Source organism: Chaetodon trifascialis, chromosome 23, assembly GCF_039877785.1.
Source record: "Chaetodon trifascialis isolate fChaTrf1 chromosome 23, fChaTrf1.hap1, whole genome shotgun sequence".
In the NCBI taxonomy this organism is placed as follows: Eukaryota; Metazoa; Chordata; class Actinopteri; order Chaetodontiformes; family Chaetodontidae; genus Chaetodon; species Chaetodon trifascialis.
The window spans coordinates 4,012,499-4,155,984 of NC_092078.1; the positions used below are offsets into that span (position 1 = coordinate 4,012,499).

Below are 143,486 nucleotides of genomic sequence, written 5' to 3' on the forward strand. Positions count from 1 at the left end.
AAAAGAGCAATAATTCATGAGATACAGACAGAAACCAGATGATCATAACGCCTTGTTAGTGCCGTTCAGAACCTTCACTGAGCTAAAAGTACTAATACCACACTGTGAAGGTACTCCACTACAAGTCAAAGTCCTGCATTCAAAACTGTACTGCGTCACCAAAATGTCCTTTAATTATGAAAGTCAAAGTTGTGGTTTTCACTGGACAGGAAGATGAAATTATGATCTGAAAGGTGACCAGTAACCAAAGCTGTCAGACACATGCAATGGAGTAAAAAGTACAATAACTACCTCTGGGATGTACTGGAGTAGAGGTGTAAAGTTGTATGAAATGTAAACAGTCAAGAAAAGTACTTCATGTACCCTGTTTCATTTCTTACAGATGACCACAAGGTGTCGCCCTTTAACTCTTTTTAATCCCACTGAACTGGTTCATTCTGCATAAACTAACATGAGACAGCACAGCCAAGAAGAAACATCGACCTCAGGTCATCAGTGAACCTCACATCGGCCTCACATCTCCTCTCCCACTAACATCTGGGAGCTCCATTTACTGCTTAACCTCACATATCCTTTACGTAAACACTCTGAAATGAACTACAAACAACATGCAAACTAAAGTCCTGCATCTCTTTTGGAGACTTTAAAGCTTTGTTGGCTGATTTAACTGTTTTAATTAATTCCTTGTCCCTCTTGGAAAAGAGATCTAAATGAGACTGTCTGATTAAATAAAGATAAAATAAGTGGTCTAAATAAAAGCAAGTAATTAGTGCACAACACATACAGAAAAAACAACTGAAGAACAAAATATTATTTGTTTATTTTTCTCACACCTAGCCCTCTGAAATCAAAAATATAGAAGAAACGTTAATATATCTTGCACATCTAAATTTTACTTTTGCGCTTCCTGGTACTACCGAGGAGTTACTGAATACTGCTGGCCGATTAATCGAACTGCTCCACTGACCCAGTTGGAGAAGCGCCGATAGCTCTTAACTCGATTGGATTTCCTGGCGTTCATATGATCATGTCGAGGTAGATGTGATAAGCAGTCAAACCGGAAATTTGGTGAGTTACCCTTCAAATTAAAACGGCACACTTCAATGATTTGCAAAAGGAGCAACATTTAATATCATATTCAGAATACAGATACACATGCTGTATAATATAGAACGAAGATGTGATTAAGTTCTGACAGTAAAATCGTAACGTGCCTTGTTATAAGATCGGCAATGATTTTTTTTAACGCTGGCTTTGCTAACTGTTAAAACGGAAGTTGTAGCTAATTAAACTAACTTGGCGCTAGCTTGGCGCTTTTTGGATTTAAGTGGCAAAAACAACACGCACTGCGGACAATTTGTCACTCTATTGCATTAGTTTATGGTATCTCGTTAGAATAACGGTCCACTGTGGCCTCCCTTAGTGCACCTCCCTCGTTCTATAGCAGCCGTTGGTGGGACGGAGAATGACGCAGGATTTTCACGGAGCAGCCGCTGCGGAGCTTTAAGTTTACATTGGCCGCTGTTGACATAAGCAGCCTACAGTGGAGGACTGCGGCGGGGCAAATCCGAGTCACAAGACTTCTCCGCTGAGCTGCACGGCTGCTTTCTCTTTCCACAGGTAAAGTCGGGCCTTAAGTTAGCCTCTTTCATCTTTTTTTATTCAGAAAACTACGCGCGGATAGAAGTGGGCTTCGCGCGGTGATGTGTAACTAAGTTAGCCCAACGGTTAAGTTGACGTATATTTCACGGCTAGTCGGTCGTCAGAGAGTAACGGCTAAACGCTTAAGCTAGGCTAATAATCTGCTTTTGCTCGGCCGCGGCATGTTTTAGCACCGTGACTCGTTTGTTTTGCCGGTTACAGTTGTAACCGCAGAGCCACAGGAGGAAAAGAAGCGCAAAAAAAGGAGCGGAAACGGTTGCGAAAACTTCCCTGTAAGTGGAGACGCGCTGTCATTGCTGTATGCTGCGGGTGTCCCAGCCGGCGGTTTCTCAAGCCCTCACCGGCTCTTCCGAGAATTAGTTTTGTGAAACTGCTGGAGGGGCAATAAGGACTTGTTGGATATTTTAACTGTTGTGGAAGAAGCCACTTTGGCTTCGCTGTGGTTCGGTGATAATGTCTCAGTTTTGGGCGAACTTGTATCGGAAATACGCCGCCGGCAGCCGCGGAGGTAAAGCCGATGTTTCGCCCGCAGCAGCTGTTAGACGCTAAAATCCCTCAGGCTGACGCTGTTTGTTGTGTCCGTAACAGGATTTGAGAGCATGGAAAACCCCGGCTACTGCTCAGGGAGCTTCGACGGCCTGCATCACCCAAGTGACGACGATGATGACGATATGGTGGACATCGCAGGAGCCACGCTTGACTTCTCCTCCACGGACGACGTGCCGCCTCTGAGCTCAGGTACCTGCGGTGCAGCTGCGGCTGGATGAGGGGCTCGGCCTCATCCAAGTGTTGGAGGGATAAAACTGTCATTTTCAGCCAGTTCAGGATAGTATGCAGACACAGAAGTGGGAGTTTTTCTGTGACTTTTTTTTTATAATGTTGCATAAAAGTATGGAGGGTGCCATGAAACACATCCTGAAATTCGCTTTAAGGCCTTTCAGAAATCTTAATATAAGTTCATTCAGATGTTTAAAATCATGTGAGGACATTAGGAGTGTCTGCAAGCCCCAGAAGTAAAGAAAAATCATGAATTAAGATCTCTGAAAGTCAGATCAGGGACAACAGGTTTAAGGCTCTGATTGTGTTTTTATATCCCCTCATTCCCTGTCTGCTCTCTGCTATCCACCACCTATAAAAGACAGTAAATGCTCCCCTAAAAGAGTCAAATCTAACATGCAGGCCCTGTATCGTCTTCTAAATGAGGGCATCACAGGGTTAATTTTGCTGTACATGCTGTTTTGGCTTTGCAAAACAGTTGCGTGAACAATAACTTGAGCTTTTTAGATTAGCTTTTTATAGAGGACAGTGCAGGAGAGGAAGCAGGTCAAAGGGCTTTTTTAAACAAGACGAAGCAGTTCAGTTAGGTATTAACATAAACATCAGATGTGTATCTTCTCTCTCATAGTACTAATCATCCACCTCTCCCCCACTAAAGGCCCTCTTGGTTGAATAGGTCTTGAATTCAGTTCCAGGCAGAAATAATAAGCCTTTGCTTCCTTTGAACCTCCATGTTTTGTTTGAGCTGAAAGATTTGAGAGCGGCAGCCCCGTTTCCTTCCTCTGTGGAGCTTTGCGACCTCCTGCAGTCGACCGTGGAGCTGCAGTTGACCTCAGGTTGTTGTTTTCTGACACAGAGAAAGCCGTTTCACACATGCTAGCGTGGCTACGTCGCTAACCTCAGGCTTATGCCCGTAATGGCTGGGTACAGTGAGTGTGTGTCACATGATTTTAAGTGAGTTGCAGTCATGCAGCTGAATAATCAGTTACCACCCGCTCACTCTGTCTCTTTCTCACACACACACACACACACACACACACACACACACACACACACACACACACACACACACACACACACACACACACTGACCATCTTGATTTGCTGTATTTTGGTATGACTTCTCCAGCAGAACATAAAACAACCATTAAAGTGAGTTATGGTGCTGGCAGTGTTTGTGGGAGTAGCTGTGACATCTGCACGAAGGCTGCCCGGTTACTGATGATGTCACTGTGACGTCAGCGGCTCTCCTTTCATACAACGAACGAGAGGAGATTAATTTCACATGGACACCTGATGACTGCTCTGCTTATGTCATCATGATGTCATCGGAAGAGCTCCGCCGTTCGCCGTGGCGATGCCTCAAGTTGGCCAATCAGAGCAGAGATCCAACAGCAATGTTGAGTGAAGACTGAAAATGTTAGCATGTAAGCTAGGGAGGCTGTTAGCATGTTTTGGGTTAGGAAAGGGATTTTTAGTCTTTGTTTTTTGAACTTCAAAGTGTTTCTAATTCCTTAAAAACACAGCAGGGCGTTTTGTTTTCCAGAAAAACATGTTCCTCCAGAAGTTAAGTAAAGAATAACGCGTGATCACATGTTTTATGTTGGAGATGCACACCGGCTGCTAACTGCTGTTCTGGTCTTATCAGATTATTGTTACGGGTCTTCCTTCCCTCGTCTAAACAAACAAATACTGAGAACAAGGCCGACTGCTGGTGCGTTCTGTTCTTCTGGTTGTTATCATGCAAACATCCCGAAGGTCTAAACCGTTTCCCAAATTGCGTCAACCCTATCTGCAGAGCTGTAAACATTGTTGTGCCTCCTCTTCAATGCAGCCTCAAGGGCGTTTATCATTTTGTCTTCTAACTTGTACAACAAATCAACATGTTAAAAACCACAGATTATCTTGATATCCAGGGGAAAAAAAAACACCATCATACTGTGATATGGGCTGCCTGGTTACTGCTGATGTCACTGTGATGTCGCCTCCACACCCGTTGAAGCTGAGAGCCCATGCCAGCAGGAAGGAAGCCTGGAGACGAGATTTTCTCTCAATGGATGTAGCTGCTGTCAGGTTTCCACCGTGTCAGCTTTTTGTGGGGAGTGAAGAAACAGCAGCCTCGTTTTCAAACTGACAACCATGTATTTTTTAAAATTGCCCTGTGGTTTGAAGAAAATCATAACCCAGAATCGCTTCAAGCACAAACACGAGAATCAGCAGAACTGGAGTTGCGAGGTTTATGCCTGACAGAAGTGCTTCGCTGCTCGGCCTCAGACTGATTATATCATGGCGTGTCAGGCTCGGGGGCAATCAGGAAGCGAGGCATCGTTAAGGTTTGGGATGACAGCCAAAAAAAAAACGGCGGTTGTGTCTGTGCCGGTTGCTCAGATTCAGGTGAACTCCAAGTGAAGCCACCTTTTCTGACCTTTTAGATTAACATCATCTCATCTCGCATCCCGTTTCCTTTTTAGCATTTCAGCTCACACTTCCTGCTTTCCCTCTCGGGTCAAGTGCGTCTGGGCTCCCTCGCTGCTCGTTAGCCTGCACTTGAACTTGTCGGCAGGCCAGTTTGCTCAAAAGCCGTTCCCAGCGCAGCCTTTAGCGGTTAGCTCTGTGGAAGCTGTTGGTCAGGGGCTCATTAGCCTTAGAGAGGAGAGTTTGGCCTTTGGGCTTTGACTCTGGATTAATATGAAGGAACGAGGAAGGTGTTCTCCAGCAGTGTGCAGTGCGTTTGCTGTCTGAAGCAAGACCTTGTTTGCGTCCGTCGGGTGAATAAAGGTTGAAACCTGCGTCGAGGTTCAGGGATCAGACGAGCCGAGCGTTTTGTGTTTTATCAAAAGAAAGACCACCTATTCCGTGAAGCTCTTCGTGGATGCGAGCATGTCTCTGCTTGTCACTGCTGTCTGGCTTTTGCCGCCCGTGTAATTTTTATTTATTTTTTTTTTCTTTTTCCAGAGAACAAAAAGACGGAAAGGAGGTGATAACAGCTCAACAAAAATGCATTCAGGCTAAAACTGTGCAGGCGCCGTTCACAGCGTCTGACTGATGTGCTCGTTTATTGACGCAGCTGAGCCTGAACCTGCTGGTTTTATGCACCGTTTTCTGCAAGTGTTTGAACTGATCAGCGTTTACAGCCGTTGGCTCTTAACACCACTCGACCCTCGACATTGTACAGATGTTTTATTGACAAGAGGAGGCAGAGATGAAGGAGCCTCTTGAAAGCCATAAAGCAGCTCTTGTCAGGTCCTGATTGCAGTTTGATTGAAGCTGAATGGCCTGTAACACAGAACGGTTTGAGGATTCGGTTGGAGCTCAAACAGCTTTGAAAAGAAAAGGAAAAAGTCCCACAGAAGAGGGAGTTCCCCACCGAGATGATACAGCAAAAAGAGGTTTGAACAGTCAGACCAAGCATGAACTCCAGCAGATGATGTTTTATGGGTCGGAGAATATTGAGTGAGTTGGGAAATACAGTAAATTAGCACTTTGTGCTTTGTTTCTTGGTTTTTATGAGGTGTCTTTATGTGTCGTAACTCTTTTTAATGCTGGGCATTTTATTTGTTTAAATCTGTTCCTGTTGCTTTATCGCCCGTGTTGTACAGATGAGGACGGCAATCATGTTTTTATTGCGGGTGATATTGACATCCATCAACTCGGCGCTGCTGCTGCAGGCCGTGGACTGACAGGATGTAATGATTGACAGGGGACGAGCCACAGCTTTTCTCTTTGAATACCACAGCGTTTACTTTGCTGGGTCGCATGTGGCAACGTAAACAGGAAATGGGGAGAAAATAGAAAAGAGATGAGTGACGGTGCATTGAATAGAGGGAAGGGCAGCTGTTTTCCGTTCCAAGAATGGCGAGGGCAGATTTGTGGAGTGTGGGAGGAGACCAACAGGCTGTAAAATCAAATATTTACCTGCGATTATCACAAACGCTTCCTTATACTGACTCAGGGGTCGGGGGAAGGTCGTCCAGGGGCCGTTTGAAAGCCGCGAACTTCACAACAGCTGTGGATCTGTCACGGCTCTGCCCAAAAATTCCTCCTTCATCCATGCGAGGAAGAGGGGATTTGCCGATTTGCTCCCTTTTCACAGCAGTGACCTTCGTCAGGAGCTACCAGTGCAACCACAGACGTGCTGGTAAACCCCGACATGATCCACTGGTTCAGCTGGAGGTTTAAAGTGTATTAATGCACTGTGTCAGCGTTATTCATTAGCTCTCCCAAACTAAAACAGGGAAGTGTGGTCAGACTCACGCTCGCCTCATCTTTCAAAGGTGTGACTGAGTGAGTCACCGCCGTCACCGCCAAAGAGACCTTTGAGCTTTTAATCTTTGTGCTTATGAGGTTTAATGCGAGATAAAACTTCAGGCATAAGCCTTTTAGGAGTGAGGTCACTCCTGAAGCCACGAGCAGGCAAAGCTTCAGTGTGCTGGATCTAATCTGCAGTTTCCTGTTTGTTATTATCATTTTTTTGGTTTAGACACCTTACTTTAGGGCATTTTGGCATGTTTAAAGGGTTTTTGCATCAGTATGTAATAAAAACCTTTTCCAAATGCTAAAAGTTTTCTGCTTTAGATCTGGAAGCATCTGATCAAAGAGTCCGTAAACAGGCCTCAGAATGTGATCGAATGCTCGATGCCAAATTTCAGGACTTGATGTACTCACACACGCGTTCCACTCAGATCTGTTTAGGTTCAGTGCCCGGCTTAGTGTCGCGGTGAAGGCGTACTGCCAGCGCTGTTCGGTCGAGATAAAAAGACATTTGGCTCCTGGCTGTGCGAAACTGTGACAAATGACTATAAATATAAGTTTTTTTATTAGTTTGGGCTGTGTGTCGTTTGAGTCCAACTAAACATCGATGAAACAAAACCCCGACTTAATAAAAATTCTTCAGAAGTCGTTGCCTTCCTGTAGCATCCGAGCCAGGTTTCCGTGAAGCCGTCTCTGCAGTTTTCCAGCTGCCGTCACATCCTCATATTTAAGGTTTCTTTCCAGCACGTGGAAAACTTCATCTCGCATGAAAATTAATCAAATCAGTTGCATTCCTTCTTTATTCAGTGACCTCTGACCCACTGAATGTCATCTAAAATCAAAGTAATGACAGCCCACGACAGTCGTCACAAGGAGGTCACATGAGACGCCAATTCACATGGCAACCAGACCTCAAGAGTCCAAGGTTCAAGCCCTAACTGGAGCCTGTGTGTGTGTGTCAGCCTTTTTCTTACGTGTGTGTGCAAGTCGTTCTGCAGTAGATAACACACCGTGGAGGTTTTGGCCCGCAGCGCTGCCGTCACATGACAAAGCAAGCGTGTCGGATTTTCCAGTTTTCTGTGCAGACTTAAGGGTGGAGGTGGGTTGATATACTGTGGAAATGTGAGATTATAGTCTGCGCCGTCCCCTCAGGACGCACACGCACACACACAGTGCTGAGCTCAGCATGACTTCCCCTGCTGGAGAACTCTGCTGCTGACCCATTTTCTGATTCTGGATCAGTCTGCACTGCGCACATGAAAGCGTAGACGGGACTGTTTTGCTTCAGGCTCTTGAGCTTGTAGTTCTTGTGTGTTCGGCTGCGCTCTTGTCTTTGGCACGGCCGTAACCCTGCCGTAGACCGGCAAGCAGCTTTTACTTCCTCTGAATCTGATGTTTCTGTTAACTCGTAGGACTTAAGTGTGAGGAATGTTGGCTTGTGGCCTTCACCAGGACTGGAGGTTTGACTGTGTAAAGCAGGGGTGGGCAACCTGTTCCACAAAGGGCCGGTGTGACTGCAGGTTTTTTTTCCAACCAAGCAAGAGCTCACAGTTTGACCAATCAGCTGTCTGAAGAGTGAGATCAGTTGATTGAATGAGTCAAGTCTGGTGTGCTGCTGCTTGGTTGGAAAGAAGACCTGCAGCCACAGCCGCCTCTGTGCACCTTGCCAGCAGGTGAAGTGGTGCCAGGGACGTTCTCCTACTTTCTGCAGTCGACTGAGAGAACCTGTTGCATTCATTCATTTTCCTGCAGGCCGCAGCAGACCAGCTTTTTTACTTCTGTTTTCACATACAAGCAAGTAAATGAAGCCATCAGACAGAAAGAAAAGGGTGGAATCGTCCAGTCCCGACCGTTCACTGTGAGCTCTCGCTACCACCACAAGAATTTGACTGAGGTTTAGCTCTATCTGCTTCAAATACACAGCACTGTGTGTCTCATGGAGGCCTAATTCAGCCCTTTTGTCTGAGAGGACAACACTCACTTCTCCTGAGGTCGTAGCAGGGTTTCATTTTAGCCCAGTGACACACTGGTAGCTTCATCATTCAGTGCCAGACTGGTAACAGTTTCATAAACCGAGTGCATTTTTGTTTGTTTAAGTTCTGTTCAGTCACTTTTTTCCCAAAAGCCCGCCCAGAGCTTTTCAATTCTCGATATTGAATAGGATTGTATTCCCAGAAAGGACTGAATTCAAAGTAAACATGGCCACAGCCTGACCCTGGCGCACAGGACTGTATATCACGCAGCCTTTCCTCCTGAAAACTATCAGGGTCCCGCAGGACTCAAAGGTCGAGACCTCATAAACACAAACACAATCATTTTTACGCCAGCAGCCTCCTCAGCCAATCAGAGAGAGCCCACGAACACTCAGGACCAATAAAAGGCAGTTCCCGCCAGCTCGACTTCCCAGTCAGATTAGCCAATGGTTGCTCACTTCCAGAGCTTCCCGGCCAATGAGCGAGTGCTCTGCAGGAGTCACGCTGACTGTGGGCTCTCAGTCTGGGGGCCCGGGATGAGAGATGAACTGGGAGTTCTGGACCCAGCAGCTGGACAAGGAGGTTCTGGTTGAAAACGGTGAGTGTGGGACTCTGCTCTGCCGTGGTCCGGATCCAAGAGAGGCTCCCATGTCAGACAGCTGACTAACACGTTATGCAGTGTGTACGTGTCACACGCCTTCGCTGCACCTGCCTCCACCTGCCGCTGCCTCTCCACGTGTTTAGACCGTGTTGTGGTGGAGGTGGTCGACCACGGTGGAGGTTAAAGCCCACTCCTGGCCCGCCAGCCGCTGAGTCATGTGGTCAGTGTTTCTGTCGTAGCCTGCATGTGAGGAGTCGTCTGTTTTGGCGCTCGGTGTGTGTGTACAGCTGTGTTTGACGCAGAGGTCTTCAGCAACAGGTTCACGCTGGATTCCAAACACTGTTATCTGGCGCGCATGTGTGTGTGTGTCGGTGCGTGTTGGTGCATGTCCTACTTCATGCGTTTGTCCGAGGGTGAACTCTGACCCCCGCCGCTTGTTTCTGCTGCTTTCATTCTGCTTTATCTTATCTCATGACGTCTTCAGCCGGCTGCAGTACTTCAGGCTCTGTGTTTGGGCTGTGTGATTGTACTTTGACAAGCCTCTGCTCAGTCTCTTTCAGCCGTAACGAATCACAGGGAACATTATTTATTATTTTTCCGTGTAAATAATCATCACATGTGCTGCTATTGTTCAAAACAGCTGGAAAACAGAGACTTCTAATCGGACAAAGGCTGGTAAGTTTTAGCCAGGGTGGATGATTTTCTTATCTTTTGGCCAATAGCAGCTGAACCAGCCGGACATTTTTGCTTTCCTGTACGGGGTCACACAAGGCAAGGCTGGCTGATGATTTGAAGTAAAAGGAAGTGAAACAAAGTGACTGTGGTTGTAGTTACATGACAAATATCATTACCGTCAGCTGACTCCCGTCTGCAGATAGGCTGATTGATCTGCAGAAGTACCAAACTTTGTCACCTCAAGTCACACTAGATGCTGCCAGTGTGCCTGTGAGCAAGGCACCTCCACCCCCAGCCGCCCCGGGACTCGTATGTCATAGTCCTGGATTCTTGTGCATGTTTGGTCAGTTAATGAGCAGGAAGTAGAGGCAGATTTTCCTGTTTGTCGGCGTCTCAGTGACAGTCACCAAAGACATTCCTGCCACTTGAAACCAGTTGAACTTGTCAGCTCGGGTGTATAAATGTTCCCTGTGTTTGAATGGATACCAGTGTCATGGTGGATGTGTGGCTGGTGTTTGTGAAGCAAACGTAACTCATCAAACCTCAGTTCTGCAGACAGGAAGCGCCACACTTGTCTCGTGTTTTCCATTAACAGTCGGCTCAGATGGTCGTTTTGGTCCCGCGGCGACTCGTCTCAAATCTGTTGTCAGGTGCTGACAGGCAGCAGGAATCAGAAGAGGCTTGATTTCCTGCGCTTTTTCCTTTTTCCGCCAGGAGCTGTTTTTGATTGGCTGTCTGGTAATCAATGCAGACCGACGCTCGGGCGCTGCCACGTACTCAAACTCGTTTATTGACAGTCGATCTCACAGCTTTGTGCGTTTGCCTTTGAGAAACGCTCATTAATACAGCAACATGCAACATGTTCTGCTGCTCTCTGAGCACACTTCTCCTCATTCAGCCAGTAACAACAGTCAGCAGTAATGCTGGCTCTGCTTCTGCTGGCACTTTCTCAAGGCCTGTGTGCTTTCTCATGTGTTTATATGTTCACAGTCCCAAGACAGTTCATGTTTTTGGTGAGCAAGACACGAGAAATATCCCAGTTTTCTTTGCACCACTTAACGTCCCGCTGCTGAGGCTCGAGGTGAAGCGTAATCTGCACCGCGCTGCTCGTTACATCCGGCACTTTCTTCAGCATTAGGTGGAAAGAACACTGCGGGGCTCTTCTTCTCGTTATGGTTGTGCAGATCGTAGATTAGATGTTGTTTAACGGATGTGATGAAACATGCTGAATCAGTTGACACTTGGCCTGGTAGATACACGTGACAACACTGAACCTGTCCAAGACACAAACAGGAGATCTGAATAATGGAATAACGCAGAATGAAGCAGGAGGCAGGTGATGTGTGTGTGAGGATGTTCATAAGCATCTCAAATCCCTCTCTCACTCCCTTTCCCTCCCTCCCTGCAGGAGGCTATGAGGAGTACAGCAGCAGCAGCAGCAGCAGCAGAGCAGCCGGTATGAATGGTAACGGCCCCAGTACACTCGTGGACCCGCTGGAGGACCAGCTGCCCGGACTGGGCACCTATGAAGACTTCAACACCATCGACTGGGTCAGAGAGAAGAGCAAGGACCGCGACAGACACAGAGAGGTACAAAGCTTTTAATGAAGGGAAGGCCGTGAAAACCTTATCTAGATCAGAGCTGTTTACTTCACCTGCGATAACAATCAGATATATGACAGGTGAAAATCGACCAGATTTGTCCTCTTCGCGCCCTGCTTAGAGTATGTATTTAAAGCTCCCACAGATTCACACATTGAAGCTGGAGAGTTGACATTGTGCACTTTGCTCTCGACCGCTGTTTTTCCTGCATAGGTCAGTGTTTTCAACAGTTTTTACAGCCACTATAAAATAAGTCATGATCACCAGGTGGAAGTTCAAAGGTGAAAGTTACAGGAGCTACAAAGTAAAAGTGCATCACTGGACTCATGGTCAAAGCAACACTGGAGCTTCTGTTTGAGGACCAAAGCAGCAACATAAATGTAAAGTGTCAGTGGTGCCATGGAAAGTCAGATAAGATGTGACATCAGCACTGTGTGATCTGTGTCCGTCCAGATCACCAAGAAGAGCAGGCAGTCGACGGTGGCTCTGCTGCACAGCGTCAGTGATGCCTTCTCTGGATGGCTGCTCATGCTGCTCGTGGGGCTCATGTCAGGTAGCGCACACATTCATCCTCACACACGTGGAAGAACCGCGCCGCTTCTCGACAGGATCTGGGTGGATGTTCGTTTCGAGCTGACGTAGCAGACGCGCGTTTAGTTTGAGTTTAATCAGCTCCACAGTAAATCCTGACGTTTAATCACAGAAGTGATCTGATGAAATTTATAGCACACTGAGTTGATCTGATGTCAGCGGTGCACCTTTCAGTCACGATCGTAATCTTTACACTGTCGATGGCAGCACCCACACCTCTTCATACCTCTCTGCACCTGCATCAGCTGCAACTTAATTCCCATGTGGTGACAGACAGCAGGTGTAGAGCAGCAAAATAGCTCTGACACTGCACTGAAAGTCGGCGGGTGACATGCATCTAAGCCAAAAAGTTACGTTTCCAGACAGAGCTGAGCCGTAAAGTCCTGCTCGTCGTCTGTCCCTGAACGCCTCCCTCTCTCGTCCAGGCGCTCTAGCCGGCGGCATCGACATCGCAGCCCACTGGCTGACGGACATGAAGGACGGGCTCTGCCTCATCGGCTTCTGGTTCAACCACGAGCACTGCTGCTGGAAGTCAAACGAGACGACGTTTCAGGAGAGGGACCGCTGTCCGCAGTGGCAGAGCTGGGGCGAGCTCATCACGGGGACATCAGAGGTAGGAGGACACTCCAAAACTGTCCTGCAGTGCTTAAAAACCATCAATCCAGACACTTAGACTCATGAAATTTACATCTAGCAGGCATGCTTTGCTTGTGAGGGCAAAGTCTGGCTGATAAATGCTAATAAATGATAACTTGCTGCCTCCAAATGTGTGAATTAAGCATGAAAACTAAACAAATTCCACTGAAGCTGATTTATTGTCTAAAAACAACCTCATTGTCGGTGCTTGAGACTTTCTGCTCACACGATGGCCATTTTCCCTCTTCTTCAGCTGGCAAGATGTCATATTCACACAATGATCGACTGTCATGCACGCTCTGATGTGCTCCACGCCACGAGCAGTCAGTGTCACAGGGCTGTGGCTCCATCTACTGGTTATAGGCTGCCATGACACGACAGCACGGCTGAGCCCAAGATGCTGAATTAATGAAACAGCTGTTCAAATCTAGTTTTTATCAAGTCTCATCTTATTTTCTGTGTGTCTGCAGGGCGCATTCGCCTACATAGTGAACTACCTGATGTACATCCTGTGGGCTCTGCTCTTCTCTTTCCTGGCCGTGGCGCTGGTCCGGGCCTTCGCTCCGTATGCCTGCGGCTCGGGAATACCGGAGGTAGATCTGCACTCACGATCACGACATCATCGTTTGGCGCATTTATCCGCCTGCGGATCATTTCCTCTCTTAATCTTTCCTTCATGTTATATTTCATTCATTATTGCTCGCTTTAGGAACGCTTGTGTTCACGGACAGGATTTACAGCTGCACGTAATTGTATGTAATCGCTCGTGTGGTTTTTATTTGTTTCTATTTTTTATGTCTCTGACTAAAAGCCATAAGAAAAGCTTAATTTATAGATCAGTCCTGCTGTTTGTCTGTTCCTCCCTTCCCTGCCCTGACAGCGCTCATTTGCATTGATTTACTTCATCCCCAAACTTAATTTTATCAATATGAATTCATTTTAACTGAACCGAACTAAACCTGAAAGCCCGCCCGGACCCCCTCCGTCCTCTCTGCTTCCCTGCCGTCGCTGTTTACTTTCTCCCCGTCTCTGTTTTTTCACTCTTTATTTCTGAGGAAGTGAAAAGCCGAAGATCCTCTTACGCTCTGGAAATACCGAACGTAGCACAAACACATGCGTCCTGGCTGCACATACACAGAGCAGAAGACACACAAACAGCAGGCTTCCCGGCACACAGACGCTCCCTCTCTTCGCTCCTGAAGGCCCCTGCTCGGGGGCCCGCGCACACCAGATTAACTGCTTATTTGAAAGACGAAGATCCACAACACAAACTTCTCTCCTTCCCTCTCCTCAGTGTTTACGCTCTCACTTTCCTTTTTCTGACACGCACATCCAAACTGATCCCCGCTGAACACAAACAGATGCGTAATCACAAACACGTCCTCCTCGTCTCCACGCACGCAGGCTAACCCGCACACACGCCGACTCTCCCCTGTTTCAGATCAAAACCATCCTCAGCGGCTTCATCATCCGCGGCTACCTGGGGAAGTGGACCCTGATCATCAAGACCATCACCCTGGTTCTGGCCGTCTCCTCCGGCCTCAGCTTGGGGAAGGAGGGCCCTCTGGTGCACGTGGCCTGCTGCTGCGCTAACATACTGTGTCATCTGTTCACCAAATACCGCAAGAACGAGGCCAAGCGGCGAGAGGTAGGCCCCTGAGGCAGATGGTGGGAAGTGATAAATAATGAGGCTTTATGACCAGTAATGCTTTCATTGTTTAGTTTTGGAGTTGAGCAGCAGAGATGAGATAGATGTCCTATTTTGCGAAGCTCCCTTAAAGCAGCATGTTGAGAAAAGATGTGTGTGTTACAGATTCTGCGTTTGTTCACACGTAGTTTTGTACAACAGTGTTAACTAAATGATGTGCAGCTACACTTATAGTCTCGTGACTTCTGTGATGCAGAAAACACTCTGAATCTCAGAGTTTGATGATAAAATCAGTCGTGCAGTTTCGTGGAATTCACCAAATGTGGATGCAATTTAGAAAAATCAGTTTTTCTTACAATTAGAAGCCTTTTTTCACTGACGTGAAAAAGCTCCGTCTGCTTCTGCTCAAGCTTCGTAAACAAGGGCGAGAGAGAAACGTGAGAGCGGCCTCCATCGGGCCGGCTCGTCGCTGTGATGAAGAGCGGCGCTGCGTTGCTTCACATTCATTGATATTTGTTACGTTTTCAGTATTTTCCTCCAGAACTGACATTTTATACACATAATTACGATCTCTCGCTGATTACAAAATCGCTGAAATCGTAAAACACGTGATTCAAAACAATTGAAATCGAAAACAGAGAATTTGGGATAGAGTAAAAGCGAATCTGGAAAAGATTAAAACAGATTTCACAGGGCTTTGGCTGTTGGTTCTGAAAGTCGGGTGGAAAACACTTGGGACGTCTGTCTCATAGTCTTTGAACGCACCATCTGAAATCCCAGAAAAACAGCAGCTAATCTTCAAATAAATGACTGAACTGCAAGAAAGGGAGTAACAGCTCCTGTCATGAATTGCTATCAGCTTGATTCAGACGTTTTCCTCCTGTGAAGGTGTTATCGGCGGCGGCGGCAGTGGGCGTGTCCGTGGCCTTCGGCGCTCCAATCGGAGGAGTCCTCTTCAGCCTGGAGGAGGTGAGTGCCGCTTATTAACGAACGTTTCCTCTTGATTAGCTGATTCGAGTCATTTCTCTGGTAATCGTCCGCCTGCATCTATTTGACAACATCAGGGGATATCGAATGCAACACATGACCTGAAACACACCACAATTACGCAGCACGTCCTTTGATTCTCTTTGCGAAACGTATTTAATAAGAGCGAATCACGCGAAGCAGGATGAGGGAGGATGGGACCGTCTCGTGCCAGCTGATTTATCAGTACCAGATAAGAACAGTGGTCTGGACTGGCTGTAATGGCTCTCCGCTGCTTGTTTAGTCTCTCTTCAACATGTGGCTGGGCGCTGGCACCTTGGCGGGAAAAACCAGCAGAAGCTCTGCACGCTGATACTTTGGGAAATAAACGAGTCCTGGCAGCTTCAAGCTGCGCTGAAGGGATAATCCAGAGATTTGTGTTCATCGCACGAGAATGCAGTGATGATTTCTTTGTTTTTGTTCAACGCTTTTTGAAGACATTTTAACCAGAAGCACAGTTTTATGAAGCGTTCCTGAGCTCATGCAGTAATTGCCTTCATCCAATCATGTGCTCACAAAGGGGTGAGCCTCCAGGATGCCCCTTTCACACCCAATCGCTCACCTGTTACCAATGAGCCTGGTCACCTGTGGAATGATCCAAACAGGTGTTTCTGGAGCGTCCCACCTCTTTCCCGGTCTGTTTTTGCCCCTGCTGCAAAACGTGTCGCTGCACCAGATTCACAGTGAGCATAAATGAGCAAAAATCGATGAAGCTGATGAGTTGAGACCTTCAATACGTCGCCGCCGTGCTGTTTTTAATCGAGCACGTGTCAAAAGGGATTAACAAATTATCACGTTGTGCTGTGTTTACTGAGGTCTTAGTTGTGGTTGTGCAGACGCAGCTAGTCTGAGCATCTGGAGTCCAGATCATTCCAAAACAATTAAACAGAAGAGAGACCCCGGCGTATCTCTTCATCTATGGAAACCATGGGTGGTGAGCTGTGTCTTAATAATGATGTAAATGGCACCACCAGTGCTTCCTCTCTGCAGCTGCTTCCCACTAAAAACAGGCTTTTCACAAACTTCTGGAGACACTTTTGAAAGAGAGAGTTTGAAACTTCCCTGACGGAGCTTCTCTCTCAGCTCGTGTGTCATACGCTGTCCTCTGTCCTCCAGGTGAGTTATTACTTCCCTCTGAAGACGCTGTGGCGCTCCTTCTTCGCCGCCCTGGTCGCAGCCTTCACCCTGCGCTCCATCAACCCGTTCGGAAACAGCCGCCTGGTGCTGTTCTACGTGGAGTTTCATGCCCCGTGGCACCTGGTGGAGCTGGCCCCCTTCATCCTGCTGGGGATATTCGGCGGCCTCTGGGGGGCGCTGTTCATCAAGGCCAACATCGCCTGGTGCAGGAGGCGTGAGTAGTCGTGGAGAGTGTGTGTGTGCGTGTGCGTGTGCGTGTTTCCTTTCCTTTCCGCCCTCAGTGTGCCTCTAAGCAGCGTTCATCTTCTCTCGCAGGTAAATCTACTCGTCTGGGTCATTACCCCGTCATCGAGGTGCTGGTGGTGGCGGCTCTGACCGCCGTGCTCGCCTACCCCAACAGCTACACCCGGATGAGCGGAGCCGAGCTCATCTCCGAGCTGTTCAACGACTGCTCCCTGCTCGACTCCTCCCAGCTCTGCGGCTACAAACAGGTCCGCCACCACCGCCGCCGCTTTGCGTGCACAGCTGTTAAAGGCAGAGTGAGCGGGATTCGCCATTGAAACGACATACAGGCTCATCGCTTATGACCCGCGTTCTGTGGTGCTGTATTAATCTGCAGGGACACCGCTCTCTGCTTGTAGTTTGAGACGTTGCTGGGCGTTAACCTTCGGGCAGTGGGTGTGAACCCCGCAGCCAATAACCACGCACAGCGTGTGAGGACGGGCCAATAGAAACGTAGCGACCAGGTGGTGGATTGTGGAGTCGCTGAGGCGGGAGGAGGGACCAGCTTTGGATGCTGGCAACCCGCAAGGGACCAATCCGGCTCATTCTGCCTTTAAGTGATTTCATGTGTACTTTCTGCCATTTTCTCTGCCTAACTTTAACTTCTAACCCTCTTTTTGTTCCTCTCTGTCTCTTCCAGCCAGCCAACACATCAGAAACAGGTGTAGGTAACAGCCTGGCCGACCGGCCTGCAGGAGAGGGCCTGTACACCGCTCTGTGGCAGCTCGCCCTGGCTTTAGTCTTCAAGATGATGATCACTGTGATCACCTTTGGCATGAAGGTTGGCCCTGACGCACGTTAACACAATGTCGATGTGCTGCTTCCTGATTAACCGCCGTCCCATGGCAGATCTGCACAGCCACAGCTGTCTCTGATATGTCTGGAGGCGGATTTTGAAGCGGCGTCATAGTTTCACTCACGGCTCATCTGGCCCACTTTGCAGCTCTGATGACGTGGAGTTGAACCTCTGGAGGCTTTTTGGGTGATTTACGTGCTGAGTCACAGCAGCATGACTCACTGTCCTGTGGCTCCTCAGAGGGTCAAGCTGGTGACTGCGGGGTTTGGATGTTTATGAAGAAAGATTGTTCTCTGAACTGAAGTGAGGGGCGATGCCCTTCATCTGGCTGAAATGGGAAAAATGCTTTTAGCGTTTCTGTTCAGTCAGTGTCTCTTAAAGTTATCTTTCCTGCTGGCAGCTCTTTATCTCCTCAGCATTGATCAGCAGCATACAAGCACTGAATATGTGGTTTATAACACAGACATGACATGGAGCTGCCCAGAATGCATCAAACTATAGCTGGGGAGTAAACATATTCCAAGATCCAACATTATTATGTTGTTATTATGTCCAAAAGACATATTCTGTGTCATCCAGACCACGTTCGATGTCCAACACAGCAAAACAACTTTGCAGTGAATTTAGAAAATTGCTCAAGGCTGGATGGCTGAAAACGTTTTGTGCTGTGCCAGACAGCTGACTGAGACTCCCAGAGACCCCGTCCCAAAAGGCAGTCATCCAAAGCATAAATGTGGCACCTCAATGCGTCAGTCAGCCTCACAAATACGCTTCGTCTTGACAATAAAACTTAAAAAGTGGAGTCTTTTACTGCTCGATGAATCGAGCTGCTGATGCTTCATCTCCGTCTGTCCCTACAGGTTCCCTCTGGCCTCTTCATCCCCAGCATGGCGGTTGGAGCCATAGCTGGCAGGCTGCTGGGTGTCGGCATGGAGCAGCTGGCCTACTACAACCACGACTGGTTCATCTTCAAAGGGTGGTGCTCGCCGGGCGCCGACTGCATCACCCCGGGGCTCTATGCCATGGTCGGAGCCGCCGCCTGTTTAGGTGAGACATGAGATTGGGCGGCCAGAATGAGGCGTCGTGGTGAGCAGCTCAGATATCCAGAAGCAGCCTGGAATCGATCAAACGCTGCTGGATCGGGATGTTTTCTGCAAGCCTTCCCGAGGGAGAGACTGGTTTCCAGTCCCTTAAATCAAATTTTCTTTAAAAAATCTTTCATTTTGGACCCAAAGCAAATCAGCAGATCGAAGCATTTTAATAAAAATAAGGTTACAAAATAAGGATTTTTGGGCTGAAATGTAGACAAGCGCTTTAAAAGGGTGGTAATTTGTAGTGTGTCACCAATTTCTGATTTATTTGTTATTGAATAATTTTCATTCTTGTTGGATCAGTTGAGTTTTTGCGAAAAGAAATCAGCAGATGTTTGGTTTCTGTGAGGATTCGTCCCATCACTCCTTCAAATGACACACTGGGAACAAATATAAAAAAGGCCCCAACTGAATTACGTCCTTCAGCACGCCGTCCAAAATGGCATTTTTCCCGCGTTCGCTGTTTTGTGAGTGATGAAGGATGGCGAGAACGGAGCGTTTGCTCGACGGCCGAGTGAAACAGATGGCCGCTGAATCCGCAGAGCGTCAGTGACCGGCCGCAAAATTTAAAGTCATTGTTTCTGAGATATGTTACTGATGCGTTGACGTTGGTCTGAACCAGTTCAGTGCACGCTGTGTTTTATGATCGCTCTCATTATGCAAATGGCCGAGAATCACTTCCAGCACCGAGGAGATATCAAAGCCAGTGGTCGTATTCTTTTAATGGCTCCACTGTTTGTCTCTCTGTTTGTCATATCCTCGCTTGGCTTTCAGAAAGGCTGTCAGCAGCAGTTACCCAGAGGCTGTTCGCATCCTTAAGCTCCTAAATTACAAACGTTTTCTCATTACTTTTGCCTTTAAGCAAATGTAGATGATGGTACACGTCGCAGCTCCCCGTGGGAGCGTTTGTTTATCTGTTTATTGTTGTTATTCTATTCTTTATTATCGACTGTGATGTGTCTGTGTTACTGTGCGTTTTTTGTTTTATGTGAGCTCACAAAACCAAATTTCTATCACTCATCTCTAATGTGAGCATGTGAACGTTGTCCGGACCCTCCTCAGGCTGACAAAAAGCCACCAGTCACCAGCCGGAAACTGGCGAGCCTCTCGAGCAGGTCGGGCTGGCCGAGGCGAGTTTTGAGAGCATGTAATCATCTCCATTTTTCCTCTTTTGAAGCTCTGGGCTGCTAACAAAAGAGCGCCTGTTGTTTTTTTATCCTCCTAAATATGGATGTGTAGCACTCTTTGATGTCTGCTCGCCTTCAGCTAGTTGTTTAGAAGAAGGAAGCCACAGAAGGTGAAGCAGACAGTTAACAGTGCACCTCCCAGCGAGATGATTATAATTTGACTCAGGGTGGAACCGCTGACCTAAACTGCGTTTCTCTGTCACCATGTGGGACAATGAAGAGCTCAAACCTCCAGCGTCCAATCATAAGTGATGATATAACTCCAGGAAAATGAATCAGACAGTGACTCAGCAGAAAGGACCTTGAGTCACCTGCTTTACTTCACCCCCTCCAGGTGGAGTGACTCGCATGACGGTGTCGCTGGTAGTCATCATGTTCGAGCTGACCGGCGGTCTGGAGTACATCGTCCCCCTCATGGCCGCCACCATGACCAGCAAATGGGTTGCAGATGCCTTCGGAAGAGAGGGAATCTATGAGGTGAGGCGTTTACAAGAGCGATGTGGTTCTCCTAAGTGTGAGATGTCGCAGCACGCGCCCGCCTGAAGGCCGTAGGTTTGAGCTTTTCGATGCTTGTGCAGGCTCACATCCGGCTGAACGGGTACCCGTTCCTGGAGCCCAAAGAGGAGTTCGAGCACAGCAGCCTGGCGGTGGACGTGATGAGGCCCAGGAGGTCGGACCCGGCGCTGGCTGTGCTCACGCAGGAGGGCATGACTGTGGGGGAGGTGGAGGTGTGGTCGCACGCACGCACGCACACACAACAGCATGCAGATCATAACACACACTTATGTCAAAGCAAACGTGTGCAGGTACGATCGATCGTTTGTGGCTGTGCCATCTTTCACGCATTGGTCGTCTTCGTCCCCAGGCCTTGGTGGAGTGCACTCACTACAGTGGCTTCCCTGTGGTCGTCTCTCAGGAGTCCCAGAGGCTTGTGGGATTTGTGCTCAGAAGAGACCTGCTCATATCAATTGGTGAGAGCTCTGTGTGTGTGTGTACATGGAAATATACCTGCTGTCCATCACAATAAGAAAGAACTTCCTCTGACGGCTTTGAACGCACAGTGAAGCTTCAGTTGTACAATATAATTTTATTTGATTCTTATTTGCTAATTCATTTCAGACAACGCCCGAAAGCGTCAGGAGGGCGTCGTCAGCGCCTCCAAAGTCGTCTTCACCGAGCACGCTCCAGCCCAGGCCTCCGATGCGCCGCCGCCCCTCCGCCTCAGAGGCATCATGGACCTGAGCCCCTTCACGGTCACCGACCACACACCCATGGACATCACCGTGGATATATTCAGGAAGCTGGGGCTGCGCCAGTGTCTGGTCACACACAACGGGTGAGGGCACACCTGATACTGTTCACTATTGTCACTATGCACGAAGCGGCCACGCTCCCACGCTCGTAAGTCTGAAAGTGCGATACGCTCAGGAAGCTGAGCTTAAGGAGGGACGGAGGTCATGACGGATGGATGTGTGGGAGAGCCGCGGGTCATTCTGCTGTCAGTTAGGGAGGAGGACACCGGCGGCTAATGGACGGAGGAGAGAGCATGGATAAATCTTCAGGTGTATTTTCCCAAAGCTCTTCACCGCCGCTGACCTCGTTAGCGTGAACTTTATGCTGTTAGAGCCCCTCTGTCCGTTGATGTAGTGCCTTTGGGGCATTTGGATGTTTTTTAATGGGAAACATCCGTCTACACAATCGGCAGCGAAGCTCGCTCAGTTGCGAGTCCACGCCGCAGAGGAAGAAGAACAGCATTCTCTCATTTGGTGTCAGACCAGTTTCACGCTGCTCTTTTATTTCATGTAGCCTCTAAAATCCAATCTGCCACTTCAAAGCGATCAAGACACGATTTCTGGAAACAGAAGAAGAGTGCGTTCCCTCTTTTTCTGCGACGCCCTCTGAGCATCTGTTAAAGGAAACACTGAAGCTTTGAGGAGAGGTGTGTTTGTTAGGATGTCCTGCAGCACTGATGTGGATTGGACGGCCATCTGAACGCAGAGTATTTCAGGGCTGCGATTGGTGTGTTGTAGTTCACAGGATCATAGCAGTTTGCACACATGTAACAGTATAGCTCGTGGTTTCGCTTTGCTTCTCGTTCCTGACTCACAGGGAAATCGTTTTCCGGCCAGAAAGCGTCGACTATGCCGGTTTTTGTTGAGCTTTCAGTCTGAGGCTGATAAACTGAGACTGATCAGCCACTGAGAAGTGGGCCGACATGGACAGATACGTAGAAAAGAGATAAGAGAGGGCGCGAGTGCTGAGGCAGAGAAGCTGAAAAACAAAAGAAATGCTACAGGAAGAAAGAGAGAAGAGGCAATTCTTCTCGTTTCCACTAATTCTCTCATCGTAGACTCGCATTATTTAGTGGGATTATGGGGGTGGTCACTAGATCAAGAGCCAAGTACACACAGCTGCCATCTTAACTGCTTCATGTGAGGGTTAGATTCAAGGAGTCCAGGCCAAAATACTCAACTTTTAGTCTGTAGAACAGCTCAAGTGTCCCTCCACTCCACTGGAGCCCACACTTTCCATAATGCAACGCGACAGCATCTTGGATTCCACCCTCCCGGCCTGCTAAATCTACACTATCGCAGCCCAGTGCTCGTGTTTGTCGTTTTACCAGCACAGCTGTAGCCCAGAGGTGAAGTAAGCTCACTGAATCGACCGTAATTCAAACCAAATCTGAGAGGAGGAGAAGAAGCGAACGTCAGCCACCATGACGGGCGTGTAGCCGCCTAGCTCGCACGGCAGCCGGATTCAAGAGATAACGCGAGACCGCCAGGTCCAGGTGGTGCGTTTGTGGCCCAAACACAGTTGTTTTGGACCAGTTAGCATCTTAGGAGGAAGCTGTGGCAGCTGCAGGTGTGACAGCAGAGGGAGAAGCGAGTGCTCAGCTAAAGATGTTAGCGCAGATGCTGCTGCCAGTTTCCCAGGACGTTTCCGTGTGACAAACCATCTGCGTTGTTAGGGCCACTCGCTGCCTTGCCCATGGGCACGTTTGACCTCACACACGGCCATTGACAGGCTGCTGACAGGTCTTGCTCAGATTTGCCTCAGATGGGCTGCTTGTTGGCCTGTAACAGAGCAACGGGGCTTTTTTGTGGATTCGTGAAAAACATCTTCTGAGAAATCGCACGTTGTTTGTGGGACAGATGGTGAAAGGGAACAAGAGGCGCCGAGAAGGGGCTGGGTGAGGGGAAGGTTCGGCTTCGGGCGAGGAGGGAGATTTAATTGAATATGACTGAAAGCTGCTGTTTGCTGCGCTGGATGGGCAGGATTTGTGCTTTCACGTGTGGTTTCGAGCCAGTGAATCAGTCATTGTCGGGCTGAAGCGAGTTTACACACTCAGAAGAAAAGCCCCTCAGGCTGAAGATCTCTGCGGTCGTCCTCTGAGATGAATACTGTTAATTTCACCACGCTGACTGGCAACAATGGTATTTTCCCAGACTATCTTTAGTTTGTGTATCTTTATTATATTTAGCTCAAGGTCGCCTGGTCGGCAGCAATCATACCCCGTCGAACTCAAAAACACCCCTCGCTGGGTTTGTTTCTTTTCTTTTGTCAGTTTCACTTTATCTTGCAAAACAGGAGCTTTACTCAGAAATCGAATACATAATTATGCCAGAGCCCACAAAAACATCCCCTCAACCTTGAAATTTCAGGAGTTTGGGGTTATTTTTTCTGGTGCCCTGTTTTTTTTCTCTGTTAGTGATCCCCTCCACGCCGGCCGGCCGATCAGTTCCATCAGGTCGCTTTTTGTGTGGATGATTCAAAGCAGTTTATTCTCATTGGGTGTCTTCTGAGGACACTGTGCATTTTCTAACAATACTCAGAAGCTGCTTGTTATTATTTTGTTCTCTGTTGAAGTGGAAGTCTGGTGATACTCTATATTTTTGTTATTGCCAACATCTTCTATGAAAAAGACCAACATCAGCCGTGTGTTCGTGCGATTACGTGCTCTGTGGCTCTCAGCCTCATCGGTTCCTGTTGAAGATGTGCTCTTTAAAAAATGTTAAATATTCTCCTGTGGCAGGTTTAAGCTGCCGATAGTCAGTAAATACAGTATTTACAGCAGCTGGACGCGTTTGTCGGATTACAGCGACGTCTCAGCCTTTAAATTCTTTGAAATTCTTTGGCGTCGACCACATAACTTCTGCTAAATGACCCTCCATAATCACAAGTGACAATAATGGGATAGTGGTAAATGGTAAACTGGCTTTTGTTACTTTATTTACACAACAAAAGCAAAATCTAATCTAAGGTTTGCTAACGATACCTAGCATTGGCCACAGACCCAGTGACTGAGATTCAGCATTTGACTTGTACCTCGCTCTGAGGCGAAGCTGTTCCTCAGCCCACGTCTTTTTATTGTAGCGTACAGGCTCATTTCCCTCTGCCGGCCCCATTGTTGTCTCGCAGCGGAGTGAAATGTTCTGGGAGTATTGCGCAATTAATGGCTGCACATCAAGGGACGTGGCGACGCGCAGAAGTCTCAGTTTGTTCGTAGCTCGGCTCAGCAGCAGCCACAGTTCGGGACAGCCCGCATGTGTGAGGATACGTGTTTACTCGGGTGATGGCGAATGCGTGTGAGCATCTTCAGCGCGTTTCCATTTACATAACCTGTAAGAGTGAAGCACCGCCCCCGTCTTACCCACAGCTCTCTCTCTGCTGCGGGTCTGGCTGCCTGAGAATTATTCCCAAACAACTGATTTGCGCAATCAGCTTGTTGTGCTAACCTCAGCACATGTTGCTAATTGCGTGCGACTAAAATGTGTAGTCCGTGTGCGGTGGATCGTGACGCTTCGGCAGATGAAACACCAGCTGTCACCTCCCTCGATAGAAAGGACACGAACGCTGGAGGAGCTAGATTTGACTTGATGTTGCTCAGTTCGTGCTCTTGTTCCAAGCTGTCCCGATTGCGGCGTGAAGGTATTTAGAGCTGATGTGTCGGCTCTGGTTGGCTTTATCGTCATCAGGCCTCCTTCACTCTGTTTACTCTGTTTCCATGGTCTCCTGCTGCTTCCCTCTGGGACTGTCATAAAACCTCAATGTCAAGACAGGAGGCCTCCACTCAGTGTATGTGTCTCTGCTTCCTGTCCCTCCTTTGATTTCCAAGACGAAGCAAACAAGTATGAAATGAAGTAATGTGCTTTTCCTTGACTCGTCCTCTCTCTGTCATTAGGAGGCTACTGGGAATCATCACCAAAAAGGATATACTGAAACACATGGCGCAGATGGCCAACAGAGACCCTGACTCCATCCTCTTCAACTGAAGCCCCCCGTCCTTCCTCTTCGCCATCCTTCCGCCTGTCCTCTGTGGACCGGGGGACGAGGAGACACCAGCTCGTACACCCGAACCAACAAATCGCACCTTTACCTCCTCAACTTTTAAAAGGCTGTTCAGAGAGAGCCAAGTAAGTCGAGTTTGCACAAGAAGAGAGAACAGTGGAATTTTTTTTTCTTTTGTGTGTGTGTGTGTGTGTGTGTGTGTGTGTGTGAGAGAGAGAGAGAGAGCGAGATGGAGGCGTTTGGCTGTCCGTTAGAGTGTGCACCACTGAAGACAAAAAACAGAAAAGCTCTCAGAAACAATGACTCATCTGACACTGCACATTCGTGTTCGAGAGGACGGACCCAGAAGGACGTAGGACAAATACACGTGAGACATAAGTCAACGGAATATTTCACATCTGCTCCTTTTCCGTCCTCCTTTCTTTAATAAAGTCCACAGATGAAGAAAAAAAAACGTCATCCTCCACAGGCCGCCTGGCTTCTCTGCTACACCTTAAGAGAAAAACATTTTGAAAGGAGGTGGAGGTGGGAACAGATACTGACAAGAGGAGGAGGGGGGAGAAATAATGACATGGGGAGATAAAGGGAGGTCTGGGGAGCTCCGTGCCTGCCCTCCGGCCCCTCACGGCGAGCCCAGGCAGAGTACTCTGAGCTGGGCTGATGGATGTGCAGCCACCTCCCCCCCTCCACCTCCGCTGTCCTCCCTCCCTCTGTGAGGTTTCCTGCAGCCTGAGGCGAAGCATACAGGAGTGTGAGAAGAGGATCTAATACACACACTTACACTCCATTAAGACTCCATGACAGCCTGGGAACTGTCCACAAATGTCTTTTTGTCATAAAGACTCTTGAGATTCGTAACACGGCGCGAGACTCCGTCCTGGGAACTATGCAGTGCTGTCTCTCCATGTGTTCTCCGACAGAAATCATGCACACGCAGCGACGACGCTGCGAAAACCATGCCATGCCTTACGGGAAGGGGCTTCAGGGGCTTCTCGGGCCGTTGTGGAAGGGCTTAAAAATGCAAAGAGAGAATCATGACAGATTAATTTATGTAAATGTAAAATTGTTCGTCCCACTAAATTATTTCACTGACTTAAACGAGTGTTTCCTGTCTGTTATTTCTTTGTTTTGTGTCCTCGTCCGGTGTGGTTCCACGCCAGTAAGCGGATTTGTTGTTTGTTTCTTTCTCTTGTCCCTGTTCACAGATTATTTACTCCGACAGTATGAGATGAAGGATGCAAAGGGAGACAAAGACAAATCTGAATCAGCTTCAGCTGTAGATCCCTGGTGTTGGTAGGAATTCATCGTCTCGCTCGTGGACACAGCTCAGACGTTTTATCACCGTGCAGCTCCCTGTTGATCGTCTCTCATGAGCAGAATAATATTATTCCTGACTATTTTTAACTCTTTAAAGTCTGGGCCTCATGCTCTTTTCACCCCAGGACTCATAAAGTTCAGCCCTTGGTTTCTCGTCTCTGAACGCTTGACTTATCCACAGAATTGATTTTCTCCTCTCGCTCCATCACACCTGGGAGCTGCTCTGGGCCGCCAGTAAAAACACTCCACGGACGCTGAAATTTGAGGACCTAATGAGACACTTTGCAGACCGTTTTAGGAGACTCGCGCTCAGTTTGAGCATATAAAGGTCGTGTCCCGGCAGCAAACACTTGGCAAAGATACTGTATGTTAATTTGGGTTGTTTTGGTTTTACAGATCACAACTGTACAGTTTTGATTGACTCTCACGGCTCTCATTAACGTGTTCAGGCTAGTACAAGCCTGAAGAAAGCTAAATAAAATCAGCAATCATTTTCAAACTAATTCTGTTATTTTTTTGGAAGCGGGGTTGCAAAAATTCTCTCAAACCTCCGCTCTGTGCCACCCGCCCAGCTCCGACAAAGTTAAATGCTAGCTGGTGAACAGTGTGGAGCGTTTAGAGGCTAAAGATATTTATCTCAGGAGTCGCTGGAGACCAAAAATGAGTGAAAAGGAAAGTGCCTGTTGGACTTAAATTCATCATGTCCACACAAACATGATCACACACACGAATGCTAAAGTTGCTGGATGCGTAAATAGTGTTTGTTTGCTTCATCAGCTGTTTCAGGTGATGTTTTGTCGCTGTTGTCCTTCTTGCTCACATATGGCGACATGCTACCTGTCTTTCTTCCATCACTCTAAATGTCTCTTAATGTTAAACAAAAGAGGTAACGGCGTCATGCTTTGACGTCTCAAACCAGGAACTCAGTTTTTCCTGTCCACACATCAGCACTGGGGTTTCTGAACATGTGGACTAGGCATCGGTTTGTCTGCATGGAGTCAAATGGAACATCATTCTTTCTCAGTTGTGTCCTGTGTGCTGTACAGAGTGTGCCAGCATTTTGTCACGTCTTTATTAATACATCTGCTTTCAGTTGACATGTGTTGCAAGGCAGACTCACTGTGTGAAGCAGTCTTGGCTTTCACTGTGATTTACCACTGCCAGTGTGACTGCCAGAGAAATGGTCCTGACTTGTTTTGATCGTTTGAGGTAACTGGCTCAATAATCGCTGATCATATGCGTCGCTTTGCTCGCAGTAAATAACGGACGCATACAGGTCAGCTGAAACGCTCCAGCCATTTCTAATCAAGTTATTTGTGAACACGATTTGATTTAATAATGCGAAACCCTAATGCTCGGGAATTATTTCATGGCTTTGATGCAAAACACTTTTTATCTATTACATTCCTGAAGGATTTTGTCCCAATAGAGGCTGACGTGTCAGCCGGGTCAGGCTGTAACCCAGCGTGAACCTGCAGAGGGTAAGCAGGTACAAACAGTGGGTGGATGTATGATTGCATTGCTTCAACCGGCAATGGAAAAGGTTGTTGGAAAAGGTTAAACTTGTCTTTACAGTTTATTCTCCTGCATCGTCAGATCTGTTTGAAATCTGAAGGATCGGGGGAAGAATGTCTTTAAACTTGACCTTTTCATGCCTCTAAAAGCAACTCAAACAGCTTCTGGGGAGCTAAAATCACTCTTAATGCTGCCGGGGTCACCAGTAAACATCATGTTTTTAGGGGGTCACATGGGCCCATCGTCCCCAAAAGGTCAGGGGCCCCTAAACCAGAGCTTCAGATTGAAGTAAATAAGACTTTTCAGACCCTGCAGCCCAATCATGGCCCCTCAGAAGATGGTTTGCTTTTGCTCTTGCTCTAGCACCACCACAAGGTGGACATTCTGTGGTTTTCATTTTGGGGATCCCTCTTTTCTCTAGCGCCATCATCAGGTCAGAATTTTAACTTGTCCAATACATCAGCGGTACCTACAAATTTAGTGACATTTCCCATCAGCCTCAGCTGTTCTTTATGTTAGGGCTAGCAAATGTTAGCATGCTAGCACACTAAACTATACAATGATGGTGAACATGGTAAAGGCTACACCTGCTAAATTTCATCGTTAGCATAATCATTATGAGCATGTTAGCATTTAGTGCAGGTTTAGGGTTAACCTAAAGCTGCTAGCTAGTCATGTTGAAAATAACATTTTCCTGGGGTCAGACCTTTGAACCCGCCCACTCCACCGAGGAGACTGATTGGTCTGGCACCATGATGTGATATGTGCCACTGCGGACCAATGATTAACCAATCAGTGCCACGGGCGGGACTGATGCTGCAATCGAGGACTATCATTCAGGCTGTTCTTCACCTACATCATATTTTGCTTTCACTCGTCTCTGCTCAGATTCAGGTGGATGTTTTGGTCTGCGGTGGCTGGTTAGGGAAAACCCCCTCCCCCACAGACCTCGGTCAGAGTGGATGCAGAAACAGACCGAAGATGGAAACAATGCGATGACTCGACTGCTCTGTCCGACATGAGACAAAACTTATGTTTGGCAGCAGAACACAGGAGCTGCTTTTCTGAGGTTTCATGGCTTCCTATAATAGATATATGTTGATCAGAGCGTCAGGAGAGCAGGAGGAGCTGATCTGGTGCCTCACTGTGCACCTTTTACATGTCTGCGCCCGGGGGCCCATCGTCCTATAATGTGCACATTCAGGGGGGGCACTGCTCTGTGTGTGTGTGTGTGTGTGTGTGTGTGTGTGTGTGTGTGTGTGTGTGTGTGTGTGTGTGTGTGTGTGTGTGTGTGTGTGTGTGTGTGTGTGTGTGTGTGTGTGTGTGTGTGTGTGTGTGTGTGTGTGTGTGTGTGTGTGTTTACATTGCAGACCCCCGGGGTTAGAGGTGTCAGTCTTGACTCACCGTCTCCAACAGCGAGTCACAACTCGTTTCTGGCCACATAACCTCGATGGATGAAGATGGAGAGGAAGTGTGTGTGAACGTGTATGCGGACGTTTTCCGTGCGTGTGTGGCCGCGCTCGTGTGGGAACCTGTGAAGTGTGTGTACGAGGGAATGTGTATGAGGGAATGTGAGCGCATTGTGGCCGGTTAGTGTTGACTCGCGCTCAGTTCCTGTTGCACAGACTTCACATGGGGCTCGAGTTACCGAGCTGCTCGAGGTTTCTGCATTCTCACACCTCAGAAACACACTCTCTCTCTCACACACAAACACACACACACTCACACAGGTTGCACTTCCACATACTGTGCTTATCTTTATTTCCTCCTTTTGCGACTTGTCTGATTTTCTGGTTCTTTCTGGCGTTTCTTACTCGGTGCTGTGGTTCATTACTCTCTCGCCTTACCTCACTCGCGTCTCTCTCAGAACAATCGCCGCTTTCCCAGGCCTGCCATTGTCTCGTTGCACATTACAAAGCAGCCAAAGCATTTCAGTGTGGTAACAGGCCAATTCAAGGTGTCATCCTACACCCTGAAGCATCAGCTCTCTTGGCTTACCTTTCCCCCTGTGTTTGTGTGCGTGTGTTTGCATCTTAAGCATGCAGAGAGATGACGTCTTGCATCCTCCTGAGGGCTGGAGACAGCCAGTAAATGCTGAGGAGCGAGCGCTGCCTGTGCAGTTGTTCATCTGTGTGTTTGTGTTTCAAGGAATGCAATCCAATCCACCTCACAGTGTTGCGCCTCTGCCCTCTTGGCCTCACCTGAGGTTATAAGGTGGCGGTTCCCACAGCTTCAGTCGCAGCTCGCCGCTCGTGTAACACACAGTGATCACACTGACCTCACAACCGAACATGTGAACCAACCTGAAGCCAATGAGAAATGCCAAAAACATAATGATGTAAAGGCAGACATCGTGAACTCACATGAAAACTGATTTCCTTCTACTCCCAAACACTATTTATGTTCAAAGCTCAGTCTAAGAGAACAAGCAGCCTGCGGTTGAAGGTTTGATTTGTGTGGGAAAGCACCACTTTTAATCCCTATATAAGCATCATATGAATTTAATTACCAAGAGTTATAGATGAGACGATGTTACAGAGGAATAAAACAAATTTTATGTTTATTTCAAAGATTTTTATTACTGCCTAAATGCAAAAACATACATGTAATGAACAAGACCACAAACGACATCCACAAAATACGGATGTAATAATTAAGTTGTTGTCCTGTGTTTCAGTTTCTCCAGCAAGAGATTCCAAGTGAGTGGTCTAAAAATGGCTGCCAGAGCCTATAAAATCTTTGGGATGCTGTGGTTGAGTGCTTCAGCTTCTTAAACTCTAATGCACCATCACGTTACCAACCCAACGATTTTCCAATTAAATGAAATAAGAAAACACATATCGCCTTATAAAGTTCATATGCTGAACCTGTCCGCAAACCTATTTGCACACCCAGCCGATGTGGAGCAACATTAGCATCTGAAGCCGTGTTTCTGGCCACATCATGAATGACAAACCATTTTGATCTCATCTGTTCACCAACTAGTTGCTCACTTTGGATCCAGAGTTAGCGGGTAATCAGAGCTTTTGTGCTGATGACACCACTGACGTAACCCCTTTCGCAGAGACGAGACCTTCTGCATTTAAAACATGGACTTTCAGAGAGTTGATCCCTCCCAGTCGGCCCACACCTACATGGTAATCAAATAGTTTGAACCCTTCCTGAACTCAGAGTGTCTGGGGAAGGTCGAGAGAGGCCGACAAACTATGCTCCTCTTTATATGAAACTTATTTGGAAAAAAGAGTGAATCTGATAATATATAACTTTAACCCTCTCTGGAGTTTTTGGTGCTAAATTAGTTTCCTCTAGTGATGTACTGCAGGTCAGCCCTGATTCCAGAAACACTGGGACATAAAAAAACAATGTGACAACTTGCTAATCCTTTTTGACAAACAGTACAAAGATAATAAAATTAATGTTTCAGCTCATCAGCTTCATTGGTTTTGTCATTATCTGCTTGTGAATTTGATGCAGCAACATGTTTCAAACCAGGAGCAATCAAGGTTGAAGCTGATCAGATGAAACAACCTGAGAAAGGTCACTGAGTCTTTGGTTGAACTGCAGCCTCTGGTGGGTCACACTGCACAATGGGCACTGCTTCTTATTAAGTGCTGACCGTTGATCAAACCCCAAGTATAAAGAGGTGATAAGAGCGTGATTGAATCCAGAGAAAGTGGGAAATGGAAAGAAAACTTCTATAGGGCCAACGCATGCGCTGGAAAGCAATGATCAAATGCACCGGTGCCACATAAATTTATATTGTTTCTCGTGGTTTTGGTTTAATCTCACACACATCTCGTATTGGGCCCTTGGGGGCTTGGATCAGCCCATCCTATGGTGTGACGACTATCACTGAGCTCCACAACGTACCCCCCCAGAAAAGCTCTGTGGTTGAAATGAGATTGGTTTCCATCCAACATGTTGTTCCACTGCTGAACAGCATGTTGTAATTGTCCTCCATGGACACTGGAAACTATTTTGAGGTCATGGAGTAGGACGGGGCCAATTTATGTCCCCGAGCTGCAATATAATCCCATTTCTACACTTTTTGTAACTTCATGGAACGCATGCCAGACATTTAACACACTCAACCAGGGCCATTATTTCAGCTTTCATCTAACCCCCACGTGGATTTATATTATTTGTGTTTCTCTCACATTGGCCCTCTTAAAGCGTCTTTAAATTAGTGGCTTGTCATGTTGTCCAACACCAGTGATTGACGGTTGTTTGTACATTTGGTTTAGTCTTGCTAGTATTGTTTACTACATGTTTTCTGTAAAGTAGAGTCCTATCACAGTTTTCTTCCATCACTGAATGGCCAAACGGGGTAACCCATAGACTTTTTCATGGTATGTGCAACTCACGCATATGTCTCCCATTTGTTGCATATGTCTGTGGGTTAAAACAAGGTCAACCAAAGAGGGATTGATGTTGGACTATAAAGCTTCATGATTAATTTGAAACACATTTATTTTTTTCTTGTTTTAATGAGTTTATCTCAGACTGAAAACATATAAATCCAGAGGTTGAAAAACATTCAGTGTGAGATATAATGTAAGTAAATTCCTAAGTTAATGTATAACAACTCAGTACTCTAGTCCTCAAAGGCATGGCCAGGAAGGATTTATATATATTTATATATTATAACTACACTTAACATTAATGTGGACACTAATTAATCAGTCTTGCCGCTGCTAAAGGTAGAAGAAATGATAATAGCTCTATGTGCTGATGGGTAAAGTGTACAATATACTCAAGTACAAGTAGGCCTACTTTAAAACTATACTCAAGTACTGCACTTCTGTAAATGTACTAACTATGCATTTGCTCCACCAAGTAGCTCGAACTGACATTAATAGCCACTTGACTGCCTGTAAACAAAGCTGATTTTGATTTTGAAAGTGCTATCATTTACTATCTTAGAAAACTCTTCTGTTACACAAAAAAGAAATTTACTTGGAATATAGTATAGATGGTGTCAGACTACAGTCAAAATACAGACTTATTGCTCAAGATAAGCTAACGTTAGCTTAAAAACGTTAGCTTACCAAGTTAGCGCTACTGCAGCTCAAAAAGGCAGGTAGCAACTAGCTAACTCTCACAGATAGTTATGATAACAAGTCTGGTAAGCAATTAATTCTAATTTAAAGGAGTATGCAGTTGTACCATCAGGCACACCTTGGTAAGCAAATTTTAATGGTCACTATAAAAACATTTACTCTCTTAAAAACTCAATTTATTCAGAACATAACAGCATCAAACTTTATGACTCCAGCCAAATTACATAGTTGTAAACCAAGCTTAGCTAGCGTTAGCTTAAAAAACGTTAGCTTGACAGGCTAATGCTATGGCAGCTCACAACTGTCAGTGCAGCTAACGGTAGCCGTTAGCTAGCTGCTAGCTAAAAGACAACTAAGCTATCTGTCAGATATTTGTAGTGACCATAATGTAATCAGTTATCAAAGACAGTATTTCCCAGCTACATTTTAAAGCATTTTAAATACTGAATTGGCATTATTTTAGGGTGATAGCATGTGCAGTATTTGCTCCTTTCCCACTTCAAGGATCGGTGAGAAATGTCTGGTGATTGCAGCTGAACACATGGACCAAGAGAGGTTTGAGCCAACCTGCAAAGTGCTAATGCAGCGACCTGCCCTGCCAGCAAGGTGGAGGCTTCAGGTATGTATATTACATGTGTTTTACCCCTTTATTTTGTTATTGCAGAACAGAAGAGTCAAATATACACACTAGAAAAATTAAAGAACTGCAGTACTTATGTGGAAAACAGGTACAATAATTTCTACCTTAGTTAAATTGACTATAAAATTTGTGCTCAGACTATTAGAGAGGTGTTGAGTAAATTAAGTTCACGTTATTTTGCTTATTAAAACAAATTTCTCATTTACTCTTTCTCCAAGCCCAACAGTTGCATGTTGGTTAATATTTTTATGGTTTAATGCGTACTCAACTATACAATCCTGTAAGAACATTACAGTTCATAAATCAGATTTCCAGTTAAAGACTCTGCACACCCTGTGAGGTGTTTCCACTTATTCTGGCTAATTAGATCTTTACTGGGGCAGAAGTTGGCCAGAGCTCTACTGGGAATTATGCGAGGACCACCAGACTCCTTGTACCAGCAAGAACAATTAGATCCTCCTGTTAAAGAGGCCTGCACAGAGGTCTAATCAGCCTCCGTAATTAAACTCACCTGTGAGGGTTTACTATAGCTGTGCAGGGAATTTTGAAGTTTTAGGTTTGTTTCATATTTTTCCAATTCAACCTGGACAGCTGTGCATGTAGCAGTAGTTATTTTACACATAGTACAATATGGTAGAAGATAGTCCTTATTCTTTATTTGCTCATCCGACAGTGAAAACATGCACCTGCGCCGCTGATCCACTCTACTGTGCAGCGCTGCGCTGCTCCCAGCACATTTCCAACATCCATTAAGTTTTTTAAACACGTCCCACATAAAATAACTCTCCATCAAAGCACTGACAAGAATTTTAATTGGACTTGCTTTGTTCCAGTGGAGCTAAAAGGCTGCACTGAGCGTTAGATATTTTTCATATTTTTTTTACTTAATTTCAGTCACGTGTCTCGGAGCGCTGTCGCCGTAACTTCCAGTCAAGTTTATTTTCATATCTAACACCACGCTGCACAGATTTTACATGCCCCCCACATATTGATCCCGCTCCAAGCCTGGATGTTATTTAGCCTTTCAAAACACCCTGCAGATGTGGGTTTTAGTAACCTCTTTAGTGAAGTCCAGTTGATGCATGTGCAGAAGATTGTTGGGGCCCCGGCACCGAGTGGTGCGCAGGCCTTATTTTAATGCAAGGAAGTATTCTTCTACACTGAAGTGGTTGGTTTCACCTAGATGTTGTACAACAGTTGGTCAGCACAGGTAACATCCCCAGACTTAGTCAGCCATTTTGCATTTAGTTTCCATTCCATTCAAATTCCAAGTGGCCCCTGAATGCAACACACACATCTCGGTCAGGCTATTGCATCATGAATACATTAGAAAAACATTTTTGTTGAAGGTCCGGTTTGTGTTTTGAAGAGTTTGACCTTGATGTGTTCAGAGGGGACGTTGGAAAAATAAACTTGGACAAATGGTCTGTCTCTGTGTGTCAGCCGGGTGATGGACAGGCGACCAGGATGTACTCCACCTCTCACGCACCGTCAGCTGGGATTGGCTCCGGCCTCCGCCTCCTTGGAAAGAATAAAAGGTTAGAAATAATGGATGGATGGAAAATGATCTTGCCAGTTCTCTCTGGTGGATAAACTATGTAATGGTAGGTCAAAACATCGTTTGCCATGAACAGCTTCCATAGGAACGCTCACCCAACGCTTGGCACATTTCACTGTGTGTTAAAAACTGGCAACACTGTTTTCTGAATTGCCTCAAACAATTTTTTTGGCATATCCCTGTTACTTATCGGCCAACATATACACAAACACAGATATGCCAGCAATAAGATAGCACAGTTTGTTTGTTAGTGCAGCTCTTCTCATACTTCATACATCTGCCTCCTCTTAAAATCCAGTCACCCTGATCATATCATCAGCTCCTCTTTAGTCGTTTTATAGGGTTTTCCTTCAACTAGGACACATTCTGATAACCTGAAAAGACATTTTCTAAGGGAATACTTTGTTTCTGTTCGTTTTCTCCTTCCCCGCGGGCTGTTTCCTCCGGCTTCCTGCCACAAACCCTTTGTGTGCCAAGGGGACCTGCTTTAAAGACCTTATCAAAGGCTTAATAATGTTTGTTGCTTCGCCGCAGGAATAACGGCATTGTTTAGGTGCCCTGCAAGGTATTCTGATAGCACCGCTCCCACTGATTCTGAAATTCCCATTTCCAATGGCCGGTAGTTGGGGCAGCAGGGTTGAAAGTAGTATTGTTCTCCTGAAAATGTGTGTGTGTGTGTCAGGTCGAGCGCTTGTCTGGCCCCACTTAGTCTCTTCAGGATGTTTTGGGTTTTCTGTGTGTGTCTGCGTGCATGCATGTGTGTGTGCTCGCTGCTCTATAAAGCTAATTTCCTGGCTGGCCCTTAGGAAAACAGAGCATGCTGGGTAATAATACAGGAGACGCGGGGAGAACGGCAGCCCTGTTGATATGAAGGGCGTGTGGCAGCTCCGTGATGGATGTGTTGTGCTGTTGTGTGTGTGAGAAAGAGGAGGACGGAGGGAAAGCGGGTGCAGTATGAGGAGAATGCTGATGTGGAGATAACTGCTGCGTGGAGGTGATTGGGTGGTGTGCGCATGTGTGGGTCAGGAAGGGTGGCGCTGCGTCCAGGGGGCAGGTTAAAAAAACCAATAGGTCTTTTGTTAACACTCCTATGAAAACACAGAGAAAGTACATTAAGTCTTAATATGACCAACGGCCTCCATTAATCACGGTGCTGCCCGCTCGACAGCGTTCTGTCTTCATCTGAATGCACTGATGTTAAAATGCTTCATGTAGCACAGCTCAAGCCACAGCTGCAGGACACCTCCTCCGGAGTTCTGGCTCGGTCCAGCAGTGTTTTTCATCAGTGAAGACAGCACAGAGCAGGTTAAATAAAGGCTACTTTCAGGGCTCGGTCACACCTGCGTCCAACGGCGAAACTTGGCCCGAGATCGTTTCTTTACAGTATTTACTCACGAGGGTTCAGTCACTTTGCACAGAGTTTGCTGAGCAGTGCTGACCTTTGAGACGAAGGTTTGCTTTGGTTTTTGTTACTTCTCAGATTCAGATTTTAGCACACAGAACATTGAAGTACCCAAAAGTATGTACAAGTTAGTTTGATAATCACATAAATGAATTTAAATACAAAAACATTTCATTGTTGCAGCTTCTCTCATGTGAAGATTTGCTGCTTTACTTTTATTTCAGATGTTTTTGAGGTTCGTTGTTTGGTCAAAACAAACAGATTGACAGCAGATGAATCCATAATGAAGATCATCATTCGCTGCAGTCCTTCACAGAATACTTCAAACTGAGCTCCACCTCGACAAACAGTAAAATCCTCCTTTATATTAACACATCAGTAATAATAATCTAATGATATACTAACGAATAGTTAAATATTCACAGAGGACATTCTTCCGCATTGAATTCTTTAATACTTTAAGTACATTTTCCTGAGTGTACTTCCTTGAAATGCAGTACTTCTCCGGCGTGGTATCAGCACGTTGTTCCCCTCATGCCACACACATGTTTTCCATGTTCCAGATAATCTCTGATGAGAGTCTGATGTTATCGTGGATCCGCATGCCGCCCGGGCAGCCGAGAGGACACACACACACACACACACGCACGCACAGTATGCCTAAATTACACACTTAATGAGAGAACGTTCCTTTCACACAGGACACACACACTTTCATGCACCGTCCACCGAATCGTGAGTGGATTTGAACCATTTATGCAACACATTTATTTTTCACTTCATCCTGATATGGCTTTGCATTACGGCCCCCGCCACCTCAGCTTTATTCATACTGTCTAGAAAACAAGAGTCTGTTGGTGGTTTTGTGGTGCAGTTCACTGCTTTGTTCAGTCCTTTTCATGTGGTTTTTGCTCCGGTCTTCCTGTCTGCGAGTGGTCTCAGAGCTACTTGAAGTGGATGGTTCTGGTTATCGCTATTATCCCAACGTCAGCAAGACCGTAAGTTAAGCCAGAGCTAATTCATCTGAATGCGAATCTCAGATGTTTGTGCCTCGATGCACTGCGTCAACATCCCTGTCCTTCCCTAACCCTGGCGGTCTACACGGATCCACGCTGGATTCTTTATTCGTGGAGCGGGGATGCAGAGAGGCGTGAGACGTACAGGAGGGACGTAATTTCATCATCAGCGAGCCACTGGTCTTTGTACTGGTTTCACTCGACTTGTCTTAAACCCGTGAAATGTCTGAATTCCAGCTCCTGGATGGCTCATGTGTCTGATATATTGGCCACAGGTGGAACTGAGACCAAGGGCCTTATATCTTTAACCGTGACCTTAATGTACAGTGTGTGGATCCAATGAAAGCCAGGCTTCACCGAGGAGCCCCAGCCCCCCCCGCCCCCTCCCATTTTTACTGCAAAAGCCTTCAGTGAACTCTGATTTATTTAGTCTTAACTAGTGCTGTCAATCGATTAAAATATTTAGGTGTTATGTGGCACAGTGGCTTGGCGGTAACACTGTCGCCTCACACGCCACACACACGCCTCAGCTAGAAGGTCCTGGTTCGAATCCAGCTGTGGGCGCTGGGGGCGTACCCTCCACCATGCCTTGGTGCCTGCTGCTCGAGGAAAAATAAGGGCCTTTCTGTGTGGAGTTTGCATGTTCTCCCCGTGTTCACCTGGGGTATCCTCCATAAAAATACCCCCACTAAACCACCTGACCAATGGTGACAAACGAGAACTGGGTCCCCGGGCGCCGGTCGACTGGCAGCCCACCGCTCCTGGTCTGCCGTGGAGGAAGGACTGACCATGGATGGGTCAAAAAGCGGGAAAGAATTTCACAAATGCATGGCGTGTGCAGTTTCCCCCTCAACTCTGCATGTTGTGTGTAAAAAAAATTGTGACGAGAAAGGAATTCTTAATCTTAATCGCGATTAATCTCATGAGTGTCATGGTTAACTTGCGATTAATCGCAAATTAATCACACATTTTTACCTTTTCTAAATGTCCCTTGAATTATCATTTTAATACTGTTATCAACATGGAAAAGTGGATCGGCTCGCTTTGTGCAAATGTTTTTTTATTGAAAACAACAACGTGTAGTGTTATATTTCGCACTAACGTTCTCACTTTGAGCAGTCATTCACATTTGAAAATCTCACACAATTTAACTGTCAATAAACAGACAAAAAAATAAATACTTGGTTACACAAAAGCCTCTTCAACAGCCCTTTCTAAGGGATCAAAACAGGGTGATGCAAGATAAAGTTACAAAGTGCACATCATTGTAAACTAGGACTCAGGCTATAGTGCAGTTGAATCATGGCTTAAACTTTCCTCTCTTAAGTTTCCTTTGAACATAACAGCATCCATATGCCTCTGTGGAAAGCCATCCATTGTCGCCTGGTTTTGACAAGGAGGCGGCGGAGAATTCGCAGTCGCCGTGTGTTTGGCCATCAAGTGGCGTTTCAGACTGGATGTGCTGCAGTGAAAATTCAGCTCACACCGACAATACACACAGGTAACTTTGGTCTTGTCAGTTGACCCATCTGACAACTTTTTGAAACTAAACTTGTTCGCATCCATTCCGGCGTTTTGCACTTGACATCCATACAAATGGGTAGCCTACTCTTTCACAGCTAGCGAGCAGGTGAGACCAAACACATGCGTGGGGCGTGTCTATTGTTTTGTTTCCGGTTTACGATCGCATCCTGTAGTTTTTCTTGCGTTACTAGCAGTGGCCACAGCATATAAAAAACTACAAGTTCACTAGGTCACAATGACGCTGTTAAAATTGATTTGCGTTAACGTGTTAATGACACAATATTTTTGACAGCACTAGTCTTAACCTCACAGATCGTACGTTTTTTTTCTAGATTCGTTTGTGTTTTAGTGTTTTTATCAAATCCAAATTGATTCATCAACCTAATTGAATTAATCTGAAGTCTCTCACACACATTATAGACTGAAATACTGTAGTTAACAATGGCTAAGTGTTCAAACAACTCCGCGTTTAAAACAAAACTCTTCAACAATATAAGGCCGTGACCACAGCCCCACTATCGATTGAATTTTTAGCCATAGCTCTGTATTTTTGTATTCATAAATCCCTGCAAAAACTTCCAGAAACAAGAAAGCATGATCATTTTCCGACAGACCAGGGCAATCTCACTTAGCAAGATGTTTAAAAGAACTTAAAATATCTGTTCTCAAGGAGCCCACAGTTATCTTTGAGCAGCAGACTGAAAACAAGTACATTTGTCTGGACACAAAGAAATTCTGACTTCCACGAAGCAGTTTTGTACTCGTCAGCGTTGATCAAACAGCTTTACAACTGAGGAAATCCCCATTTGAAGTGTTAAATCTCAGTACGAAGCTTTAATATCTTGTTAAGGTTATTCAGGCCGACACAGGTAAGTGCAAGTCAAACGCTCCAACATGAACACAAGGACATACTGACTTGGTTTAAGATATTTCATCTTAGATTTCACTTTCTGCAGCGTAGATTAAGCTGTCAGCAGCTGAAAATGGAGGATGAACACTGTAATCTGGTTAGCCTGATTAGGCCGCTGTAAATAAAACTCCATGAGTAATATTTCTGTATGAAATGCGTCTTTGTAGTCCTGCTGATCCCACTGATAATCAGCAGGATCCCGTGCAGCTCTGTGCAGCTTTGACCCAGCTTCAGGTCACTGTTTTGGTTTTGTGGGCCGTCTTGTTCCTCCTGATCTCACAGATCCATTTTCAAAACTGTGAATTATTGGCTCACAAGTCTCAACCTGCCCGGCGCGACTGACGGCAAGACGGCGTAAACAAGGAGTCGGAGAACAGAGTCAAAGCTCAAGGCCTTTTCTCAGCATTTCGTAGTCAGGACCGGGGGGAAAAAGGGAGTGAAATTTGCATTGAAGTTCAACAAACACCAAATTTAAACATTAACCAGCCTCCTGTCTGCTCTGTCATGGTGGAATTTTGCTTCCAGCAGTGTTAGAAGGTCCCATCTCAGACTCTGTTGGTTCAGTTTTGAAGGAAAGTTGGCAAAAGGTTGTTCTGGCTTTTAACTCATTGTGCTGGTTGAGTGGGACTTGAGGTTATCTTGTGATAACATTTCACAGAGGCAGCAGATGTTCCAGCGCTGATAGCTTTTGTTGCTGCAGCTTGTATCCGTTCTTATATCACTTCTGCGAGATGCTGCTGCGATGCTGTCAGCGATCTGCAACCTCGCTCAGCGGGAGAGACCGCTGGAAGAAATAAACCGGCGAGAGTTGTCGGAGGAGTTTCAGTGGCCCCCTACTGCTTTTGGTTGCATGAAATTTATGAGGTAGCTTGTAGTGGAGGAGAAGAGTGTTACCCTTAGCCCTCCTTAGCATCTTTCAGTCAGGCCCTGAGCGATGCCTCCAAGATGAAAATAGGTGGACTGTCAGCATTGCACATTAGCTCATGTTTGCTACCACCTTTTTCCCATGGCACCCAACCTCCGGGTGGGATTAGATGCCATAATTTAGCATCAGGAGGATAAAAAGTGAGACTGACTGCTACTTTTAAAAGTGTTAAGGGCTTTGAATTCTGGATTAATTCACAGCAACATCTGCTCTGATCTGGAAACCAAGAGCATGATTGGAGCCTTTGTAAGCCTCCATTTGTGAGGAGAAGCTTTATTGGGTGAGTGAGATTAGCGGCAAAGCACTTGCAGATGCTTTGAGTTGATGCGTTGCCAAGGTGCTTCTTTCACACCCACACACACCCAGAGCGACACACCTACGAACACACTGATGCTATTAAGACCGCTGGACATGTGCTCGAAGCGCTGGTCTGCAGAAACACAGCTGCTGGTTTTATTTTTCTCCAGCAGAACACAGAATCTGATCCAGAACCCGCTCTCATCTCTGCTGCTTCCTGCTGTTAAACTTGAAATAAGCGACGGTGACACGAGCTCCATAAAAATGTCACATTCTGTGGTTGAAACTCGTCTTTTGCACACACGCACGTCTCGTTGAGGTGTGACTAGTGCTGGTTTTAGCCAGTGTTAGCTAACTTTAGTTTGTTATTGCTATGTTGCGGACATTGCTGGTTTATGAGTCTTGTATTGTTGTTGCATTAGTCTTAGCATGTACAGGTGCAGCCCACAGGTAAGTCAGTCACTCTGCGACAATACTTCCTGTTTATGTCACCCAAAGCAGGATGAGAACTGTAGTCCCAAAACTCCAAAAATATAACATTGTTTTTATATTTTTGGAGCACTGACACTCTCCTCATGCAGGCACTAACTCCAAAACATTTCAATTTGCGTAAAACTATTTTTTTATTCATGAGAAAACTCCCTTTTAGCTTGCGTATTACCGCTGACGTACCAACTAATGCTGTTTCTGTGTGGCCTAACAAAGACATGTCGTGACTGCTCAGTAAGCCTGTAAATAAAGGACATTAGAAACAGAGAAATGAGCCAGGGTTCAAAGCTTTAGTGCCTATTTGCAGAGGATATTTATGATATGATTTTAATGATGAATCTCCAGCTATAATTTAATTGAATTTCATAGGTATTTGTCTTCAAATCATTACTTAACAATAAAGCAAATGAGCGTGATCTGCCCCAGTTTGCATATGTATCCAATCCGCCTTGTCATCTTAAGATTTTATTTATTTGTTCAGTGATTAGAGTTAGCTTCCTCCTCAATAGTCATCGGTTTGCACTGCGAAGTACGACCAAACACTCCATCAGTGATTTCACCGCATGTTACACGGGATGAAAACTGAAAAATCCAGCCAAAAGCCAAATCTATGGCTGCAGTTTGAGCTCAGTTCAGTTTTATCATGAGACTTCCGTCTTAACAAAATTATGGTAGGCAGTTTTTGCTGGAATTTTTGACAAACTGCAGACGCGGCAGACTCACGTGGCTCTCTGCAATTATCACAAATTACCGGACGTCCCCAGAAAATGAAATTCCTGCACGAATGTGACTCAGGACGCATTTGCGATCCGTGCTGGATTAACCTTTCAACGAGGCAAATGGAATAAAAACACGCTGGTTATTTCAGTGCCTGGAGGGAGAAGCTGTGGGTGGAGCAACGCACATAATACACACATGTCAGTGTGTGATTGCGCTGCCAAATTTTAAGTTGAGACGGTCTGTGGTCGATCACAGCTGGTGTCCAGAAAGGTTCGGCAAGCTAGGTCCTAAATGAATGAATCATAGTATGAGATCGGCTGCTCTATATATATCTATATCTATGTGTATAAACTATATATATATGTATGTGTATAGTGTGTACATATAGGCAGTATTATAGCTATCTTAAAAATGTAAAATATACCCAAATTTAGTGTTTTATGGCCTCTTAGCAATAGAGAGCATCCACTATTGAAAGTTCAGTTTGCCCATGAATTCCCAGACTTAATTTAAGCACAAAACAGCACAAAGGTGCATTAATTTAAAAGGCGGCAGGCAATGAACGGCAGAGCTCCACATGTGCATCCCTCAAGTGGTGTCCAGTTAGGTTTTTAAGAAAAGGAAAAGATTGGTTTGGAACAATATCTCCATCAAAGACAGTGTTTTGAAGGAGAGGATGTAGAAGTAATCAAAGATCTGGAAAAGTGTAATCCAGCTGTAAAACAGCTGTTCAGGTTGAATTATGGTGAGAAAAGAACTGAAAAAGTAAATAAAGTTGCTGCTCAAAATGTACGCCGCTAATTTGCCTCTGAGACCCCGCAGTTTTAATTCGTGCAGCTGCTCAGTCTCCAGTGATGCAACTCTGTGGTTCCTGGAGACATCAACGTAAGACAACAGTAAATAAGGTCTGGATATGCACGTCTGTGTGGTCTGCGGCATGTGTTCTTTGTCACTGCGGGCCTCTAAAGTGTGAACATTCACTCTGTCCTCATCTCTTCTTGGGGTGTATTTATGCTTCGTGCAGCAATTTAAGCTGAAGGTTGCAGTCCTCACAAGTATAGTTGTACAAACCCAATTAGAAAGTTCTGGAGGGCTGAAGGTCTAGATTGCATTTGCAATCGTCGCTCTTCATTGTGTCGTGGTTGGACAAAAGACGGCAACAGGAACTCTTTAGAGTTAGTGGAACAACGTCTGTAATCTGGTCCTGATGATTTGATTTGTCGATCCATCTCAAAGCCAGCAGCATGATCTAACTGCTTATTCGGCACAGTCCAAGAGTCGGGGATAGATTTTAAAACCGGCCACTTCTGCTATTTGACGAACATAAATTTCATAAGACACAGATGTTTCGGAGCTCATGTGGAAGCAGAATTCATCTCATTGGTTCAGTTGCACCTGGAGGAGGCATATTTTCTGGAAAGAAAATTAGCAAATGGGCAAAGTGGAACCATCAGGCTGGAAATGTGATTAAAATTATGTACAAAGTCCAACAGTGAGCTCCTTTTAGCCACTGACAAAGGTGGTATTTGTGATGTTAGAAGGAAGGGAGGTTAGCTGGCTGACTTAGACAAGTACACACCCGTTTTTTAAACCTGGAGTAAGGCTAGTTAGCTTAGCCTTCTGTCTCTGCTCTGTCTTTTTTTCATGAGATTTAACTCAATTACATTATTTCTGCCTCAGTGTTCCATGCAGCTGCTAGCTAAAAATACAATCTGCTACCACGACTAAAATACAATACAGAGTCCTGCCGATGGTTACGTGCTATTCCACCGATCAACGCTTGGTGATGCTAACGTGAGGAAATGAAACGCTGTACCAAAAAGCGCAAGGGAGAAGAAGGATGCTAGCAAGCAAACATAGACGTGAACAATGCTAATGTAGCTAAAAATTGCAAATGTTTTAGGAGGAAGGAAGTAGATTAGTCACCGTAACTAGCCTTCAAAGATGCACACAAAGCACTTTGGTGAGAACCCGTGAATGTAAACATAAAATACAAACCTCTTCGATGTTTAAAGTAAAAGAAATGAACCTTCAAGCCTCTCGGCTACATTTTTACCACCATTGCGTGGCTGGTCGGCGGTGTTTTTCCATCCACTCCAAAGCAGGAGCAAAAGAAACTGTTGCTTTTGGACAAGCAGTCTGTCAAACTGAAACAGCGCTTGTGATATTTCCCTTGCAAATATATAATTATGTTGAGCAAGCCGCACTATTTTCAAAAATATAAACACAGCATGAATCTTGGATGGGAGCTCAAAACAGAGCACAGCTGGAAACTGGCCTCGCGGCTGATTTATATGAGGTCGCAGCGCTTCGCAGTAACTGCTCAGTATCTTTCTCCAGGTCTAATGATGGACAATCTGTCCCGCTCGCGGTCTGGCAATCGCCGACGTAGCTCTGTAATGTCGACGCAGTTCAAAAGGCACCTTTGTCCAGAGCCACTTTTGAGCAGAGCCACACACAAGACAAACACACAAGACGTAATTACACAGAGAATCGAGTATTTTACATGAATACGAGACGTGGGCTCAGACATGCAAACTGCCAAGGTCAGCGGGATTGGGCTGTTTTCAGCTTTGAGAATGTCATTGATTAAGTTAGCCTTGTATTGGATCCACAGCAGCCCGCTAACAAATGTCAAACACACACACACACACACACACACACACACACGCACACACACTCTCACGTACATCCAATGACACTCCTGCAGGCTGTTTGTCCAGCTGATCTGCTTTTAATGGGCCAGTTTGTTTCAGAGCAGCACTTCACCTCCACAAATGAAAATCTAATTTGATCACCTTGGTTGCATAAATTCTCTGCGGGCGCCACAGCGGCTCAGTGGTTAGTAAAGAGGTCCTGGGTTTGGACATGGTTTGAATTTCCTTGTTTCTGGGTGGATTTTCGTGCGAGCTGCAGACTTTGGTGCAGGCAGGAAGCCCGGTGGCACATTTTTGGTGTGTTAACATTGAATTTGAAATAAAGCAGTGACTGATAATAACAGCGGCAGGCTTTAATTTGTTGCAGTTTGTTTGTTTAATTTGTTTGCAGTTGAACGTTTAGCAGTTTAACCTCCTCTCATCGTCTCACTGCTGGAGCTCTGAGACAAAGGCTTTCTGTTGCAGTGCCTTTATTTTCATGATTGAATTGTTCTCTTTTTTAACAGCAATGGCAAAGTTAATCTGGCTTTTTTATGCTGCAAGATGCAGCTTGATTTCATTTACTTGTCTCTAATGATTGAGATGCCGTGGGACGACATGGTCGCACGCTGTGCAGACAGGCTCGCGGCTTTTATGTATTTAAGCACAAACAGAGAGTGACATGAAAGCAGCATCTGTACCCATCGCTCATGGATTTATGATTGCAAACAAAAGTGTTGTGACAGTGCTGTGTACTGAGCAAACTCTCTCTGCAGGGCGTAACACTTCACATCCACAAACCTCTTTAATCAACCAGCAGGAGTCGTCGGTCACGTTGCCTGCAAAGAAGCTTCAGAAACTGCAGAGTGCAGCGAATGAATCCTGCTGAGAAATGTTCGAACGCCTCGAAACATCTCAGCTCGTCTTTCTTGAGTTCCCATGCTGGGAAGCACTGGTCTAGATTACACACAGCCAGTGTGTGTGAAGGCTGTGTGATTAACTACATGTTGAAATGATGGTTATTTATATCTAAGATGTCTCCAAAAACATCCACTTTTCAGTTTTAGCAGTTTTAACTTCCCATCAAGATTTTTCTAAACACATTTGATATTTGCGGCTGAGATCGAAGAACAGTGGCTCACCGGGGGAGGGTCTCACCCGAACTCTGCATGCTCTTCCTCCTTTTTTTGGCCTTTTCTGTCTAAATTACACTGCATATAAACAGTGAAAGCTGCTGGTCGCCGTCCATGTTTGCTTTGGTGCGAGAACACGGGACAGTTGGCGTTGTCGCTGATCCTCCAGCTGAACTGCAGTTGATATTGACCAGGTGTTCAGTGCGTTGTCTGGTGTATTTACAGTCGTGTGATTTATGTTCCTTCCTTCCTTTGTTTGGTTTGTCCAGTATTCGTCAGTTCCAGCTAGTCCTCAACTTTGTCCCAAGCTTAGCACACGACCTCGGTGTGACCAAACCATATTTACTGCGATGAGACATTCGGTCCTTCTCCACACACTGCACACTGCAAATCTCCTCATACACAGAGAAAGTTCAAATATTTGTTTATTTCTTAGCAACAATGTGCTACACATGTTCACAGCTACAAAACTGTCCAGTACAAACACGCCAGCACAGACACATTCAATAAAAAAAGTTTTCCCAGTTGGCTGTCATCATCGCTGGACCTGTTTCAGTTGACTGTTTGCTTTGATTGGAGTGCAAGAAAGAAAAGGCCACAGATTAAACCTCGATAATAAACTGACTTAGGCTCAAGTTCACAGAGGGAGAGCGAGCTCGGCATGTGTGGTGCGGCAGAGCCCCGGTGGGCCGAGAGAAAGCCCAACAGAAACGTGTCCAGGTGCATGCCACCCGGCGAAAGAAGCAGCTAAAACAGCAATCGAACACAAAATGAAATTTTCCTTCAATTTTGCGCTTTGCACAGCAAAATAAACGGCATGTGTTGTGTTTCCTAACAAACCTACTTTATAACGTAACCTTGAACAGAGCGTACACACAGGTGTAAGTGAACCACAGGGCCAGAGGGACGGGCCGAGCCTGAAAAAAGGGTGTCAGCGTGTGTGTGTGTGTGTGTGTGTGTGTGTGTGTGTGTGTGTGTGCGTGGGCGTCTAAATCCTTTCCGCTCAGGGAAAACAAATCAAAGGCTGAGCACACAAACAAAAAAAAAATCTGAGCGCGTACATTTGCTTGACCTGGTTTTACGGATCGTCCGTGTGAACCGAGCCCTTTGAGCAAACACGTCCTGAAAGCGCAAACACACACGCACACTCCCCACACGCCTCCACCTGATCGCTGACAACTACCAGACGGCACGGGGAGGCCAGACAGTGCGGATGAATGAGTGAGTGTCAGAGTGTGTTTGTGTCTTTGGACGTGACACTGGATGATGTGTGTGTCTGCAGAGCGCAGACGAGCTGCGAGGTGATGTGTGTGTGTGTGTGTGTGTGTGTGCGCATCAGAGGAAAAATGTGTGTAGGGGTTGATTCTGTGCGAGGTGGCGCTTGGTTTATGTCTGCACATATTCTCTCTCGGTCTTTCTAAATCTCTCTTTATGTGCGTCTGCGTCTTGTCACTAATCCTGGACGATGTTTTCCTGTGTTTCCAGCCGCCATGTGCTTTCAGAATTGTGCAAAAATGTTTGCGTGTGTTTTTGTGTACGTGTCAGTGTTTCTAGGTGACTGGCAGCCATATTGTTGTGTTTGGGCAACAGCTGTTAGCGTGTCTGAAAGCACAACTTCACCATGATTTAAACAGTTTCAGCACGAAAACAGCAAATTATTTTTGTTCTCTTGTGAGCAACTCATGTTCGTCGAGACAGTTAGCTTAGCACAACGAGTGGAAACAAGGGGAAACAGCTAGCCTGGCTCCTGCAGGCTAGCTGTTTCCCCTTGCTTCCAGTGTTCGTGCTAAGCTAATTACTAATTAACATTCCTGGCAAGAAAGCGAATACGTGTCTTTCCCCCAGATATCAAAGTATTTCTTTCATGTTAATCCTACTTTCTGTGCTCTTATATTATCCAGATGTTATTTTAGTATTTCTGCATCTGTCAAATCTCCAGTGGACTTTTTTTGGTTAATGGTGAACCGCCAACGCAGCTGAATTTGCAAAACAACGACTCGGCTACATTTGGAGCAAAAGTTAAAATCATTCTACACATTTAGGTGTTTTAGCAACATTTCAGGGTTGAAATATTGCTGCTGTTGCAACAATGTAACCTTGACTTCTAAAGAATCAACACCTTTTTTCTTTCCATCTGAAAATCGGGCTCTGCGAACGCGTTTAGTGTTTGGTTTGTGCGACCAGCCGACGTGCACACGTGTCTCCATGCTGTTTTCCGGTCCGTGGCTTAAGCTTAAAATCTAACTGAATGCAGCTCCACAGGGTAGACAAGAAGGACAAGATAGATCAAATTCTTTACATGAAAAGAAGGAGAGAGATCAAGGGAACGTGAGAGAGAGAGAGAGAGGGGGGGGGAGAGAGAGAGAGAGAGAGAGAGAGAGAGAGAGAGAGAGAGAGATGAGCAGCAGGCTGGTCGGGCTGCATACCACCCTCAGCCTCTCTCTTTTATCTTCTTCTTTGAGGCTCATTGTTATTGGCATTTACGAGATTTCTCCCTCTCCCTCCTCCTTGTTTTCATTCCTCCTTTCCTTGCAGACCTCTTTGTTCAGAAGGCACTCTGTAGTTTCTGTTTTTTGACAGTCTCATTGCCGTATCCAGTACAAAGAAGCAATCCTTATCCTCTAAAAAATGTCCTTGCGTAAAATCCACAGTTCTAGTGTTGCGGGTAGAAAGTCCTCAATCCAAGTGGTTTTAAGTCCAGTCAAGGTAAAATACACATGAATTACTTTTAAAATCACCACAGTTCGTTGCCTAAATCTCATAATCTCATATGTACAGCACTCTCATGGCACGCTTTAACAAAAAAAAAGGTATGTTCCACAAATTCTTTGCTTTGGTTTGATCATTTCTTTCTGCTACTGTTTCACCGTCCTTCCTCACATCTTTGATGCGGAGGATTGAGTTTTTATTGCATGTACATTCTTCGGTCTGGAATCCAAATCCGAGGGTCCGAGGCCGCTGAGATGAGCTGAGATTCGGGATTAATTTGGGGTGCAGGCAGCAGGGTGGCCTAATTTGTTGTGCGATTCTTAAAAACAGGAAGTTTTTAATGTTTTTCGTGGTTATCTTCTTTTCTTATTTGACATCCAAAAGGCACTTTCCTTCCTCAAGAATCAACGAAAATCAATACCCTCACATTTATTTTTGCGTGATTGCACTTCTGTCTTTTCATATCTTGCTCTTGGCAGTTAGGTTTCACTTAGTGGAGAGTAGGGAAGACGAATCCACTCTTTCTTTTCCCTTTCACCCCATCGTCTTGCAGCGTTCTCTCAGGCCTTCAAACCCTCATCCTTCCATCCTTCACTGTATCCATCCAGGCAAACACTGAGGATCTATTATCCAGGCCAACACGCCTCGGCTCTGTCTAAAGGACCCTTTTTCCAATCAATGGATATTCATAAGTCTCCAGCCCGCCCATTTATCCGTCCATCATCCCATCTGATCCTCTTTGTCCTCCACCCCCTTCCTCTCAGAGGTCCAGACGGAAGGCGCCGAAGTAGCTCGAGGAATCATCTGCGTTGACCATGGTCGGGGAGGACACGGAGACAAAGAGCTCGTCGCCGGCCCTCAGCTCGAACAGCCCTCCCTGGTAGACGGAGTGGAGGGCGTACTCGGCGTCTGGAGCCCAGCACTTTGTTCCCACCCCCTTCAGGAGCTGCAGAGACGTGAAGATCAAGGTAAGAAAGATACTGAACCATCAGCACGACCACGTTATTCCAAGTGAAGGAGGGTACATACCTGTATGGGGCTCGGGTAGGAGGTTTTCTTGTAGACACACTGCACCAGCTGGTGGCTGACGCTGCGCTGGTCTCCATCGCTGGCCGCTGGGGACGGATAGCGGAAATACACCTGAGCAGGACAGAGGATCAGAGTAAAGTAAGTGTGTAAGCCAGTGTGGGGATTTATAGCTCTTCTCTGTCTCGTCTCATTATGAACTGAATTCCTTTGAGTTTAGAACTTCAATCTATAGACCAAAAATGAATGAGTTAGCCTGCAAAGCTAACTGAGGTGAGATACTCATGCACCGATTGATTGAGATTAAGAAAAATAATCATTGTTTGCAGCTGTACTCCGATCAGATCCATTGATGTGCGTGCTGCTGGTGGGATAAAATTAATATAGTTAAAATGCATTCAAGCAGTATTTCTGTTCTATTTCTCGTTTGTCATTTGTTGCAAATATCAAACAAGTGGTGCATCACCGTAGCTGTCATCACTCCACAGGCGGTTAAAATAGCCACTTCTGTAATAAACAATATTATTTTCTGTTGATTTTATGTCAAAAGAGGCTCGTCCCTGTGCAGAAACAGTCTGCGCCAAATCCAAATTAAAGAAAAACCAAAAGCTGTGGGGACTCACCTGTGAGTACAGGTAGTACCGCCCGTCCTGTGGCACTCGCAGCTTCCCATTGGTCAGGGTCATGTTGTGCAGGTGAGCTCCAAAGCTCTGATTGGCCCATGAGCGGACCACGTGGCGACAGGACTGGTGGAGACCCGGCGTGGGGATCGGGTAGGGGGGGAACCCTGTTGGTGAGAAGAGTCGGAAAAAGGAAACGGGACGTTATGTGTGCGTCCATTTAGAGGGAAACGCCGCACGCATGCGTGACACGTCCTGTTTAACGCGACTTCAGCTGCCAGTCAATCAGTTTTTTCTGCTTCTATAGCAGTCAAGGCGGCGCCTCACCACCTCGTCTGCTGCCTGGTTCTGAGCCAGACATTTCTCAGTAGCCAGCAAGTCTCTGGCTTTCCTTCCACATTCAACAAGCATCTTTTTCCTGTGCATGCACGCATCACTTCCTGCCTCCCTAATGTTACACCCCCGCCATTCACGTGCATGTTTGCATGCAGTGCAGGCGGCACTCTGCGAACACTGCAGAGAGGTGTTGACTGTGGGACCTTTTCTGTTGCAGGACGGCTACTTTTCCGGCATATATCGATTTGAACGTGTGTGTGCGCGTGTGTGTGGTAACGCTCGGGCTCGGCTAATGCGCCTTCACATTTGTGGTTTATTAGAAGACAACATCAAAGGTCAACTTTGCAAGACTCTTGCTTCCTTCTGAGAAATCTCTCCCACACACACACACACATGCACCAACACACACACGCACACACGACATCATCTTTGCCCTCAGCTCAGTGGAAAAACATCGCACAGCGTTTGCCAGATTGTCGACACCCTTCAGCTTGCACGCCAGCCTCAGATGAAACAATGTGAAGGTCTGGACAACACACACACACACACACACACACACACACACACACACACACACACACACACACACACACACAATTATCTACGACAATGTCCCAATAAAAACTTTTTAATGGCCTAATTCATTGATCTATAACTCACAGATGCAGCTGAAAGACAGCTCATAAAAGCTCTGGCACTCAGGAGGTGATGAATGCTGTGTAACTAAACATTTGATTTTTGTGGTTAATGTGCACAAAATAACCAACTTTAATGGATGAAACAACTGAACTTGATCGTTAATACAGCGAATCCGCGTCCTCGCTCGTGCTTCTCGGCCTGCTCTTTTATATTAATATATAATATTAATATTATATATATAATATTAACGATTGAGGGATTTTATGATTAATTCAGAGGCAGAGTGGGAACGAGTAGCTGTTTGTGTCTAAATGTTGTTTGCCTCAGATGTCTGCCTCATTTAAATAGACAGAATTAATATAACTCTTCTTCTGTGTCTTCATTTCTATCGTTATGATTCATACTTTCGGCACACGAAGCGCCGCAGCTGTCCTAAACCTCTGCTCTTGAAATCAGTGACATGCACACTTCCTCATCCTCACCAGATGCCTCACCTTGAGAGCTGCTGTCTCTGAGGGTCAAGTGGGCCGATGGCCTCTGGGTCACCGAGGTCATGAACTTTGACCCCGAGGTGTTGAAGGTGCGAGGCATGGTTCTCGCCTCTGAGGGAGAGAGGGAGTGAAAAAGATGTCAGGAGAGATGTCGTGGCGTTGTAGTCAGTCAGTCAGTCAGTATGTGTGTGTGTGTGTATGTGTGTGTGTGTGTGTGTGTGTGTGTGTGTGTGTGTGTGTGTGTGTGTGTGTGAGAGAGAGAGAGAGAGAGAGATGCTCACCTATGAAGGTCTGCTTGGAGATGATGTTCTCCGTCACCTGAAACACAGCGAGGAAGAGAAAGCGTTAACATCTGTGACCTTTCATTAAAAATGAGTCGACAGATGTTGAGATCTGCTCGTCCACCTGCAGACAAATGATGTTTAGAGCAGCCGCTCAGATTAACGTGTTTATTTATTTAACTTTTATGAGTGCGAAGTCAAATATTGACCTGCAGTTCTGTCTTTCCTTTGCTGTGGTGGTAAATTTCCAGGCCTGGCTGTGCAGAGCTGAATGGCTCCAATAAACATTAAACAGGCTGTAATTTATTCAATAGTTACAGAAACTCCAGTCTCACCCTTAAACAACCTCAGAGAAAACACATAAAATCCATTCAGCTGGAAAAACAAAGTACAAAAACACTTACTAAACTAATCATCATTATATTACTTCAGTACATTCTGTTATACTCATAGTGTACTTATTACATATCGTCCTCTGAATATTACTGAATTATTATACTGTATCATTACGCCCCACACTACTTTATTATATTTACATTATTATATTTTATTTCTGCACAAATTATACCAGAATAATGTTTACTGCATAATGTCCCACATCATATCTTCATATTAAATAAATACTTTATTACAGCACGTAATATTCTGGTTTACATGGTTAAATCTGACAGCATCATATTACTGAACATTAAATACTTTACTGACTTGTTTCTAATCACACCACTTTGCTTCAGACGGTGCAGCACTATTAGTACAACACCAGCCTGTTATTTGAGTTTAATTGCGTTCCTAATTTTTCTATTTAATCTGCTCTTATTTTAATTTAAAAACTTATTTTAAGTTTCTTTACTTATCTGCAGCCTGGAACACACAGATTTGCCCTGTGGGTGATCAGTTAAGGATTACATTATTTTAAAGACACATTAGAAAGTAAATGTTAGGGACCCGCAATTATTAAGTGTAATCATTTAAAAAGAATTGTAGAATTATATGTAAATACCACAGTGTGTGTAATATTTACAGTTTTTCCTCCACAAGCTCTACTTTTGGAGCTGAAGGAGAAAGACAGCTTTTAGCAAATAGAAAGAAATTAAGACACAATCGGGAAATATTTCAAAGAGCTTTGTCTTTCTTTGTCCCTTCACGCTCTGCGCTCTCGCTTCAGTGCAGATGGTGTGTGTGAATATAACACGTGTCATTTGAAGGTCAGACGTAGGGTCGGGATTGAAGACGGGACACGTCTTCCTCCGCTGCCTTCTTCCTTCATCGCCGTAATAAACTACAAACGTCCTCTCCGTCCTGTCTCTGCTTTGTTTCCCCTGCTCCTCTACGTCACCCCTCGCCTCCAGCAAGCCGCCTCCGTTTCATCTTCTAACCCAGGCAGGCTGTGGAAATCCACGCACACACACAGATGCACTTCCTCACTCACACACACTCAGTAATTCCTCTCCTCTCACAGCCTCACATGCTGATGCTTTCTGCAGCAGCGGTCGCACCTTGGTTTCATCTGTCCCACTTTGTAAATCAAGCCTCAGTCGCACATTTACTTCCAGTCATATATCTTTCCCTCTCTCTGAACATTCTGTCCCGTCTCATCCTTCCATTTGCCTCTTCATCAGCTGTCATCCATAAATCCTTTCCCCCCTCTTCCTCTCTCCACGTGCTGACCATCCACCTCTTTTACTCTTATTCCCTCCTATCCTCACGTTTTTCGTCACTTTCTTTGCCAGTGACCTCTCCTCCTTTCTTTTTCAACTTTCCTCCGTGCCCGTTCACCTTTTACCCAAACGCCATGCAGGCATGTGGCCTGTGCCCCCCCTGCGGTATAAATGTCCCTGATTAATTTGCAGAAATGCCACAAAATCCTGAGTATGATTAATTTCTCCGCTGTTTTTTATGGTCGTCCAGCTGTAACGGTGGTGTTATTCTTGGCAGTGTTGCTCCTGAACCGAACACTCAACTCAACCTGCAAATTGGACACGATCGCTCTGGGGTTTGGCGTGTGTGTGTGTGTCTGTGTGTGTGCGCGCCAATGGCAAGCACGGGGCCCCACACTTGTGTATACCCTGTATACTCTAAGGGGAACCCAATACAGTAAAAGTACAGCATCGACCCGGCCACGCTAGCTCGTCTCGCTAGGCGTAGCGTGCCTGCCTCGGCCTCAAGTTCCTCAAGTCTCAAAAGCAGAAAATTACCTGCACACACACCCACACACACTTAGACAAAGAGAGAAAATTGCCAACAGATTTTCTGCCCTGCATGTGACAGCAGTTGACCAAGAAAAAAAAAAAAAAAGCAAAACAAGAGATGTAGGTTTTTTCAGGCGCCTGGACCCAGTGTGAGCTGCCAGTGAGTCCAGAGCAGCATGTTTTCGATGTGTGTGCTGTCTTTAACGGCTAAGAGCTCACTTGGGAATCTGCTGCGTGGCTAAAGAGTGAAGTCAGCTGCAGTGGCTGCATGCATAATCTACGCGCACAGCGGTGGAAGCTTTCTACGTCAGCCGCGGGGTCAAAGGTGAAACGCCACTGTCACGCCGAGCCGTAGTTCTTTTACAGTGTTTCCTCACTGTTCGCATCTGGTTTGTACTTCCAAACGCACTGTATGTTGTTCCAACTAAAAACACTGACAGCAAAGACGCAAAACTAATGACAGTCAGCATCGTGAGGAGATTTATTTTGTAGAATAAATCTCGATAAAGGTCGGGTTAATTGGCGAATGTCCGTCTCTACGTGGCAGCCTCTCGCCTGGTTTCAGGTGGGATCGGCTCAAGCCCCCCCCCCCCAACACCCTTTAAAGAACAAACAGGTTGAGCTGATGGATGGATGGTGAAGCAGACTTCCATAAAGAAGCCGTAGCGTAGAAACAGCAACGCTCGGCTCTGCAGGTGTTTCAGTGTGATAAATCTGCAATCAAAGGATCCTGCTTTTCCTTTGCTTGCCTTGTTTGCATGATTGCATCTTGAAGTCATTTTTCTGCTCGTTCAATAAATGTGAAAGGTCACTTATGGCTGACACCGTGGGATTAAGTCTTCAGGGCTTCAGGTTGTTGTTGCACTTTAACCTCTCAGCTATCTAATCCCGTTCATTAGAAATGGGTTATTTGGACCACATGGCTCCAGTGTCACGCTGCTCTCACGTCCATGGGAACACGCATAAAAATGAATCTCTTCACTGAATAATAACAACCCACACAATAACCACTGGCTTCTATTACTCGATGTGCTATAATCTACAGTAAAGTGAGGCTGAGCTCGTCTTCAGCCAAGCTGACTGCTGCCCTTTGGACTTTGCGTTTACGGCCCCGCCATCATTTTCCGGACTTTGGTGAAGTGAGCTCCAATAACTTTTGACTGCCGTGTTTGTTATATTAGACAGCTTTGTGTTACCCAGGTCATTATTATTTCTTTCTTGGCTGAAGTGAGCAGTATGCAGTGCTTGGCTGCAACAAAAGAGTTTAAGTTTTAGCAAATCTGTCTTCTTTCTTTCCAGTCCGCCGGGCCATAATGGGCTCCCTGGGCGGTTGAAGAACCAGCACTGTTGGGATAAACAGACGCAATTAGTGAAACCTTTCTGAAAAGATCTAATCCCTTTTATTTCATTAACCTATTACTTAAGGATATCACTTAATCTTAGTGATTATCTCCAAAGGTGCTTCTCATTTAACAGAGCCCAAAGTGAAGGGCTGAAAGGGTCATAAGCAGGACCACATGCCTGCCTGTGGGGCACCAAGATGGCCTGTGATAACATTATTTTGGGCTTCCTGCAGCTTTACTTGTGTTTCTCCAACATTTCTAACTCTTTGTCCTGTCAGCAAACATGATAAGTGAGCCAACAATACCCCCAGAATCCTTTTTTACCAGGCTGAACTGTCCAGAGGCATCACAGATTTGATGCGGCGTGCCTTCCTCTCCCTGTCTCCGCTGTTGACGGCTGCATCATTATTCTCGCCCTCATAAACGGACAGGGACGATTTTAGGTGCGATTTGAATTCGTAATTTCTTACGAATTCATCTTGCTGCATAAATGAAACCAAGATGTAAACCATTAAAAAACAGTCGGGGCTTACTGTCCATTTGACTGTGCCAGATGGTTAATCGCATTCTCTTCTCTCATGTGGAGCAAAGGCTGCTGGGACTGCTTTCTGCCACCAGGAAGTAAGTCATGTTTTGCGTTTGTGGGCTTTGCCCTTAACGAGCGTCTTAACGTTTGTCATGTGGTGGTTTGCTGTGAAAGACTACACTCCTTTCCTTGTTAAGTGGGTCACTTTTGTTTCCAGTAAATCTGCCTGCAGTCTTTGATGTGTCAAGCCACAAAGTTTAAGTTCAGCATGCCCGACACCGGGGCAATGTCAGGGTGTGTTTCTGCAGGTTATAGGGCAGTCTCTGCCAACATAAGGCTGAAACCTTTCCAGCTGCAACAACAGCAACAAAAGCAACCATCCTCATTCTCACAACAACGGCCCGAGAGACTAAAATATCTGATTTCTTCAGGTCATACTTTGTCTGGCCAAAAGCTAAAAAAAGAAGGCATAAATAAGAGAAACAGATGGAAAAATGATAGGTTACTGTACAAGTGAGAGATAGAGATTAAGACAACATGGTATGAGTAAATCCATAAAAATTCCTTTTTGGCAGGAAATCCACTACATGCCTCCTGTTGCAGTTGTGGCCACAGCCAAAACTTGTGATATCACAGCAGGTGTTTCACTGTAGCTTTAAAAGTTTAGCATTACACTTTACGAGAGACTAATTGGTGAAAGATTTATCAAACTTGGAAGGCTGGAATAACATGACTTTTAGTGCCTGGTATGTGCAAAACTCCAAAACACTGGATCCTACACCTCCCACAATGCAACTCAGCAGTCGTTCCTCTAATGTACCCCAGTTTATGATGAAGGTCGTTTTCACACCTGACCAAGCAGAATGGGGAGCTGAAAGTCGCAACATTGTCGCATTTATCACTTGTTTCGGTTCTGCTTTCACTGCGATTTCTAAAGCGCACCGAACTTTCTGAGCAGCATCACGTGGTTGAAAGGGGCGCTCGTCGATTGGACAAAGTAGGAGGGGAAATGAAAAAACAACAGTGAACGCAACTGTTCCTATAACGCTGTCGTAGCTCGTCAGGGATTGATTCTGTTATTTTTCTAACTTTGACAAACTAACGTGACAACAGATGAGCTCAGAGTTTAAGGACTGTGACTGTTGTGATTTGATTTTGTTTAAATATGCCAAACTGTGAATTTATGGGTTATTGTTGTTTAGACAATTGAGCTAAGCTAGCTAGCAACTGCTAATTTCAGCGGTCACTTGTTGCTATAGCAACAGTAAACATTCACATAAGGACTAATGAGCTGTAAATAGAGATGCAGAATCAAGCTATATTTATAAATACAGATGAGATACGTTGAATTTTAGCATGCGTATGCACTGCGTATAGCGTCACTACGTACATTTGGTCCTGTGTCTGGTTCGGTGAGCTTTCACACTGCATACGAACCGAACCAGGGTTCACTTGCAAGCGAAGTACCAAATGGCTGATGGGGCATTACTTTTGCAGGTATTTGACCATAAATCAGGCAAATTAAAGTTACGACCTGATGGTGGTGCAAGATGAAAAGTCAGAGAGGTTATTACAGTTCATCTAATGGCAGTCCATCCAATCCAACACTCAAAACCACTAATGTCAATCTCATGCTGGTGCTACAGAAAACTGCATCACCACAAGCGAGCAGGATTCACCCTATGGGGACCATGAATGTCAAAATTCAGAGTAATCTATCCGCCAGTTGTTGGTCGCACTGCCAGAGAGACTAAAAACATGAGGTCTCAATCCACTTTTGATATGTGGCCTTTAATAACTGAAAACACCAACTTGCTGATTAGGACGCAGCCAGAAATGGTCCAACCCCTAGGTGATTGAAATCAGGCCATCATAATTTTCATCACTGGTGGATCGAAGCATCCTCTGCGTCAATTCAGATTTACAGAACCATTGTGGCTACACAAGTTGGACTAGCGACTGATCCTCATTTGTAAAGAGAAAAGTGAGTCCAGGCATGCAGAGCGAGGCCACACTGCCAAAAATCAGAAGTTGGTGGGAAGAAAAAAAGAAAACCAGAGAGTGAAAGATGACGGACAATTATGGGAAACAAGAGAAGAAGAGGAATGAGGGTAAAAAAAAGAGAAGCTGGGGAAACAGAGGAGAGTCAGAGTGGACGAAAATAACAGGAGAAGGCCTGAAAGAGAGGATTGAGCGAGGGACAAGTATGCACATGAAGGAGCGTTTCTTCTGCAGATTAGCAGTAGCTGCAACCCAATACTTTAATATGCTGCTCAACCCCGACAGGCCTGGACTTGAAGTGTGTGTGTTGGAGTGTGTGTCAGCAGTGTGTAGTTCTTTGAGCTACGGCGACAAACTCTTATCGAACCTAATCTGGTCTAAGAGGCTGCTCGTTCCTCCCTGTGTTGTCCAGTTTTGGTGTGCTTGCAAATGGGTTTTTTTGGGGGGAAGTGTAGAGCAAAAAAACCCCAAAGATGGAGATGAAATAGCTAAGTGTTTGTGTGTCTAATGGCTAATGTTGCTCCTGAAAGCTGGGTCGATGATTAATAAGTAACTCAGACTTTGTTTAAAGCCAGATCGGTATGTAGATTTGGAGTAGAAGGAATGTACACAAAGGTTTTCTTTTTTTTAGTTTTCTTCTTGGTCAAAGGGAGCAGTTCTGTTTAAGAAACCCGTCTTTCTTGGATACTGGCACCACGTCCAGAGTGATAACTTGAATTTCACAGTTGTGCTGTATATATTTGGCTTCATTCAAGCGGAACACCTCTGCGTCCACAACCCGTCTCGCTTTTCTTTTCACAATCTCCTCCGAGTCAGACCAGTAATTGAAGCCTGACAGGGTAAACCCCATGGAAACCTTTACCTCAGGTGATTCTCCACAGACACTTCTGCTCTGGCAAAGCATTTTATATCCAATTGTCTACTTGAAACCTTGAAACAATATTCCATCATTCTACTGTCCGACAAGGCTCCAAAGCCTGTTCAAAGTGCTGCAACTAATGATTATTTTGCTATAAATCAGTCTATGTAATGTAGGAAAACACTGTAAAACCCAACTGCAGTTCCCCAACAGCCCAAAACCCAAAGATATTCCATTTAAAATGAAAGAAAAAGGAGAAAAGCAACAAATCTTCCCATTCAGGAAGTTGAGACCAGCAAATGATGGTATTTCTTGCTTAAAGAAACAACTGTTGCTGATTAATTTACTGTTCCTGGTTTTAAATGACTGCTTCTCTGATTGCTGCTCTTCCTTTGCTCTGTCGAACTTATGATGGACAGTGGTTTTTTTGGTAAAATAAGGATGGAAATCAGTGCAGGGGAAGCCGAGATACTGACTTTTGTCTTCGGAAAACTTGCGCTTACATTACCCACATTGCAACTCTAGAACCAAAAATTTGGTTGGAGATTTCCGTGTGCTGTGCTGCTAGCGGCTAATGTAGCATCAAGCCTTTTTCAGGCCTCAAGTGTAGCTAAGGAGAGGGCGACAGGGATCTGGCAAGCTCACTCCACACCCCCAGATTACACAAAAAACTGAGAATCAGAAGGGAGATACTATCCTTCATTGCATACATTGTACAGAAGCCAGTCTGGCCTGGTCTTGCAGACAGTAACAATATAAATCTTTGCTTGTTCCTTCACATGATCAGATGTGACTGGAGCAGAAAGGCAGAAGAGCAGTGCAGGTTTTTGAAGAAACAGCCAAGAAAATGTCAGTAAATCTGGCTTACGAGGTTCTTTCATGGCATCTTTTGCCAGATATCTGCAGTCTTATAGAGCTGCGCACTCCTAACACCTCACATTCAGCCATGACAACAGGAAATAAGAGAGTTTCTCCTCTTTACCTGGACATTTTCCAGAGCTTTCAGCCACATCTCTTGTTTTCATATCCAGGCCACGTGACTGAAGCAACTCCACCCAGGCGCGAAGGCCACGAGATGCAGCTGAAACCTCCAGGAAATTCACAGTAAGTGGATCTTTTCCTTAGAAGTTGCAGTGCACTGTGGAAGGTTTGACACTTCCTATCATACTCTGTCATGAAAAAGGGTATTTGTTGCACCAGTTTTTCAGGGTCAGTTTAGTTTTATTGGAATATTCTGTCAGACGAATACAGCCAATGGCTCATAGAGAGGGAGTGAGACATCGCTGATGGCTGTCCAACGAACATGTAAATCGCAAGACGTATGTAAGCATATGGATCTTATATATCGAGCTGAGAGCGATGCTGCCAGCCGCCGTGTGCATTCAGCATCTGACTGTGATTTACTCACTCTGCAGCCAAACAGGAATCGCCCATTAGCGGTTTATCGTTGCAAAACAGCGGGCAAAGGTTTTATGACAGGTAACGCACCAGTGGCCGACTCGATGCCAGCCTCTGATAACTGACCTGTTTGGTGTGGGAGTTTCCTGCCAGACAAATGTTGTGTACAGCGAAGGAAGCAGTTGACTTCACACACATGAGAAACAGGAGATTGATATCACCCTTTATTGCCTTTCGAGTTGAGTTTCGCCGGTGCCACAGATGAGACTTTGGGTTATTAGCCCGCCTCTCCTCCTCTCGCTCTTCTACTGATTTCAGCACACGGTTAAGCACAACCAGAACAAAGACAGGAAAAAGCTGTTTATGCACAACAAACGGTGCATTATTGAGCCGCTTTGCATGTGTATTTACCTTCCTACATGTGTTTGGTTTTTCTTTCTGTGCTGTTCTTCTGCAAAGACAAACTTTCGAACTGTAGTCATCAGCGGATTAATGCCTTAATTCTCTCTTTCTCCTCCCGCCTCGTGTTGCTTTACGTCTTTCCAGCTCTCTGTCTGTCACCCTTAATCTCTTTCACAACATGGTTTTTACTCCTAGGAACACAAACAGCATGAAAGTAGGCCAGGGGTGGGGTTGTTTTACAGCTTCAGCCTTCTCTTGTTTGGACTTTCAGTGTTTTACATTTCGTTTCACACGTGTAAATACAGTATCGATGATGATGAATACCTTCATGAGTACGTCATGATAAAGACATGTAATGCCTCTATCTGTGTTTTCCAAGTATATCAGGTTTATTGGGAGGGTCCCACTGTTTATTTATTGCATTTTCTTTTTCTGTTCCAACTTCTGCGTTCTCAACTTCAAGTGCTCAATCTCCTGATGTGATATGGATCTGTGGAGTACATGCCGTGACGTCAGATTAGCGCCACAGAATCTGGGCTAAATTCATCGCCACCCGCGGCTCTCGCATCAGCGATGCACACAAACACAATCCTTGGCCTCACTTTTATTGTTTCAACAAGAACCTTGACCTTGTTGGTTGGTGCTGACACACCACAAGACATGCTACAGGAATGATGTGTGAGACAAACAGAGGCGTTTGTGGGCCAGTGTGGCAGAAATAACAATGACTGCACGTGAAGGAAGGCCGGGTGGAGAGCTGGCTTTGTGCAAAGCGATGATAAATGATGATGAATATGGGTCAACTCTAAGAGCAGCTCAGAGCAGGTTTGGTTAATGTGTAATATTACAACAGGTTATACATGTTGTTCACGTTTATGGATTGTTCAAAAGCAATGCTAATATTTCGTGTTATTTCCTTGTGTGCCAGATATTTCTTCATTTATGAACGTGGTGAAAGGTGCAGTCTGCAAATCAGCACAAGCTTTTGAGCGAGTACTGTCATGGCTCGTGTTACCGATGTACCAATGTTTTGGACTTGTGAGAGCACTGGTTTAATGCACGAGAGGGTTTAAGTCAACAGAGCGCGAGTCAAAACTCAGCAGCCTGGCAGTTAAAGCACAGAAAGCGATTCTTACTTGTCTCATAATCGCAGCGTCCTGTTTCCAAGCATCGCTCCAGCTCTCTACAAGAGCAGTCACTTCAGTTCACGCTGCCAACTTCACCCCGACTGCTTTTCCGTCTGTAACTCACGCTGTGTGTCAAATGTTGCAGCGTTATACAATGTGGAAAAGTGTGTGTGGTGCACATGATGCGCATCGCCTCCGTGATGGCGGACTGGTCAGTGTTTCTGCTGACAGAAAGCGGGATTTAATTCAAAGGTAGAAGTTAATTTTATTCACATCTTTGATGGAGTTTAAGCAGCTAATGAGGTATTTTGCATGTGGATTATATTTTTGGTTATTTCTTGTTTTTGAGAGTACAAGCTCCAAAACACACACAAAAACAATAAAACCAAACAAAAACCAAACAACACTGATTCATAACTTCATAACCACCCCATCAATCTGCTGCATCCGCAGGTCAAAACAGACGCTGAGAGTCTGGCCCAGACTCGACTGTCTGTGGTTGATGCTAAATCATCTCTGAAGAGCTTCCTTGACTGAACTGTGAAAAACAAAATAGTAATATATGAAGATGTTAAGAAATACATTTCTTAAAAAAACTGGTGAGTCTTTCCAAAACCTGCAAGGTGGCGAGCCTCAAACGCTTAATGTTTAGACTGTCGAAACAGGCGAATTTATCAAACGCCCGGCGAGGCCTCGGGCTTTTTGCTGACAGTGCGATGACTTCATCGCAGTTGTGTGTTTATTCTTTTGTCTCGCGGTTGAGTTTATTCCAGCTTTTCCATTTTATCTCTCATGCCGGCAGCCGGGACAGACTGCGGTCCAGGAAGTCGGTACATGTAGGGAATGGCTATAAATAAAAAGAGATAAAAGGCTGAGCCAAGAAGACGGCGTGGTCAAGAGGTGATATTAAACATGAACTCAACACTTAAGGGATTCACAGAAGCGCCTTCTGCAGGCGAGGGTGATGTGTAGGGACTTTACTTTTCCCCAGAAGTAAATGCAATAAAACCCAATGAGCAAAAAAAACCCTTGATTGAACATTTTCAGGGTTGCAACAAAGCCCACAGTCAGTTTTATCAGCGACAATGTTGGGCCTGTTCAGACCTACTGCTGAGTTTTTAGTGGAAGCTGGAAGCCATGTTTTAACAATGTCTGGCCTGTAAGCGCTCCATGTACAAATATATATTTATATTGGAACGTACTGACCTGGTGATTTACATCCTTATGAGGGTTTACATGAGCGGTGCTGCCTGTTACAACCTCCGAAACAGGCCCAGAAATTTTCCATTTTTTCTATTTGAAACATGAAAGTAAACCATGTGATTAAACAGGACCCCAAAATAAAAGTGTTGACAAAATAAAACACAAAGGAGCTTTTAACAGCATCTCAGTGGATAAAGCATTTTTAACATTTCTAAGAATAATCAGTTTTCCACTCGAAGGCCTGATCACAACTACTACAACTGTAGCTCAAAAGCTGACCACTAGCATGCTTGCAGGCTGTAAACACGCACGTACTATTCAGTCGCAACGGCTTTTCTTCTGCGGGGGACTGTTTACTCCTCCCCAGCATTTTCTGCATCATTTTATTCCACAAAGAGTCGCTGTGTCTCGTTAGCATGGTCGCTAATTGGACATTTCTCAATAAGTTTGCATAGTTTATTTAAAGATGTGTTTGTACCATCCGCTGTCTCATAACTGTCTGCAAACAGCGCCTCTTTGGAGGAGCAGCTGTTCGTTCAGCAGAGGAGGTTTGAATAAAAATGTGTAGATTGCTCCCTCCATTTTTTGCTGTTGTGAATGGTGCAGATTTGTGTGCCGAAGCTCATTAGAGTTAAGAAAAACACGTATTAACCCGGCCTTTCTGCATGTGTTCCCATATGGCGTGCAACATTTAGCTGGAAGTGATGGTCACCGGAAAACGGCCTGGTGCATCAGCTTACGCTCGGCAAAATGTTGATGTGGGAAGCACACCAAGCAGGTGCTGCAGGAATGCTGACTGTGAGCTTTATTATATGAGTTTGGACGCATCCTGAGAATGTGCAGCGCATAGACTTAAAACAGGTGAAGTTCATCCGACAGTGGAAATTTCCCAGCGGTGGTATGAGGCATGTAGGATTAAATGCATATGTCGTGACAGCGCTGAAGCTTCTTGTCTTTGCTGTCCAATAAATAACTGATGCTCAAGAAGCTTTCACAGAGAAGGAATTGGAAAGATGGAGGGATTTTCAGGGGTTGCTGGACAGGAATGAGGGATGAATGAGGAGAGGGAGGGTGGTCGACGCCGGACACAGTGGTCCTTTGTGTTTGTGTATCAGCTGGAAATCACTAACAACACTGCAGGCCTCCACCCCTCCCTGTGTGTGTGTGTGTGTGTGAGTGTGTATGCAGCATGTCAGTGACTGACATTTGCTTTTGAATAGCCAACTGTGGAGCAGAATAAGATAAGGAAGTGCAGCTCAGAAACAAACCCCAGATCAGACCAAGCGTTTGTCAACGGTTTCGTCATTCCTCCCTGCATCTCCTCATCATTACCCAAGAGTGAGATGACCGACTCTTGATGAGGTAGTTACGCCTACATTAAGACATCTGCTCTCACAGGAGACTCGCGCAGACTTTAGTTTTTATCTTCCACAACCTTCACTTAGTCCAAACCTTACCCAGAACACCGCATCTTTATATTCAAAAAGCAGATAAATACACCTCACAGCGTCATACAGTAGTAACCTATTAGTTAATTAAACCTTTAAGGATAAGTCTGGAAATGCTCCTTATTTCTTTTACTGTCAAAAAAATCCAATGCAGTGCTCTTCCTGTGCATATATGTATTCCTTTTCCTCAGTGAGATCGGCCTTTCTTGAGGGAGGCACACCTTTGCAATAGTTGATCGCGGACACTGGAGTTTATTTTGAGTCAGTGCTGCTGCTGTAAGTCCTCACCAGGGCAACAAATGCTTATGAATCCATAAAGCAGTGCCAGCAAATGCACAAGAGATGGAGTAACGCATTGCTTTTTGGTGGATTTGTGTAGCCAGCATGCAGAATAACAGCAGCCTTATCCTTGACGTGCACTACATACGCATCTCAACGTGGAGCCGCCCAGTTTTTGATCAAGTGACACCCATAAGACACATCGCACGCACCACAGAGACAGAGGAAACAGTCAAGGTTCTGTAAGAGCAAATATGACGAAATAGCTGCTTTTCGGGAGTCAACGGTGGCATATCCTGACGCCAAGACACCTCTGGTGTGTGGAAAACACTGGGCGCTGGTGTCTGGATGTACGTCATACGCAGCCAGTGTGTGTTAGCCTTAAGTAGGCGCGCTGTTATGAAAAAGGAGGGAAACACTATTATCTTTGTGTTCAACACACGAACTATTACAAGCGTTTTCGGGAAGACGCGTAATGTTGGTCGACTGCTGGCCATTCATCAGCGCCATCAAGCTTGCATGGGCTTATTGATTTCATGTTTTCTCCGTGATTTTAAAATCCATAAAGGTAATAAAATGACCGTAAGTCAGCGCTGATTTTAAAACATAAAGGCCTTTCATGCAGCAAACAAGAAACAAGCAGACAGATTTAAACAAGTCTAAACTGTGTAATGTCAAAAAGACAGAGTGGACTGAGATGTTAAGACCCTTTTATTCATCAATAAGTAAGCAAACTGTACTGTGGCACAAAAACGCCCTTGAACAGAACCTTGAGAAGCCTTGATTAAAGGCGTAATTCGGCTTCAAAGAACAATTTAGCACTGAATCGGATGGCGCCCCGCAAGTCTGTCCACACCCTGACCAGTGATGTCAAAACAGCTGTTTCGTATCAGCAGTCAAAAGCCAAATATTTGCGATGACATCAGTGCTTTGACACGGAGCAGATCTGGAGATATGGCACCCACAATGCATCCGGACAAAGAGGGGCCAGAGGAGCTTTGTTTCTTCAAAGGAGGTGACCTTTGGAAATAACCTGCCGGAGCGTGACGGGTCGACAGCTTCTTCTCCAGGATTACTTTATAGTGCATATAATGCAGAAAACATGCAAGAAAATAGATAAAAGTGTAGAAATGCACTTAAGCATCAAAGTTTAGTTTTGCAAGACAACTCAAGGTTCACTTGATATCTTTATTAGGAGCTTTAAAACATATCACATGGTCTTCATCTGTGGATTTTAATGTGGCATGTGAGCTGTTACGCTTTCATCCATCCAGCACCTTCAGCACTTCCTGACCTTGGAAGCAGTAGCTGAGGCTGATGAAGACCATGTGATACAGTTGAAAGAGCGGGAAAAAGCAGGTAAGTGGACCCTGAGTCGTGACTGCTCTTTTCAAGGTCGAATGAGTTTGATAAAAGCTCCAGAAAAAGGCTGAAAGTGAACCCCAAAGATGACGATGAAGCTCATGTGATAAGGTCCAAAGCTCATGAATTACAACCCAAATGGACCTAGAGATGCGATTGTTTTGCTGTTCAGGAGCCCAAGAGTGAACTTTGAAACTCCTCATTTTTCATGTCCAACATTATTACTGAATGACAGAAAAATCTCAGCACCCTGCAGACAAAATCTTGATCATTACAAGGCGTAAAAGTCTTTCTTAGAAAATCCATGGAGCTAAGAGCAGACCCGGCCTGGGCTGCAGTTGCTATTTCTAAGCTTCGTCTAAGCCCAGCCTATTTAAAAGGAAAAGTAAATCCCTGTTCTGTGCTGGGAAACCGGTTTTCACCCTTTGACCTCAGCTGGAGGAAGCAAAAGCATTCTACTTCAAACAAAATAGCTTCTGCTCAGCCGCTGAAGCATCCAGCGGGCTGACACAAAAACAAAAACAAAGGCTGAACGGAGTAAAACCGTCCTCTCAGTCAGCCATCGTCCATCATGATGATCTTTCAGTAAGAGTAACGGTTAAGATACATCACGATTCAGACTCAGGAGACAGCATTTGAGCAGGAATTCTTGCAACGTATATGTTAACCCCCGACCCCGTCTCCAGGCGTCATCCATCACTGCAACTGGAAGCTGCGAGCTGACGTGTTGGCAGTTTATCTCAGCAGGTGCGCATGTTTCAGCGCCGTGTCTTAAAGCGAGAACAGCAGGGCGGACGAGCGGAGGAAAGTTACTCTGGTTTCATCTGCGGCTGAAGGCTTCAGACGGGAGTACCTGAGCTTAGCGCACATGCCATCCGAAACCCCCCCCCCCCCGCTGTCTTCCAGCCTTTCGTGCCCCCTTGTAATAATGCTGTCGCACGTTAAATCATTGGCATTGCACATGCCACGATGACTGGTGGAGGATCAAAGGCCCGAGGAGCCGAATTCTTCAGACAGGGAGATTAAGCTCAGCTTCACCGTCGTCCTCTTCCTGTCTCGTCTTTTCCTACATTTTTAATGGTTTTATACTTTCCATTGTCATTTTACAATATCTCATGATTTTCCACCTGACGTGAAGTCGTTGTTTCAGTTCACGAGTGCAGAATTGCCGACTTAAACCTCATTTTCATACCGGGAGCTGCTGAGGAAGCTGCTCCCGGGTTTGATTTTCTCCACTTTACTCAACGTCCTGAAGTCTTTCAAACGGTTTCCGCTCACAAAGGCTTTCGCTCTCCTATAATAATGTACAAATAAGCAGACCAACTGTCCGCCACGAAGAATAAAATATACCTCAAGCCAGTTTCTAGTTTCTGCAGGCTGATTTTTAAGCTGTAATGAAATTCAAAGCGGCTGCGAAGACGAGATGCAAATCAACTTAAATGTGTTTTGGAAAATATTCAGCGGTAATGTCTGATTTGTAGTTAATGACATTAATTAATGGCTCAACACAGTGTTTGTATAATTAAAACATCACTATGAGACATTTTATTCTTTCATGGCCACTACTTTATATCTCCACCCTCCCCCTCTTTTCCACCATGTGTCTTACATCCTTCTTTCTTAACTTTAGCCAAAGCTAATATGAGGCCTCTTTAGTCTGCGTTGGCTAAATCACGTGGATTCCCTGGACCTTACAGAGCCCCGATGAAGGAAAAGGACCAAAATGAGTCAATTTTGTACTGAACTTTGTGAGATTTTGATTCGTCTAATTATAGCTGTGGCTGATACACAGGATGAACAGTTCTTTTAATGCACATAAAACAGGCTTGAAAACATGTGAACATCTCCTTTAACAGCCCCATCACTTCAAACATTTTCTACCAATTACACCATTATGACACTGGCTTACAGTCATCTTTGTCATAAAAGTCACATCAGCTTTCTCCCGGTTTGTCTTGTGGGTTTTATTCTCGCCAAGAACGAGAGAAATAATGATGAATGAACTGCTGATGGATTACACACATCCCGCTGAAGTGTCTGGAAGTTGATGGAATGAAACGCTCTCATGGCTTCCAACAGGGGAATAAAATCAATCCAAGGCCTCAAACGGTTTGAAATTATCTGATAATCTGATGTGAGGTTGTAATTCGTATGTGGTCCCATGCATTATTAATTTACTTTGAACTTTGGGATGCTCATTTGGGGCATTAAAAATGGCTTTGACCTCTTTTACCTCGACCACTGCAGTGTTTTTTGTCCCTTCTCTGTCCTCCTCCTCCTCCATTCAGCATAATTAAAACCTCATCGTCATACATATTTTTTTGCTTTCTTGATCAGTAGCTCGCTCTCATCTCTCCCTTCTTCTCCAGCATGTTCATTCATCTTCTTTTCCTCCACGTCTCTCATCTCCTTCTTTTTTATTTGTTCCGGTCCAGCTGGGTTTATTAAGAGCTTCTTCCCCTCCTCCCTCCCTCTTTTCTTTCAAGCACTGTTTCCATTAGTCCCCCCAACGTCTTTGGGCACACTCCCATCCATCACTGCCCTCTATATACTCATCACCGTCCTCATCGTCTCACGCAAAAACCGCCGTCCTCCTCATCTTCTGCTGTCATCCTCTCGCACACACGTCACATCATCATCACAATCGCTTACTGCGCCCGTTAACTACAGTTTCTAGACATGTGTGCGCCGCAGAGGAATCTACAGGCTGAATACAATAATGATTTCCAGGTGATAAACTGCAGCCAAAATGCCCCTTTTTCATCTATTTTTCATTCCTCTTCACCCAACATTCTCACACTCACTGCTTGTCTTTTTCATTTTTTTAATGTAAGTGACATGAAGAGTGAGGCCGAGCGTGAATCCAGACCGCACAGTTTATCAGTGAACCAAATCTGAGCATCTGTTTTGGACTTGTTGGACTGTGTGCCAGAGCTGAGCAGCACAAAGACCGTGTGTGCGAGTAAACTCTCCAAATCACTATTGAGGTTTCCCGCATTCATGTGGGTAGTTAAACCCTCTTTTGTCAGATATCTTGCATCTTAATCCAACCCAGTCCGTTTTTTTTTCCCCCCTGAATTTGACACAAGTCACAGCACGAAAGAGTTTAGCATTAACAAGTCAAAAATATTTGTACTTGTTGCAAAAGAGCACTGGATTAAATGGCTTTAAAACAACTGCAAGGAACTTTCACTTTGTCTTGAGTTGGACACCCCCTGTGGACAGAAGCGGTAGTGTTTCCACCGCGTAACCCGTCGTAAAGATCTTGATCCAGTGCGCATTTGTAGGTCATATAGAGGCTGCTTCATAACCAGTAAAAAAGTCCTTGTGGATACGTTTAAGAAGCTGATTTGCAGTCAGGAGCCCTGATGAGCGTCTCCTTCCCAGCACCTGTTAGCTTCTGCAACAGCTGGAACGGCTTACAGACACCAACAAGCTGCAGCAACAAGTGACTTTGATCAGACTTGACCCATATTTGTCCTCAGAAATCCTGCTTCTGTTATCCAACTGACCCTCTGCTAACCATTTACACCTCCCCAGTACACCAGTACAATCACAGAGATTCATCAGTAACTTCTGGTCATCGCCCCTGAGGGTTAATAATAAAAATACTTGGACATTTTTGGGGAATGTGTTTATGTGCTTTTCTTGCCAGCAGTTTGATGAAAGCATTGATCCCACTCATACAGTATGAAGCTGGAGCCAGGAGAGGGTCAGCAGCAGCTTGTGCCTCTCATATATTAATGTTAGTGCAGTCAATCAATTAAAATTGTTAATCACAATTAATCTCATGAATGTCATAGTTGCGATTAATCGCAAATTAATCACACATTTTTATGTATTCTAAATGTCCCTTGAATTTACCATGGCTTAAACTTTCCTTTCTTAAGTTTCCTTTGAACATAATAGCATCCACATGCCTCTGTGGAAAGCCATCCATTGTTGCCTGATTTTGACAAGGAGGCAGCGGAGAATTCACATTCGCAGTGTTCGGTGTTTCGCACTTGACATCGACACAAACCGGTAGCCTACTCTTTTACGGCTAGTGAGCAGGCAAGACCAAACACGTGCGTGGGGCGTGCCTCTTGTTTTGTTTCTGGTTTACAATCGGATCCTGTAGTTTTTCTTACGTTACTAGCAGTGGCCACAGCTTATAAAACTAGGTCACAAAGAGTGTTAATCTCACGATAAAAAAAATAACGCTGTTAAAACTGACGTTAATAACGCGATATTTTTGACAGCACTAAATAACGCATATTCAGGTCACAGAGGAAACCCTTTGACAGACGATTGCTGAAAAAGGTGCTGGTTGGTGGACCTTTCATACCTTTGGACAGAGCTCGGCTAGCTGTTTCCCCTGCTCCCAGCTTGTATGCTAAACTAAGCTAACCATCTCCTTCCTCCATCTTCACACTGAATGGACAGATCCAATAGATTGATCTCCTCATGGACGGTTCCTCTTGGCAAGAAAGTCCGTAAACAGCTTCCCCAAAATGTCAAGCTCTTCCTTTAAGTGCCAGCATATCTGGGGATTGAAACCTGTGACCTGTTGACCCTTGATCCAGAAAAGCAGGCTGTTTAACCTGTGGTGGTGTAGCAATAGGATCCCTTTGAGCGAGGCTACTCACTCTGGTACGATGGTCAGATGCCAACCGGGGAGAGCGAGGAACCAGCCAAGGAATGCCCATTAAAAGCCAAGTCCAGTGAACCAGACCATTTGAGCTACAAGGCTCAGCAAATCAATCATTTAGTGAGAAAAACAAAGAAAAAATCTCTCATCAGGCTTTAAAGTGCCATCAGCTATCAATGAAGACATACCGCAGGTCTCACCATCCTCTTAGCGGCCTGAGTTTTTAGTGCTTTGGGACACGGAGGTCTTGAGCTCCTTCTTGGCTAATTCTGTCTTGATGTGGCTTAAAAATGCCACCAGGGATGAGGTGAGGGGATTCAAGCTTATGGCTTGAATGCAGCGCACATGCCTCTGGATGAGGTTTTGAGAAAGCGTTACATATTCACCTCAGTATGTGTCTGCACCGATGGCCCTGATCATGGTCATTCGGTTAAACATTAGAAAAGCAGGGTAATTCAAACCGTATACTTGCTATCCAGCCTCAGCATTCATCTGCGTGAAATGTAAAAGGCTATTATAGCGAGATTGTTGGATCTCCAGTGCTTTCACTGAAGCATTTTACAAGCAAGGAGATGGCGCCTGCTCGGTCTGCCAGCTCGACCCAACCACTCTTTTGGCTTTTTCAACTCGACGACTCCTTTTTTGAAGACTCGAATCCACTGACGCAAGCTGACGAAGAACGCAACACGGCGTCTGGAGGAATCGCTGAACTTGGAGAGCTGTTGGTCGCCACGACGCTCCACTGGAGCAGATGGAGAGTTACAATGCATTAAAAAAGAGAGGAAGAAGTGCTGACATGGACTTGGATTAGCTCGACAATACGTGTGTCCCCATGTGTGAATTTTTGGAAAGGACTGAAGGGATGTAGATGTGTTTGGATGTGTTAGTCATTTACTCTGGAGGAGAAACCCGACGTCCTTGTTCCCGTCCACCGAGGACCACGGAGGCGGCGCTCGCCGATTGTATCGCACAAGTAGAGCAGAAAGAGGCAGAGCGGGGTGAGGAGGTGAGAGGTGAAGAGGAAAACCAAAGACGCAGATCAGGCCTGAGAGAGAGAGACAAGACGGGAAGAAAAAAGGACGAGAGAGGCTTGAACAAAAGCAGACGGCGGTTTGTGTGTGTTTGTGTGCAGGTGGTAGGAAATGAGGGGGCGGGAGATAAACTGCTAAGCGTCCAGACATTCAGACTTAAGTGGGGAAGGTCCTCTCGGCTATGTCTGCAAGACGATGACTTATATCAATGGAGCGACTCAGTGGGCTTATGAATGAGTGTGTGTGGGCGTATGAGAGAGTGATGGGGGGGGATTATCCAACCACAGCTCCCCGCAGTCACTGCTGTTTTCATGCTGACCTAAATGTGTGTCAATCACAGTCTGTTTGCTCACAGCGAGTGTGTGGCTAAGAGTAATGTGACTTGTTTAGTTGGTGTGCGTTTGTGTCTGTGAGCTCTTCAGCCATGTGACAAGTTTCTGAGCCCGGAGGAAACAATACATACGAGAGCTACTGATGCTGCCTTTTGTCGTATTTTTCTGTGTGAATGCACATCTTTATATCATATAAATGTGTATATTATATAAGTCAAATTTAAAATACGGCCCGGAGTCACAAATCACCCCCATCTCTTTATTTGCAGTATGGGATATAAATTCCAAAGACACTAAAATCTGTTTGATCACATCAAACTTATTGATGCCGAGTATTTGAAACAGATGGAGAGGTGCCCCAAGGGTGGAGTGTTCGGCTGAAGGCACACACCTGAGGTCCAGCTGCCCTGAAACAGGCAACCTAACTGCTCCCAGAGGGAGAGGCGTGAGGCAAAGATCACGCGTGAGGTGAACGGACAGGTGTCTGCCGGCGCTCTGAAAACAGGAGGTTAGTTAGTGTAGTTTCACAGTCAGAGCTGCTGCAGCAGCGGCTCCTCATGGGGGGCAATTAAGGTAATTAAAAACCCTGTTAAACCTGACTCATGGCTGAACACCCGTGCATGATAAACGGCTTGTGAGGATATCATTGCCTTAGACGTCCATAAAGAATAAAGGTCCATAAATCTGCTTTGAAAGTGAGATTTCATCCGTGATTGAGTTTGTCGCAATCAGCCATCTGCAAGTGGGTGCAGCATTTACTGAAAGTGCATTTGACTGAGGTCTGGCATGGGTTCACCCAGCATCAGTTTTACAGGTAACAGCAATAAAAGCCCAGCAGGTTCAATCCAACGGCGTGCAAACACATGTACACGCAGCCAGGAGTGCATCTGAGAGCCAGCGTGTGTCCAAACATGTGCCTCAAAACAGCCCGGGGCTCAAAACTCTCAAGTGCAGACTCATGTATCCACAAGTCAGAGCGCAGAAATGTGAACTTAGAGCAAAACAGGCTCGGAGGTGTTTGTGCTCTGCAGTCTGACGTCGTGTCAATCGAAAGGTTATCTCCACGCCATCAATAGCTCCACCAGGTACCTCTCCACAGATAACCACGTCCACATCTAATGCTGGATGTTTTTTAAGTGAGTCACTTCTGCTTCATCTGCTCGTCCGTAGAAAACATGCTGAGGTGCAGCGTCTGGTGCAAACTGAGAAAAATGAGGTGTTTCAACAGTGCTTTCTTTCCACTCAATCCATCACGCAACACGTTCCTGTTTCCAACACAGGTGCACATGTATATGATATATATACACACATGATGCGACGACTGAGCACATGAAGCAGGCCGTAAGGTTCACATTGGAAGGATGGGAAACATTACTTTTACGGAATATACACTATTATTATTGTTATTATTATTGTTATTAAAACAGTGCATCTGCTGTTTTTAATCACAAAAGCCGCCTGTATTTTCCGTTCATGGACCTGAAACTCATCTCTATCTAATTCCAGCCATTTGCCACACATGCTGCATGTCTGAGGTCCAGCTGTCTGCGAGAGACGTTGTCACTTCGGGACAAAAACATCTTCTTAATCGCCCATCTCAGTCTGTTTAATCCAACACATGTGCCCTGAACTGCTTATATATTTACTTGATGAGTGTTAGCTGAAGGCTTCTCCATTATGAGGACAATTGTGGCCAATTAGTTGCACACGAGGTTCAGTTCTGCATCGATCCCTGCAGATGTTTCTCAGCTGAGCAGATTCCTGCAAGCTGAAAGCAAACCTGGTCAGCAGAGCCGGCCACGAACACGTAGTATCGTCTGGATTTTATCAGTTAACACTGAGATATGAAGTAGATAATTCAGACTGTTGGGGGCTTTTAGCGTGAGCAGTGCATTTCATCTGCTTTTTTCCCATTTTAACAGTTGCAGTATCGTCATTTCAATGAAAGAAAATGTTTTTCTTGTGATAAAACCTCATACGGACTGCGCGATTCTCCATTCTGATTGGTCGTGCATCATCTGCTGCTTTCCATTTGAAAAAACAATAAAATAAACTGATCAACTAAACTGATTTAATCCAGACTACAGTTTAAAGAAAGACTCTGAAGCTCGTTAACTAAGAACATTTTCTTCCTGGGAGCGTGGGACAATTTGCTCCACACTATTAGACCGATTCTACTAAAGACTGGACATAGCAGTACAAACGCTCTCATATCACAGAGCTTATTTAACATTAAAAGCCATTTACTAGAAATGAATGATGGCTTTCATCATAAATGAGTAGTGATAAAACATGGTTTCTTTCTCCAACACGAATTTGGACATACAAAATGAAACTACTTCTTCTAGAAGACATCCAGACGTCTTCTGGATGTCTCTTTCTTACCTTGGAGATGTATGCTTTGATGCCTTCGGCCAGTTTGATGCAGGGCTCTCCGAAGAGCTGGGCCAGCTGGTCGGGGATGTCCTGGTCCTTGTCCAGAGCGTTCAGTAAACTGAGACACTTCAGCTCTTCTGTGACGCCCTGGCTACGCACCTGCAGAGCAGACACATGAATTATCAGGGGGAGCTACACGCTGCGCTGCTGACAGGCCTCACAAAGTGTTTCTGACAGATGCTGAGCTTTCAAACAGACTTTGCATCCTCAAATTTCGGACCACAGGCTCTAAACCCATTATGGCGGCTCAAATCTTGCACTGACAGAACAGTGAGAGACCACAATGCATCCCGGCTTTGCCTGAATGTATGTTAACAAGTGGAACCGTCCGGATACAAACCGCAGCTCTAAAACTGCAGGCGTCCCGTTTGCATTGTGAGGGACAATTACACATGACTGAAAGTGGAAAAAGTCCCTTATGTATGCGAATTAGAACAATTCCTTTATAGACTTTCGATGCTGGTTAAATGATCCAATCAGACCACTGCGAATGCATTCTATAAATATCCTCATTAATACAGCAGTTATTACAGATGTTTCTCTTTTGTGACATCCGACGGCTCCTATAAGTTCACACAAACATCATTACTTTCACGTATGTCTTATTGCCCTCTTGGTACGTTCACCCACGCCATTCATTCCCGCTGCTTAGTCAAACTAGTCGTCCTCTGGTGGGCCATTGCTCTCTCTGCACCTCCCTCATACTCTACGCTGTGGTGTCAGTGGATCATTCTCCTTCTGCAGTCTGTCTCCTCTCGCATGTGTTTCTTATTTTCTTAATGTTCTCTCACAGCTTGTCCTTTTCTGCACATGCTCCGTTATTTGTGGCGTTTCTGGATGTGGTGCTCATTTCCCTAAACGATGTCTCACTCTCAAAGTGGGCCCAGGCCCGGATGGCTCATTTTATTTGCCTTTATCGGGACTTGTAGAAGCACAAAGAAAATAAAGGACACTGGATGTTGCTGGGTTTGCAGCCACCTGAGACCAAACAGTTTTGGCACGCAGGCTGCTGGATTAGCAGCTGAAACACAACTCCTAGTTTTACAAAAGCGAATGCATGCACGGCCTCACTAAAGAGCCTCTGCATAAATACTATATCCATATCAAGACATCTAATGAGAGAAATTTAATCAGCTATTCCTCTGGGGGGGCGAAGGGGAAATTGTTTCTTTCCCCTTTTGCTACGCCTCCTGTTTGGCAGCGACTTGCATCTGAAAAAAAAAGAAATACCTCCATGTAATTTCGGGCAGCATGGGTCAAATGAGACATCTTTGGGAACTGAGATGTGGACGGAGGCTCATGCAGCTCGCAGGCTGTTGAGTTATGTGCATGTAAGTGTGTGTGTACCCTTCAGGGAGGCTGTAAGCGTCACGGTCTGAAAGCCCTGCTAATGACTCTATAACAAGCAGCGATGGGGAGGGAGATTACAGAGCTGCACTCCTTCACCCTGGTTTTGTATTTTTTATTAATTTCTTTCCGGTTGACCTCCGTTTTCTAATGAATCCCACTCCTTTTAGCTCCTTTCTCTTGCTTCTCGCTCTTCTTTCTTTCCCCGGCACCCTGCTTTCACCCCCTTTCTTCCTCAACTTTTTTTTCCTTCCCACAGCGATTCCCTTCGTGTTGACGCATGAGCGGATTTCCCTGGTAGCGCAGATAGCGGTGCGTCTGTGTCTAAATGTGTGTGTAAATTAGCTCGATCCGAGCGGGAAGGTCGGGCCTCTTACGGGAAAAGCAGAGTTTCTTTGTAAAGAATGGAGGCGCATAACTGCCTGAGCATGCTTCACAAGAGTAAAAATGATCTAACGTGTCAGTAAATTACACACATTATGCTCGACCTTAACTGTGTTTGATAAGAAAGACAAAAGGTTTAACGTTGGAAAGTCCAGTTTTCTGCTGAAGGTTAATCTGATTTAGGCAAACATTATAAATCTAAAGCTCTTTTTTTTAGCGTGGATTTAACAATTGTTCCCATTAGAGCCCATTTGAGGCTGTATTTTTACACTACATTATCATAAAGTTTAGCACAGTTAGAATATTGTTATGCTGCATTTGTTAAAATACAGGAAAACAGAGACAACAAGACGACGATCGAAGAATTTGAAAGAGTCAGAGAAGAAGTGAAAATAAAAGCGGTTTATTTTTAGCTCGTCTGTGTACTTGCGAAACATAACAAAATGTGACAAGGACCAGAAGTGTTACAATATACAAATCCTCATCTGCTAGTTAAACTCCTGCATTCAAAGGTTTACTCGAGGAAAAGTACAGTATCATCAGCAAAAAGTACTCTTTATGCATATGATGTTAGACTATTGTTACTGACATGCTAATGCTTAAGTAGCATGTTAATGTTGTTCCTGGTTGACGTGAAGCAGATTGTAACCACTTTACATTCTGTTGGCCAGTTTAATCTTTATTAGTGCAACATGTTTTTATAAAGTAATCATGTTTTTGATGCACTTTTCAATCTGAAATGTAAGTATTAAGTGTTAAACAAATGTAGCGCGGTAGAAGTATAACGTCGCATACAAGACTCAAGTGAAGCACCTCAGAGTATTTGTAGAAATATACTTAGTTAATTCCCACCTCTGCCGAGGACTCATATCCACATACGCTCTTTCAGCTCAGAGATGAGAGAGAAGGAAGCAGGCCGTCACAGATCATCTGCATACAATCAGGACAGCAGAAACTGCTGACAGTGGAGTCTGGACAGAGACAAAGGGGTGTGTGATGACAGCCATCACTGGCAGAAGTTTGGGGGAGGCTCGCACTTGGATGAGTGGATCTGAGCTCGCCCGCTGCAGCGAGTGAGAGTAGGCCTCGTTTCTTCCTTGCACCTTTGCCAAAACACACTCCCTGCTTTGGTGGTTCTGGTTGAAGGATTAATTGTTATTGAGGAGTGTCTTTTGTCTATGAGAACTGAAGGTTAGACTTTACAAGGCATGCACATGTGTGCGTGCGTGTGTGCGTGCCGTGTGATTCTGTGCGTGTGTCCATTAAGTTTTGGCAGGGCCGCCAGGGAGTGTCTCATCCATGTTAGCGAGGAGATAAAGCCCGTACACATCACTGCACTGAGCCGAAGATTAGAGAAAACTTTCTGCTCCATTAGCAGATGGAGACGAGGCCAGAGGCTAAACCAAGCTATGCAGAGAAACACTATCATCACGCTCATAAACTTTCTTTTCTCTGGGTTTAAGCTGCGGAAACATCAGGAGTTGTTCTCAAAGTTTGAGAGCTTCATTGCTCAGAAATCCATGAAGTCAGTAAACCATATTTACAAGCTGCGGATGAGTCAGTTTTCCTTGGATTTGTTGCTGGATTTGAGACTGTTTTGTATTTTACTGTCATTAGCTTGAAGATTTGTGCAGATTTTCCTGCCAGTCACAGTAAATGACCTTCAAATAACAGAAATCTAAATAATCTCAGATAGGGCGTGACGGCACTGAAAGAAGCTTGTCGAAAAGAAGCAAACACGATTAGAAAACCCATCATTTATTAACTGAACTAGCTGAATTTATCAGTCATATAGTTTGTTTTAATCACTCTGTGAATTAGCAGGTAAAATAGTCATGCTAATAGCTAATTGCTAACATCGCCACGCTAACATGGTCGTAATAACGATGCTAAAATGCTGATTTGAAGCAGCTATGACATTTACCATGCTTGCCAGCGTAGATTAGCGTGCTAGCATTTGCTAATTAGCACTAAGCACAACACTGGCCATGTGTACCAGATTTAATAGAAATCCATCCTGGAGCTTTAGAGATATCTCCGCGGTGGAGCAGCCAATGGACGGGCCTGCTCCGAGTATGCCATGAGATTCACGCCTGCATGATTTTTATCGCGCTGAGCACATTACTGACAGCGTTGCGAATCAGAGTTTTATGACAAAAATTATTTACGCGCCTTTGAAAATGTGCACAGTTTCCTCTCAGCAGAGGTGTCTGTAGTGGTTCTCGTCCACAGCGAGCGGCCTGGTGTCTGGCTGACTGGAACTCAGCACCGCCGCCGAGCCAAGCCGGTTCTTCCTCCTCCCAAGTTCAGCCTCCCAGCAGGAACTTTCCACTCGTTTTCCTCCTCTTTTCTGATCCCGCTAACACCCTGCCAGCCAAATTCTGCAGCTCTGTCAGCTCGCAGTCAGCCTCTCGTTCCTCTCACATGACTATTCTGTTACATCGCGCTGTCACTGATCTGCATTATAGCAATATCCTTTGCTCCTTTTCAGGCCAAGGCATTGAAATTAGATCTTCATTTGGATGATTTTTATCAGTTACTTCCCTTGCTCTTTGTGTTTTTGGGTTTAGCAAAGCTGTTGGAAAGCAGAGAGGAAAATGTGAGATATTCTGTCGGCCTGTAGAGACACGCAAGCCTCGGAGACGTGGGACTCGGCCTCCACATCACGACCGTGCCCTGGGAGCATGCGACTGGAACTGCTCCACAGGTTTTCAAGATGAACAGCTAGAAGAAGACCCCCTCCCTTCCCTCCCGAGCGCTCCTTTAACAGCAGTTTCTCTTTGCCAAGTCCTGACTGCAGTCAGCCAAAACTGCAAACCAGGCCTCATTAGCTAGCGTTTCAGGAACGAGCTGCACCCTCGATGGTTGAGCATTAACAAATCAATAAGCAGACAGCAGGTGACCCTCGGCTGCTTGACTTCTGTCAGAAACCACATTAATTACTCCTAATTCCCAAACAAATGTCTCAAAAAGAGTCAGAATCTGACTAGTAGCCCACAATGTGCTTTGCAGTTGTGCTGTTCTTCGTCTAAAACAGCCGGCCTCATTCCTCACAAAGGGAATACTTTCTTTTTTGAGAGTGTCTCTACATCCTCGTCGGCGTAACTTGTCCCCTGAGCGGCGTATTTTCTCAGCGAGCTGACTTCGATGTCTCGTCCTGCCCCGGACTCTTGAGCAATGAGTCCGTCGGGGCCGTCCAGCGGCCAAACGCAGGCTGACACATGCTAAAAACATTCAGCAACACGCATGATCTGATGTAACCCTCCGCTGCGCTGTTAAACTAGGCCCAATGCCGATTTTGGCTCAGGTGTAAGAAGAGGAACGCGTGAGTTTCAGTGACAGATGTGAGGTCACACCACCTCCACGTCCTCTGATAGCCCACAGCGTTACACAGCCATGTGGTCTTTGAGGTGAAACAGCTGTCTTCGTGTATGTCTTAGTGGTCTTGGCAGCTTTAAGGAGGCACAATTAACCTCTAAATGATTCAGAGTCCACATGCCTAAACAACAAAACAGGTTGATCTTCCACAATAAACATACGACCAATCCCAAACCTCTACTTCACAGCCTACTTCTCTGTTTTCTGATCTGCCAGCATTCAGTTTAGAGAAGAAAGCAAATACAAACCAGGCTTGATTGTTGTTAGCAGATATCAAAGTCACGCATTAAACCTTAGAAACATCTGAGTTTGCAATGAGGTATATATAAAACATGCTTATCGTCCTCAAGTAGCATGAGAATGAAAAATACCAAATGTGAATCGATGCCACATTTACATCCTGCAAATCGGATCCTGAAGTGGGATCGTCCCTGCAGCGCACACACGCACGCACATGCAGACACGCTGGCGTGATCTGTGCGTGTGTTATCCCGTCTCAGCCCGAGGACATGTGGTCTCTCATGGCTCTGCGTAGTGAACTGGATGACTGGGCTCCAGAGAGAGGAAGGGTCCGGGCTGACAGAGCTCCTGTGATCCCGATGCCGGCTCTCTCAGGAAGCCCTGAACAATGCTTCACTGTTCCCTCCCTGTGTGAGTGCATGTGTGTGTGCATGTTCATATGTATTGCGTGTGTGTGTGTGTGTGTGTGTGTGTGTGTGTGGCCCGTCGCTCAGTGTGCATGTGCAATACCGTGATTGTGTGTGTGTTTGGCTGGCCCTCGCTGGACACCGAACCCTGAAAAGAATATCTCAGAGGGCCACTTGGAAACCCGGCTACAATTGTGTGTGTGTGTGTGTGTGTGTGTGTGTGTGTGTGTGTGTGTGTGTGTGTGTGTGTGTTTGTGTGCACTGGTCTGGGAGTTCCTTGGCAGTCCAAAACTCTCATTTGAAGGGATTAGGAAGAGGAGAAGGTGGCCACGTAACTCAAATCCGGCAGGCCAGAGGTCTGGACCGGGAGTGTATGAATGTGCGTGCTGGGGGACAAACAGCGAACACAGAGGGAAAGCATTCTCCCTGCTCTGCGATGAGACAGACGAGACGGGGGAGCGGGGTGAAATAACGGCTGAGACCTCGCTTGCAGTGGCACTTCACATAAATATCTTTACCCAAACACAGAGGCAGGGACATACACAAGAGCAGGAGTGAAATAAAACACAGCGAGCGCTCAACACGGCGGAGCCAGCTCCATCACGTCCAGGTACGCCCTGCCGCGTCCCTCGCAGCCGTGAGCGTACGGAGGTGGAACTGGCAGAGATATGCGAGGCTGTCTTTATAAATTAAATTATTGTCAAGCTGATGTATGATGTGTCTTCAGGCAGAGAGCGTAACTGTAACAGACGAGTGAAGAAGAAAAGAGGGATTGTACCGATGGAAAAAAACCTCACTGAACTGAGCGCGGCACGTCCGCTATGTTTGTCTTTTCGGGTCTTTTCGCACCTGAAAGTCCAAACGTTCACTTGAAGAAACAATCCTCACAGTGACGTAGATTACAGGGATGCCATCTTAATGCTAGCTAGCTAGCTCCGTCGGAAGCTAGTGCTGCGTGGATGAGAAACAAAGCGGTGCAGATTGTTGTAACTGGCAGATTTCTTCCATCGTAGCAGAATATGGCACACACAAGAGCTAACAGCTAACAGCTAACACCAACACAATGCTACGGCCAATGAACACATGAACAGTTCAGCCTAATTAGGTAAGTTCTTGTTCCGAAACAGCGCAGAATAAACAATGTTTTCAGAACTTGTGGGTTTCCTTGCAGCTTTCAGTGAAGCAGAGCAGTGATTAGCAGATATGTCGCTGGCTGTAGTGAGACCTGTTGGGGAATCAATGCTGAACTGATTTAGTCTCATGTAATCATAATCACTGGTACATCATGAGGCGTGCTGGTGATTTATGATCTTTGCACTTACGCAACGACTTTCCAACTGTTAAGATGAGACTTTGGCAAGTCCACCTGGCTCTTCATCTCGTTCAGACTGTGACTCTCGTACAGTAAAACGCTCCAAAAGCAGTCGTTAAAAGCCAGACTCTCGTGTTTACGTGAACAAACAAGCTTTTGGTAATTAAGTGCAGCGAGTGTGGGAATGTGTTAATGCATGTGTGTGTTTATGTACGGCGTTTAATGGAAATGCATATGTGTGTCCGCAGGTTGGTGTGCAGCTGCGTGTTTTCCCAGTTTATTGTCCCTTCGGGGCTTCAGGATATCTGGCCAGTGACGGCCAGCGTGGCGCAGACATTGATTTATTCGTTAAAGCCCTCTGATTCTCCCTGATACTCGTTTAATGACCAGCAGCTTTCTCAGCAATCAGAGCGACGAGGGCAGGCGCAGTGCAAGGAGTGTTCCTTAACCGCCGGCCGTTCACACACATATTTACGACCATTTCAATCATGAACAGTGGAGAAGCTGCGAGTTTCTACCTCACTTCCCAGCGTGGGCCAAGTTTTTGTCTGAAAAGACAGACCCCCCCTCTGCCAGAGCCCAGCACACATACAGAACAGATTTCAGGGAGTATTTGAACATCTGAGCCAAAAGCACAATCGTTAGAGGCTTAGAGAGCAGAAAGCACTGTTTTTAACACGGCCTCATGCAACCACATGCGTGCCTCAGTAAAGGAACCAAACTGCAGAGAAAGACTTTCGAAGTAAAGATATGAAAAATGAGGCTGAGCAGTGAGTCAGTCAGAGTAGCTAATAACAGCGTACGCTGGGGGTTTAACTCGTTACGCTCCGCACTCTTAATCGCTCGTGACGTGGGACTTAAATCTAAATATAGGCTGATTCTGCTGCTCCGGACTGCAGACGCAGATGTCTGAAAACATTCGCGCTGTGAATAAAACAGTTTATCCACAAATCGCTGTTCATCATGAAACATGAGAAAGTCCCGGCTCGAGCTTAAAGGCAATTAAAAACCCACCGAGACTGATCCTCAACTTCCGAGCTTCACCTCCCCGTCTCAATGGCCCGCTTGTCTTTCCTGGAAACACGTCATCTGGGAATGCGTGTTTGGTCTCTTAAATCTGTCCTGATAACGGCAGCACATGCCTTAAAATGTAGAGACGAGCTGTCTTGGTCAAGGTCAGGGCGATGCTTTCAAAAGCAGAATTCTGAAGTCCAACAGTTCATATAACAGGATTCACACGAGGGCAGTTTTCTGTTTCACGCCACACTTTAAGGCACTGGGTTGACCATCGTTCCCAGTTCGACAGTGAGAGCACTCTGCTCTGTTTTACGGATCAGATTTATTTCAAATGTAGTGGCTGCTCTGTAGCTGTCTTTGATTTGTACTGCAGGACAAAACAGATTAAGGGGATAAATACCATGAAATTTCTGAGGAGGTCCAGCACTTTATTGTGTCAATCATCAGGGTTTGACAGTGAACTTACTCTTTACACTTCGATTCCAAAACAGCCGGGATGCTCTGTCAAACATTTACAAACAGGATGGGATCATTTGCTGATCCTTTCTGACATAAACTCAACTGAAAACAGCACAAAGATATTTAATGTTTGACCTCACCAGCTTCATTCATTTTTGTAAATATCTGCTGATTGTGACTCTGATGCAGCGACGCGTTTCACAGACTGAAAGATGTGGAACGCTCCAAAAACACCTGTTTGGATCATTCCACAGGTGAACAGGCTCATTGGTAACAGGTGAGAGGATCGTGATTGGGTATGAAAGGGGCGTCCTGGAAACACTCAGTCGCTCACAGCGAGGATGGAGCGAGTTAACCACTTTGACGGGATGAAGGATGTCACTGCATGGGCTCAGGAACACTTCAGAAAACTGTTGCCAGTAAACAGTTTGTTTCTGTTTTCATTTATGTTTGACACAGTGTCTCAGATTTTTTTGGAGTTGGGGCTGTACAAAAGTTGCTGGCCTCTTTTTCTTCTCTCCGTGCAGCTTGGAAGCAGGTGAGGTTACGCCGAAAATCGCCTCTCTGCCTTTAAAGTTCAACCACACTGTTGCTGGAGGCTCACCTCACTCTAAACCCTGCCTCGCTTTGGTTCCTGCAGACATTAACGAACTCGTATTTAGATGAGAGATTACGTAAAAGCTGGTGACTGAGAAGTGACTTCAGTGCAGAGATTTAAACGCATGCACAGCACAGCCTCGGGTGCTCCGTTCAACGAACAAAGACTTCATATATATGTCTGCATTTTATTGCTGCACGTTCAAGCAGTAGCTGCAGCTGTGGCAGCAGGTGTAGCCCTTGTTGGGTGAGTTGTTTTAGCTTCCTGATGCTGGGAAACCACTGAGGAACTGATTTATATGACAAAATATAAATGAGTTAATATCACAGATGGAAGGATGCTAGGCAATCTTTTCCATGTGCAGAAATCAAACACAAAAATCGTCCACAAACAGGACTACATCCAAGTGTGGACAGTTCACACTGTGACATGCTTCAGTTGCCGGTTAATGAAGTCTTCAAAGCTCCCCTCGGCTGCTCTACATCACAGCACGCAAAGCAGATTCTCCGCACGTGAGAATGTATTTGATAATGAACTTCAGGTAGAGGTTCTTCTTCATCGGGCTGATATGAAACCATATGGTCCACACATGCTTTAGTCCTCACCCAGTGCATGTTAAAATCACTCCAGCAGACAGTCTGCTTCTGCTTAGAGGCAATAATGTTGCTGCTGGCCAGCGGTGGCTTCCTTCACGCCCTGCCCAGCGTGGGTTTGCTTGTGTGTAAACTAGCTGACTCTTCTCCATCGTGAGGAATGCTGTGTGTGATCTGTGTGTGCTGGACGCTCCGCTGCTCGCAGGTTATCCTTTTACCTGCAAGCTCGCTTTGGCGTCTGCAAGCGCCAACGTTCCTGATAGTGTACACAACCCCACAGCAAGACAGCAGAATACCACTCCCAGCCTTTGCGTGTGGAACTATGACCTCTCTTTGTCGCTTTTGCTGTTTTGGATTCCTTCCAGTTTAAATAAAGTTTAAAGTCGTACAAAAGCAGGGTGGACCTGCCTGCTGATATTCCGGCCGTTTCTTTCTTTCTCTTTAACTTCCTCGTTCCTTCAAACAATTGAGAATGTTTCTGTTTAGGTAAAAAAAGAGCAGCTAAGATTAGCAGTGATAAAGACACAGGCTCTGTCGGCATTTCAGAGATTACTGAAACTCTGTTTACGGGAGTGCGAGCTGTGTTATCTAGGTTAGTGGCATTGAGAAATTAAGAGTCGCTGTAAACTTTGGTGCTCCCTCCAAGGGTTAAGTTTCTGCTTCTTGTCATCCAGCTTCGGGCGGGAAAGCGAAAAAGAAAAGACGCAGCATGAGAGAGGAGCGAGAGGAGGTCAGGACTTTCCAGTTCGCCTCAGTCACCTGTGCACACATACCGACGGAAACGCTCGCGGCGGTTGTGTTGACGCGATGGAGGAAGAGATTTAAAGGGAGAGGAATGAGCTGAAACAGTCACGTCTGACAGAAGGCCAATCAATCATTTCCAAGTTTACCACCAGGAAGTTTTCGAGCGGGAACAATAAGCAGTATTGCAACAGGTTAACAGTCAATATATTGATAAGGCCTCTATGTATCTGCAATGCCTAATATCAAGACCAAACAGCGGCGTTTACATTTGGCTTCCATTCTTAGTCTACTCCATGTTAAATATTTACCAATGACTTGAACACAAAGACATGAATTGTCCCAACAGTTTGACTGGCACATGGTGGATTATGGGACATCGAGGACCGCAAAAGACACATCTGCTGTGTCCACCAGACAAAAGAAAGCTGCATTTCTCAGTGAAACTTGGCGCGATTATTGATGTGATCTGTCTGTCATGTGAACTTCCTTGCCAGCCTCAAATGGTTAGGCAACCAGCAATTGAAAATGAGCCTAATGGCTGGTACGTGACAACCAGTCCAAATTAGACAAACAGCTGGACGTCATTTTGTCTTCCTGGTGTAAACTTTTGCACAAAGAAACCTCAAATTCTTCAGCTGTAGTTCTGACAGGCTAAGCGACTGTTTTTGCAAGTCTGCTTCATGCATTTAAGCCTCCATTCAAGATTATAGTTTGCACTGCTGGATGACTGCAGTGCAGCACAAATGAAAGACGAGAAAATGACAAAAGTAAGGCAGTGCTTGCCCAAAGAGCACTCATTGAAGGTGCTAAATGAAGCAAAGTTTAGGTCAGCATGCTGCTGTGGGGCCCTTTGGGTGCCTGTGGGTGGGCAGGTCCAGCATGGGTGGGCAAGTACGTCTGTAAATGTGTTTTTGAGCGAGGAGGTGCTGAGTTAGTATGACTCAAGAGGGGCCTTTATAAGTGTTATTCACTGGTAGGAATTGTAGCTGATGTAGCTTTGCTTTGGTGGGGTACAGACGTCCTCACAAGAATGAAAAGAACCAGGAAAGTGGGCACGCTGAAAGGCTCAAAGGGGTATCTTTAAGGCAAAGGTTACAAGTGTTGTTCGGGTTATTGTGAGAAATTTGGCAGAATGAGAAGGAAAGTGAAAATACCAAATGCTAACCAGTGAATTTTCTTTTCATTTCATGCTGAACATGGAAAACTTTTTAATTCATGCCCACTTATTTACACTGGGAAGCAAAGAAATAAAGTGCATGGAGAAGCTGCAGACGTGGAGTTGAAGTGATGTCACTCCTGCGTGTGTCGCCACTGTTGTAGCAGATGAGGGGTTGACGTTGTCACCGCCATCACACAACGCCCACTATTTTCTCACAAAATGACATACTTCTTCTACAACCTCGGCTTAATTAATTGGTTAAATAAATATTAATAAATATTGCTTAGACATCAGGACTGTCTATGAAGTCTTTGAACCAGATGTGGTTGTTCAGTTGTGACTTGGAAGCAGATTAAGGGTTCACATTGATCACTGAGAAATTAACAGGACATAAACATGATAGATGGTTCTGGAAGTAGAATTTGCTTTTATGTCCCAGAATACCGAAACTGAAACAATTCATAATACATCAGTCTGAAAATTGGCGATGAAATGGACGCCATGTGTGCAGCTGGTTTTGCGTTGGGTCGCGTTTCTCGATGATAGGAAATTCTCCGGGGGACGGATCCCACACTTTTCCTTCAGAATTAAAAATTTCACTTGCAATGTGTTTCTCATTTTACAGTCACCACTTGGATCAACACAGTCTTATTTGGTAAAACCAAATCGCCTGCATGAATTGTAATTCAAAGCCACACCAGCACGTCGCCGCTGAAGGTCGTTTCTGTGTCTGCGATTTCTTGACGTGCATGCATTTGTGCAGCGTGTTGAAAAACATCTTGAACATCCCATGAGAAGCGATGAATGCTGCCTTCGCTGCCAGCTCGCACATTTGCCAGCTCTTACAGGCCAGAGAACTCGTTTCTGATCTAAACTGATGGGATTCTTTGCTACGTCGTCTCTCGATGCCTTCACCTTTCCGAGAATCAGGAAGAGGGTGGTGACGTTATTCCGGTTCTTAGTGACAATGAAACTCCTTCCTTAGCGAGAGAAGGCCAAGGTTGTGATTTGAGCTTGTCAAAGGTCTTTATGTCATCTCAGGGAATATTTTGTTCTCTTCCTGGAAGAAACACGACAAGAAACAGTGACATTTTGCTAGCGCCATGGCCCCTGGGGGTGGCATTGGCAAGGTTGGTCGGTCAATCCATGACTTTAGCTCAAACTGAAATATCCCAACAATTAAAAGATGGATTGCCATGAAGTTTTCAGCAGACATTCATCGCCCCCAGAGGATGAATCCTGGTGCCTCTGGTGACCGCCTGACTTGTTATCTGCTGCAACCATTCGGTCAAATTATTGATTTGCTTTACTGCCAAATACTTGAAAAAGCAATGCTTTTCCCACGAGCCTCAGCTGTGCTTTGTGTTTACTGCTAATTAGCACGGTTAGCAGGGTAACATGCTTATATAGCTTTGAAATTAGCCTTAAAATTGTGAACACGTTAGCATGCTGATGTTAGCATTTAGCTTGTGTAGATAGTCTTGTTAAAAGAATCGAGAAACATGAGTATAAGCACAAGATGTTGACATTTTAGGGGCAAAATCATGAAATTGTAAGACATAAAAACAAGCCTTTGTGAGTTCAGTCCAAAAACAGCCTGTCCAACCTGTCAGTCACAATCTAGATGTTTCTCGACTGCCCTTCCTTTTCACAATATTGTCAAAGCAGCGAGGCCTGATATCTTTTCTGCCTTTGTGTTTGCGAGTCAGAGGTCAAACACAACCCGAGATCAGACACGTTTTCACAACATTCATGCAAGATTTTTATCTCCTCAGAGGCCGAGGCATGCAAGTAGCTATTTCTGGAAACAGGGATTCTGTCTTTTTATCCGAGAAAAGTACAGCATGTTAGCATTTCTTTGGAAAGTCTCAGCATATTTGATTTAGATCCTTCCAAGCGATAACGGAGCCTGGCATTAGGACGCTGAATTCCACTCATCTGAGATATGAAGGTGGACAAAAGCCAAGGATTGACTTCTTTTAAAATGTTGACCCTTCCTGATGCAGATATAACCCCGATCAGTTCCATGATTTGTTCGCCCAAAGTTCTGTTTCCTGGAGCTCTAACCTGATGCCACAATCTACCAGTCAAGCCAACATCTGTTTTCTCAGCCATGCTCGCCTCCAGACAAAGCTTCGACCAAAAAATGACAACATTATTTAAATGTTAGAGGCTGAAGGGAGACTCTGACCGCCTGCCTGACAGGTTCATGATTTCACCTCTTTTCCCGGAGCTTTTCTTATTAAGGTTTTCCACTCAGCTCGTGCAGACAAAGCCAAATCCATGCTCAGCGGCTGATTCACTGGTTCACGGACATCCTGCGATCGCACATGTCCAAGAACCTTACACGCTTCCACTGAGGTAGTGTTATGTTGTGCGACACTGCTAAAAATTAGCTGCAGCCTGGAGCTCTGTGCAGAGCTGAGGAAGTGGAACATCAGCGATAATGTTTTTGTGGGTTTATGATCCACGAAAGCTGTGATTATGGGTCGAGATGGGCTCTCATTAAAACCAAAACCACAGTGTTCTTCACAGGCAGTGAGACATGACGGAGACAAAGGGACGGCCAACACTTAGGTTTACCGAGGAGGCAACTGTTGTGGAAGCGTATGGAAAGATAGAAAAGGTCACTGGGAGAGATCAGACTTCAGTTAAATGCACTGGTTGTTTAATTGGTAGAGAAATGAGGGCTGACAGGGGGACAGGAGGGTCTTGTTACTTGGCTGATAGCAGACAGAGAGCAGGACTGTGTGTGTTGGAGCAGACAGACATTTTTCGGCTGACGCTAACAAGCCCTCCTTCCCGTGCCAGGACGGCAATGTCTGCCCGCTGTTAGATCATGCAGACCAGCTGAGAACTTTCCATCCAATCAACCGCAGGCTAATCAGGTAAAGCACACACAAATGCACGCACGCACACACGCACGCACACACAGCAGCGTATGATAACATTGAAGTCTCAGATCATTTTCCTTGTTGTCGCACATGTTAAGCATGCAAAAACACACAATCAGCACGTCAGAGGTACCATGTGCACAGTGTATAATGTGCAGTTGTTACTTGCTCATCAATCGATCAGTTCATTGACTAATCATATGAGCTCTATTGGCGACACGGGAGAAGAATTCAGAGAATTTGTCAGGTTTGACAGGATGTGTGGGAAGTGCGTGTGTGGCGCTTTCTCTATTGTTGAATAGATGTGTGTGTTTCTCTCAGAGCTGCTAAATCTGAAGGAATTTCAATGGATTTTGGTGCAGAGTTTGAGAGCGTACTGACGTTTTCAAGGCGGTTTCAATATTCTATTGAAAAGACGGAAGATTAAATAGATTAAAAACTGTTTTGGCAAGAAAACGGTCCCATTCAAAGACACTGGAAACAGTATCTGCTATCAGTGACTTCACTGGAAAAGCATTTATGCTGCTTTCAGTCATCAAAACCCCCCAAAAAAGCCCGTTCTGACCACCTCTGGAAAACTCTGAAAACCGATTCTTCGTATTTTTCCCCTTCTCCTTTCCTTTCCCCCCTCAAACTCGAGCTTGAGCTGCAGCTCGATTAATCACGCTCCAAAAGGGAAAACCGCTTCTTTTCCGCCTGTCTTTTGATATGATACATGTATAGAAAGTATGGGAGCCATTTGGATTCCATATGATGGGACCCATATGGGGCCCTGACAGTGGAGATCGGAAATGAGGGATGAATGATGGACGAGAGGGACGGACATTCGGTTCAGCGGGGAGGTGAGCTTCAACTGTCCAATTTATATACACATCTGTTTCCTAGTAACACTGTAAACTGTAAAATAGTTTCTGGGGCGAGCGTGGTTTTGGATTTTCAGAGCCTGTATAGGAGCCTATACAGTCTGCATCGTCGAACAAACACGTAGTAAAAACACAAAGCGTCTCTTATCCTGAGCCAACACGCTCAATTTCAGGTACTTAAACCAGATCGGGTTGTTTCTGACTCTCAGGAGGTACATCAGCTTTTTCCTTTAATTTTATTATACAACAGCGACTCTGTGTACAACATCAGTTCAACTCACATTTTATAGCATCTCATGCTCATAAGCAAGCCTGCGCATGGATGCACATAAAGATGCAAACACACAGACTGGAAAATGCTCGACTGAAAAGGAGGTTTTGAAAGTGCAAGTCTACGATCGGTAGAGTTTCTGTTTGAGGCAGACTGAGAGTTTAAATCAAACCAAACATCTTGGCTGATGCATCGCCTGTTCAGGTGGAAATCACCGCTCAGGCTCAGGCACACATAAATGTTTTGTTTATTCTGTTTGCTTCATTTCCTCATCGTCGCGTCAGTCAGTAGCTGTTGCATCATTTCTTCACATCTGAAACTGAACTTTCTCTCCAGAAATGACACTTAGCTATTTGCATAATTGTCTTATCAGTGAAACAATGTCTTCAGAAAGACTTCTCTGACAGTCGACTCAATCATTCGCTGTGGATACACAGTACGTTACATCGCCACTGTGTCTTATCAGCTGGAGATATGAAATGGTAGAAAAGAGAAATTCTGCTGACTCGACGTGTCACGAAAATGTGAAAAGGCTGCGTTGCTATCAGTTAGCAGAAGTTTATTAGGAGCGTTAGTCCATGCAGATCACATGAGTGGCATTTATCTGCACTTTATAGCCATGTTGACTGAGCAAACAAAGTGATAACACACACACACACACACACACACACACACACACACACACACACACCACAGCTGTGGCCACATCCTAATGAGCATTCCAACGTGGGAACGTAAATATCCTGTTTTCACGTGTCCGCCTGTTAAAGCATGGACGTGTGTGTGTGTGTCTGTGTGTGTGTGGTGGCTACGTATGTCTGCAGGAGACACAAAGGACGGCAGCACGCTCCTCTCCTCTGCTCTGTGAACGCACCAATCAGCTGTCGCCTCCCCTCTCTGTCTTTCATCTCAGCAAGCTTCGCCGCTTCCTGTTTCCATCGATTTATGTTACGTTTGAGACACTTTTTCGCAGTTTGCGGCGAGGGAACGTGACATGTTTGATAACAACTGAGCCACTATTACTGAGCCTGATAGAAATCTCGGCCTCCGGGGGGCCTTAACGTCAGCTGAAGCCTTTAAAGATGCCTTCATGGCGCCTCTTTGAGAAAAAATAAAAAGGAAAGATTGAGCCAACGGTGCTAAACGAGGCTCAGACACATAAAACCCACAGAACTGAACCTGGCGGCTGATTTTTACAGCACTTTGATGTATGTTTTCCATGAAAACTGGAGGTTTTTGTTTACTCCTGAAGTTCTCTGTGATGATGCATTCGGGTGTTGCGTGCAGCTGCATTCAAAAGGGCATGCTAATAAGTAAAAAATAATTCATTCTGGGAAATACGCTTATTCGACTTCCTGCGGAGAGTTAGATGAACAGATTGATGCCAATTCCATGCCTATTCGTTAGCCGCCAGTTAGCTTAGCTTAGCATGAACTTTCTGTTGAAAACTAAAAGGTAAAAACTTAAACTTCTTAAATTCTTGACTTTCCCCTTAAAAGCTCTTTATTCTGCATCTGCCTGCTCCCTTCAAATGTCACTCCGAGCCGGGATCCCTGCGGCTAAACCATCCCCTCAATTGGAAAGACAGATTTCACCTCCTCAAAATGGAACGTGACATGTGGTGATACTAAACCCTCTTTCATGTCTGTGCACAATCATCATCATCGTCTCCTCCTGTCGTCCCCCCCTTCACCTTCGTCTCGCTCGGCTCTCATGCCGACTTTCTCCTCTCCCCTCCCTCGCTCCTGTGATCCCTGCCTTCCTTTTCATCCCCGTCCAAATGACCTGGCCATGAAAACACGGAGCGCACAGAGAACGCCGCGTCTCACGGATGTGTCTTCCAATACGTGTGCGAACATCAGAGCTTACAGCAAGTGAAGGAGAGCTTTTCTTTTGAACAGGAGTCGGATCAGAAAGTCTCTTTTTATTGGTTTAAAAGTGATACGTGTCATGTACGATGGCGCCGTCTCACCAAGAGCAACAGATAATTCTTAACCGAAAAAGGGCTCAAACCTGCTTTCAAGAAATGACGTCGTTTTGGCCCAAAAAGGCAAAAATCAATCTTATCCTTCACTTTGGTCCATTAGCCGCATGTTTATATGCACAGTTAAAGCTCTTGTTTTCTCTCTTGTTCTTCTTTGCGTGCTCCACCCATATAAACACCTTACGTAACTTTGGAGACGTGCCCAAGGCCTGTTTGGATGCACAGAGCGAGCACACGGGCGAAGAGTCGCTCCACTGCCAAGCCCCTCATTCATAAAAGAAAAAAAAAAAAAGCTGCTGGTGTCACTCCTGAAATATTCGTCGTCCCCCTTGAGCCCTAAGACCGACTGTAACCCGATGCTCCGACGAGGACGTGAACCATAACACAGAGGCTGCGGGGGGGTGGACAAAGGGAAGAGAGAGAGAGAGGAAGGTGTGATAGAGACAGAAAGGGAAAGCTGTGTGTTTTGGCAGCTCAGCGGTGCAGGAGGTTTCCATTAGCTGCTCTGAACTCAATCTAAAGATCTGCATGACTCCAGATCGACTGCTGATGATGAACATCATCTGTGTGTTCTTGTTTGTGTACGCAGAAGAGGTTAAATTTCTCTCTCTCTCACGCACACACACTCCGGTCCAAGCTTGCCCACCCAATGACACCGAACCCCCTGTAATGCACATGTGTTGCATGACTCCCCCCAACACACATCAATCGCATATTTCTTGTTAGGGCATCCATTGATTCTCTAACTTCAACTTTGACCTTCACCAATAAAACCTGATCTGGTGTGAAACTCCAGGGTAAATATATAGCAGATTTATGCACAGTAGTAACACAGCGACAGGCCTATCTGGCTCTATACCGCGCTATAGGCGGTCACGTTACAGATATCTTGGCGGCGGCAGCTGAGGCCACACAGGGCGGCTGGGCTGAGAAGCCGCTCTGTGTGGGAATAAATCATATTGACAGGCATCGGCCGCGTGCAGCCGGACCCTCGTGATATTTTATTATTCTGCAGCGTGACTCGGACGGCAGACTGTGACCACACTTCACATTTGGTCAGATACCGAATTGGTGATCTAGATCTTCTGTGCTGCAGGGTGAACATGTGTGTGTGAAGCGTCCATTGGAGTCATCGCAGTCCACCGCGAGCTGATTGGTTCTGCTGATGCTCCTCTGGAAAAATAGTCTCTGAGTGAAGACAGCATGTTTCTCACTGGACATTATTCACTGGAATCAACTTGTCAGTATAGTGAGAACTTCAGTGTCTCCAAAAATACGCTTTATTAAATTCCTTCAAAGTCGTCAGTACATGTTATCTGAGTCTGAACAGACACGTGTGAGTCGTTATTCCAGTTTTAGTTCAGGGCGCTTTGAGCAGGTGTGGCCACAGCTCGTGGCTCCCTTCCTCTCAGCTAAAGCGCCGCTCGCGCCTGTGACCCGACCTTATGTCGAGCAGATTCAGATTCCACAGCCGGGATCGAACCGTGCCGTCACAAGGCGTGCAGGCGACTAGACACGGTGACCCCGCCTGCCACGTGTCGGCCGCGGAGTCTGGAGCCGTCCATTCTGGACGTGAGCGCCGTCCCCTGCGCTGAACCCGCGTTCGCCAACGAGCTGACAGAAACACCAAACTCAGCAGGTCACCTGCAAACATAGCAGCTCCCACTGGAAACAGCAGGAGTCGTCCATGTGCGCTCCGGCCTGTTGACTGCGAATTTCAAATTGGATTACACGGCTGTCAAAGCACTGCGCTCCTCTAATGTGGCCCTGATTCCCTTATCTGCTAGAAACGAACTGCAGCCAAACGCTGACACCTAATCAAACCTGACTGATTGGAAAACAGGACAAATGTCAATGTTTCGCTGGGGTTTCTTCATCTTTCTGTGCCTGAGGGTCATCCCGTCATCACATAGATAAAAGCATAAGATCGTGCACGGAAAAACTCACACTTAAATCACACAAACACACACAGGACAGACGGAAAACAGACGGTTTGTCGGGGGGCTGAGCAGACCACACAACCTGCACAAGCGCTATGCACCCACTTTAAGCTCAGACGTCTTCTGTGAGTCAGACCACACACACACACACACACACACACACACACACACACACACACACACACACACACACACACACATACAGTGTATTGTTGCAGGGGTGAGTCAGAGCCTATCAGTGAACCCAAACAATAATAAAGTGACCGGTGAAGTGGAAGGAATGGAATGTCAATCACACACACAGATAACACAGAAAACCCCCCAAATTCACACTAATCGACACAAATGCATGAGAAGCTAAAATTTCCGACAGCCACGCAAATGTGTGTGTGTGCGCACACCCACCACACACCGAAACATCTGAGGCTTGCACGAACTGAAGTTTTCTATACGCTAAAATACTGTAACTGTTCCACATCTGGAGTCCATGCGACCCAGATCAAGGAAGTCATAAAACATGTGGAATTTATTACGTTTTAATACTGACACAGGACGCAGCATAGACTCAGCAGAGCTGAAGCTGAAACATGGCTAGTATTGTTTAATCTGTCCAGTTTTTCATCCGCGGAGATGAAGAGAAAAACATCAGATGTAAAGACGACATGTTGAGAAACAGATGAAAGGATGCTCAGTGTTCTTCATCAAAGCTGTTTCATGCACGGAGACATTTCTGATGGAGTGTTAAGCTGTGCGATGTACATTCGATAAATGCAGCTGATTAAAGACCAGTGCTCTTAAATTAAACGCTTCATTTTCAGCCACTGAGGAGACGCTTCATATAAAAAACAATTATTTAAGCAACAAACGAGCAAAACTTCAAGCAGGCTCAAATGGGAAAAGACTTTTCTTGATTTCTAAGTGTATTTGGAGAATTTTTCTAAGTTCTTGAACACTTTTCGATGAGTCTTGACTGCAAATACGCCAAATAATCCTGCGCATTAGTCACTTTGCTGCCTGATGAAAATGTGAATACATTTGCAGTTTTTGAGGTGAGCAGAGGGAAGAAACCACTGCTAATGATTCGTTTCACTGTCAGTTAAATGCTGAGTATTTCTTTGATTAATCGGTTTATTGTTTGGTCCATAAAATATCAGAAAAACAACTTCCTAAACCTCTTCAGATGTCTTGTTCTGTCCGACCAATGCTCCAAACCCCAAAGATATTCAGTTTGTTATCAGAAAAAATGAGAAAGGCAGCAACTGAGAAGCAAAAACTGGAGACTGTTTTGCATTTTTGCTTGAAGAAATGACTCAAACTATTATATTTCTGTTCCTGTTCTTACCTATTTTTTAATCATTGGTCTCAGGAATATTCTTATCATCAGACGTGACTCATGGATTCTGCCTCTGAGACACGCTGGCGCACAAAACGCACAGTATATTTATGTTTCAGTGTGAATAACCATCATCCAGCAACAATGGGCGCAGTATCAGCGGCGTCCATGCGCCCACGAGGCTCGCAGCTTCTGTGTTTACACGTCTGTGTTCGCTGGTCAGTGAATGCAGCAGCGGCGAGGCAACGCCGGAGCGTTCCTCATTGTGCGCTCGTCATTGTTCCCAGGCCTCTTTTGTCTTAACCGGCCTGGCACTGGGGTGTAGCTGCACTGCCATTCAAAGACGGGCCTGTTTCCAGATTAAAAATAGCTGGCCTTCACATGAGAACCGGGGGATTCCCCGCATGAGAGACGCATAGCTCCGTGTTTTTCATTTTGTCTCCGTCCAGTGTCATCTCTCAACTATTCCTCGCGCGGCTTCCTCCCACCTCCGACGTCTCAGAGGACTGAAACGGACCCCGGCATGTATATGTATTCACGTGTTATCTAATCACCAAAGTGTATGAAAACATTTCTGCTCTCACTCTGCTCATATAGGACTGTTTGATTGGAAGCAGGCGCAGACAAACTCTGATATGTTTGTCTTTATTTTGTGATCATAAACCAAGGAGATCAGATGTTGCGTGAAAATTTGTACAAAAACACGAGAGAGTACACGGACTCCCGACGCAAAAACATACACGATCCTCTGGAACAACCCGTGGAGGCTGAGTTAACAGCGACCCTACAGAGGGCTGATGCACAATGAGTTTTCATCCTCTATCTGCGCACTGTGGTCCCTCGCGGTGGCGCAAACGTCGCCAAACGTCCCACATTTGACTTTGTCAGTGTCACGCTGCTGAAAGTTTGTTCAACCTGTTTTACAGCCTGAGAAAGCGTGTCAGAGATGCTCTGGCTGTCAGCGTTAAATGATCTGCAGTGCTGCTGCAGGCTCCGTGTCCACACCTGCAGGGGGAAGCGTGACGTGTTTCCAGCTTCTTACAGATGTGCGCTCTCGTGTGGAAATGTGCAGCTTCCTCTCTCCGATGGAGGGGCGTTTAGGCCTAAACTGGACCCTTGCTGGGATTCATACATCATACACGCTTCCATTTTCACCCCTGCCGACATACAGTGTACACTCCTATGAAACCACCGGTATCACCTCTCTCTGCGGGCCACATACTGTATGTGACCTGCTGCACAGTATCACAGCAGGTAGATTCCTTTCCTTTGGCATGAAATCCATAAATCAGATGAAACAGTGGACCTCTGCTGCTGCACTAACACGAGCTTCAGTCTTGCGGATTAACTCATATTTTATTATTTTCTGCCTCCCTTCGCTGCTCACTAATGAACCAGATGAGGAAATAAATCAGTCAGCTGGTCCATGTCTACCCGCAGCAGGATCATAAGCGGCTACAAGGTCAAGCCTTGCAACAGCAATGGCATCACCTTCAGGAGGTGAGTGACTGAAACAAAGAGCCCACCTCCATCACTGACCTGCACGGTTCACCTCTGCGCACATCTGCTACTCGCTTAAAAGCAATTTTACTTTCTGGGCGCCCTAAATGGCTCCAGTGTGTTCCTCCAGGCGCACAATTGAAGCCGTTATTTCGATAATCACTGCTGGACAGACAGGCAGACAAACTGCCTCTTCCCTCTGCCTCGATTTCTCGTAAATTTCGGATTGCGTTGTTTAACAAGTTCAGTCAGGCGGAGGCTGTTTTCCAAACGCCTGACAAGTCAGCAGCGGGGGCGAAGCTTCCCAAAGTCTCCAGAATGAATAACCACCCGAAAGCGAAGTTTCACTGCATTTCTTACAAGGCAAAAACATTTCTACAAAACCTTCTGGTGCTTCCAAACAGCGTGTTGTTAATAACTCTGTGGGATATTCCAGCTGATGCACTGTAGCCTCATATGTGCACAGATGTTGCTTTTTCTCAGTGTTTTCTAAACTTCACTGAAGCAGTAAAACTAAATCTGACACTGAACTCTGAGTTTAAACTCACGCTCGTGTGTTTCTTCGCAGTTCGGTGCGTAAGAGCGACTTTTGTGCGGGCAAATCTCCCCCAAAGAGCCCCAAAGTGCAGCTTTTTAACAGTGAAAGCGGGTGGAAACAGCTCTTACCTGCGATATGGACATGTTCAGGTAGAGAAAGAGCCCCGTGGTGGAGGCAATCTGTAGCACCACCACCACTATCACCACCATCGCCACCCACATCTTGGACGGCGCTTCCCGGCGCCTCGTCCCGCTCGGCCCGCCGGCTGGGACCATCATGTAGGTGGTGGACTCGCTGCTCACCGATCTGAAATAATCCTGGTGCTGCTGCTGTGCGCTCGGAGTGGCCATGGCATTCCCGACGCATGAGCAGACCATAAAACCAAGGGGACGGCAAAACAACAGCGGCCCAACAACAACCTCCACAGACCTGCGCGAAAAATTGGAGCAAAATTAGATCTCCATGCGTCCGCCGCCAGCAGAGCTTTTCACTCGCAGCTCAACGGGAGGAAGGAGCAAAAAGGGGAGGAGGAGGAGGAAGAGGAGGAGGAGGAGGAGGAGGAGGAGGAGGAGAGGGGAGATCTGCAGAGGCAGCGGGCAGGAGAAGAGAAAGACAAGTCAAAGTTTGGTTCTGTCCATGTCTGTTCGAAGATCCGCTGCTGCGTAAAAGTGGGATTGGAGATGCAGGAGGTGGCAGCGCTGGACTGATAAAGTGCAACCGGGAGAGAGCAGCAGAGAGGGCTGGCTTAACCTCTTCATCACCCTGGAGCTATGGAGGAATGTCTCTCTCTCTCTCTCTCTCTCTCTCTCTCTCTCTCTGACGCTTTCTAAGCATGGGACACGCATTCCAAGCATCGACAAACGGAAAATACCAAGAACGCAGCAGCACACTGTTTTCAAAGTGCAGCATTTATCTCCATTTATCCACATCCCCTCAGACACTGGCTCACATATGTATATATTTGCATCTTAATTATATATATATATTTTTATATATATATTTAAAATTTGTATAGAAACTCTCTTTCTATAGCCAGACAGTGTCCACTTAAAATCTGCGCACCGTAAAGATCTGATGCGTGTCTGTCCTCTCTGTTGAAGATGTTTGAAGTCTTTGTCACTCCTTTATGTCATGATCTTTTAGTTCAGAGACAGTTTTGGTCTGTCCTGGCTGGTTCTTGCCCTGAGCGCCAGTTTCAGGACGAGCTGGCAGAGGGCGCTCTCTCTTCATGGAGCAGTTCATGAAGTGGACTGAACTATAAATGTGATTCATTCTTTAAGCAAAACGGACAAAATCACTTCATCTGGTTTCCAAAATATGGATATTTGTTAGTTTTCTTCACTTTGAGATATGGAGGAAACAACCAGTTTCTGGTGTTTTCTATAAAACATTCACGATAACAAGCAATTACAATTTTAAACACATCTTATTTTGGAATAGTAAAAATCTGAGCAGATAATCTTTGTGTTCTGGGAGCTGCCTGCCTGTGGTCGCTCTCACAGCTTCACACTGTTTGAGAGCAAATATTTGCTTAATGTCCTCCAGTTTAACTCCGTTAACAAGTGTAACCACGGTTAAATATTTGATCTTCAGTTTCCAAAAACATCACAAAGCGTCATTGTTAGTAGATGAGATAAGACCTCATGCGGAGATGAATCCAACGTGGAGATGTTATTGCTGTCTGTAAAGCCTCCTTCCTGCATTAAATCAATTCAAAGCAGAGAATCCGCTTTGGACCCAGAGTAGTGATGTATCTCATAACTGCCCAGTCAGACGCTGTTTCCCAAACGTCGTACTGTATTATATTATATCCATTCCCAATCACTTCACTCAGAATAAAATCCCACCGGTGCTCTACGGATTTAAATATTTACAATGATGGATTTCCTCTTTCCACCGGCAGCCAAAACCTGCCTGTTAGGCCTTCATCCACGTTCTGTTTAGTCTGATTTTGGTTGTGTTGGTCAGCTCAGACTCAGTAGTGACTATTTTTGTAAGTGCTGAGCACCTGAAAAGCTCCAGAACAGGAAAGCGTAGCATAATACAGTCAAAGTAAATATCGCTGACTGTTTTTGATGTGGTGAAGCATTATTAAAAACACCCACTTGGGGACCGTTGCTCTAAACAACAGCCTTTGCTTTGTTTCCTTTCCATCACCACAAACAGCTGGAAAGTGGTCTGAGTGTGCCCAACAGTCAGAGCTGTTTTTCAAGGATGGGAGGCAGACGAGCTTGGGCCGCTGCCAGCCCAACAGCTATGGGCCATCAGAGGACTTCTCCCCTGTTCAGACTTTGGTTAAAATGGACCAGACTCAAAGGGGGCTGAAAGCAAGTCCAGACTGACACCGTGAGAAAATCGAGTTCAGCTCCAGGACGCTCCCTCGGACGGTTTCCCGCCGCGCTTTCCTTTTCAGTTTGTGCTGTTTAGAATAAGTGACACTTTTCTGGTGTAAAAGCCCTTGGCATCCTGATCTGAGTGCTTTTTCTGATCTTGAGCCCACTTGCTCTGAGAATCTGAAAACACTGTTTTAAGCCATGAAAGCTGTTGTTGAATCCTGGTGTTGTCTAGAAACGTGGTCCCAAGTCAAGTTCTCCTCAAGTGGATTCCAGTGAAACCCACCAGGCTCCTGCACCAGATGTGAAAGCCATCTGTTCCACTCACTGGGACTTGACATGCCCATACTTTTTGCACAGATCTTGGTGGGTAGGAAGGAGGTACGGCGGTCTGCAGGTGTGATGGGAAAAATGTGGACTGAAAGAAATATTTCAAAAAAGATGACAAAATAAGATTCAAACGCTTTCCACATCTGGACGTCTTGACCTGACAAAGTTTGCAAAAGGATGATACTTATCACCAAATGCCTGCATGTACGCGTATCCCAGTGAGATTTACAAAGAAGCAGTTGGTCAGTCGGTCCACCACTTTGGTCCAGACTAACAACTGTTTGATGGATTGCCATGAAATTTTGTTCAAGCGTTCATAGATCCCAGAGGATTCATCACTGAGTTCAGTAGTCAGTAGTACATTTTCATTTTTCTGAAAAACATCTCGTCATCATCTGGATGAAATGTGGTGCAGATGTTCATGGTGCTCAGAGGATGAATCCTAGAGAGTTTGGGGATCACTGACTGGACGCTGCAGTGCCACCATGAGGTGGATGTTTAGTAACAATTATTAGATGCGTTGGCATAAAATGTGGTGCAGACATTCATGCTCCCAGAGGGATGAATTGTAATAACGTTGGTGATCCCTTGACTCCTCATTAGCGGCATCATCAGATCAAAATTTTCAATTTGTCCGGTCCTTTTATGACCAAATACCTGCAAAAGCGCTAAAGTTTAGAGCTAATCAGCAAACGTTAGCATGCTAAATTAAGATGGTGATTGAGTAAATGTCATCACTGCGAATATGTTAGCATGCAGACTTGAGCATTTAGCTCAAAGCAGCGCTGAGTCTAAGTACAGCTGGATTAGCTGTAAGTGTGTTCAGAGCAGCAGTGGATGTTTTTACACGACCCTCTGGGTTTGTCAAAGGCTGACGGTCATGTGTTTTTCGGAAAATCTGATGCTTTGCTTTGTAATTTCAGTGTAATCGTAAAACTCGAGAAGCATTTTCAACACGCTTTAGATGACAAAGCTTTTGCTGCACATTTCCAAGTCTCTTGACTTTGTGTAATCACTCCTCAGGGCTACGCATTGCAAGCATTACGACACTGAATCATTCTTCTTAGCTAACAGTGACCAGGGCAGAAAAATACAGCCCAGCCTCTGGCGCCTCATTCCTCTAACAATGTTAAAAAGAAGGTTGAGCCTGATCCCGCCTCACTCGGATTTATTACCTTAACGCCAGTAGCTAATGGTACCCTCATAAAGTAGACTGATACGTACACTCAGCAGCCTGCAGATGATGTTCTTGTAGCCATCTACATTGATGCTGAAGATAGATGGGTGTTGGTCCTGGGTCAAAAAGCATTTCCAGATTTTTGTTTTTCATTTTCTCCGAAAAGCTTTTTGAGATGTAAGGAAATTCAGTCTGCCACACATGCTTTTTTTCTGAAGTTGCTCCCTTTTTCCCAAACAGAGCGTGTATCAGTTTAACACAAAAGGACACCTCAGTACAAGTTCAATGAAGGACACCACTTTCCCAAACAGCCAAAGCACTCGAAGCGGCAGTCCTGTAGTTTCAGGCCAGTCTCTTTAACCTTAAGGTCACTGCTTCTTCAGACCAACATAACACTCTCTGACATCTGAAAATCAATTTAATCTGACCCGACAGTACTTCAGCAGTCTGATGGTGTTGATCAAACGCATCTGGACAAAGAAACAAATGCTCCAGTTTGTTTCCAGTTTTTTTTTTTTTTAACCCAGGACTTGTTACGCACCCACATATCCGAGCTGTGTGATCCTGGCACAGCAGTGAGATGCAGACAAGATTGAGAGTGAAGGTGAGAAATGGATGCTAGCAGCAGCGCCCTGTGTGGAAAGAAAGTGCCAAAGCTGCCATGCAAGACATGCGTAAACCCTGTAATGGAATGTTATGAAAGGGAACGTCACGCCATTAAAATGTGTCTTTAATACAAGTATTTAGCAATAAAAAACGGAGTCCTTAAATCTGCTCTAATCAACATTTCTAATGGGAACAATTGATAAAAGATGTGCAAGAAGAACCAGAAAGGGGTTTTGGTATGACAAACCCAGAGTCTCTTTGACCTCTACGGAGCATTTCAGTGAATCTGAGCTCTTTGTTTTATATTGTTTTGGCCCACAACATTACTGTTTCACTCCCTCAGCTCGCATGACGTTGTCTTTGGCCGGCAGGCAGCTGTTACAACCCCGATTAACCCTCTTTTATCTAACAGGCCGGCACCAAACAGCAGACAGAAGAAGCTAGTGACTAGCTGGTGAACACCGTGAAGTGTTCCTTTAACCTTTAGTTAATGTCTTCTGTGAATGTAGATAACCAACTTCTTGTTAACAAGTTCACAATAAGCACTTTGTCAGCTGAAAATATCCAGTTTGCAGTTTCTTTGCTGCCCCAAAGTGCCCAAAAAACCCAGATTAATACTGCGTTAAATATTCAAATGTGCACCATACAGTAAAGTGCCTGTTTCAGAGATTTGTGAGTCTATGTTAGAAATGTCGTTGAGTCACTCGGGCTCTTCTGTGCGGCTTTAACCGTCCATAATTCTTCATATTTTAGGATCTTATCCCGTCATTCCACACAAAACGCCTTTCAGCAGATAAACTGGTAACTTCATGTCAGATTTATGGAGTGAGAATGGGAAAACGTTAAAGCGGAGGTGCCTCATGCTTGTTTTTGTTCACCACCGTTGATTTAAAGCCCCTTTAAAAACGACTCATGACTTGTGCAAAGTATAACAGATTTCTTGTTTTTGTTAGAATACAGGATGCATAATTGGTGTAATATCTTAAGTCCTCCCATAGTACTTGTTTTTGTGATGTATGGTGGATAAATTGAATTTAGGTGTGTTTACCCTCCACGAGAGCAGACTAATAGATGAAGTACATCAGCTGTTTATTTCCATTCTAGCATGTAGAAACCCTGCTGCTATACATCCTCTTCGTGTCATCGTACCTTCTCCCTTGTCCATCTCCTCCCTCAGCCGTCCTCTCTCTCTGGCAGCCAACCACCTGACAACACAACAAGTATTTCTCCAGATGTGTGTGTGTGTGTGTGTGTGCGTCCCCTCTGACACCACAGCTGTCCACCCACCACTGCCGCTTATCTGTGTGCACGTGTGTGATTCTGTGTTTGTGTGTGAGTGTGTCAGTAAGTCAGTGTCCCGTGGTGAGAAAATAAAATGGCGATCAGCAGTGGGAGTTAAAAGTTCAGACTAAGCATTCCATTACATATAACGTATCAGACCCGAGAGACTATCGCACACTGGAGCCAAGTGTGTGGACTGTGCTCTGTTTGCGGCTCAAGTTAATAGCTGAGGTGTGCAGCATTTAGCTCCAGAAATGCTTTAGATTTAGAGAGAAATTTAAAGTCAACGGCTACGCTAGCGGCTCCCTGGCACTGTACGATGACAGTGCTAACTTGCTGATGTTAAGCTCGTTATGTTTACCACCATTATCATCTGACCAGACGTCCTTTAGCTTTGTGAGAAAGTTGCAGCCCTGTACATGCATTTGAAAGCTACTCCAGTGGTGCAGCAAAAACGTTGAATGCATGCATGGGCACATTCAACAAAAAAGGCACAAGTCGTAAAGTGGAATCTCTGCGCAGTGTTTTGGCATCTGAGAAGCCTTCAGACTCACAGATATTCACTGGACTTCCTCGATTGATCGCAGCACGCCCCCCTTGCACAGGGCTGATTCTGGTCTGAACATCCACTTAGTTTAGCCTGTTAGCATACTAACACTTGCTGCTTAGCGCCAAACACAAAACACAGCTGAGGCTTGTGTAGAGAATCTGACGGCACTAGATGAAGGTGAAGGGATCACCAAATGTCTGTCTCAGATTTTATGGCTCGACACTAAACAGTTGCTTGAACATTTCACTTAAAGCTTCAAATGTGAACCTCATGGTGGTGCCAGGGGGAAAGTCAGGGGATCACCAAAGTCAATAGCATTCATCCTCTTGCGAACATGACTGTTAAAATGAAATTTCACGGCAGTCCATCCAATAGGTTTGGGGATATTTTAGTGTTGACCCGAATGGTGGACCTCTGTCTTCAATCTAAATGTCAAATCTACACCCTAATTCAAAATGTAACAGAGCCTTTATGTATGTTATTAGCGTGTGCCAATGATAACACACACTCTTATTACTGTGCACCCACTGACCGGGTGGAGCGAGAGACAGACAAATGCTTTGTATTGTTTTCAGAGTTGTTTATGTGACTGTGCGCACATGCAGACGTAAGACAGCAAACTTTACTGAGTGTCCGTGACCCCATTTGCAAACCCATTCTCTTCAGTCGAAAAACTGCGCACAATAGCACATGACTAAGAACAATACAGCTCTTTATTCAAAAATGCTCTTTCGCCGTTCACTTCAGCTCCTCGTTCAGTGCGTTTGTCGTTGTCTCGCTGTGTTATTGAAGAGAAGAAAAGCAAGTTCTTGAAAAACGATTTCACGACAGGATCACATCACTGTTTGCTTAAACACCACGACTCCTTCCTCGTCCGGATCTGACCTCACCGAGTAAGTGAGAATGAAAATTAGTTTTCTTTGAGCCAGAACACAGCTTCGTCCAAATGCGAATATTCAGCTCAGTCCAGGGGATGAATGAATCACACTGAATCTATTAAGACTTTTAGGCCGATGACAAGGGGAAATAACCAGCTTCACAACATTCCCCTCAGTTAGAAGGTGGTGAAGGGCACCATTTCCTTGTGGTGTCACACAATTTCATCAGACATAATACAGTTTCATTGTCTGTCATAACTGAGTTGTCTCCTGGTGGTTTTACTCAAAAAAGACATGACGGGTGTTCCAGCGCAAAATGGAAAAGTGTAACTGATATTCCAAAATAACGTCTTTATTTAGCAGTCCTCTGACTGCCGCGTGTTGAAATGAAGACCTGAGTGGAGCAAAAGCAAGACAAACAGAACAATCTTCAAGATTCAACAATAAGATCAGCATATTTAAAGCAAAATGGCTAAACTGAAGATGATTGCTGCCAGGTGGTCACTCAGGTTAACCTTACTGACCTCTTGCTGAAAACACTCAGGCACATTGCTCCTGTGTTGCCATCTAATGGACATTTATGCTTACTGCAGTTGGATCCCAGTCAAACTTGCTTTCACGACCGTTGATTCCCTGCCAGTGTACTTTTTATCCGTCTTGGACAAAGAACATGACCTCAGGTTCATCATCCACCATCTAAAACATACAGCTTCCAGCGCATACGTGTCATTAAAAGTGCCACAGTTTGTTTTAACTGCGAGTCAACCATCTTTTTGTTGGATCTCTGGTCAGTTCTTTCAATAAATAGGTAATATTTGACTCTTCATCTGGATGAGCTTTAACTGAGCTTTATTTAGATTCAGCAAAAAAAATAAAAATCTTCAGATTATAAAACAATATTATTGCAGTAAGCCACACTTCAGTGAAAATGTCAGGTCATGGCAGTCAGCCAATGTTGGGGAGGATAGCAATGTTTTTCTTCTTTTCTGTGTGTGTGTGCATGACACTCATCACAAACATGATCCCACTAATCCCATTATAACACTAGACGAGCATTCTAGCCTCATCAAGGGATGAGATGATGATGGTTTCAGCCAGCTGGTGGGCTAGCTGATGAAGATCGCCGTCGTCGGCTGTCCGGTCTCGGTTTTCGACACTCAGGGCCCAGTCAATGATGTGGCATGAAAGAGCCTCCGCGAAATCCTCCATGGCTCCATGGTGAGGTCCTCCTTCAAAATAGTCTGTCAAATCATCTGGGGGCAGCGATTGCATCAGATGCTCCATTAACTCCACCCGGGGGTCATGGGCGGTGCTGTCTAAGTCATCCTCGTTGTCCTTTGGGGTTGGTGGAGGAGGTGAAGGCAGGAAAACCTTTGCCAAGCCTCCTTTTAGCTTCCTGGCGAAACTGTGTCTGCTCCTCTCAAGCTCAGGGAGGAGAGGCGTGGTCGGAGGGGCGTCGGGGTAGTCGAGGGATCCCATGACGGGGAGCCCTGACTGGGGCAGAGGTTGTTGACAGTGCTGGGTGTCTTTGGAAGTCTGGATTTCTTTGCCTGTTTCCATCTTTGTACCTACGTCCAAAAAGTCTCCTTCGCTTTCAGACTGGTCCATGAAGGGCAGATCTTCAACGTGTCCACCATCCACCCTTACCGCAGCTGATCTTGAACTCTGGAAACCCTCAGTGATTTGACCTCCACACACTTCCCGTAGAGCTACCTCAATCACTGCTGAGGCTAAGCCTTCGGCTAGCATCTCCTGGTTTTGATTAAATCTGGACATCTTAAAGCCAACTTCAGGTTCCGCAGTTTCCATTTGGCTTATAAATGACTGGATAATGTTGTTGGTCATATTTTGGGCAAACTTCTCAAGAGCCCCATTGTTTAGATGGCTTCTCTCGAGGCCTTCAGAAACACCAAAGTTTTCCGGAGAGGGCTCTGGCACCCTTGGATCTGCACTCACTGCCTGCATTGGATCCTGTGGGGATAAAGCAATAATATTAGTCAAAGTAAAGGAAGTATTGTTTTTCCTGGAGCCTTTTTTTGCACCAAGAAAATGGCAAATACCAGGACAGAAAAGAGTCCAAAGATAGTTTGAGGAGCTGCCTTGTTCCTATAATTAGTTCATTTTTGTATTTTTATTAGACGATTGCTTGCCAGCATGTTCAGTTAAAGCTAGGCAGTACATGAGTATTGCCCCTAAATGGTGCGGCATTTCCCTCTTAGTCGGTGCTCTATATTAGTCGCAGACTGTTTTAGATTAGAAGTACATATGATACAAATTGACAGAATGTCATACTTTGTGTAGCAGCAAAAGAGAAAGTAACCAGGCCTGTAAAAATAGAGAAAGAAAACACGGGGACACAAAGAACAAAAAGTCCTGTCTGAAGCCTCAGATGGAAAGTAAGATTGAGGCCTCGACCACAGCCTGTCACCCTGGGAGCTGCCAGCCAGCCAGCCAGCCAGCCAGGACTTGATGGGCAGGAAGTTTGGTTTGGTATTAGATTAGACCAAAAACTGTGCTGACGTCCACAGCAGCAATCTGACATTTCTTTAAACACGGGTTGTACGCATCTGCAGTTAATTGAGAAAGAGCTTTATTTCATCATTGCAACTTGAAGTTGTGAAAACAAAAAATGGAGCAAAGCAAATGTTACATGAAAAGTAATGTGCTGTTGATCTCTGCTGCATTTGTGAAAGGACACATCTGTATCCATTTGATCACAATGGAAAAATGCCTGGACGGACACATGAACACTTGAAAGTAGCCTTTGTTTCGCTAAGCTTGATTGAGAAAGCAGGAGTTTTGGTTTTCATATCCAGTGAAGGAGTCTGTGAGTGTGTCAGTGCAACAAGTTATTTATAGGAAACAAATGGAAAGTCACACAGCTACCATTGCTCTCCAGGGCATGGACTCACAAAGCTGTGTTGATATGTTTTTAACTGCTGTTTTAGGCAGTCCAGTGAATTAAGTCCAGACTTTATTCTGCTCTGGGATTCTTGTAAAGGAGTTTTCCAAATCAGCTCTTTCCCACGAGTGTTAATGGAATAGTTCACATTTTAGGAAATACATTTATTTGTTTTCCTGCTGGGGGTTAGATGAGAAGATCAAGATCTCATGCAGACATGAGGTATTGTTTTATTTTTATATTTTTTTTATAAATAAATAAGTAAATTTACATGTTTGAGATGATCAGTTTTATTTACTGCGTCGTACATTTTCAGTTTCACATTTAGCAAGCTAGCATTAGCATTAACAGAACTTGGCTAACATAGAAGTAATCACTTACTAACATTTGTGTTTTGTTTCAAAGGTTACACAGGTTGTGAAACTTCATCTTACACGCAGACAAAATGCATTGTCATCAAATATTAAGCTCCTGAAAATATGTTTCCCCTCTTTGTAGCCAAACCTTGCTAACGTAGGTTGTAGTTTAGGATGGTTTCTGCTAGAGAAACTAGATAGGCAGATGAGAAACAGTGAGAACGTAATGTGAAAGTGAAGAAAGCGTCTTTAGTGACTTCCTGATCTTCTTTGTTTCAACTGCAGCGACTTTGCTTCAACTATGACTGCTGTGAAATGACGGACATGGACTTCAGGGTTAGCATTTTATAGCCACCTTGCTATCAAAATGACCTTTATCTTACATGTGATAGATTGAATGACAAAATGTGACTCCAATCAGGTTTTTGAGATGGAGCGTATGCCACGTGGAGTCTAACGATGTCTTTCCCAAATACATGCATACTGTCTAAGCTCCTTCTTCTTGGAGCCAAAGCGAATAACGCCTATAACGTGACTGACAGCAGAGCGCCGTTCCTCCGGCTAACCCTCGCCTCTTAGAGTGAGCTTAGAATGGACGGAGCCCAGAGAGGAGGAGAAGATAGAGAATATAGCGCAGATGTGGAACAAATTACAGTTGAAACGAAGAATGTTTTCTCTTAGCAATCTGGTTCAGACATCCTGATGGGCAAAGCAGTGTTTGTACGAGAGGAGGATGCTTCCTCAAGGCTTTAGTCCTCATGTTCTCATGTTACACAATGCTGTCTAAACAGCGTCTGTTGGTTATGACAGAACTTTCTCATTTGATCGCACCTCGCTGACAGCAACATCCAGACAGAGTTTCTTCATGGTGCTCACAGCAAGCGGCGCAGAGGCCGCTCGCTGTGTTGCAAAATAACCTCTGAAATGCAATGACCTTTTATGAAAACTGGGCTTCTTCCACGTCCATTTTCAGCACTTTAAATGAAATGTGACAAATCCACAGAAACAGCCTTCTGTTTCCAGTTATCAAGTTACCAAAACTATTTTCACAATGACTTTTTGTTTTTCCCTGTTTTAAGAAGTTAGCTAACCTTTGTTAGCCTGAGAAAGACTTGACAGATTAGACCAGAGATTTAACACTGCAAAGCATATAAAACTGACAAGAACGTGGCAAAAAAACCTGCTTTTTAAGATTTATGAAGTATGGCAGGTCAAAAGGGTAACGTCTGATTTACTGTGCCTGGAAAGACACAGAGTACATTTTGAGTGCCAATTGGATAAGATTAAAGACAAAAGTTACATACATGTGCTGCAAAACATGAAAAGAAGATACAGGAAGCATCAGGCAGCGTAGACCAGCTTACCAGTCAGTGGCGGGGCGATGGTTCGCTGTTTGGTGGCTCCTCTGTGACTGAGTTCATGCGGAAATGGTTTGACAAGCGAGTTTCACTCACTTCCTGTGTGCGTGTGCATGTGTGTGTTCGTGTTTGTGTGTGTGACTGAGAGAGAGACAGAGAAAGGCAGAGGGAGTGTTGTTTGTGGTGGTCTCCCCCATCGAGATATGAGCAGATGACAAATGCATCTAAATCATGAAGACCTTCACAGGGTTTACAGACAATCTGCCTCTTCTTTGCCTTTGTTCATGAGATCCAAATGATGAAGAGGGGAAGAAGAGGAGGAGATGATTGGCTGAGGAAGAGGAGAAGACATGGAGGAGGTAAAGCTTCACAGATTCAGACCAGTATCTTGGCCAGATTGTATTTTTTTAAACAGTTTATTAATGGTTTTCCTTCAGTTTGGTGCACAACAGCCAGACTAGTTCAGTGGTTCAGGAAGTATTCAGATCCTTTACTTAAGTAAAAGTACGAATACCACACTGTGAAAAATACTCTACTTTATTGTACTTTAAGTATTGCAAGTAAAAGTAGTCAATGCAGAAAAATTTTAGTAGCTTTTTGTAGGTTTTGAAAGAAAAAGTTGGAGCAGTTAAATGTAGTCTAACAGGAAGTATAAAGTGTCATGAAAAGAAAATACTCAAGGTACAAGTACAAGTATCCCTTATTATATACTTATTTACATTCCACCACTGGCCAATTTCAACATTCCCACATACCGATTGGTTCTCTGTGATGCATTACATCCATGACCCTGAATTTAAACCCCACGCATGCTGATTCAGCAGCTCCGACCAAATCCGAAGAATTATAAAACCATTCCTCCAGCTCAGATGGAGACACGAGGAATCTGGATAAACTGCTCTCATATGGAGGCTTTTTGTCTTGGATGAGGACAGCGGGGAGGGGAGATGAAATAAAAGCAGTGTTGTGAGATGATATCTCTCTGCAGACTTCATTAGAGGCCAGGCTGCACTGGCCTCGGAGCTGCGTTACAGTCTGAAAATAAAGTGAACGTGGGGTGAATATCGGAATGGAACGAGCCCCGGGACTGTTTTTCTGATGAGCTTGTTCATTCTGTTCACATGTGAGTGAAATGAGGGATATTTACTGACTCTGGAGTTGAATATTGTGTCCAGAGACACTTAATAGTGTGATTAGAGGGCGTATTCAGAGATGACATCGTGCTGTGCAGCATCAAAAGTAATCCATCTAAGATTTATTTTGTTCTCTTAACAAGACTGAGATACACTTTATGGCGCCTATTCCCATTATTCATCCAAGAATCAAAGATGCCCCTCCCAGACTGATGGCAGCTGGTTGGATGTTAGCTGCCAGCTGTCCTGCCCTCTGGGTGCATAAATGTCATCCTATTATCCAAACTGTTTCTGCGCTAACTCTGTGTTGTGGGCCCCAGAAGGCCCAATGTGCTCTTTCTGCTCCAGTTCAGGAAATACTTATCTTTGTGTCAGTGAGCTCATTGCTCAACATGATCATGGTCATTTCAGTCTTGTGTGGCTGCCTGAGGGGAATCATGACATGCATGACACAAGCGAACTGCAAACATGAAAAGTGTACCCTCAGACTTAGAAGATCTGAAACTTTGCACTCATGCACATTCAGTTTCTTTAGAGATGTTAACTGGGGAAGCAGCTGATATCAGACTTTCAGTTGTATCACACTGAAATCATACTTGCTCTCATGGAGCTTCCAGTCACCTCTCAGGAGATAGAAGTCGCTCAGTTATCATGATTGATCAATATCATGCAATTTCTACGATATAAGACCTTGAATCAAGATACCATAATACCAGTTATTTTGCAGAGCATTCACAGTGGCTTATGCTATAGTTTATTTTGATTTAATTAAAATCAGATGTGGGTCTACAGTGATCACATGAATGCTTTTAAGTTGTAGTCTTGAGACATCATGTTTTGTTTCCTGATATGACTGAAGTCCGTTATTCACCTGGAGGAAATTGTTGCACCAAAAGTTTCCATGCATTGTAAAATATTATTTTACAAGGTGAATTCAAATACGCATAGACAGTAAAATTATAGCAGAAATGCATGTAAACATATCTGAATAAGACTTCCTGCTCGTGTTTGAGCATGCGCACTAACGTACACAATCCATGTCACGTGAATGATTTTTAATGTCTGCACTGAAGAAAACATCCGTGAGACCCTCAGCGTTTAAACTGCTATTGGTTGCTAGGATGTTTGAAAAATCTACACGCTCCTCCTTCAGGGTTCGTTGGGTAAATCGGAGGAAACGGAGGTGGGCGGACGTCATTTATACAAACCCAGCTTGATTTAATGAAAGGATTTTGCTTAACTAAATCACACACTTACTCAGTTCCATGAAACAACATTGAAATATAACCGTGTTCGTGTATAATGAGTTATTTTAACGCTTCTGCTTGGGTGAACAAAAACTCCACATCGACGTACCGGGCGGAGCCGCTTATTGAACAAACGCCCCCTAGCAACAGCATCCCTAGCGGCTTCCTGATTGGTCCGCCGGCTCAAATTCCAGCCAATGACACTGAGGCGCAGCAGATTTGGATCCGCAGCTGAAACACTTTTGTTTGAGCTCTCGTCCGAGAAGCAATACAGGAAACCTGGACTGTTTACAACAGTGAAACAAGCTGTTTGCGCCATTTCTCGACCCCAAATAAGCGACGGAGTCAAACCAGCAGCACCTGTAAAACACGGTAAGTCAAAACAGCTTGTTTTAGCTTGATATTTTGGACGTAGAAGCGGTTCACGTGGGGAAACTCCACCCAGCAGACACACAGATGCGTAACGTTAAGCTAACGTTTAGCTACTCCTGTTACTACAGCTAGCTAACACTGCTAACTGCACAGCAACACGCCGCCTTTTTTGGGTTTTTAAAACCAACCCGACAGTTTTTCTGTCTGTCTTCGCAAAGCAGATCCCAGCGCAGCCGCTGCAGACTTTGTTTTGAGGGGATAAAGGAGCCAGCCATGCCTTTACCGAGGGGGAAAAAACCCACAGTGACCGGTGGGAGCAAGATACCCAAGCTCACTGCAACAGCCACCGAGAACCAGGTAAGAGGCGTGTTCGTGTAAATGGCAGAGGAAAGGCTGTAAACAAAGCAGCCACTGCACCAGCAGCAGCAGCCTGCAGGAGTGCATGGCTTAATCCAGCGAGACCTGTGCTAAAATGCAACCATCATCTTCCTTTCTGCAGCCTCTGCATGCACATGATTTGTGAGTGATAGGTGTGTTTTCAGGTGTCCTGTTTTCTTGTTGCAGGAGGAAGGCCCGCAGGTGAAGAGGTCCTCCTCCCCTCCTCACGGAGCCCCTAAGAAGAGGACTGCTTTTATTGATATCACTAATGTAAGTCTTCGTGGAGTGAACAGCAACTCTGGGTCAAAGCCAGATAAACATATGAGACGAGGCAGCTGGACTCGGAGATGGAGACACTTTGTCCACAGTAGGCAAAAAGTCTGCTCGTGCTCTGATCCCTCCCAGCATGATTATAAAAGCTTCATGTTTTTGGCTTCATGAGTGGGGGGCGTTTGATATTTCTCTTTTAAGTCCTGATGTCTGCCATGCTTGGCTTCATTTTATCCAGTTGCATAACAGCTGCCGGGCGTTTTGACAGCATTTGTCAGCATGATGCTACCATATTAATCATAACACTGACAACCTGGCAGCCCTTTGTAGTATCTTTAGTAGTTATGATGACATGTTGATGGTGGTCTGGTGGTTTTTCTGGCGGCGTAGCTGAGCAGCTGGCCTTAAAGCGAACATGTGAGCGTCCCGATTCAGTTGTTGCGGAAAAGCGTCACGTGTACGTTGTTGTTTTTGTTCACTCTAAAGCCACAGCGATGCACGAACAATAGGCCCGGGACACGGTCAGGTGTACGGTCTACGAGGAGAGAGCGCCATTTGGTCAACACCTGTGTTTCACCTAGATGTACTTTTTTATATGCTGCACATAATACAACAAAGCATTTGGTGTCCACGTCCTTATGTCCGTTCTGTCAGCATAATGTTTGTGTTTTTCACCTGCAAATATTCATCATGTTTGAAATGTGCTCCAAAAACACACACAGTAGCTGCACTTGTTTTCAAAATGTAGACCCGGAAAGTGCTTCAAAAGTCAGTCAGTGTGCTGCAGAGCTCTTTACTTAAGTCCTCTGTCATATCTGATTCTGACAAATACGCTCTCCTCGTAAACCTTGCAGGTTTGAGTTATTGTCTGAGAGCGATGCTGTCAGGCTGCTTCACTCGCTGCTCTCTGAATACAGAGCGAGCGTCGCTGAGCTCTGGACCATCTCCCAGCGAGCGTTGTCTTTGTCAACAGCCCGGCAGCAGCGGCAGCTTTGGGTCCTGCGGCACTGTGGCGGGGGTCAAACCAGGGTCTGAACTGGAATACCAGTGTGGTGAAACCACACACCTCCTCAGTGACTGTGTCCTGTATTGATGGATGCAGAGCGCTTAAATCTGTGTGATTTAAGACGACAACCAACAGCTTTGGACTAATTCCACATTAACAAAACGCAGTTTTCGTATGGAAATTCTCTGCGTTACTGTATTGTTGAACACTACTGGGCTTCAGTGTATCTGTGTATGTCCCTGCTGGCCACCGTAACATAAGTTAAAAATTAAATCTTACACTTAACCCTTAAAAGCTCTCCGTAAAATAGCGGCTGGGATGGAGCATTGTTTTGAAAGGCGAGGTAACTTGGAGGATGAGGAGGAGCGAATTACAAAGATCAGCAGCACTTCCTCTGCATCAACATGCGGACACACCTCGCACTTGACTAAACCTGACATTAGACACCGACGTTATGGTGTTGGTAAGCAAACATGTGGCTTTGGATAACTTTCTACTTGTGTTTGTTATAACTTTACAGTTTTATCTGCCCATTAATGAGCACTGTCGTGTTACTCTGCTGCAGTGGATGGGTTCACCACTCAATGTCACTGCCCTTATTCTGCTCTCGCTGCAGATTAAGGTCGTTTATTTATCACTTATTTTTGTCGTTGTTTGGTCGTTACCGTTAGCTGTTTTAAGCCATTAGCCTCTTTGCTATGGCACAGCTAAGTGTTCAAAGACGACAACAAGATGATAAAGACTCCATCAAGAACAGACCTTTTGGTCACAGGGAGTGAAATCATCATTTTTTTGTGACAATATTGTGGTAGTTTGGAGTTTACGTTGGAGTACTTAGATGAACCTTAATGACCAAACGTGGCTTTGCTTTTGTAGGGTTTGCTGTGAAGGTGTATCTGCGCTGTGTTGTGACTCTTCTACATGACTGGGTGTAAAACTAGCCCCATGTTTGCTTGTTTCTCCTCACAATCACTGAAGCCGTGGAGTGAGCCGGGTAGTACAGAGGTTTCCGGCGCTGATGTGTTGATACCACTCTTTGACATGGATGTTTGTTATTGTGAAGGAGAAACTGAGGTGCTTTCGGACACAGCTGATGATTGAAAAATAACCTCAGTTTGACTGTATTCACAGGCTCATAAGGTCCAGATCAGTCTCCCAGGGAGGAAGAAGGCCACTGCGAAGAAGCAGGCTAAGAAAACAAGCAGCGCCTCTGTGCCGGCGCAAAATCAAGCCAACCTGCAGAAGTAAGGCAGCCATGTTTTCCCTCTCACTGTTTACTCCCTCCAGACTTCAGTTCTCCGGTTTCTCTTTAACTTGCTGCCTCTCCCTCTGCAGGTCTTCGTCTGTGAGCTCAGAGGAGACGCCCGCCAACAAAGACAAGGCCGAGGAGGAGAAGGAAGAGGAGGCGCAGGAGGATGTAGCAGCTCCAGCTGAGGAGCTGGTGGCCTCTGCGCCCCCTGCTGCCCGTGAAGTGCCAGCACACCTTAAGAAACAAGCTGTAAGGAGACTAATAGAGCCACAAAGGAGCTTCTGAGCGGTACACGTTGTGTCCTCCTCCTTACTCATCTCCCCTCCACCTTTCAGATCCCAGAGGAGTTTGACATCGACTCTGAAAACTCGGAGGACTGTTACATGTGTCCGGAGTACGCCAAGGACATCTTTGACTACCTCAAACAGAGAGAGGTGAGCAAACAGAAACACGGTTACGGACTCCCAAAGGAGCTTGAATGTTGAATTAAAAAGGCAAACTTGGGGAGAAGATCTGACTGCAGATCTGTTTTGGTCTCGTCTCTCCTCTGTGGCGTGCAGGAGAAGTTCGTCCTCAGTGACTACATGCACAAGCAGCCCAGCCTGAACCCCGAGATGAGGGCGATCCTGATCGACTGGCTGGTGGAAGTGCAGGTGGGGTTTCCTGGTCGCCTGTCATGCGTTTGTATGTGTGTGAACTTGTGTTGATTAGAAAATTCAAGGGTCTAAAGTAGGTTTCAAGTAAAATAGTTGGTAATTAAAGCTCCAGGAGGTTCAAATAAACGGGAATTTTGGAGCGCGTAATTAGGAAAATCAAAAGAACACTTCTGTTGCAGCTCAGCTGGACGCCAGCAGCTGAATTAGAGCAAAACGAACCATTTTTCCCCGCTCTTCTGTGTTTGTGCAGCATGTTGACTCGATTCCGCTTCATGTGCTTGTTTAGGAGAACTTCGAGCTGAACCACGAGACCTTGTACCTGGCTGTCAAGATGACAGATCACTACCTGTCCCTGACTCCAGTCCACAGGGAGATGCTGCAGCTCGTCGGCTCCACCACCATGCTCATCGCCTCCAAGTTTGAGGCAAGGACGCGCAGCGTGCACTTCAGATCAGATCAGAGTTTGAGCTCAGGGCCCAGCTGCATGAAACCACTTTGGCTGAGGCTGTCTTTAGATTTCAATCTGAGGATGCTTTAGAAAAGGATGCATAAATTCACCATAAGGACGAATGTGCTGCTAGAAGGTCCTTTGTAAGAGTTAAGAGACCCACACCAGTCTGCTCAGTTTGTTAGAGAGTCCAGATTTGACATCGCTAGCTAGCCAAACATAAAAATAATTCCATCATACACTGACATTGTTGAAACTCACAGGTTTTTGCTTGAAACTTACACTTTTTTCATAATATTATGTATTCTCATTTCTGTCCAGTCTGTTTGTTGTCCATCTTGGAGAAGCTAGCTAACACTGACAATAACGCTGTCAAGTAACGTTAATGTTGGCTACCACGAAAGCTTCAGTCTAAGCAACCGAAGAGGCTTCCTGTTTATGCACAAATGCTCGTTTTCCTTGACTCGGCCTCACGTTTTATTTTGGCGGCCCCGCAGGAGCGCAGTCCGCCGTGTGTCGACGACTTCCTCTACATCTGCGATGACGCATACAAGAGGGAGGAGCTCATCTCCATGGAGACCAGCATCCTGCAGACGCTGTCCTTCGACATCAACATCCCCACCGCCTACCGCTTCCTCAGACGCTATGCCAAGGTGTGTGTTGTGAGTGCGAGGTGGGCAATTTAGCGGCTGCAGGACTTTGACGTCCCCCCCGCTGAGCGTTTCCTGTGTTGTCTGTGCAGTGTGTGAGCGCCGGCATGGACACGCTGACTCTGGCTCGGTACTACTGCGAGATGAGCCTCATGGAGATGGAGATGGTGTCGGAGAGAGGCTCGCTGCTGGCCTCAGCCTGCCTGCTGATGGCGCTGGTCACCAAAGACCTGGGAGGATGGGTAGGTCCCGCACACCTCTGCTGTTTCCAGCTCGTGGTTTCTTTCCTTTGTTTACGCTCTGGTCTGACCGCAGGCTTTTAGCTCTCTGTTTAGCTGCCAGAGTTCACCAGATTGTTTGACTTGGTACATCTGGTTTTTGGTGTAAAATTTTTAGCATTGCTGTCAAATTTCAGGAAACAACTTGCTGTACTGCAACCGACTTCAAACCAGAAGGGTTTTGATGTCAGCCAGGTGTTTGTCTTTAAGCCTCTCCCTCCAACAGTGATTCATACACCACACAGTTGTGCCGCAGAAATGTTTTTGGGAAACTTTATTACGGCTGTTTAAAACCAAATGGTTGTAGTTACTCCAGCTCGGTAACAACACAAACCTGCGGTGTGTTTTCACACAACGCAGTGAGATCAGACCGCCAGCTGCTTACCCTCACAGATAATCAGTTAACCTTGTGCTGCTCGTTAGCGAGCCAGTGCGGCGAGCCGGGCAGAGAAACGCTCCTGAAGCTGACTCACTGGATGATGGTCAGACACAGGCTAGAGAGGTCTCACTCTGACGGTATTTCCCAGCACCACAAACCTCACGTGTGCTGCCCTCCGCTGTTTTTTATTAATGCTTCGGTTCATCTACTGATTCAGACCAGAGCAAACGAACCATAGGAGTGAAAGCGCTCCTCGCCTTTTGATTGACGATGTCTCAGGAACTGTTCGCTGTGGAGGTGAAAAGGCTCCAGTTTCAGCTCTCGGCTGAAGTCCTGCACGAAGAGCCAGACTGCAGTCCAATTTAAATGTAAATTGTTTTTCTCTGTAAATGTGAGTTATCATTGCAGCGGCGGTACAAAGCATGGTGGGTAATTTCATGCCACTCCTGGGCTCCAGAATCAGCTCCTGTGCTGTTTTTCACAATGTAGAGACGATCATGTTTATGTAGCATATTGGAAACTGCGGAGGTGAAGTAATGAAACCCAAACAGCTTTAAGGACTCAGCGTGGCGACATGTCCTGTGAGCAGCAGTACAAATGTCCCTCTGCTTTCTCTCGTCCTCCAGCGTCCCATACTTCAGTTCCACACGGGCTATCAGACGTCGGATTTGGCGCCGCTCGTAAGGAAGCTCTACCTGATGCTTTTAGCTCCTCCTGACGATAAACTTGCAGCGGTCAGAAACAAATACTCACACAGGTAACTTACCTGAAGACATCCGTCCCCCTGATGCAGGTGCTGTGGATGAAACGGTTGAGATTGTTAACGGGTTTTCTTTGGTCTCTTTCAGGGTGTTTTCAGAGGTGGCGTGCCTGCCGTTGGTCAACATTGACGTTCTGGAGAAAGCTTTGTCTCAGTGACATTTCAGCTCCCCCCTCCCCAAAAAATAAAATCCTGCCAGTCTAAACGGCGTGAAAATATTTAAAAACTTCCCTCAAACCTGTATATAAATTGTTAATAAGTTGAATATTTATACACGTAGTCTATTCTGCCTTTTATATAATATTGAAAATTAAGAATGGAGTTCCAGTTTGTGATGGAAAACAGTTTGGATGTTGGCATTTATTAAGCCAGTTTTTTTATGTTAAGGTTGCTAATAATGACTTATTTTACCGTTACTTGTTTTGGCATTCATTTTATAGCTTTTTATAAGAGGATAAAAGAGAAGAAGTGAATTCATTAGTCAAATGTGAGCCCCTCTGTGAGTGTGTAGAGTTTTAAAACGTGTGCGGTGAGAGGTTAGCGCTTTGTTTTACTAATGAATTATGCAGCAGGAACACGTTTTATAGGTTGTTGTGTATTGCTGAAGTTAGCCAGGAAGCATGTACGTGTTTTCACATGTTGTACAGTGTTTATCATGTTAATATTGTGCTAATTATTGTATTATAAGACGATTGGATGATGCTTTGCTATTTTTAAATGGCTGTCATGCATACTCTTAAAATAAAGATGTTCGTTTTTTTTCTATGTGTTTCATAAAATCCATCCATTATCTATACCGCCTATCCCTTTCGGGGTTGCGGGGGACTGGAGCCTATCCCAGCTACAATGGGCGAGAGGCGGGGTACACCCTGAACCGGTCGCCAGCCGATTGCAGGGCCACATACAAGGACATTCACACTCGCACTCACACCTACGGACAATTTAGAGTCACCAATTAACCTAATGAGCATGTTTTTGGTCTGTGGGAGGAAGCCGGAGTACCCGGAGGTGTTTCATAAAATATTCAGTTTAATTGTGCTTCCTTGTCTGGTTCATGACGTGTGGTTTTACTGTGCGGCCACCAGAGGTCAGTAGTGCACCATGTCCCACCAGACCCAGCCTCCCCTCTGCAGTGGCTGCCTGCTGCCTCTCTCAGCCCTAATTTAAGTATTTCTGACATGAGATCAGTTTGGCTCTCAGTGATATTTGTTCAGCAGGTACACTGGAACCGTTTGAGGCTATTGTTGATTCTTTAATAACTTTGTCTAATTGAGCTTGAATGTTCATGCCTGAAATAGTAACTGCACATAAAATCCTGAGTTTCAGGAGCATTTTCTAGCTGTTTAGTGTTATATATACTACTAAATTGGCCTTAAGTCATGAATTTTGCCAAAAAGGTATTGAAGACAGCACTGAGTAAAGGAACAGCAGCTGAAGTGTCCATCTGCTGACACAGGATACGTTCAGGAACAGCATTGAGCTGTAGGTCACCTACCTTTGGTAGCATGTTGAGCTCATACAGATAATCAGACTGTAGCTGAAGATGGATTAATTAAATGTATTAAAGTTAAAACTGTGCTTTGCAAATGAACTTTCCTTGCTCTGATGGTTAGCAACTAGCTATTTCTTACCTTTTGTGCAAGGTCTACTTTTGTTTATTCAAATGTATTTATTTTTCCGTCACTTCCAACAAAAATCAAACTGGATAATGTAAATGTGGTCGCTGGAGGCCATTTCTTTGCTGAATCTGGGCCATCGGTGGTCCTTCTAAAGGATTTAAAGTGACGTTGGTTACGGTGATGTCACCTTTTCTCCCCTCGGCAGTTTCAGACGGGACAAAATGAACAAGAGAAGATGAAATGCACTCCAGTGTGGAACTAAATTAAAGCAATCCACTCTTTAATGCTCAGACCTGTTTGCTTTTTCGTTTTGTTTAAATGACATTTTACTTTGCTGGTAAGTTAAAGTGTTGGGTTTGTAGCCAAACTTTGACAACTTTATATGATCAAACCGTCTCATGAGACTTCCCCCTCAGATTCCTCAGATGATCACAGGCGTAGCAGTTGGCTTCCTCCTGGTCTTTGGGGGTTTTGTAGAGATCGATAAGTTGACCAGGTGGCAGCTCTGATCCTGAAGTTCCCCCCTTAGGCTGCCATTCTACAAAACGCTTCTGTGGCTGCGATTGACAGCCTCCATGAGGAGGGCAGAGGTGTGGAAATTGATTTTGTGATCTCAGACGGAACTGGGACAGACTGGATCTGAGCTCAGAGTTTCACCGTTGACCGTGACGAAGTCTACCTTTTGAGAACTTTCTCTTGTTGAGCACTTATCCAGAGGGTAGACATGCTAAATGTCAGACTGGATTTTTGACTTTTAGACTTTTTGTCAGTGACAAAAGTCAGTGTTAAAGCTTTTTGTGCATGCAAAACATCTAAAATGTTACAAAGTCCACACCAAAGGGGAGGACTCTGTCCCTGAGCTCCCTGAAAGGCCTCGTCCGGCCTTGTCGACGTCACCGTTTAACAAAGCACCACTTCCTGCTCAGTGACCACACCCCGCCCAGGTGACCGTCCCGCCCACCCTGCTGTCTGCTGTTGCTGTTCAAAGATGTGGAACCATTTTCTCTGCTCCTGAAAGGACCAACACAAGTCTTCATCTCCTCCCATCACCTGAGCACACACGCAGCAGATAAACCTTTTGATTTTTGATGCAAACATGATGGAAATTTCCCCCCAATGACAGGAAAACGAGGACAAACTCAACGATGGACTGATACAGAGTGTTCATGACCTGACTTCAAACTTGGAACTGTAAGTTTTGCCATGCTTAACGTTGTTTCTCTGCTTAGTTTGTTGCACAGCTAATGTGGCTAAGCTTCCTCCTTCAGACTGGGAGCGACATTTGATTAATTTTCTAATATTGAGTGACAGTCACAAGAAACTGTATGAATGTTAAGCCTCATTTGAAGACAACTAAGTAAAGACAATGAGACCGCTAATGTTTTTCTGCAGTGCTAGCTAAGGTAGCATTAGCTTTGTTGCTATATGAAGCCTGTTCTGCTCCAGGATCCTCACTGGTGTGTGTGCGTGCGTTGCTGCTGTGTGTAAATTTATTTAATAGACATACTCGTAAAGTGATATTATAGCTATGTGTGAAAAAGAAATCAGGACTTCGTTGACTTGCCGACTTTATGTGACTGATTAGCATCTAGCAGCTAGCTGGCTCAGACCATCACCAAGCTGTAGGTGAAGTCACATGTCACTAAAGGAAAGGAGGCAACCCTGATTCCGGGAACAGGTGAAGCTCACTGCTGCCACATTAAATGCACCCATCATCAGACAGACTGTGGCGCTCATCGTGCTCGCTCATTATTTACATTCTGCCTCCCCGTCTCTCACTTCCTCTCCTCCCCTGCTTCCAGCGCAATCAGCTGATCGTCACCGTTTTACTCATCCACTCGTATCTCACCTTGACCTCTGTGACCCAATCATCTCGTTGCTATCAAATCCCTGCTCTGCTGCTGTCAGTTGTCATTTCAGTCAGCTTGATGCGACCCTCCTCCAACCCATTTATCTCATTCAGGGTCGATATTGTGTTCATGTGATATCCTCCTCCACACCGACTCCATCCAGATCTTCAGCATACTGAGCTCCATCAGGAGTTATTCTCTACAACCCTCTACCCCACGAAGATGACGTCATGGTGGGGTTTAACCACTAAAGACTGTGAAATGCAGTATATGGATCCCTGCCAACTCAATTCAGAGGCCAGCATCCTGCACTCCACTGTTGCATTTACACCTGGAGCCCCTTCTTCCTCTGCCTTCACACGATCAAATGGAGTGATTGATTGCGTGTCATCATGAAGTTCACTTGCAGCCACACATCCCAGCAACTCAGGCCGATTAAAGCATGGCGGTGAAGATTTTGCCCATTCGGCCGAGCAGATACGCATCTAAACCGGTGCTGCCAAACCGCATATGAGCTATTGATCAGTGGAGGGCTGAAATGGGCTTTCACTCTGTTAGCTTTGCACAATCAGAAGGAGCCGGCTGAGAGCTGGCGGCTTCGCAGTCTTTAGTTCTCACTTCTGAGGTACAGCTACTGTTCCAGACTTCAGAGCTGGAGAATAAAGGGATAGTTTGGTTTTGGGGGGTTTTCCATTTTTTCTCTTTCTTATCCGCAGTCACATGCGGTCTGAAACGCCTTTTAAAGTCTGTGCCACGCAGTTTTGAAGCTCATGACTGTTACTTGATGCCGTGGATATCAGCAATCATTATGATTCGAGCTGCATGTGGAGTCATGAGTTCGCCTCGCTCTGGGTGAATTCCCCTTCAGCTCGCAGCATCAGCAGCCACTCGTCCAGTTTGTTCACAGAGTCAGATGGTTTTGCACACTGATGGCCATTTCTGCCTTCTGTGGAAGAAACCAGAAAAATGGCCACAAAATAGAGACAAGCCTGGTGGATGTAGGACGATTCACACTGATTAAAGCTCTTAATTTGACATTTAATTATCGAAGTTAATGTCTCCCTGCAACATGGAGAGGACTGGACACTGTGTTCCAGGATGTTTGTTGCACAGAAATGCTGTGAAAATAATTCACCAGAACAGCTCTGCAAGACTCTTTGAATTTTAATGAACCCAATGGTTCAAATTCTAATAATTGCCTTATTTTATCTACATGCTTACCTGCCTCTGTGTGGCCCCTGCTTCATTTCATTCTGGTGATTGATTAGTCAGATGAAGGCAGACTCTTTATCTGCACCGACCTTTGAGACACATTCATTAGAAATCATGAATTGGCCAAACTCGATCCAATTAGAGGGACACTTGGGGGGATTTTGGCTGCAAGAAGATCAAGATGGAACTGCTGCCATGAAGCAGAACTGACTGCATTATGAACGGCTGAAATTGATTCCAAGCAAAGTTGAACGCTTCATCCATTTCTGGTCAACAAGGAGGAGCGTTGCCTGAACGTGATTCATAGCCTCCATCAGACCGGCTCACCTGTTGTGGTCAAGCTGCAGGTGGAGGCTGCCCTGCAGAAGATCTGTTTGATGACAACATAGTGCATCGTTGCGTTACATTAAAGTCACTGATTTTCATCCAATTTTGTATATTTTGTCAAAATTTTTAAAATGTATTCATCCACAACATGATCAGACACTCAAACGTGCTTAAAATGTGAATTAAGTACTGAAGTACTGAATTTTGCAAAAAAATAAATGGACTAAAAATCAAAATGTATTTCGTACGTCTGTCAAGATGCATTGTGGGTAATGTAGAGGCTGGGTTTCAACATAAAGGATGACTTAAATAAAATATCTCTCAGGTTTTGCTCTATCATCTTAAAATTGTCCGACGATGTTTTATAAGTCTTGATTTCTCAAATCAGTAGTTTCATTCAACACCCTCCGTCTTTCTCCCTCTGTCCACCTCCCTCATTCTGTCTCTCTGGTTCTTGGACTAAACTGCAGGATTACAAAACAAAAGCTAGACACTCACAATTGTCTCCCATTGTGTACGTATGTATGTGTGTGTCACGCTGTGTGTTCTTGGTGCTTGTCTGCTGACGTTGTGTGTGTCTGGCTAATTGTCTTGGCCTCGCTGCGTTGCCATTAGCATTCCCCAGCTGGACGGAGACGAAAGGGCAGCCTCACCCTGTCCGAGAAAAGAGGGATTGAGAGTGGAAAGACGGAGCGAGGCGAGAAAACAGATGAGCCAAAACAATAGAGCTTCTTGGATTTGGCCGTTGCTGCTCCCAGTGATTGTGTTGGTGCGTGTGCACGAACCGAACGTTTGAGGATGGAAACGAGCAGCATGAATATGAATGCGGAGCCAGCGGATATGTCCTCAGAGACAACGCAGTGCGAGTGTGTTTAAAAGATGATACCAGCTAAGCGTCTTGTTTTTTGACCTTTGCAACCCAGATGACCTCGACTGGCAGGTGTACTGCTGTCACTTCAAGTTCAAACGACGTTTCAGCTGACATCAGCTTCTTTGGTGTTTACACCTAAACCTGATGCTTGAGTTGACCCGTGTCTTTCATTCCTTTATAATCCATAACTCCTTTCATTACGTACACTTCAGCAGACGCTTCATCTGTACTTACAGAAAGACGCGTCAACACCTGTCAGTACACTTCAACGTTTTAGTAAATACACTTCAACTTCCTCTGAGTTTACACTTCAGCTGACTTTGAGTGTTTCTACATGAGCCGACACTTCAACTCCTTCCGCTGACATTCTTACTTTTTCGACACTTTGTTACACTTTAATGTAGTTTTACAAGAAGTTGTGACGCTTGAACTAGTGTTGCTCTTGTCAACGAAAATTATGACTAAATATCGTCGTCAACGAACCTTTATAACATGACAGAAACGAGATGAGACGCAACGTAAATGCTGGTCATGTGACGATAACTATAATCAAATATATTACGCAATATTGTTGCCGAATAAAAACGAGACTAAATGTGGTTTACAAAATAAAAACTCTGCTAAAATGTCTCTGCATTTGCATTGAATAAAACTAGACGAGACGAAATGTAAGAATGTTATTTTGTCTCTAATATATTTAATTATAGTTATCGTCACAAGACCAGCATTTACATTGCGTCTCGTCTTGTTTTCGTCACGATATTTAGTCGTAATTTTCATTGACAAAAGCAACACTAGCTTGAACTGCTTTCAGCTCTTACACTTAAACTGACACTTATGCTGCTTTCACTGTGATAACTTCAAAGTTCAGCTGATTTTTACTTCTTTCAGTTTTCCAACTGATGCTTGAATTTAGTTTCTTCTTTCATCTCCGCACACTTCAGTTGACATTTCAACTCCTTTCACTCTTCTTCTGCCGCTGTAAAATCTTTCAGTGCTTCAGCTTCCACTCGAACTCAAGCGATTCAACTTGAACTTATCTCCCGAGAAAAATCATTTCAACCCATTTTAACTCTTTAAAATGTCTCAGATGTCATTTTTAAGTGGACGTGATCACTTTTAATTCTCCTCACACATTCAGCTGTTTGTATCAGCAGCACGCTGTTGTAACAATTAGCATTTTATTTCCTCGGCAGTTGATACAGTATTTTTTTTTTATTAAGCTAAAACAGCATCTGCGCTCCCTTAAATGTCATTAACGAGTGAAAAGTCTTCCCAAGTGTCCCGTTTGACTGATGGAGACGAAGAAACGCTGGAAAGCACAGAACAGATTAAACATATTTCGGTTAAAATAAATGAGGGACAGGGAGCTGGTTGCCATGGCAGCAAAGGGTTTTTGGCAAGCTTGTGTGGTTTGGTTATGGGGGCTTTTAGGCCCTCACTGGTTTCCGCTGATCTCAAGTGGACCAATTTGTTCCTCTGAAAGCCACAAGGCCACAGACACTCTGAAATCAAGTCCTCCCAGCTGGACGTCTGATACTGAGGACGAGTGTTCACCGTCACGACGAAGACGCTTCATTTAATTGCATTTTTAAGAACGTATTGGCTCTGATCTGCGGTCGCTGTGGTGCCTTATTGAACACGTCTTCCCTTCATCTCTCGAGGTGTTTCAGCACTTCAGGTCCTTCCTGCAGACGGAGGTTATTCTGGACTTCGCCTGAGCTCTTTTCATTCCTCTGAAGTAAATTGGACATTAATCAAGCCATCTGTTATTGTCACTCCTCTTCGCCAAACCGGGGCACTTCCTCTCATTCCTCACCTCCATTGTAACTCCTTCTGAAAGGTTATTTCAGCTCTGCGGCCGAACAAATTTCTTCCCTGTCTTTTCTCTGTTTTCTTTGTTAGGTATTTCAGCCTCCTCATCACTCTTCAGTACAGTAGTCTCATTCCTCCGATCACACGTTTGCTCCAAACTTGGACCAGGATAGATTTGGTATTTAAGTTATTCACGTGTTTGTCCGGCAACAGTCGACCCTCCCATCAGTATCAGATGATGCCTTTACCCAAGAACACTTCCCAGTCAGCGATCCACCTGATGCTGCACCCGTAATGGTTAAACATCCTGCCTTTTATCAGTCCTTCCCCTGAGCGTAATTTAAAACGACCTCTGCACGACGACCCCTCTGATTCTGCCGCAGTATTCCTTTATGAACGCTCCATCTCTTTGCTTTAATCATCCATTTAAGAAAAACATAAGACAGAATCCAGCCTGGATCTTATTTTTCTGTTACTTTTGGAAATAAAGAATTTTTATTAGAGCCATTATAGGTAAAAAAAATATTCAGTATTCAATATTCTCTGAGATTATAGTCAGACATTAGTGAGAAAAAATATATAAATTCATATAAAGTCACAAACTTATCAGAAAAGTCAAACATACATATATATTTCTTTGTAAATTGGCTCAACCTCATCAAACGCAGCTCAAATCACACTGCATCAAACATCATTCCCACCTTGAAGCTGCTTTTTTTAAGGAGCTGCACATCACGTCTAACTTCCCTCCTGCTTTGTTTTGTGTGTTTTGGTAGTTTAGACCTTCAGTCCTAACAGACGTCACTCATTAAGCAAATTATAGAGATAAAAGGTATCATCAGCTCTGACAGACCAGCAGTGTTCCTATTTGCTTATAATAGAAACTTCTATCACAGAATCCAGATTAAAGCGTTTACACGCAGTAGTCATGTGCATCCTGTTTGGATGTGGAAACACTTCGAGGTCAGCTTTAAGAGACTCAAACTGTATCGTACAGTATGTTTCCGCCTGAGCTCGTCTCAGGCTCAGATGATTGATGGCTGCGGAGCCGACGGGGTTGAATTACAATTTTCAGATTGAACAAATCACAGTATCTCAGAGTTCTTCTCCTCCATTACAGCCGGACGCCGCAGCCTTTATCATCCGTCAGGACCAACAATACATCAGGTGGCTGATCTTCTCCCGGCTGAAAGGAGCAGATGTGTGTGTGTGTGTGTTGGAGTCACACAGGTGTGTATTTCATCCTTTTCTATCATCAGCGTGTTGTCCAGTGGACATGTCCGCCAAATTACAACCCAAAGCTCAGTGTGCTGCAGAAATAGCACGACATAGGGAGGCTGGAAAAAGAAAGAAAACACACCCAGCTCTCTGTGAACAGCGTAGAGGAGGCGCGTCACGCCGGACTTCACTGTGAAATGATCACAAAACACACATCACGCAGCGTGACGTCTCAATTGAGGCGCTCTCGAGCTCTTTGAAAAGTGGCATTTTGCTGCTGGAAACCCGTTTGCATGGACAGATGAGTGACGTCCGTGTGGCGTTCAGGTGCAGGTGAGTGTTTGTGTTTGGCGTGTCGGTGCACCGAACCAGAACTGACTGGGCCGAACGTGTCCTCACCCAAATTGAAAAAGAAAATTGTCGCTGCCTGACCTCCTTGTTTTCAACTCCTGTGTGTGTGAGCATTTTTGTTTTAATACTGGTGTGTGTGGGTGTTAAAAGATAGAGAATAAAGAGCGAGAACAGCCTCTGGGAAGAAAAGTGAAGAAAATAAGCACACAGTCGCACACCAAAGACACCGACCATGAACACACACACATCTTTGTGGAACAACGCGTCACCCAGAGGTCAGCGCAACCGAGCCCGAGTCCTCCAGAGGACGACCGAGAGGTGAAGCCCCCTCCAAGGAAGTGGCTCTAAACACATTTAACAAGTGCATCCAGCGCTGAGATTCGTCTTTTTTCCCACTTTTGATAATCTTAAAATGAACTCCCTGGATTAAATCTGAGGTTACAAGTCCTGGTTTTATCCTAGAGTCAAAGCTAAGCTTCGAGTCCCACATCAACAAGGTGACGCAAATGTTTCTCCACCTCGGAAACAAAGCCGAGCTGACTCGCTTACACTGAAAATAAAACAAAAAAAAAAACAGCGAGACACTTCAGCTCAGTGCAAACTCTGCAGCTCGAAGCTGTTTTAGCTGATCTGCTCTGACTTCCCGCAACACCAGCTGCTGATCGTGCAGCAGATTCTGCATATGTCCTGTAAAAGGTTAAAATACAGCGTTTGTGTTCCACTTTTGTTCACTAATTTAGCAAACAGTGTCATAAAATGAGATAAATTATCAATACATGACATGAAATGTGCAACCAAGTCACCGACAAAATAACAAAATTATGAGCTCACACAGTTAGCATGCTCGATTAGCAACAGGCGCTATTGTTAGCTGCCTCATTTATAGACACAAAAACCATTAAAATCATCAAACCTAACACAGATTCGCTTCAGTATTTTCTTTGATGTGTCAATAACAAAAGCACTAATGCAGATTTACTACATTTCCCAGGATGCCTTTCATCAACCCACAAAGCAATGAGATAAACGGATTGTTTTCAATCGCGGTGGGCGTGCGGCCGAGTCATAAACCTCCCGGTTTGTGAGCATTTGGCCATCGGTGTGATTGCAGCTGTGTCCCCGTCTCGTGGCAGAATTGCATTCTGGTCTATTTTCTGCCGCCGTCGGTGCAGAAATTGGTGTCTCTGCCTCCGCTGTGATGAATTTCAACCCTGTGTGAGTGTTGAATGTCGCTGAATGAAAGTGAGGGGATGATACCGGAGCTGCTACCTCTGATGTCTACATTTGGCCCGTCAGCGATAAGAAAGTGTCGCCATTAGACGACAAAATGGGCCGTTGTGTTATAAGAAAGTGGGCTCAAGAATATTAGAAAGCACATTCTTTGGTTTTGAACGTGGAGTGTGTAATGAGCTCATGACAGTGTGCCTGAACATGAATTCACACAGGATCCTGTGTGTTTGATTCAGAGCCAGATGCTGCTGAACAAAGCAAGAATCCCAAATGTTGGAGTAAAGTCTTTATTTCCATGTTTATCAGGCAGCGGGCCATGTGTTGTTCTATGTCTTTCCATTAAATGTCCTCTAAGCCACAGAGCAGATCTTTCAATCAGTCTTGCTGATGGTCAGCAGCTCAAAGAAGGAGACCGCAGACGCGAGAATGAGCTGACGTGAGGTTTCTCCGGACGGCTGGCCTTCGTCTTCGTGCCGGGGCGAAGAGCTCACAGATTCAAGACGACCTCTGCTGCTCCTCCACGTCAGGAGGAGCCACGAGGGGTGGCCCGGGCCGCCCGGTAATGACGATTGGAAGGTGGAGGGAGATGACGCTGCAGGGACGTCAGCTCCCCGCGGGCCCGGTAGGAGCTGGGATTCCCAACAAGAGGGGAAAGGTGGTCCTGGCCTGGGTGAGCTTCATTAACGTGGAAAAGATGTTTTTTGTTGTTCTGCCAAAAAGCTGCAGCTCCTCGAAAGGCTGTTAAACATGCTGGCTCCAAACAGATGTTGGCTGTCACATGTGTCCATCATATGTCCAAAAGTATGTGGACGCCCACTCTGGAGCTGTGTCATAGTTTGGGTTGAACAAGTGAAGATAAATCTTAATGCTGCAACAGTAATATAGTTGCATAGATTTAATATACATGTGACATGAAACAGGATTTGCTCACTTTTTCTACATTTAAGCAAAATATTGGACACCATATTGTTCATCCAGCTTTTCGGCAGCATGGCACTGCCCCCCTGAACCTGCCTGGCCTGCACAGAGCCCCGACATCATCCCCATCCGGCGGTTTCGGGATGAGTTCGACCGCCGACTGCGCGCCAGACCTTATCACTGAAAGTCTGTGGCCGACCTCGCTGATGCTCTTACTGAATGGGAACAGACCCCTGCAGCCAAGTTCCAACATGTGGTGAAACCAGAGGAGGGGAGGCACAACCATCTGGTTTTTAACACTGTAAATTGGTATTTATCTAATACCTTTTTCTTGGCATTCACTCTGAGCTTTATTCTGAAATCCTGCCTTCCTGCTGCTCTTCTGCGTCTCCTTCGTCAGATCTGCCTGGATTTGGACATAAAAGCCGAGCAAACAGCTTGATATCAGGCTTCCTGACTGATGTCTGACCTGCGAAGCGTTTGTTCATGTCTGTATTTTTTTATCTTTAACCAGCAAACATGACCTGAGTAAACACAGACATTAAACCTGCTTGGTAAACTTGTTTTGAGAAGGAATATGAAAGCACAGCATTTAAGAACATCTGCTGCATCCTGGTGAATGACTGCACACATAAAACATGCATTAAAACCAGACACAAGTCTCTAAAACTTCACCTTGACTGGAGAAGAACAGATCATCTGTGTTAACCATTAAATCAGCTTCTTGTACAGAACTTTCTTGAATATGAAAAAATATTCATCTTGGCTCATCTTGAGTCCTCACTGTCCTCTGAATCAGGGCTATCATTTGGAGGGACATGTTCTTGTTGAATTATTTCATTTCTTACACTACCAGAGACTTTTTCTGGCTTGAACATCCTCCAGTGGTCCCCTCTGTGCTCTTTACCTCCATGTACATGAAATGTGGAGCACACATCAGTGTGAAAGTCACCTCCTGTATTTGCACTCTGGACTCTGTGATTAACTTTCAGGCCTCACTGAGCAGTGAGTGGAAGAAACACTGAGGGATTTGAACTCAATGCATTTGTGCAGTTATGCATTAGAGCAGCTGACAGGTGCTTCCACCCGGTGGTAATACGTGGAACTACAGCACAGCGCATGAAGTCACTGACAGCCTGTACTGACATTAGACAACTTACATTTTTGCACATTCAACTGAACAGTTCACTAAAACTGCATTATCAATATTTGTTATTAATCAGTTGTACCTTTATCTTACCTCAGGTGCTCTCTGTGAGCCTATCAGAGGCTCTGGAGAAGAGGAAACACGGTGACTCAGAGGAAAAACAGGCCAAAACTAAATGCCAGCAGAGGGTGCACACAATTAAATTAAACTGGACATTCAAAGTGGAGTGAAATAATCCATTTGTGCATTAGCTAAACCAGCTAAATTGAGACCTGATGTGCAGTAACAGTGATTTAATTCTTCCTGAGGGAACACATGTTTGTTTGTTTTTTTTTTGGTTCACCTCGATGCCACTCGTGTCCTGCTAACAACAGTTTCCTGTCACACGGCTGACAGCAGTCTGCAGTCTGTTGTCTGCAATGCACGCTCCTAACTTCAAACCTCACTAGTTGACGTCGTAACTCGGCATGTGGACAACATAAAGGATGGTGTCTGACGAATCGCTCTCATTTCACCGCTCCCTGATCAGCAATTGAAAAGACAATAGTTGGTCAAAGCAAGACAACGTATTTGATGGCTCACTGGCGACGGTTATACAACAGCTGACGTTAGCCGTTAGCTGTTAGCTAACATTACTGTTTGATAGTGTTGCAATGATTCGATGGATAAGGCATAAATGAATCCTCAGATATTAATGCACATCTTGGACATTGTGATGTCAGTTTGCACAACAATGCAACAGTTTCATTTACCCTAAAAAGTTAGCATCCAGCTCTTCATCTTGAAAAAGTCTGTTATTTTCTCTCGTTATGAAGTCATGTTTGCTGACTGTCCTGTGCGTGGGTGTATATCTGTATTCATGCTACATTCTGGATGATATTTTATTCTGTGTTTTACTAGCTCATTGTGAAATAAATTTAAAAAATCCTTAATTTTACGGTTTAAGAAGCAGAACTGAGGATAATTTTAATACGGTTGTAGATATTTTAAGAAATAATTGAGGGATTATTGAGCAAAGTCTCTGTAATTGTGTCATTTCATTGAAGTCCATACAATGAAAAAAAGAGACTCTGTGGAGGAAGCCTCCACTTTGTGGTCCAAATGCTGAGGGCGTAGAAAGACACTTAAGAGAGACGGATACGAAGGAAGAGACGAGTTTTGATGAGGAGCTAAATCTGCAGGGAGGAAGAACTTTCAGCTGTCTGGTCTTTAGAAGGAGGAGGAGAAGAAGATTACAGGATGAAGATGAGGGATGAATGAAGGAGAAGAAAAGACTAAATCCTTAATCCAGAATTTAATTTCCCACTTAAACCGATATTTATATCGATACATTCACGTAGATAGCAGCTGTTTGCCGTGAAATGAAGCGGAAATGAAGGCTGTGTAAGGTGGGATGATGTGAGCAGCTTGTAATGAGAGAAAAATCTGTCGTTAAGAAGGAGTTTTAAGAAGGAATTTATCTAGAAATGGTTTGATTTAAAATGTCAAAAACAGTTTCTGTTTTCAGCTCATCCTCACCAGACAAACAGCAGCGTAGGCCGTCTGTGGAAGCAGGTTATTACAACACGTTTACGTTTGTGATGAGCGACGCCCTCTAGTGGCCACAGTGAGAGGAAGTCAGGTGACGTAAAGGATGAAGAAAGGCAAGACTTTCACCCTGAAGGCCGCTGATCATGTTCTGTGTGAAACAGAAAGTCAACGTTGACTTATTTTAATTTAAAGTAATGAATGTAACTTAGACTTAACTTTATTGATCCCAGTTGGGAAATCCTTTTGTTGCAGCAACAGCAGGTTAAACATACACATAAACATAAAACGTATACAGTAAAGAAGAATAAGGATGAGAATAAAACTTAGAGAAAAGAACATTCTTAAAAATAAAACTCAATATAAATAAGTATATAGTTATATAATAGTTATATGTATTAGAATATAACATATTATAATGCAATACAATATCACTAAGTACAGTATATAAATAAAGAACAACTGCAATAGTAACAGTAACATTTTTAACCCAAACCATGTTAAATGTCTTATATTTCAATTGAATTAAAATTTTGTTTATCTCCAAGGACATTACAGGAACTGTTTTGAGCAAACAGTTCATTTTAGAAATGTAAGTTGAAAAGAAGAAAAGTGAAGAAATGAACTCTAAGACAAAAGTGTACTAAAACTTGGACATATTAGAGACACAGTTCATTAGTCGTATCTGACTTGATGCGATTATAAATCTTTGGAAAATAATTAATTCTCACGTCTCATTACAGTCTATAGCAGCTTCTTAATCTGTTGATGCAGTCAAACCTTCTTTAAATCTACTTAATGGGAACCAGGTGGGGTCAGCGAACGCCCCCTTTAACAGCCATTTATCTACTCAGCAGTGTTTTATAGATCAGATTTGGATGAACTACCTACATAAGCCAATTTCTTTCAAATCCCCTAAATCAGCCCTCCAGCAGTCTTATCTCACGTGAAAAGCAATTTAGCAACTTGAGACAAATTCCAGAGAAATCTCAAAAAAATGAGATTCATCTTTGCTCATGCTGAATGGAGCCGACCCCGTGGGAGGTTTCTGTTTTCTGCTGATGCAGCTCCAATAATCCAATTCCCAGTGGAATGACCCATGTAGTGTCAAAGGGTTTTAACTGCACGGGGGTAAGAAGTGAGGCCAGGGAATGGGAAAGGCGAAGAGCCAGAGCCAGAACGACAATGAGGAAGGATGAGGGAAAATTGATGGGAGGATAAAGTCAGGAAATTGAGGTATAAAATAGTGACGTAAAAGTCGGAGGAAGAAAAGAAATAACATAAAAAAAAGATGGAATAAAAGAAAACAGAGGGGTAAGAGAGCAGCTAGAAATATCCCAAAATCCAGGCCCAGAGAGGAGAAAACCATGAATTCAGAGGATTTACTCCTGTTATATCTTCACACCACCTCTCCTCCAGCTTGCTTCAAGGACACAAATCTCTCCTTTTTACAATCTCCTCCACCCTCCACCCTCCACCCCGTCTGCCCGTCCTTACCTGATGAAGAATCTGATCAGTATTTATCTGAGCAGAGGGGAAGTCCTCAAATGATCACCTCTGCCCAATACACCACCTCCCTGTGCAACAGCTTCATCAGAGCCTTCTTCTTCTTCTTCTTCTTCTTCTCTGCTTTAATTTGTTAGCTACACTCTCACAGCAGCTTCTTATCTTTTTGGCTTGTTTATCCAGATGCTAACATCAGCATCGTAATGCTAATCATGTTTGGCATGTACTCAACTGAAAACAGTACAAAGACAGTGTATTTATTGCTTCATGTCATCAACGTCCGTTCAGCAGTTGTTGAGATATGCCAGTGTGGACAAATATGGTGGACAATTGGATGCTTTGGATACTCTTCAAGACAAGAGCAAAACACATTCAAGATGGACTCAAATCATGTTTCTGTCAAAATGACAAACATCACAACAACGCTGAAGACAAAGTCATTTTATCGACTTTTGGCAGGGTTTTTAGAGAACCAGATGACTATATCTGTTCAATGAGTCAATCGATCAATCAGTCAGGACGTCCAGACAGACAGTGAATGGCTCGGCTGGAAGGGCAGCACTTCCACCGGCTGGAGCACCCGATGCATACAAATAGCCTTTTGGTCTCATGCGGAGTCTGAGACAGACAGATCGCTTAACATTCGTAAGGCCTGTGGACAGGACGTGGGATCCCAAACAGCTGGAATCTTGGGATCTAATCTGAACATGAAACATGAAAAGAATTAAAGACAGCTCGTTAGACTGGACGTGATGTCAGGACCTCCTGTTTGGAAAGGCTTTGAAACAGCGACGAAAGATAAGAAAATCGCCGCTGAGACAGTTAACACAGATTTAGTTAGTTAGTCATGCTTTTGAATTTCATGCAGATTTAAGCAGAGAAAATTAAAGTTTAGACAATGTTGTGTCATTTTGGCGTGGTTATGGTTTGGGTGAGTCTCCAGGAAATGAATGTACGTGAATATAGTGTCCCCAAAAGTGTGTATGTGTGTGTGTTTGGGTGAGAAGGAGGCTCATCCTGAATACATATGCGTGTTTGCTTCTAGATTTGAGTTGTCTTGCATACCTGAAAACCGTCCTCACTGCACTGCGAAGACAAATATACATCAATATGATTTATAACCAAACAAAGCAAACTTAGGGAGTGAGGTGTGTGTTGAATTGGGTGTGAGACAGAGAGGACACGTGTGGGTGAGAGACATGAAAGTGAATCAGAGGTCTCATTCACTTTGTACCAAAAGGCACAAAGGTCCCCACAAAGCTGTTTGACCCCATATTGTGAAACCGGGTGACCTCACATGTACTGTAAAGAAGAACACACACACTTAAAACTTGACATAGAAATGACAGAGGGGAAACAAAGATGGACTTACAGGAAAGTTTGAGTGGGAGGGTGAAAACAAGTTCAATGTCACACGTACAGACACACACTCACTTGTGCAAAGGCAAAGATGGAGATGCGCGCACACATACACACACACACACACAAACACAGCAGGCCACAACAGTGACTCAGAGCTTAGTCAGATTTGTTTTTCCTCTGCAGAAGAAGAAGAAGAGCAGGAAACTCCGAGAAAACACAGCTGCCTGCAGTAAATTCAGAGCTGATGAGACGTTCCTGGAGGAAGAGTTGAGGGAATAAGAAGTGAGCCATGACTGCATGATTCAGCTGCTGCTGCGGCTACTGCTAATACAGAGCTGACGGTCCCGCAAGTGCAAGTACTACTACTACTACTACTACTACTACTGCCACTGTAATATTTTTGCAACGGCAAACTCACATGCATCTTTTTAATGTGGCTTTTGATTTGGGATGATTGTAGTTCCTCAGAAATGCCGCTCATTGCTTAAGCGTAGAGGAAGTATTTACATCTTTTACTTCAGAAATAAGCATTACGTGTAAAAGCCCTACAAGGAAAATGTTACAAAAAGTCAGGAAAATATACTCAAAGTATTAAAAAGATGATATTTCAGTGGTAGCAATGCTAATTTGTGTGTGTGTTAATGGTATTTCCTGTTATGCGTTAGCATCAAGCTAAAGGACGAGCTGCTAGTATGTGTCTAAACATATTGCAGGGTTTTACAGTAATAATGACAATAGCAACAAAATTGAGCCACTATTATTAGTACTACTAGTACTAATCATACCACCATTTGTACCAACTTAAGGGTAAAAATCTAAGCTTGACAGTGGCTCTTCACAGCAGGTTGTGTAACAAAGATGAGGTGGAGAGGTTCACCTCACTAACAATGGCAGCATCTTAACTTCACCATGAGTCATTACACATAAACAGTGAGTCAGCACTGAGGCAGATCTGCAGCAAGCTCTGCAGTGTGCTGCTATTTGTTATGTCTTACAAGTGAGGAGTCATTGGTGTCTGTTTATCTTGTTTTTGCACAGATAATTGGACAGTTGTTAGGCCAGTATTCACCAATGTTTTAGCCCTGATTAGGCCAGTATTCATTGGTGTTTTAGCACTGCTCTGGTTTAATACTGATGCGTATTTTAGTTTGTTTTAGATTGTTATTCACTTGTGTTCTGCTGGTGTTTAAGCCCTGTTTTGGTCCAATAGTCAGTGATGTTTCAGTCCTAATCGCTCACCTGTGGCAGCCCAGGGTCGATATCAACCCAGAACCCTTTGCTGTATGTTGTCCTGACTCTCTCCCCTGTTCCCTGTCTCTCTCAACTATATTGGTAAAAATATATTTTTTCATATAATCAAAATGAATCATATTGCTTACTAAGAAAGAAGCTAAAGGGAGGGCAGTGTTTCCTTTAGGAAGTTCTGACACAAAACAGACTTTAGACCGTCTGTGTCCTGTGGTTGGTGTTTGAATTTAAAGTAGAGATAGTGAGTTAATTGCATTTGTTGAGATTTTTAAGTAGCTCAATTAGCAGCAACATTGTGCATATGGGGTAACACTGGAGTGACGCAGAAGCAAAGTACTGCTACTTCAGGGAAAGAAATCAACTTTATGCTCAGGAAGGTGCTTCTTGCCACTGAGTCAGATTCGCTTTTTGTCTTCTTTGTGGACTTTTCTCACGCAAACACACAATTTACACCACTGAGATTGAGCCACAGAATAACAACGAGAGTGTTTCTATGGCTTCAGGCTGCTTGCAAGTTAGTTTTCTGATCAGCCACCCAGAACATATTGGAGTTCGGGTTTGTCACAAATTATCTACAGTGGCCTGTTGGGGACAGTAGTGGCATTCATGTGTGAATATTTGAAAATTAAAATGAAAAAAAAAAAAAAGAGAAAGGAAATGAAAAATTAAGTACACCTGGCCCAATTAGGTCTCGTTTCAAAGGAAGTTACCTTGAAGGGCATTTAAGGCCGATGTGACGCGCACATACACAAAGCCACATGCCTCCACACATCATCACAGGGATGACGCATACACACTTAAGGACATACCTAATGAGTGCTCAAACACTCTTGGAATCAGTGCATGCAATTTTTCAGCTGATTAACCCTGCAGGCCTGCGAAATGAGTTGCACTACCCTGCCAGGTTAATAGTGTGTGTGTGTGTGTGTGTGTGTGTGTGTGTGTGTGTGTGTGTGTGTGTGTGTGTGTGTGTGTGTGTGTCCTCTGAGGAGCTCTATGGAAAATGACAGGGCTGGAAATAAAACCAGATTTCCCAGTCTTTCAGGTTAGTTTAAAGCTTTAGATTAAAACATGGATCAAACGACAAAGCATTCTGTTAAGGATTTGCTCGCACTGAGATTTAGCACCAATTCTTGGACTCAATCAGGTGGACAGAAACACAACTCCACATGATTGGTGATGTTGTTCTGTAACTGCTGGATTGCCTCATGTCACTGCTGTGTTTACGCCATGTTTATACTGCCCCCAAGTAGCTAAAAAAAATCAGTTATTGTAGCTTTACCCCACATCCAATCCTGGACTTGTACTGGGTTGGGAACCACATCTTATGCAGTCAAGCGGATCCGGGTCAGTGGTCTGTTTAACATTATGAAAACAATGCCAGTGTTTACAGAATTTAGACAAAACTACAAAGCTGAATCTAAATGAGTGACTACAGCTGAAACGAGTGCATTAGCCATGCTGTTCAAATCAGCAAGAGACGGCCAACAGAAAATCTGGATTTGTTTTCACCAACTTTCTTAGCCCGGAGAATGGATTCTGCATCACAGCCAAGCACGGGGCAGAGGGTCTGTGCCTTGTTTTTTTTTTAATGGAAAATCTTAATCTGTGAAGTAACCAGTAACCATAGTGGTCCTTTCATTCAGGCATTCATTGGGTGGCCTTAAAACACTTTAAATGAACGCTGATGCTGCTCCCTTTCTGCTGAAAGTTTAAGGAAGGCAAAAACAAAAAACAATGTCTATTTTATATTTATTGTTAAACCTGCCTGGAAAGAAAAGCATTTGAATCAAGGTGTATTGCAGATTATACAGTTATTATAGTGTATCCCAACCCAACCGTCTGTTGTATATTAAATTATTCTTTTCAATATAGTACTGATTTTAAACATTTGTCAAATCAACATAAAATTTGACGAGTAGCTCAACACCACACTGAATACTGTTGTACTGTTGTATTCCAGTGATTTAACTTTGCTACAGTGATGTACAGCTGTAGTCCAGGACATTACTGTTTGGCTTGCTTACAGGTAGGACACATGGCGGTCCATGTCCAGGTGAAACAGGCATGAAACTTTCCATCAGAGGTGGTACTGAGACACTGCTTTCAAGCATGGTGTTGACTTACTCTTCTTAAATACAATGCTCATTAAAAACCCAGTGATTGATACACAGAGGCACGGAAACCTTTAACTGTAAATTGCGTCACTTTCATGTTATGCGTTACCAACCAGGACATAGAGTGAAAGAAGTAGAACACAGAGTGAGATGAAGTGAGTGAAGTAGGAGAAGTGGATCACACTATCACCTCCACAAAATACACTCTCACAATCGCGAGTGACAATGGGAGGTGTCGTTGGAGTTGGCCGGGTAGTAGTTGTGGTGGTTGTTCGAGGAAGACAGGTATAGTTGGCGTCACTGTCCTCTCCTGAGGAAATGATGCTAACAAAGCCTGGTTGCATGCTGCCGGTGATGTTGCTGATCCATTCCTGGTACTGGGATACACGAGCGTAAACTCCAGGGAAGTCAGGCAGGGCACAGCCTTCACCCCAACTCACAACCCCAATCTGGACCCAGGCAAAACCTTCTTTGGTCACCATTGGCCCCCCTGAGTCTCCCTGTGGAAACAAATTGATGATAATTGTTGGGATAGGAGGTCTTTTTAGAGGAGGAGGACCTCTTTCTGAATCATCCACGCGAAGCATAAATCCTGCAGTGCTATTTGGTAACTGTTAGTTTGAGCTCCTTTGGATGGATATCCACGTTTAGCCTAGCTTAGCACAAAGACTGGAAGCGCCAGGAAATGGTTGGTCCCCATCAAAAAGAAAAAAAGAGCCTATTGATCTTCTCGTCTTGTCAGTGGTTCGATTAACAAAACCGCCGACAAGATTTATTGAATACCTATAAAAACAAAAACTAGACAAAAGTATAGTTTCCTCTAATAAAAACTAAACGACTGGAGCTGCAGCGATTAGTTAAATAATTAACAATCAGTATCAGTAGAAAAATATTCAGCTATTAGCTATCTAATAAGCATCTTTTCGAGTAACGTGATGCCACCGCTAGGAATTTTAGCAGTTTTTGCAACACAGAACCGGCAACAAAACAAGTGAAGTCTGACTAAAACTAATCTAAAACTGTTCCAATGTTTCAGGTAGACAAAAACAAGCTAGTAAAGATGTGCATCATCTACAGCTCGTTGATGTAATTTTGCACATTTCTGGTATATAAATTAAGATTTTTCTTTTTTGGTGTCTTTGGCAGGAGTCAACAAGGCATTGCTTAACAAATACTCACCTGACATGAATCCTTCCCTCCATCTGTGAACCCAGCACAGATCATGTTCTCTGTGATTCCACTATAGGAACAATTGCACTCGTTGTTTCCCACTACTGGTACGTTCACCTCCTGAAGGATGTTGGGAAAGCTACCTAATTGGAGATATTTCAACAGTAACATTCAGATCGGCATGGAAACAAAAACACACAAACAAAAAAAGGCAAGAAAATTAACAGGAGGCACAGCTAAGAGATGCCGCATCATGGCACATCTAGGCTCTGATGATGTTATGTAGCTTACCATTACCAGTCGCACCCCAACCAGTGATCCAGCTGCTTGTCCCGGTGTGGAACGTGCTGTTTTCAGAGGCTAAGCAGACTGGAAAAACGTAGTCTGTAAAATTCACGGGGGCCGACAGCTTCAGAAGGCATATGTCGTTGTCGAAGGTGAAGGAATTGTACTCAGGATGGCAAATGATCTCATCAACTGCCCGTGACACTTCATTGGGGTTTGGACCGGTCAGGCTGTGGAGGCCCATACGAGCCACTACATTGTCACCACTTTTTCAACACAAAGAAAAAAACAAAATTTATGAATGAGCGACTGTTCATACCCCCATTTTCACCTGGTACTAACATCTGTGTGTAGATAGCTTACATCTATCTGGATCTGGATATCTGGATAATGAATCTGATCCACTGGCCTTTGCATTTACACCTAGTACTGTAAGTGTTGTCTTGCTTTTGTTGCAATTGTGATCGGGTCTTAACATTCAACAATGATGCCTTACGGTGATACGCAGTGAGCAGCTGTCAGCACCCACTCGCTGGTAATTATGGACCCCCCACAGAAGGAACCAAAGAACGGATCGTCTAGACTGACTTGCCAGGGCCAACTTCCCGGAGCCACATTTTGACCTCCGACAATTCTGGCATTATTTAAAGCCAGGCCACATTCTGATGGAAGAGACGAGAGTTAAACATGGATTATAGGCAACAAAAACTACCACCTTTAAAGTCCTTGTGTTGACTTTTAAAATTTTTAGTTTTTCTTTGTCACAGCAATCGCAATCTACAGAACCCCCTTTCTTTAATAGTGCAAAGTATCTCTCGATAAATTGTTTTGTTCTGGAAGGTCCCTCCAGCTTTGCCTGTACAGAAGCCTCCAGCAGACTATATACTTCAGCGACTGTGCAGGGACAAGCTGTCCACTCAGCTAGTGGCGGCATGGATTCTGCTCAGATGGATTGATGCTCTTCCGTCACTCCGGACTTTGCGGTTTTGCTTTGCTGTTCCAACCGGCTAAAATCAGTCTGGATGCTATTTTCTGCAAAATTTCTGTTTTGTTTAAAGGCCAAGTTAGATATATTGGTAGTTTCAGTAAAAGCTTGGTGTCCCAGTTGGAACTGGAACAGTGATGCATCCATACGGTGGAAACTGGTAATGAAGGTAACTCCATATGAGATGGATGCAGCGTTAACTATGTTTATTAACATTAACATTAACAAATTAACTATGTTCTTTCTGGTGAGGACAGTCTCTACAAAGCCCAATCAGAGCACACCTTGCACCTTTCATTTTTCTGTATGAATATTAAAATATGCGTTTGGCATGTTTTGATTTTTAGAAAACAGGTGTGCTACATCATGCATTGTGGAGTTTGTCAGTTTTATGATCTTATTGTATCCCAACCACTTCACAACTTCACAATCACACATTTACTCTGTGGAGCACTTCCTTGTTGCTGAACCGCATGACGCTACTTCTTGCCATTGTGTTTTCTGTAAAGCTAAAAGGAGGAAATGAAACTTGAACAACTTGTAAGGTTGGATGCTTACCTTGCAGCATAGAATGACAGCCTGCAATCAGAACCCAAAAAAAGAAAAAACTTTGAGCAAACCTGTTCAGAGTGAAGCAGGTGATGACACATTTCATACCACATACCAAAAACATACGGAATACGTGAAAGTTTAACTGTGGTCTGAAACAGTGTTTCCCAACCACTGTGCCGTGGCACATAAGTGTGCTGTGGAAGATTATCCAATTTCACATCTTCCTGTGTGTCCTTGTCCAATGCCTGCAAGAAAATCAGCTTTGTGTTCAACTAAACAGGCCCAGGTTTCACACTGAGTAGGTAAATTGAGACTAGATTTTCATTATATTTCAATAAATATACTTTTTGTGACATTATTGTTTGGTGGTGTGCCTTGTGATTTTTCTAATGTAAAATGTGCGCCGTGGCTCAAAAAGGTTGGGAAACACTGGTCTAAAATACCAAAGAAACCTAAAAAGCAGAATTTTGCCAAACCCCTTTTTATAAAAACTTTTTAACGCCCAAGTCTTTGTCCTTTATTGTTCAAATAACAACTATTAGAGCATGACATGTCAGTTATCTCTAAGGACAAAAGGAACAGTTTAGCCTTTTAACACCTGCTGCAGTTTTTGCCTTTGTGCCTAAATTGTTGAGAAACTGTTGGGCTCTCAGACTGCTTTGAGGTCCAGGAGACACCAACTTGTAACAGCCATGTTATTGTACCTTGGTTATTTTTATGACAGGGAGTTTTCACCATATTTGGCTATTCATTAACATTCTGCCTTGTGCTATGGAAAGGCTTCATTTTGCTGCCCCATAAACCTGTGAAACAGCGAGAGGGTTAAAGAAAAAAATCTGAATTATTTGGCTCTGAATGGGTTTCCATTTGCAAAAGATTGTTAATTGCTCTCTGTAATGTGAACTTTAGAATAATCAAAATGGTTTAAAGAACCTGCGTTGGTGTTATTGCTTATGGTGATGCTTCATATTCCTAAGATATGTACAGCCAAAAGTCAATTTTTAAACTTCAAAGTCAATAAACCATAATCATTGATGGAGTAAAACAATTCTGAATGTACAAATATGAGCAAAATATTTCTCTGGAGAAGTTATTTAAAATATGTATATTTAGCGGTTTTTGATAGTGTCTGTATTTGTACTTTTACATATCACGATTTCATTTTCTAGATTATCTTAACATGCTTCAGATTCCTAAAATCTGTGCAACCTAAGATACAAGGCTTTTTTTCTTTCTTTAATTACATCATAAAAGTCAGCCATTTGGATGAAATATTCGCTCTGTAATTTGAAATTAAAGCTCAGCCCACATTTTTTATTATTTTGACACACCTCAGGAGGACTGATATAGAAAAGGTGTTCATCCCTTTGAAGAACATCGTTGCCTGCAGCGTCAGCGGCTGTTGTAATATTTTCATATCTGAATGGTTACAGGCAGGTTGCCAGATGGGATCATTCGCAGTAACCAGACGGGAAAGTGTCACTTAAGAGGAGCCTTTAAAAACTATTTTGTACTCATGAAGTTTTCACCTCAAGTGCCCTCACATGAATTTAAGCAAAGTAGCTCGACAGTCTTTGTGCTTCT

At 44.8% G+C, this 143,486-nt stretch overlaps 4 protein-coding genes across 7 annotated transcripts in view; 2 read left to right on the forward strand and 2 right to left on the reverse strand.

Moving 5' to 3' along the window:
- The first annotated feature begins 1,293 nt into the window (after positions 1 to 1,293).
- clcn5b (chloride channel, voltage-sensitive 5b) lies at positions 1,294 to 26,322 on the forward strand. 2 transcript variants are annotated; one of them, XM_070993297.1, is made up of 17 exons: positions 1,294 to 1,620; positions 2,251 to 2,400; positions 11,348 to 11,529; positions 11,995 to 12,094; positions 12,558 to 12,745; positions 13,239 to 13,361; positions 14,210 to 14,416; positions 15,305 to 15,385; positions 16,559 to 16,793; positions 16,895 to 17,070; positions 17,502 to 17,642; positions 18,518 to 18,704; positions 20,270 to 20,412; positions 20,514 to 20,663; positions 20,801 to 20,906; positions 21,055 to 21,271; positions 25,118 to 26,322. In XM_070993297.1, exons 2-17 carry the CDS (start codon positions 2,262 to 2,264, stop codon positions 25,206 to 25,208), a joined length of 2,466 nt encoding a protein of 821 aa, XP_070849398.1. In that variant the 5' UTR covers positions 1,294 to 1,620; positions 2,251 to 2,261; the 3' UTR covers positions 25,209 to 26,322. The 2 variants fall into 2 exon arrangements, with proteins under 2 accessions (XP_070849398.1, XP_070849397.1); XM_070993296.1 differs by lacking the exon at positions 1,294 to 1,620 and adding an exon at positions 1,955 to 2,170.
- Positions 26,323 to 48,764: 22,442 nt separating this feature from the next.
- Positions 48,765 to 98,508, reverse strand: tnfsf10l (TNF superfamily member 10, like). 2 transcript variants are annotated; one of them, XM_070993500.1, is made up of 7 exons: positions 98,124 to 98,508; positions 74,984 to 75,133; positions 52,469 to 52,505; positions 52,191 to 52,298; positions 50,725 to 50,888; positions 50,105 to 50,215; positions 48,765 to 50,021 (listed from the first exon to the last, which is right to left on the reverse strand). In XM_070993500.1, exons 1-7 carry the CDS (start codon positions 98,370 to 98,372, stop codon positions 49,836 to 49,838), a joined length of 1,005 nt encoding a protein of 334 aa, XP_070849601.1. In that variant the 5' UTR covers positions 98,373 to 98,508; the 3' UTR covers positions 48,765 to 49,835. The 2 variants fall into 2 exon arrangements, with proteins under 2 accessions (XP_070849601.1, XP_070849600.1); XM_070993499.1 differs by having other exon boundaries at positions 50,725 to 50,891.
- An 11,547-nt stretch (positions 98,509 to 110,055) lies between these two features.
- On the forward strand, positions 110,056 to 119,367 carry ccnb3 (cyclin B3). 2 transcript variants are annotated; one of them, XM_070993502.1, is made up of 12 exons: positions 110,056 to 110,125; positions 112,740 to 112,875; positions 113,083 to 113,166; positions 115,304 to 115,416; positions 115,508 to 115,670; positions 115,757 to 115,855; positions 115,982 to 116,074; positions 116,364 to 116,501; positions 117,023 to 117,178; positions 117,268 to 117,417; positions 118,459 to 118,589; positions 118,681 to 119,367. In XM_070993502.1, the coding sequence occupies exons 2-12, from the start codon at positions 112,792 to 112,794 to the stop codon at positions 118,748 to 118,750; spliced, it is 1,281 nt and encodes a 426-aa protein (XP_070849603.1). In that variant the 5' UTR covers positions 110,056 to 110,125; positions 112,740 to 112,791; the 3' UTR covers positions 118,751 to 119,367. The 2 variants fall into 2 exon arrangements, with proteins under 2 accessions (XP_070849603.1, XP_070849602.1); XM_070993501.1 differs by lacking the exon at positions 110,056 to 110,125 and adding an exon at positions 112,362 to 112,518.
- Positions 119,368 to 138,837: 19,470 nt separating this feature from the next.
- Positions 138,838 to 143,486, reverse strand: part of LOC139351342 (trypsin-like) — a 4,783-nt gene continuing 134 nt past the window's right edge. Inside the window, exons 2-6 of the mRNA XM_070993185.1 lie at positions 141,909 to 141,929; positions 140,862 to 141,027; positions 140,372 to 140,631; positions 140,090 to 140,223; positions 138,838 to 139,410 (exon numbers count right to left, since the gene is read on the reverse strand). Coding sequence (XP_070849286.1) covers positions 139,009 to 139,410; positions 140,090 to 140,223; positions 140,372 to 140,631; positions 140,862 to 141,027; positions 141,909 to 141,929 — 983 coding nt within the window. The 3' untranslated portion in view covers positions 138,838 to 139,008. The remainder of the gene's footprint in view (positions 139,411 to 140,089; positions 140,224 to 140,371; positions 140,632 to 140,861; positions 141,028 to 141,908; positions 141,930 to 143,486) is intronic.

Excerpts from the sequence above, each read along its gene's own strand:
- ccnb3 (XM_070993502.1), top strand. The coding sequence starts at position 112,792 with ATGCCTTTACCGAGGGGGAAAAAACCCACAGTGACCGGTGGGAGCAAG. Across the intron at positions 112,876-113,082 it reads CAACAGCCACCGAGAACCAG|GAGGAAGGCCCGCAGGTGAA; the intron begins GTAAGAGGCGTG and ends TTCTTGTTGCAG. Across the intron at positions 115,856-115,981 it reads ACTACCTCAAACAGAGAGAG|GAGAAGTTCGTCCTCAGTGA; the intron begins GTGAGCAAACAG and ends TGTGGCGTGCAG.
- tnfsf10l (XM_070993499.1), bottom strand. The coding sequence starts at position 98,372 with ATGGTCTGCTCATGCGTCGGGAATGCCATGGCCACTCCGAGCGCACAG. Across the intron at positions 52,299-52,468 it reads CTCCAAGCAGACCTTCATAG|AGGCGAGAACCATGCCTCGC; the intron begins GTGAGCATCTCT and ends TCTCTCCCTCAG. Across the intron at positions 50,892-52,190 it reads CAGAGACAGCAGCTCTCAAG|CAGGGTTCCCCCCCTACCCG; the intron begins GTGAGGCATCTG and ends TCTTCTCACCAA.
- clcn5b (XM_070993296.1), top strand. The coding sequence starts at position 2,116 with ATGTCTCAGTTTTGGGCGAACTTGTATCGGAAATACGCCGCCGGCAGC. Across the intron at positions 2,171-2,250 it reads CGCCGCCGGCAGCCGCGGAG|GATTTGAGAGCATGGAAAAC; the intron begins GTAAAGCCGATG and ends TGTCCGTAACAG. Across the intron at positions 21,272-25,117 it reads TGTCTGGTCACACACAACGG|GAGGCTACTGGGAATCATCA; the intron begins GTGAGGGCACAC and ends CTCTGTCATTAG.